This window comes from Papio anubis, chromosome 2, assembly GCF_008728515.1.
Source record: "Papio anubis isolate 15944 chromosome 2, Panubis1.0, whole genome shotgun sequence".
In the NCBI taxonomy this organism is placed as follows: domain Eukaryota; kingdom Metazoa; phylum Chordata; class Mammalia; order Primates; family Cercopithecidae; genus Papio; species Papio anubis.
The window spans coordinates 91232730-91350110 of record NC_044977.1 but is presented as its reverse complement, the minus strand read 5'-3'; the positions used below and the strand labels follow the sequence as shown (position 1 = coordinate 91350110).

At 47.6% G+C, this 117381-nt stretch overlaps 4 protein-coding genes across 10 annotated transcripts; all 4 read right to left on the bottom strand.

The window, feature by feature from the left end:
* Positions 1-1455: 1455 nt before the first annotated feature.
* C2H3orf62 (chromosome 2 C3orf62 homolog) lies at positions 1456-8656 on the bottom strand. The gene is made up of 3 exons (XM_009200776.3): positions 7161-8656; positions 5372-5463; positions 1456-2547 (listed from the first exon to the last, which is right to left on the bottom strand). Exons 1-3 carry the CDS (start codon positions 7955-7957, stop codon positions 2282-2284), a joined length of 1155 nt encoding a protein of 384 aa, XP_009199040.1. The 5' UTR covers positions 7958-8656; the 3' UTR covers positions 1456-2281.
* On the bottom strand, positions 8282-74838 carry USP4 (ubiquitin specific peptidase 4). 6 transcript variants are annotated; one of them, XM_031663336.1, is made up of 22 exons: positions 74664-74838; positions 70587-70714; positions 59393-59523; positions 57439-57565; positions 55983-56128; positions 55791-55852; positions 44432-44572; positions 43532-43649; positions 38932-39105; positions 35239-35397; positions 33341-33565; positions 31436-31519; positions 30749-30843; positions 26965-27156; positions 24699-24787; positions 17943-18170; positions 16699-16769; positions 16316-16434; positions 15837-15986; positions 12538-12641; positions 9540-9628; positions 8282-9191 (listed from the first exon to the last, which is right to left on the bottom strand). In XM_031663336.1, exons 1-22 carry the CDS (start codon positions 74762-74764, stop codon positions 9033-9035), a joined length of 2892 nt encoding a protein of 963 aa, XP_031519196.1. In that variant the 5' UTR covers positions 74765-74838; the 3' UTR covers positions 8282-9032. The 6 variants fall into 6 exon arrangements, with proteins under 6 accessions (XP_031519196.1, XP_031519197.1, XP_031519199.1 ...); XM_031663337.1 differs by lacking the exon at positions 44432-44572; XM_031663338.1 differs by lacking the exon at positions 12538-12641 and having other exon boundaries at positions 8868-9191.
* Positions 74839-90950: 16112 nt separating this feature from the next.
* On the bottom strand, positions 90951-92451 carry GPX1 (glutathione peroxidase 1). The gene is made up of 2 exons (XM_003894429.4): positions 91770-92451; positions 90951-91519 (listed from the first exon to the last, which is right to left on the bottom strand). Exons 1-2 carry the CDS (start codon positions 92007-92009, stop codon positions 91160-91162), a joined length of 600 nt encoding a protein of 199 aa, XP_003894478.4. The 5' UTR covers positions 92010-92451; the 3' UTR covers positions 90951-91159.
* Positions 92452-92874: 423 nt separating this feature from the next.
* On the bottom strand, positions 92875-108075 carry RHOA (ras homolog family member A). 2 transcript variants are annotated; one of them, XM_031662822.1, is made up of 4 exons: positions 107887-108069; positions 100522-100642; positions 97488-97618; positions 92875-94111 (listed from the first exon to the last, which is right to left on the bottom strand). In XM_031662822.1, the coding sequence occupies exons 1-4, from the start codon at positions 108040-108042 to the stop codon at positions 93938-93940; spliced, it is 582 nt and encodes a 193-aa protein (XP_031518682.1). In that variant the 5' UTR covers positions 108043-108069; the 3' UTR covers positions 92875-93937. The 2 variants fall into 2 exon arrangements, with proteins under 2 accessions (XP_031518682.1, XP_031518683.1); XM_031662823.1 differs by lacking the exons at positions 97488-97618; positions 100522-100642 and having other exon boundaries at positions 107887-108075.
* Positions 108076-117381: the final 9306 nt, after the last annotated feature.

The following is a 117381-nucleotide window of genomic DNA, read 5'->3' as shown; positions in this document are numbered from 1 at the left end:
TTGCCCAGGCTGGAGTGCAGTGATGCGATCTTGGCTCACTGCAACCTCCCCCTCCTGGGTTCAAGCAATTCTCCTGCCTCAGCCTCCTGTGTAGCTAGGACTAAAGGCACATGCCATGACGCCTGGCTAATTTTTGTACTTTTAGCAGAGATGGGGTTTCGCCATGTTGGCCAGGCCGATCTCGAACTCGTGACCTCAAGTGATCTGCCCACCTCAACCTCCCAAAGTGTTGGGGATTATAGGCATGAGCCACTGCACCCAGCCATCTCGACAGTCTTGAGTTCTGGCCAGGTATCCTGTAGAATGTCCCCCACATCTGGATTTGTCTAATATTTGTCTCATGATCATATACTGGGAATTTTGGTTTTTGGTAGGAATACCAGGGAAGTGATGTACCCCTCTCATGACATATATATGACATCACTTGGTTAGGTGTCTGCCAGGCTTTCCCACTATAAATTTGTGACTTTTCCCTTTTCCCACTTTAATCGTGGGAAGAATCATTAAGTCTAGTTCACCTTCAAAGGGTGGTAATGAGGTGGGAATATGGGGGTAAGGACAGGAATTAAGCTCCACCTCATCTATAGAAGAGTGTCCACAACCACATGTATTATTTGGAAGGCACTGTTTTGAGACCTGTTTTTCTGAGTATCAAGTAACCTGACATCTCTCCATCCAGACAGGCTATTCTTCACCTGAGCAGGGGCAGTCGAGCATGCTGTGAGCACTTCTCATTTGCTTCCATTCTTCTTGCTCAGGGAGAAGAAATTGGCCTCTGACTCCACAGGCTGTGAATGCTTATCGAGTGTTGTTACCTCCTGCAAGGACTGAGTGGTAGGCGGCCTGGAAGGAGCCTCTAGTTAGTCTTAACCTCTACTCCTGCCCCAGGCAGGGCAGTGACAGTGACCACAACTGGTTGGGAACCAGGGCATGCCCACTGGGGAGGCACATGCAATCAAGTGGCCAGGGTCTAACCATACTATAGTTCTTGGGGCGCCAGCAGGTGCCAGGCCAACCTCTGCTAATGAGTGGGTGTGTAGCCTCCACCTTCGAGCCCAGAGGAATCACTAGACCTGTGGTAAGGGGTGTTGCTTGCTATGCAGCCGGCCCTATGCCAGAGTCACTGGCCTGAAGGACAGTCTGTTCAGCAATCACTCAGCTATTAGGCCTTTCTCCCCAACTCTTTGGTTTGTTCAGGCTTTAGCACTTATAAACAGCCCTGGCTGGTCCAAAGGTAGTGAGTTATCTCAATTGACTACTGACAGTTACGGATCTAACTCCTTGTTCCATTCTTTCTCCCCTTTTTATACTATACTTCACTTGGTCTTTAAAAACAATCAAAGCAAAAAACAGCCTTTCGTCAGGTCTGCCTCACCCCCATATTCCTTCCTTCTTATTAGCTCAGGAGGTGGGCACTTCCCTGAGATTCAGTTTCCTTTCTTCCCCGTTTTTTTCTTTTGAGAGAGGGTCTCACTCTGTCACCTATGCTGGAGTGCAGTGGCGTGATCTCAGCTCACTGCAACCTCCGCCTCTTGGCCTCAAGTGATCCTTTCACCTCAGCCTCCACCCAAGTAGATGGAAATACAGGCATGAACCACCACGCCCAGCTAAATTATTATTTTTTTTTGAGACGGAGTCTTGCTCTGTCACCCAGGATGGAGTGCAGCGTTGCCATCTAGGCTTATTGCAACCTCTGCCTCTGGGTTCAAGCAGTTCTCCTGCCTCAGCCTCCCAAGTAGCTGGGACTACAGGTGCACACCACCACTCCTGGCTTATTTTTGTATTTTTAGTGGAGATGGGGTGTCCCCATGTTGGCCAGGCTGGTCTCAAAACTCCTGACCTCAAGTGATCCACTCGCCTTGGCCTCCCCAAGTGCTGGGATTACAGGTGTGAGCCACTGTGCCTGGCCACTCCTGCACTTTTTTAGGGGTCCATGGAAAAGAACACCAAGAGACACAGCAGAGGCCCACAACCCACACCTACCATGGGTACTGGGTATATTGAACATTGATCAAAAAAACACATTCGAGATGTCAAGGAAAGTAAAAAAAAAAAAAAAAAAAAAAAAATCAGTAATAGGAAACATTTCAAAGCAATGGAATTCAAGAAAACTGGTCTCACAGCTTAAAAAGGGAGATAACTGGGATTTTAAAAGGGTCTGGTAATTCAGGTTCTGCCAATCTTTTGAGAAATGTGGCCCCTGACGGCCACTGTGGCTGCTTCTGCTCAGGCTGAAGGGCAGCCTCCTGCTGTAAGGAATCAAAGCTTAGATCAACTGTCCTTACTCAATTTGGTATTTCAAAGAGGTCATCACATTGTAGTCCTCTTCCAAGTCCAGAACAGTCTCAATGATATTATGATCATCAAAAGCCCGTTTGAGGCTGCCAGGGTCAGCATCTGAGGCCTTCTGAGGGCTCTTGTCCATGAGCAGGGCCCAGGCTTCCTCTTTGAAGGGTGAATCTTGGCAATGACCACACACGTGGTTCAACTCGTTTTCAAATTCTATTTTTCCAGCCAATTCTTCAATAGTTCGGATGCTTGTATGGTCTTAAAAATAAGAACATTCAGCTTTACAATTCCAGTGGAAGGTTTCTGAAGACATTTCAGGTGCAAGTTAAAAACCATGAATGGGTTGTCATTCGTCAGGGATTATGCAAAAGCAGGCATTCCTGCCCCAGGACAGGCAGGCTGCCAGACTGCCAAATTAAGGTGGGTTTGGTACCTTCCTTTCAGGCCCAAGCTTTTACTCCAACTACATGCCAGTCCCCCAGAAAGGTGTAAGTGTGAGGATATAGAAATGTACATGGTTGTCTGTCCTGGCTCTCAGGGATGACAAGACATAATGTGAAAAAAAAAAACAAGGGCTTTAGGGTAATCAAAATGCTGCCCAGCCAGGAGCAGTGGTGTGTACCTGCAATCCCAGCAACTTGAGAGGCTGAGGTAGAAGAATCACTTGTGCCCAGGAGTTTGAGACCAGCCTGGGCAACAGAGTGAGACCCTGTCTCAAAAAAAGGCTCCCTGATGTTGGTGAAGGCCAAGGGAGATGGTGGGTAGAGGCAGTAATGACTTCAGTTTACCTCCTGGAGCTACTGGAGGAGACTCACAGGCTGACAGGGGTTTTACTTTGTGGCCCAGGGTGAGTACCTACCCTCACCAGGCCTCCCTTTCCTCCCTCATAACCTGGAGACCCTTCAGAAACAACAGCTTCAGGTAGCACCCAAGGTTATACATCCCTTTACTAGGAGCTGTAGTATGAGTTTTTTAAAAACAGGGCACATTGGCATGGTGTGCCTGTAAACTCAGCACTTTGGGAGGCTGAGTCAGGAGTATCACTTGAGACCAGGAGTTCAAGACCGGCCTGGGTAACAAAGCAAGACCTCGTCTCTATAAAAAATACTACTACTACTACTAATAATAAAAAGACAAGACAAAAAATAGAGCACATGTAGTTCACATACAAGACACAGAGATTTGTATGTAGAAAAAAAGTCTGACAGGATGCATGCTATACTGTATTAACAGTGGTTATCTCTGGGTGGTAGAATTATAGGAAAGCTTTTGACTTCTAATTGTTCTCCTAATCTTCTTTTTTCTTTTTTTTTGAGACAGAGTCTCGTTCTGTCACCCAGGCTGGAGGGCAGTGGTGTGATCTCGGCTCACTGCAACCTCTGCCCTCTGTCTCCTAGGTTGAAACAATTCTCATGCCTCAGCCATCCAAGTGGCTGGGATTACAGGCGTGCATCACCACACCTGGCTAATTTTTTGTGTTTTTAGTAGAGAAGGGGTTTCACCATGTTGCCCAGGCTGGTCTCGAACTCCTGACTTCAAGTGATCTGCCCGCCTCTGCCTCCCAAAGTGCTAGGATTAAAGGTGTGAGCCACTGTGCCCAGCCCTTCTCCTAACCTTTAATTACCGACCCCAGCTAAACTATTCTCTCCTTTTTGCCTATGTCCTGTTTCCTAAAAATCTAAGCTCAATCACCATGTCCTAGTGGCCACCATCCCTTGCCTTCAGGGACTCAATGTATCTAGACATTTATGACATGACCTGATTGATGTATCACCTCACAAGATAATCAATTGTATGAGGGAAGGAACAGGGTTTGTTAACATTCAGTTCTGTACTCAATGCAGAGTCTGAGCAAAACAAATCTACCAAATAAAAAGGTAAGAGTGTTTTGGCCAGGCGTTATGGCTCTTGCCTATAATCCCAGCACTGGGAGGCTACAGTAAATGGATCACCTGAGCCTAGGAGTTCGAGACCAGCCTGGACAACATAGCAAAACTCTAATACAAAAATTAGCCAATCATGGTGGCGTGCACCTGTAGTACTACTATAGTACTACGGCTACTTGGGAGGCTGAGCTGGGAAGATCACCTGAGCCCAGGGAGGTTGAGGCTGCAGTGAACTGTGATTGTACCACGCACTCCAGCTTGAGTAATATAATGAGACTCTGTCTCGCCCTGCAAAAAGTGGTGGTGGTGTTTTTTTTTGAGATGGGATCTCATACAGTTGCCCAGGCTGTAGTACAGTAGCTTGAACTCCTGGGCTCAAGTGATCCTTCCACCTCAGCCTCCCTAGTAGCTGGGATTACAGGCACACACCACTGTGACCAGCTAATTAAAAAAAATTTTAAGAGACAGATCTTGGTATGGTACTCAAACTAGAAGAGAGTGTTTCTTTTTTTTTTCTTTTTGAGACAGAGTCTCACTCTGTCCCCCAGGTTGGAGTGCAGTGGTGCGATCTCGGTTCACTGCAACCTCTGCCTCCCAGGTTCAAGCAATTCTCCTGCCTCGGCCTCCCGAGTAGCTGGGATTACAAGTGTGCACCACCACGCCCAGCTAATTTTTTTTTTTTTTTTGAGACTGAGTCTCACTCTGTTGCCCAGGATGGAGTGCAGTGGCACGATCTCGACTCACTGCAAGCTCCTCCTCCTGGTTTCACGCCATTCTCCTGCCTCAGCCTCCCAAGTAGCTGGGACTACAGGAGCCCGCCACCATGCCCGGCTAATATTTTATATTTTTTAGTAGAGATGGGGTTTCACCATGTTAGCCAGGATGGTCTCAATCTCCTGACCTCGTGATCCGCCTGCCTCGGCCTCCCAAAATGCTGGGGTTACAGGTGTGAGCCATCGGGCCCAGCCAATTTTTGTATTTTTAATAGAGACGGGGTTTCATCATATTGGTCAGGCTGGTCTTGAACTCCTGACCTCGTGATTTGCCCGCCTCGGCCTCCCAAAGTGCTGGGATTACAGGCGTGAGCCACTGTGCCCGGCCGAGAGTGTTTCTTAAATCTGAGATACTTGCTGACTCACACCCATGTGAAGGACCTATCTTCCCAAGGACAGGATGGACTGGCCCACTGTACTCACCGATCATTTCAAGCAGATCCTTTGTGACCTCTTGGCTAGAATTGTTGAGTGCCATGTTTGAGTCAGCCTTCAAATCTCTCTCCATATCTTTCCTGCAGCCCCCAGGTTGGGGGGAAGAAAAGGTGGGGAATTAGATTCTCTTTCAAGAAAATATTGAAGGGAAACTCAGTTTTAGATAATCTCAAAGACAAAAACTTACTGGTGATCTTGTCATTTATGCTTTGATTAGAGGACAATTGGAAACTGCTACGTCAGTGGAGAAACTAACAGCTTTACCATAATAACTCACATGACTGTATTACAGACTCACATGACTGTATCAGACTATTAATTTTTTTTCTTTAAATTTTAGAGACAGGGTTTAGCCATGTTGCCCAGGCTGGTCTCGAACTCCTGGGCACAGATGATCCACTCACCTCGGTCTCCCAAAGTGCTGGGAATACAGGCACGAGCCACCTCACCCAGCCTGCATTTGTTTGTTTCATTTATTTATTTATTTTTATTATTTTATTTTTTTGAGACGAAGTCTCACTCTTGTCCCCCAAGCTGGAGTGCAATGGCGCAATCACAGCTCACTGCAACCTCTGCCTCCCGGGTTCAAGCGATTCTTCTGCCTCAGTCTCTGGAGTAGCTGGGATTACAGGCGGCCACCACCATGCCCAGCTAATTTTTCTATTTTTAGTAGAAACGGGTTTCACCATGTTGGCCAGGCTGGTCTCAAACTCCTGACCTCAGGTGAGCCATCCGCCTCAGCCTCCCAAAGTGCTGGGATTCAGGCGTGAGCCACTATGCCCAGCTTTTTTTTTTTTTTTTTTTTTTTAGATGGAGTCTTGCTGTTACCCAGGCTGGGGTGCCGTGGCAAGATCTCAGCTCACTGCAATCTCTGCCTCCTGGGTTCAAGCAATTCTCCTGCCCCGGCCTCCCGAGTAGCTGGGATTATGGATGCGTGCCACCACGTTCGGCTACTGTTTGTGTTTTTAGTAGAGACAGGGTTTCACCAGACCTCAAGTGAGCCACCCACCTCAGCCTCCCAGTGCTGAGATTACAGGCGTGCCACCACACCCAATAAGGCCTGCACTGCTTATGAGTACCAATTTATTTGTGGAGTTGAAAGGAAAAAATTTTTTTGTGGAGCTGAATGAATTAAATGGCCTCTTTATTCCCTTCCTATGAAGCAGCCAAGATGGCAGAACTTTGAAGCTTCATCTCTTATGTTCATCCCTTCTCCAAGTCAAGCTGTCTGGGACCAGGCAATTTCAAGTTACTTGGGAGAAGAAAAAGTCTAGAGGAGACCTGGTGATGGTCCAAAAAACTCTGGGGTAAGAGTGGGGAGCAGAGGCAAAGATAAGCCAGGAAGTAGGGCCCAGACTTCAATTCAGCCTCTCCCTAATGTGGGCAAAGGAGGGTATCAAAGGCCCCAGTGTCCAGATTCAAACACAGAAGTTAAGATGGAATTAAGACTTTTGTTTCTGCAACTTAAAAAATAAGGTTATTTTAAACACCAGGTTATTTTACATCCACTACCCCTTTGGGTACTGCAAAGTGGTTTCCATGACTGGTTTGACATCAACGATTGACAACTAGCCCCTCAACTGGAACACATACACAAAATATAACTGTTTCCTAGGCCAGATTCTGAAGAATGTCTATGAACTCCCCAAATGCAGTCACAGAGTTGCCAAGAGGAGGTAAGAGCACTGTCATAAACTAAATCTAGGATCTTCAACAATTTTTTCAAAAACAAGAATCCCCTTAATTGTAGCTGTTAAGCTATCAAAATCAGAATCACCTTAAATTTTCTTTTCTCCAGTTTTCCCCCTCTCCTGCAGTTCTCCAAGACTCTCTTTCAGATGCCAAAATGGAGGAATGCATCACTACATTTTCCTTGCTGGTCAGAGGTTTTCTCTCGGGGCACAGAGCATGTGGTTTTGCATTTACCGGGGCATGGTTTGTTGCAAAGGCAGGGTTCTCATTCTCAGGAGCACATGGGACAGCAGCAAAAGGAACAGCAGAGGAGCAGGCTGCCAGAGGATGTCTTCTGCAGAGGAGTCTGTGCACGGGCAGCGAGGAGGAGAGCGGCGCAGCGCTCAGTTCCAGCCTCCGCTGGCCTGTGCACTCCTGGGAATAACTAACTCCTTCAAAGGCCCGGTCAATGGCTGCAGTCAGTTCCTTTCTGCATCTTCTTAGTTTTTCAGACATTTCTCCTAAAAGCGACCACGTCTTTATGTAATGCATTGGAAATGCACAGGGCAACACAATAATGTTACAAATAAGGCTGCAAACTACCCCTGAACGGCCACGATTTCCCGGAGCTTGGCCCTGGCTACAGCAGGACCAACAACCCTCGGGCTTTCCTCCTGGAGTAGGCGGTTCTCGGCTATCGCGGAGGAACCCGCGATCTGCCAGAAGCCCCAAGGACGCCCCGCCCCACTTCCCACAGCTTCCTGGCCCGCCCCGGTACTGCCTCTCGCCCCACCGCGGCTCCCAGGCCGCCCGGCCGTACCCCGCACCCCGCCCTCCGACAGGTCGCAGCCACGTCCTTGTCTTCACCCGCAGCGCAGTGACGCCTACCCAGCCAACGGTCATCGCATGCGCGCGCCCCGCGCAGGCCCCAGACCCCCACGGATTAGGTTAAAGGTCAAACAAAAAAGCCCAGACCCGTACGTCCGGTTCCTTAAGGCCTTGTGGCCCCACACGCAGCAGCTGGCCCCTCGGTGGGAGTGGGGACGGGTCTTTCGACCGGGGTCCCGGTAAGAGTCTTGGCAGGGATGAGGAAAGAACCTGTTCTAGAAAGCATCTGGGTAACACCAAAATGTATTACTACCCTAAATCGTCATGAACTGGAGCCCTTTCCAGGCTGACAACTCCCACAAAGATTTCTGTTCTCAAGCCAACATGGAAACAACTGGATGGGACACAGCACCAGGCAGTTTTATGTACTGACTTCCTTTAAGTGTTACCTAATAAAAAGTGTGTTATCTAATAAAAGTTCCACGCAGCATTTGACCGTCTTAATTCATCTAGGGTAGCAGGGGATGTAACATAACTGCTGGGTTCCACAGGAGGTTGAGAGGCCAGGATCCCCAACACTAAATATCTTCATTTCCTTAGCGGGGAGAAAGCTGGAAATTACAAGATGACTCAACGGAGAAATGGGCTTCAGTGGGTAACTTTCAAAAAATTATAAACCCGTATCAGTGCACATAGCGAGGGAAAGGGGAGTTTACTTGAGGCTTGGGTTACTGTGAGCAGACTACTTGGGGTGACTAGTATCAGCATCAGAACCAGAAATCCAGGCGCTCAGGGCAGCCCTGCAGGTGGGGTGGGTCTCCAGGCTGCTCCATACTCAGCGCCTGTGTTTCTCTCCATTCTTTGGGATCCATCAGACATACTCCATTGTGTACCCCCATCCCACCCCCTTTTCAGCTTCACAGGTTTCACAGAAATTTCTCACCACCTGTTTAAAAATAAAAATAATTCAGCCTCTTGACATAGCTTCTTCTAGGTAAACGGTCTTTTTTTTTTCCCCCTTCTGCTCATAAAAGAAGGGTATTTCCTTGTCTGGTTTTTGGACAGAACACTAGCAGTCTGCAGAGTGTCAAAGATGTTCTCCTGGGGGATTACGCTGGTGCTGCAGGGTGGCAGGATCGTGGAGTCAGCATCAGTTGGTGTCCATGCTGCAAGCCTCATCATCCCCCAAGCCCTGCTTACAGCTGCTTGGTCGTGTCCCTCCATCAGAGGAACCAGAACTGCTGAGTGAAGGCGTCTTATAAAATTCATCATCTCGACGCTGGTAAAATAGCACATAAGCTGCTTTAGTCTAAAATACAAGAGGGGGAAAGGCCATTCAGTGGTTGGAAAAAGCACCCATTTTCCCCAGCTTTTCTCTAGTTGTCCAAAACTCTCAAAGATCTGCCATATCCACACAGAGGAGACCCTTCCAGCTCTGCCAGGGAGCAGGGAATGGAAGGAGCCCTGTGCAGAGAACTCTGAAGTGAGCTGAGCATCTCATTTATGAAGGTCCCTGAAGGAATGCCAGCCAGCTCTGTCACACCTAGCTCCCACTGTCACATCAGGATGATGAAATAACCAACTAGCCTGACAGAGGCTCTTCCCAGCTTTAATCCATAAAGACATGAGGAAGAACCACATATCATGGCCTACTCACCACTATCTGATCCTCAGAGGCCAGGGACACGTTGCTATCATCAAAGTAATACCATTTCCCATTCAGTTTGTTCTTCGCATATGCGGTGTCTGCCAAGTTAACAAAGAAAATACTCTAGCGGTCTCCAGAGAATTAATCTGGCTAGCTTATTAGGCATGCACTAAATAAACACAAAAATCCTCAAAACAAAACCCCTGAAATTAAAAATAGTTTACAGTGTGTGTCTTAACAACCAAAAAACAACTCACCTTCTTTTCTAATCTGTTCCTTCTCAAAAAGGATGAAAAGGCTAAAAATGGAGCTGTCAGGGACCAAGGTTTTAAACTATAATTTTGGGAAACTAATCCAAAAAATAGAGCTATTCAGTGCCAATCTTCAGGATGGCTATGTGCAATAATCTAAAACCAGGGAACCCGTAAAAGGAGCTGAAACTTCGAAGATTTAAGCAAAACAATAGCTCTCACAAGGACATGTCAAGTCAATCTCCCCCACTGCGTCTAGGCAGGTGGCTACTAACATCAACAGAATGCTTAGTGCCTCTGGAGCCTGCAGAATAATCCCAGTTAGGGGAACATTGAGTGTTTGGGTTTGCAGAGCTGGGATGTGAACAATATACCTTAGTCTCTTGTCTCAAAAAAAAAAAAAAAAAAGAAAAAAGAAAAATTTATCTTTCAAACTAGGAGTCCAGAGTCTGTGGTTGGGTAACAGTTTCCCACAATGATTTAAGCATTTCTCACAGACAATGCTCCCTGTCTCGATTTTAGACTATTCCCAAGCAGGATGTGTTTATTACAGCAATCCCAGCCCAGTTCCTGCTCCACCCAGACTCTCAGAAACCTCAGAATCCAATGGAGATCTGATTTCCAGTGTCATCTTACTGTGTGGCTTTAGGTGAGGGGTTCAACACTGCAGCCTCAGTTCCTCACTATAGCATTGACTGCACAAAGTGGTGGTGAGGATCATGGGAAAAAGCAACAGAGAAGGTGTTCACGGCCAGTTCACACAGTCTGTGCTTGACACAATAGCAGCAATGGTGGCTTTCAATCTTGAAGTTCCAACTGTAGGCCCAATGTGTACCCTCACACAACCAGCCTAACCTCATGGATGAGAAAACTGAGGATGAGAAACTTGCCCAAATGGTATGTTTGTGTGCAAAAATTAGCAAATAAAAATGAACACAGGCTGGTCACGGTGACTCACACCTGTAATCCCAACACTTTGGGAGGCCAAGGCAGGGTGGATCACTTGAGCCCAGGAGTTCAAGACCAGCCTGGGCAACATGGCAAAACCCCATCTCTACTAAAAATGCAAAAAATTAGCCAGGCATGGTGGCGGGCACCTGTAGTCCCAGCGACCTGGGAGGCTGAGGCAGGAGAATGGTATGAACCCAGAAGGAGGAGCCTGCAGTGAGCCAAGATCGTGCCACTGCATTCCAGCCTGGGCAACAGAGCGAGACTCAGTCTCAAAAAAAAAAAAAAAAAAAAGCAAACCTTACAGAAATTTTGCAAAAAAGTAAAGCGAAGAGGAAAAAAGTAAAATTAACATTTTGGTGTCAATCCTTCAAGGCTCACACTCCTCGGCCCATCAGTTTCTTTGCTTGTTCGTTACCACAGTTGTGATAATACCTTTGGTAAGGATATAATGTTGTGTAGTTGTTTTCATTTAACATACCATCAGCATTTCCCCAGGTTAGTATTAATTTAATTTTTATTTTTTTTTTATCTTTTTTTTTTTTTTTGAGATGGAGTTTTTCTTGTTGCCCAGGCTGGAGTGCAATGGCATGATCTCGGCTCACCACAACCTCCGCCTCCTGGGTTCAAGTGATTCTCCTGCCTCAGCCTCCCGAGTAGCTGGGATTACAGGCATGCACCACCACGCCCAGCTAATTTTGTATTTTTAGTAGAGACCAGGTTTCTCCATGTTGGTCAGGTTGGTCTTGAACTCCTGACCTCAGGTGATCCACCTGCCTGACCTCCCAAAGTGCTGGGATTACAGGCGTTGAGCCACCGCGCCCGGCCTACTTCTTATCTTTTTAAGATAGGTCTTGCTCTGTTGCTCAGACTGGAGTGCAGTGGCACAATCACGGCTCACTGCAGCCTCAACCTTCCAGGTTCAATGGATCCACCAGCCTCAGTCTCCCAAGTAGATGGCACTACAGGGGTGCCATCACATCTAACTAATTTTTTTTGTTGTTTTTTAGAGAGAGGATCTTGCATTGTTGGCCAGGCTGGTCTTGAACTCTTGGTCCCAAGTGATTCTCCCGCCTTGGCCTCCCAAAGTGTTGGGATTATAGGCATGAGCCACCATGCCTGGCCTAATTTTATTTTTAATGTTTATGTATTCTTCCATCAAGTAGATAGACAGTAATGCCAGTTGGTCACCGATGCTCTAACTTTTCACTGTTTTAAACAGGTGAGTTATCTGTGTGTATAAAGCTTCTCCCCAGTGTCAAGTTATTTTCTTAGGATAGATTCCTAGAGGTGGGGGTACTGAATTAAAGAATATGAAAATGGAAAAAAGAACTTTAAAAAAAGAATTAAGAAGCCGGGCACAGTGGCTCACGCCTGTAATCCCAGCACTTTGGGAGGCCAAGGAGGGTGGATCACGAGGTCAGGAGATCAAGACCATCCTGGCTAACACGATGAAACCCCGTCTCTACTGAAAATACAAAAAAATTAGCCGGGCGTGGTGGCAGGTGCCTGTACTCCCAGCTACTCGGGAGGCTGAGGCAGAAGAATGGTGTGAACCTGGGAGGCGGAGCTTGCAGTGAGCAGAAATCGTGCCACTGTGCCTGGGCGACAGAGCGAGACTCCATCTCAAAAAAAAAAAAAAGAATTAAAAAAAGAACAGAGAGGGGAATCACTATGAAGAAAGACTGCAGCATGAAGCCTGTGAAACTGCATAAGCAAAGCATTTAGGGCAATGCCTGGTCCACTGGTGAGAGATGATGGCCAAGCGCATTTCAGCATCTCAGAAGGAAGCAGATGTCAATACTTACAGTGGCCAACCCCCATGGCTCCATAATGATTGGACACGGCAATGAGGTCGTACACATAAGGCCTTGCTGACGGGTTACAGACAAACTCAGACATGTTCAGCCCTCTGAGCACAAAACACAAAAATAGTTCTTGAATATGTTAAACCCAGACAAAGTAGTTAGAGTAACCCAGCAACCTCTGTTATGCAACAGAGCAGAACACAGGGAGGCACTCAAACTATTTGAGAAAGACCAAGATGTAAGGGGCCCTAGGGTCCATGTGCTGACCACTGACATATTCAGGGTAGAAAATGGGGCCGGGTGTGGTGGCTCCTGCCTGTAATCCCAGCACTTTGGGGGGCCAAGGCAGGTGGATCACCTGAGGTCAGGAATTTGAGACGAGCCTGACCAACATGCTAAAACCCTGTCTCTACTAAAAACACAAAAATTAGGCCGGGCACTGTGGCTCACGCCTGTAATCTCAGCACTTTGGGAGGCCAAGGCGGGCAGATCACAAGGTCAGCAGATTGAGGCAATCCTGCCTAACATGGTGAAACCCCATCTCTACTAAAAAATACAAAAATTAGTTGGGCATGGTGGCACATGCCTGTAATCCTAGCTACTTGGGAGGCTGAGGTAGGAGAATCGATTGATCTCGGGAGGTGCAGGTTGCAGTGAGTAGAGATAGTGCCATTGCACTCCAGCCTGGGTGACAAGAGCGAAACTCCGTCTAAAAAACAACAACAACAAAAAAAAAAAAACGCCAGGCGCAGTGGCTCACGCCTGTAATCCCAGCACTTTGGGAGGCAGAGGTGGGCGGATCATGAGGTCAGGAGATCGAGATCATCATCCTGGCCAACTTGGTGAAATCCCATCTCTACTAAAAATAAAAAAATTAGCTGGGCTAGTGGCACGCACCTGTAGTCCCAGCTACTCAGGAGGCTGAGGTAGGAGAATCGCTTGAACCCAGGAGGCAGAGGTTGTAGTGAGCCGAGATCGCGCCACTGCACTCTGGCCTGGCGACAGAGCGAGACACCATCTCAAAAAAAAAAAAAGAAAAAAAAGAACAACAACAAAAGAAAATGGGAGAAACTTTCTGGGTAACTCCAGCACCAGACAAAATGGTGATGAGAGGCTCTAGAGATACACACAGAGGGCTTCAGCAACTATGCAGAAATGGCTGTTCTTAACAGAATTACAATTGGTGCCATAATAATTTAAACTCAGCCAAAACAGGCCCCAGAAAGCTTTCTTCCTCCAATTCTTTATTTACAATTTCTCAAACACACAGAAAAGATAAATAATTTTTTTTTTTTTGAGAAGAAGTCTCACTGTGTCACCCGGGCTGGAGTGCAGTGGCATGATCTTGACTCACTGCAACCTCCGCCTCTTGGGTTCAAGTGATTCTCCTGTCTCAGCCTCCCGAGTAGCAGGGATTACAGGCGTGCGCCATCATGCCTGGCTAATTTTTTTTTTTTTGTGCTTTTAGTAGAGATGGGGTTTCACCATGTTAGTCAGGCTGGTCTCAAACTCCTGACCTCATGATCTGCCCGCCTCAGCCTCCCAAAGTGCTGGGATTACAGGCGTGAGCCACTGAGCCCAGCCAAGATAAAGAATTTTTACAACAAATACTTATTAGCCATTACCTGGAGTCTCCTGCTGACATGCTATACTTCATGTATCTATTCTTTCCCCAAGAAAGCATTTTAAAATGTACATTTTGTGGGCAACTCCCTTTTTTTTCTTTCTTTTTTTTTTTTTGAGATGGAGTCTCGCTCTGTCGCTCAGGCTGGAGTGCAGTGGCACGATCTCGGCTCACTGCAAGCCCCACCTCCCAGGTTCATGCCATTCTCCCGCCTCAGCCTCCCGAGTAGCTGGCACTATAGGTGTCCGCCACCACACCCAGCTAATTTTTGTATTTTTAGTAGAGACGGGGTTTCACCGTGTTAACCAGAATGGTCTTGATCTCCTCACCTAGTGATCAGCCTGCCTCGGCCTCCCAAAGTGCTGAGATTACAGGTGTGAGCCACCACGCCTGGCCTACTTTTTTTTTTTTTTTTTTTGAGAGAGGGGCTTGCTCTGTCACTCAGGCTGGAGTGCAGTGGCACAATCTTGGCTCACTGTAACCTCCACCTACTGTGTTCAAGAGATTTTCCTGCCTCAGCCTCCCAAGTAGCTGGGATTATAGGCATGCACCACCACACCCACCTAATTTTTGTAGTTTTACTGGAGACAGGATTTCACCATGTTGGCCAGGGTAGTCTCCAGCTCCTGATCTCAAGTGATCCACCTGCCTTGGCCTCCCACAGTGCTGGGATTACAGGTGTGAGTCACTGTGCCGGCCTCTTTTTTATTTTTATTTTTGAGATGGAGTCTCGCTCTGTCACCAGGCTGGAGTGCAGTGGCACGATCTTGGCTCACTGCAACCTTTGCCTCCCAGGTTCAGGCGATTCTCCTGCCTCAGCGTCCTGAGTAGCTGGGACTACAGGTGCGTGCCACCACATCCAGCTAACTTTTGTATTTTTAGTAGAGATGGGGTTTCACCATGTTGGCCAGGATGGTCTCGATCTCCAGACCTTGTGATCCGCCCACCTTGGCCTCCCAAAGTGCTGGGATTACAGGCGTGAGCCATCATGCCCAGCCTATTTTTTTTAAATATATTTTTTATTTTTTGTAGAGAGGAAGTCTGTTTCCCAGGCTGTTTTTGAACTCCTAGGCTCAAGTGATCCTCCCACCTTGGCCTCCCAAATTGATGATATTACAGGCGTGAGCCACTGTGCCCAGCCAGGGAACATCTATCTGTTGACTTACTTTCCTGTTCTTAGTTACGGTCTGTACCGTGGGGCTTGAGAGGATATGAGTAGACAGCCAGTCCCATTCCCTACCCCAGGGACAGGACCATGGCAGGTCTGCAGCCCAACTGCATCCCCCAATAATAACCCAGCTCTCCCTGGCAGGCTATTCTTGGTTGCCTTGTCCCCTATTGGACTGCCTCTGCTAAGGTGAGGCTACCTGTGACAGATGATGGACAGGAAAAACAGGATAGTTAGGTAGCCTAAGTGACCTGAGAGGGAAATTAGCAGTGGCAGGGATGACTGTGAACAGCCTGTGTCGGGCAAATGTTCCACTGAAGAGTCTCTTCCCCGAAGATGCAGGATAGGGACAGGAGGGGTAACTACAGCTAAACTCTGACCTCCTAGAGCCCAGCAACACACATCCTTACTCAGAAAAGTTTTTGGTGGCAAACCACTCAGCCAATCAGTGCCAAGATTTTCTGCCTGTTTTTAAATGTTCCTAACACCGTAGTCACCATGACCCACCTGATTGGGAATTCTACAACTGTGTCAAGCTTATCCCTCCAGTATCTGTTGTAGGAGAAACGTTTGAGGTGGACCACCAGGATCTTGGGCAAGGACCATAGGTCAAACTTTTTTGTTGCCTGTTGATGCTTCTTACAGTTGGGACAGTACCTGAAAAGAAAAACCTCTACTTAGTAGGGCAGGCAGGCAGCTGGTACCACCTGGGCACTCATGCATGGAGGCACAGCTGCAGTCCCCTGACAGCTGCCATCCTTTAGGTCAGCACTCAACACTACTGCTTCTGGCCAGGGACCTGTCTTCCAAAATGGGGTGATGGCTTTCCTAGGAAACCTCAACTCACAGAGGACTATGTTGTAGGGTTGGCTATATAAAGAAGTGACACATCCAAACACAAAGGGGTTTATGTGCACAGATGACCCTGGCAGATCTGAGTCCTGGGGTGCATGGGGCCTCTGCTCAGAAAGTGAGGAGCTGCATACCAGGGGTCATGCTCCCCAAGGGTCTCCATGGTGGTGAAGAGCTCTATGCAGTCTCTCAGGGCCACTGTGGTCTTCTTCTTCTTCTGAGGCTGCAACATGCTCACATGCTTCTCGTAGGCCTATGGGAAACAAAGCACTCAGTTCTGCTGGAGAAAGAGATCTTACTGCATTAAGACACGAAGGCCTTCAGAGGCTCTCCCACCTGGAATGTAGTAACCTTTCTAGAGACTCTGAACATAAAATGACAAACTCTTGAAGTGCTTTTCCTTCTCAGTCTTAAATATGACTTGCTAAATTGCTGTGCAACTGGTGAAAGTGATCGCAGTCCACATCCAGAGCAGAAATCAGCAGACACCACCGACCACAAACCCCAAGGGACCTACCTCAGATTCTTGCTCATCATAGTAAAGGCTCCGAGTTTCACTGTCCCAATCGATGGCCAGTGTAGATCGAGCTGAGGAGGACCAAAATGTCACTTGTTATGGAATGGCAAGCAACAGGAGAGGCTCTCCAAGTGACAGGAGTGAGAAGGATCACACTCAGGCCACACCATCAACACCTTCTCCCCCATCAGCAGCCACTGCCAAGAGCAATGCTCTGCAATGGGCCAGCCCTTCTGACCCCCAGACCCAAAAAGCCTTTGGCAAAGACTTCCTTAGTGATACAGATAAGCTACAAAGGAACTAACTATGGAGAATTCTGAAAGGGCACAGGTCAAGATGGAGTAATAGGGCCCAGATTTATCATCCTGCCACAAACCAAAAAAAACCTGAAAATGGATGAAACAATTGTTTTCAGACATTGGATACAGCAGGAAGGAGATCCCTGAGAGAAGGGGAAAAAAAGAGACCCCTACATCGTCCTAACTTATTGCCTGCAGGCAGTTGCCAGGACTTAGCATAGGGAAGAGAGGGAAAGATTAAGCTGAAGAGTCAAAGACTGGAGTTTGAGAAGATGGCTAGAATTTGCAAGGCATTCCAGCCTGGGCAACATAGTGAGACCCTGTCTCTACAAAAACTATAAATATTAGCTGGGTATGGTGGTGCGCACCTGTAGTCTCAGCTACTCAGGAGGGTGAGGTGGGAAGGGAGCTGAAAGACAGAGATGCTTCCCCTCCCCCAGCTGGCACGTGTCCTCACTGGCCAATTGTGCTTTTCACACAACCCCTCAGAATGCCTCTTCCTGTCTGTACACCAGTCTCCATTACAACCTCCATGTGACGGTGAGGCTACAAAATCCATGACCATCCTCTGAATGGATCACATTTCTTGAGCATTAATGAACAAAATAAATATGCGTTTATTCTTATAAGTGAACAAGTATGGGGAAATGTTACTGCCAAGAGTGGCCATGGGAAAGGTTATTGACCCACAGCAAACCCCCACAGAGGGAGTGGAGAGAGACCTACTTTCCTCCGAGGTCATCGAGGACCGAGGAGAAAAGCCTGAAAGGTAGGGAGACCTTTGAAACAGTCCTTAGGGGGCTTCAAGCCAAGGATCATACGAGTGTCTGCTCCTGGAGGCACAGAGACTGTGAAAGCCCAATGCGGTAAGTATCGAGTGCAAGGATTTTCGAACAGATCCTAAGTCCCTAAAGCCCAGCTTGAAAGGTCAGAAAAAGTGCTTACAGTTGAGTTTAAGTAGTTTTCCATCAGTTGCAAGTGAATTTATGTCAGCTGTTCCATAGGAGTTCACAAGACTGAAGGTAAAAAGCCTTTTTGGGCAGGGCTGGCCTTTGATCTTCTTTTGCGTGGTCTTAGTGGGGTCATTTCCCAGCTCATCTTCCCCACTGCCTTCTGTTTCTGAAAGCTGCTCTTTGCCTTCTTCCTGATGCTCCATTTCTTCCTCATCTTCTCCTGGCACATAAATGGAAAACAATATGTATATAATTTCCCACCATTTCAATGTTAAAAATTTTATTTAATACATAACTATGGTGTTTCCTTCCAGATTTTGTTCTGTGTATATGAAATTAAATCTATTCCTTTGCATTTAACTTGAAGTCACATGTGACCCTCACCATACCCTTGCAAGACAGGCAGACTGGGCACTGCTATTCCACGATGAGGAAGTACAGGCTCAGAGAGCTTAAATGAGCCACCTGCAGGCACAATGAGATTCAGCAGCCCTGCTATCCTGTCTAGTGGCCATCACAGCACATGGTCTCTCACTCTTGCAACTTCATCATTAGGCCCACAGAAAGAAAAGGGCGTAAATGAAACACATATTCAACACTGAAGAAGACAGCTTGGTGAGAAACACTATCATCCATCCACCCACCCACCCATCCATCCACCCACCCACTCACCCACCCATCCATCCATCCACCCATCCATCCATCCATCTATCCGAGACAGTCTCACTCTAGCCATTCTATCTATCTATCTGTCTGTCTGTCTATCTATCTATCTATCTATCTATCTATCTATCTATCTATCATCTATCTATCTATCTGCCTACCTACCTATCTATCTATCTGAGATGGAGTCTCACTCTGTCACCCAGGCTACAGTATAATGGCACGATCTCGGCTCGCTGCAACCTTCACCTCCCGGGTTCAAGCGATTCTCCTACCTCAGCCTCCTGAGCAGCTGGGATTACAGGCATGTGCCCATGCCCAGCTAATTTTTATATATTTTTTAGGAGAGACGGGGTTGCACCATGTTGGTCAGGCTGGTCTTGAACTCCTGACCTCAGATGATCCACCGGCCTTGGCCTCCCAAAGTGCTGGGATTACAGACGTGAGCCACCACGCCTGGCCCTATTTATTTATTTTTTGAGATGGAGTCTCACTCTCGTCCAGGCTAGAACACAATGGCGTGATCTCAGCTCACTGCAACCTCCGCCTCCCGGGTTCAAACGATTCTCCTGCCTCAGCCTCCTGGGTAGCTGGGACTACATGTGCGTGCTACCACATCCGGCTACCTTTTTCTATTTTTAATAGAGACAAGGGTTCACCATGTTCACCAGGATGGTCTCTATCTCCTGACCTCGTGATCTGCCCGCCTCGGCCTCCCAAAGTGCTGGGATTACAGGCGTGAGCCACCGCACCTGGCCGAGAAACACAGCTTAAAGGTCAATTGTCTTTTTTTTTTTTTTTGAAGCGGAGTCTCACTCTGTTGCCCAGGCTAGAGTACAGTGGTACAATCTTGGCTCACTGCCACCTCTGCCTCCCAGGTTCAAGCAATTCTGCTGCCTCAGCCTCCTGAGTAGCTGCAATTACAGGCACGCACCACCACGCTCAGCTAATTTTTGTATTTTTTAGTAGAGACAGGGTTTCTCCATGTTGGCCAAGCAGGTCTCCAACTCCAGCCCTAAAGTGATCTGCCCTCTCAGTCTCCCAAAATGATGGGATTACAGGCGTCAGCCACCATGCCCAGCTATTTTCAAATATTATAATAAACACAAATATTAAGTATTCAGTTCCTCCAGAAAAAAACCTATCCTGAATTTTCCTTTAACTAGTATTTACTAAAGGTCTCTTAGGTGCAGGTTTACCATGCTAGGTCCCAGGACTCCATAAGGGGAGCACACAGTCTAAGGGGAAAGTTAAAATATCAAATAAGTAACTTTAGCAAAGATGGGGACCACTCCAAAAGGTGGTGTAAAAGTAACAGAGAAGAGCAGATTTAAAACAAAGAGTCTACATACTTGATCAGTAAAAATGGAAATTCTGAAAAAAGGAGAATGTGCTATTTAAAAGCCCACAACCCCTGGCTCTCATGGAGGTTCCTTTCCAAACTTGCTTAACTCCTGAGACATGACACTGTCCCTTTACACACAATAAGCCTGTCCCCCTCCTACACTGGCAAGGAAAAACCTGCCCTGCCTGATGCCTGTCAGAGAAGGGCAGAACCCAAAACTGCCTCAGTCCCACTCAGGAAATGAGCAGTGCCCTCATACTCATAAGAACTCTGTCCTGGCTCATGCCACCAGCTGCCAGTTACGTGGACAATGCCAGGAGCCTTGGGCCAATGCAGTCAGAATTAAATGCCATGGACTGTATTTCACAGGATGAGAAAAAAAGCAGCCTATGATCCCAGCACCTTGGGAGGCTGAGGCGGGTGGATCACCTGAGGTCAGGAGTTTAAGACCAGCCTGAGCAACATGGTGAAAATCCATCTCTACTAAAAATACAAAAATTGGCCAGGCACGGTGGCTCATGCCTGTAATCCCAGCACTTTGGGAGGCCGAGGTGGGTGGATCATGAGGTTAGGAGATCGAGACCATCCTGTGAATGGTGAAACCCCATCTCTACTAAAAATACAAAAAATTAGCTGGGCGTGGCGGTGTGCGCCTATAGTCCCAGCTACTCAGGAGGCTGAGGTGGGAGAATGGCGTGAACCCAGGAGGCGGAGCTTGCAGTGAGCCAAGAGCGCGCCACTGCACTCCAGCCTGGGCGATGGAGCAAGAGCCTACCTCAAAAGAAAACAAAAAACAAAAAAAAAACCTTTGTGCTTAAACAAGGTCTGAAGTCTACACACCAAGATTCACCTGTAGGATTCAAAAGGTGACACTCATTGTCCCAGACATGCCTAAGAAGCAGGGTTAGCAATAAAAATAGCAAACACACTCACAAGATGTTGTTACTGATTGAGTGCCTTTCATGTGCCCTGTCCTTTAAGCATATGACCTCAAATTGTAATCGCAGATCTGTGAAGCAGATATCTTTTTGCAGATAGGTAAACCAAAGTTCAGAGGGATGAAGTGACTTGTTCAAGTCCACCCCACACCTTGAGCTGGGGATCAGAGTGCCTTAGCTTCCAGAGTGCCACAGATCACCCAGGGTCTGTTCAGAGACTACCATTACCATTCCAACACCTGCTGGTAGACCTATACACGAAATATATTCCTATTTTATCCCTAGTGGGAAATGAACATAACATTTCACGCAAGAACAAGAAGCCAAATATTGGGGCTGGGTGCAGTGGCTCACGCCTGTAATCCCAGCACTTTGGGAGGCCGAGGTGTGTGGATCACCTGAGGTCAGGAATTTGAGACCAGTCTGGCCAATATGGTGAAACCCCATCTCTACTAAAAATACAAAAATTAGCTGGGCATGGTGGTGGGCACCTATAATCCCACCATTGCACTCCAGCCTTGGTGACAGAGCGAGACTCAATCTCAAAAAAAAAAGAGAATCCAAATATTGGCCGTATGTGGTGGCTCACGCCTATCATCCCAGCACTCTGAGAGGCCAAGGTGGGTGGATTGCTTGAACTCAAGAGTTCAAGACCAGCCTGGGGAACACGGGAAGACCTTGTCTCTACAAAAAAATAAAAATAAAAGAAAAAGAAATTAGTTGGATATGGTGACACATTCCTGCAGTCCTGGCTACTCAGAAGGATGAGGTGGGAGGATCACTTGAGCCCAGGAAGTCAAGGCTGCAGTGAGCCATGACTGCGCCACTGTATTCCAGCCTGGGCAACAAGAGCAAAACTCCGTCTCAAAAAAAAGGAAAGAAAGAAAAGAAAAAGAAAAAGCAGAAAAGCAGGATCCACTGAAAGCAGCTACACAAGATCACTCAGAGAATCAGCAGGGGACCTAAAGGAGTGTGTGGATCACCTGAGTGAGAACCTGTCTCAAAAAAAAAAAAAAAATAATAATAATAATAATAATAAAACTTACTCAACCCTAAAATGCCAAAAATCTCTTGAAGACAGAGCCTTGTGGTCATTATTTTTAAAGTAAATTCTCGGCTGGGCACAATGCCTCAGGCCTGTAAGCCCAGCACTTTGGAAGGCGGAGGTGAGCAGATCACTTGAGGCCAGGAGTTCGAGACCAGACTGGCCATGATGGAGACACCCTGTCTCTACTAAAAATAAAAAACTAGCCAAGTATGGGTGGTGCACACCTATAGTATCAACTACTCGGGAGGCTGAGGTGGGAGAATCCCTTAAACCCAAGAGATTAAAGCTGCAGTAAGCCAAGATTGCACCACTGCACTCCAGCCTGGCCAACAGAGTGAAACTCCATATAGAAATTAATTAATTAATTAAAGTTAATTCTCACTTCCTAGGACACCATGTCTTGGAGGAATCTGGACATTTGGTTTTGCAACTGATAATTTTTTGTTGTCGTTGTTTTGTTTTTGTTTTTGTTTGAGGAATCTTGCCGTGTCATCCAGGCTGGAGTGCAGTGATGCGGTCTCAGCTCACTGCAACCTCCGTCTCCTTGGTTCAAGCAATTCTTTTTTTTTTTTTTTTTTTTTTTGAGACGGAGTCCGGCTCTGTCGCCAGGCTGGAGTGCAGTGGCCGGATCTCAGCTCACTGCAAGCTCCGCCTCCCGGATTCACGCCATTCTCCTGCCTCAGCCTCCCGAGCAGCTGGGACTACAGGCGCCCGCCACCTCGCCCGGCTAGTTTTTTGTATTTTTTTTTTAGTAGAGACGGGGTTTCACCGTGTTAGCCAGGGTGGTCTCGATCTCTTGACCACGTGATCCGCCCGTCTCGGCCTCCCAAAGTGCTGGGATTACAGGCTTGAGCCACCGCGCCCGGCCTGTTCAAACAATTCTTGTGCTTCAGCCTCCCAAGTAGCTGGGATTACAGGCACGCGCTGCCATGCCTGGCTAATTTTGTATTTTTTAGTAGAGACAGGGTTTCACCATGTTGACCAGGCTGGTCTCGAACTCCTGATCATTCAGATGATTTCCATGTAGCCTCCCAGATGCTGGGATTACAGGCATGACATCCGCCCATCTACAGCTGAGAATTTATGTGTGCTACAGGCGCGGTGGCTCCACGCACCATGTCCCAGCATTCAGGGAGGCAAGGTGGAAACGTCTGAGCCTGGCAGGTTGAGGCTGCAGTAAACCATGATTGCACCACTACACTCCAGACTGGGTGATAATCAAGCCCCTACTCCTCTTTTTTTTTTTTTTTTTTTTGAGACAGATTCTCCTCTGTTGCCCAGGCGGGAGTATAGTGGCACGATCATCCAGCTCGCAAGCTCCGCCTCGGTTCCGCCATTCTCCTGCCTCAGCCTCCCGGTAGCTGGGACTACGAGTAGCCACCATGCCCATCTAATGTTTTGTATTTTTAGCAGAGGCAGTTTCACCATGTTAGCCAGGATGGTCTCGATCTCTGACCTGCGTGATCCGCCCTCAGCCTCCCAAAGATGCTGGGATTACAGGCATGAGCCACTTGGTCTTAGGAGACACTTACTCTCTCAAAAAAAAAAAAAAGAAAAGAAAAAAACCAGGCATGGTGGCTCGCCTGTAATCCCAGCACTTTGGGAGGCTGAGGAGGATCCCGCGAGGAGTCAGGAGTTCAAGACCAGCCTGGCCAAGATGGTGAAACCCATCTCTACTAAAATATATGAAACTCAATAGGCATTGGCCTGTGCCTGTAATCCAATTACTGAGAGCTGAGTTAACATTAACTGAACCCTGGAAGGCAAGGAATTTGAAATGAGCTGAGATCGCCACTGCACTCCTGAGTGAGCATGAGAGCAAGATTCTGTCTCAAAAAAAAAAAAAAAGGCCGGGCAGTGCGGCTCAAACCTAAATCTGGGAGGCCAAGATGGGGCCCGGATGCTTGAGGAGTCAGGAGGTGTGAGACCATCCTGGTCAACATGGTGAAACCCGTCTCTACTAAAAATACAAAAAACTAGCGGGCAAGGTGGTGGGTGCCTGTAGTCCCAGCTACTAGGGAGGCTGAGGCAGGAGAATGAAATGAAGCCTGGAGGCAGAACTTGCAGTGGTGAGGCGAGATCCGACCCGCACTGCACTTCCAGCCTACCAGGCGACAGAGCGAAACTCCATCTCAAAAAAAAAAAAGAAAAAGAAAAAGAAAAAATTTACAGCACTAACTTGAAAGACATATATGGTTTTACAGAAATAAAGCCACTGAGTCACCTAAGTCCCAAAAAGAAAAGTGACATGTCAGGCGCGGTGGCTCACGCTTGTAATCCTAGCCCTTTGGGAGGTTAAGGCAGGAGTATAGCTTCAGGCCAAGAGTTCAAGACCAGTCTGAGCAATATGGCAAGACCCCTGGTCTTTACAAAAAAATTTAAAAATAAGCTGGGCATCGTGGTATGCACCTGTAGTTCCAGCTACTCTGGAGGCTGAGGTGGGACAATCACTTAAGCCCAAGAGTCTGAAGTAACAGTGAGCCATGATTGCACCACTACATTCCAGCCTGGGTGACAGGAGTGAGACCCCTATCTGGGAAAAAAAAAAAAAGGAAGATTCCACAAGGTAGCAAAGTTGGACAACAGGGACTGGCAGAGTGGAATGTTGTAGACCTAGCTCCTAAGTCTGCTGCTGTAGGCAGAGCCCCAACCCAGTCCCAACCCCCTTCTCCCATGTGTATAACACTTTTAGAAGAAGAGGGAAATCAGGGGGTATTTGGTCAGTCACAGCCACACAGCATGGTGCATGCTTACCTTCACAGCTGTTCCTGGAGCCATTGCAGGTCCCTGGCTCCAAGGGTGAGCTGCCAAAATCATCAGGTAAAGGCTGTTTCACATAGCGGCTTCAAAAAGAGAAAAAGAGAAGGAAGAAAAAAAGATTGTTAGTTGTAACATTTACCTATTTTTTCCACCATGTGGCTAAGAAGTAGTTCATAATTTATATGGATGACAGCTACTCACAAAGCAATTTATGTAAATAAAAGTGCTTTAGAATTATCCACTGGGCCGAGTGTGGTGGCTAATCCCAGCACTTTGGGAGGCCGAGGCAGGTGGATCACCTGAGGTCAGGAGTTCGAGACCAGCCTGGCCATCATGGTGAAACCCCATCTCTAGTAATACAAAAATTAGCTGGGCGTGGTGGCACATGCCTGTAATCCCAGCTTTACTCAGGAGGCTGAGGCAGGAGAATTACTTGAATGTAGGAGGCAGAGGTTGCAGTGAGCCGAGATTGTGCCACTGCACTCCAGCCTGGGCACAGAGCAACTCTGTCTCAAAAAATAAATAAAATAAAATAAAATAAAATAAAATAAATAAAATAAAATAAAATAAAATAATAACATAAAATAAAATAACGTGGTGGCTCAGTATTTTAAGAAATTAAAAACACAAATGGCCAGGCATGGTGGCTCACACCTGTAATCCCGGCACTTTGGGAGGTAAAGGTGGGCAATCACCTGACGTCAGGATTTCCAGACCAGCCTGGCCAACGTGGTGACACCCCATCTCTACTAAAAATACAAAAATTAGGCCAGGCATGGTGGCTCATGCCTGTAATCCTAGCACTCTGGGAGGCTGAGGCAGGAGGATCACTTGAGGTCAGGAGTTTGAGACCAGCCTGGCCAACACAATGAAACCCCCTCTCTACTAAAAATACAAAAATTAGCCAGAAATCACTTGAATCTGGGAGGTGGGGGTTGCAGTGAGCCGAGATTGTGCCACTGCACTCCAGCCTGGGCAACAGAGCGAAACTCCATCTCAAAAAAAAAAAAAAAAAAAAAACCACACACACACACACAAAATTAGCCAGGCTTGGTGGTGCATGCCTGTAATCCCAGCTACTTGGGAGGCTGAGGCAGCAGAATCACTTTAACCCAGGAGGTAGAGGTTGCAGTGAGTCAATGTTGTGCCACTGCACTCCAACCTGGGCAACAGAGCAAGATTCCATCTCAGAAGGGGGAAAAAAAAAAAAACAAACCCACAAGAAATTAGGTGTCTAATTAAGCCAATGAAGACTCTAAGAAAGTTTGTCTCGAGTCTGATGTGAAAGTCATGTGGCACCATAATTTTTTTTTTTTTTTTGAGACGGAGTCTCGCTCTGTCGCCCAGGCTGGAGTGCAGTGGCCGGATCTCAGCTCACTGCAAGCTCCGCCTCCCGGGTTTATGCCATTCTCCTGCCTCAGCCTCCCGGGTAGCTGGGACTACAGGCGCCCGCCACCTCACCCGGCTAGTTTTTTGTATTTTTTTAGTAGAGACGGGGTTTCACTGTGTTAGCCAGGATGGTCTCGATCTCCTGACCTCGTGATCCGCCCATCTCGGCCTCCCAAAGTGCTGGGATTACAGGCTTGAGCCACCGCGCCCGGCCAGCACCATCATTTTTTAAGGTATTTCCCAATAATCCTAATTTCTGGCTTCAGAATGATAGTGGAACACTTCAGAAATAAAATACAAATGCCATCAAAGCACTAGCCTCCCTAACATGATTCTAAGAGGACTGGACTCCTAGGATCATGGTGCCTAAGATGTGCCAGGTGGCTCATCCCAACAGCACCTGCCCTGGCCCATCCAGGGGCTGGCACAAGTGCATTTTTTTTTTTTTTTTGGAAATTGAATCTCGCTCTGTCACCCAGGCTGGAGTGCAGTGGCGCGATCTCGGGTCACTGCAGCCTCCAGCTCCCGGGAGAATCAAGGATTAAGCAATTCTCCTGCCTCAGCATCTCAAGCAGCTGGGATTACAAGCACCCACCAGCATGCCTGGCTAATTTTGTATTTTTAGTAGAGACAGGATTTCACCATCTTAGCCAGGCTGGTCTCGAACTCCTGACCTCAGGTGATCTGCCCGCCTTGGCCTCCCGAAGTGCTGGGAGTACAGGCATAAGCCACCACGCCTGGCCTACAAATGCATTTCTTACAGAGGTGAGCATGTAGGATCAACACAGCCACTTGGTAGCAGCTGCCACTCTACTATTACTGGGTATATCTTGATCTCAGATAACAACCAAATCACATTCCTGCCACCAACCTGATACGATCACAAACAGCCTGGTACAAAGACTCAAGGGTTAACTTGTGCTTGGGGACAGAAAGCAGCAGTGGCTGCCCATATAGCGCTGACCCAGAAGAAGTACTTGATGGCCTGGACTTCCTCTCCCTGAAGTAGACTGGAAGCGTGACACATTCTGAGCCGTCCATGGAAGTGCTGCAGACCTGGTACCTGTGTTAATCACACAAGAGGGCACCTTTAGCAGTAGGTCCTTGTGAACAACAGAGATCTCAGCTGAAGCTATGTGGTGGCCAGGGCTACCATTACTGGGACAGAGAATATTTGAGTAGAAAAGGTGGCTATAACTATTGCCAAGATGTTTCTAGAGGTTGAGTCAGGAATCCAAAGAAGGACCATTGTCAGCACAATGTGAACCTATACAACCTGGGGCTGAGGGCTAACCGTGATACTCCTTCTTCCAACCACAGCCTCAAACTCTGTGGTCCTTCAACTGGGACCCAACACAGATAACAGCCATCATTCAGATCATCACTCTGAACACAAAGGCACACAGCTGGGTCCAGCCACCAAGTTCATCTTTTGTGATCAAAGAGCTCAACTTTAAAAAATGCATTGAGTTGGCCGGGCATGGTGGCTCATGCCTGTAATCCCAGCACTCTGGGAGGCTGAGGCGGGCAGATCATAAGGTCAGGAGATTCAGACCATCCTGGCCAACACGATGAAACCCCATCTCTACTAAAAATACAAAAAATTAGCCAGGCATGGTGGCAGGCATCTGTAGTCCCAGGTACTCGGGAGGCTGAGGCAGGAGAATGGCATGAACCCGGGAGGTGGAGCTTGCAGTGAGTCGAGATCTCTTCACTGCACTCCAGACTGGGCACAAGAGTGAGACTCCATCTCAAAAAAAAAAAAAAAAAAATGCATTGAGTGCCCTGCCCTTTAATAAGACAAATATTGTACAAAGATGTACACCTAGGATATTAGCCAAAGGCTCTTTTTTTGCAAATGAGCAAGCAAATTTATAAAACTAATTGTCATCTTTGTTCAAAAACACTGAAGTAAAAGAATCATATCTAATTCTGAAAAATATCAGAGATAATCAAATAAACTTCTAGATACAAATCAATGATTTTGAAAAATGTGTCTTACTTAGTGAATACATGAAATTGAGGAGATTTATAGATGTTTTATCCTGGAACAGATGTTACCAAAATTGCTGGCAACTGACTGTAGTCTTTCCCTCTTCCTATAGGGGGAGACACAAACTTACTGATTCAAATTTTGAAACATGCATGTATGTGCACGCACGTGCGCGCGCACACACACACACAGACACGCACCCCTCTGCAAATGCCAAATGCCTAATGCCTAGCTTTGTCCTGAATGAAGTTTATGCAGGAGGAATTTCTAAGAATACACAAAAATGTCCAAGGTGTGCTCTCGAGTAAATATTGTGGTCCAGCATAGTGGTAAAGAACTAGGCCTTGGAGTGCAGCCGCCCCAGGTTCCAGGTCCACATTGCCATTTTCTGCCTGCTATGACCCAGTAATAAGCATCTAACTTCTTAGTCTATTTATTCGGTGGACAATGGGATTACCCACTTTAAAGGGTGTGGTAAGAATTAAATAATTTAGTAGCACAGTGTACAAAACATTAAAAAATAGCAGATGCAGGCTGGGTGCGGTGGCACACGCCTGTAATCCCAGCACTTTGGGAGGCCGAGGCGGGCGGATTACGAGGTCAGGAGATCAAGACCATACTAACTAACACAGTGAAATATTAAAAATACAAAAAATTGGCTGGGCGTGGTGGCACGTGCCTATAGTTTCAGTTACTCAGGAGGCTGAGGCAGGAGAATGGCATGAACCCAGGAGACAGAGCTTGCAGTGAGCCACAATCACGCCATTGCACTCCAGCCTGGGCGACAGAGCGAGACTCTGTCTCAAAAAAATAAATAAATAAATAATAAAAAATACCAGATGCTGGCCAGGCGTGGTGGCTCATGCCTGTAATCCCAGCATTTTGGGAGACCGAGGGGGGAGGATCACGAGGTCAGGAGATTGAGACCATCCTGGCTAACACAGTGAAACCCTGGCTCTACTAAAAATACCAAAAATTAGCCAGGTGCGGTGGTGGGCGCCTGTAGTCCCAGCTACTCAGGAGGCCGAGGCAGGAGAATGGTGTGAACCCGGGAGGCGGACTTGCAGTGAGCCGAGATCGCACCACTGCACTCCTCCTGCCTGGGCGACAGAGCAAGACTCCATCTATTAAAAAAAAAAAAAAAAAAAAAACCCAGATGCTACTATTGCTTTCATAAAACAATTGTCAATTCATCTATAAAAGATATAAAAGAATTTGTTTTTCCAATGGTTGGCCCTTAGGCCCTCTGAAAATTCCTTTATTGGTGGTCTGCTAAGCTCCCCACAGGGTAATCCTCCAGTTCCTTTCAGCTCAGGTGTGTGAAAACACTAGTTTCTGGAATTTACGGAGACCATGTTAAGGGCTTGGGGTTATAAATGTCTGTGAAAGCAGACTTTCCCATGTTCTAGCCCTTGGCACAGTGTGAGCTCTTGGCTGTGTCTGTGCAAGTGAGAACAGAAATAGATCTTTGGTGCGGCTAGGAATTATTCCTTTTAGAGTGATCTAGAAGTCATAGGCCCAAAAATGTAAAGGGAAGGAACTATCTCCTTTGCATACTGAATTCTTCAGCCAAAAACAAAAACCAAAACAAAATCCTAAAACCCTTTCTCAGCAGAGGCAAGTTCCTGAGTGTGAGGTAAAGCGGGAGGGACAGTACAGCTGTGCTCCATACTTCCTGGGCAAGTGGCTGCCTAGGAGCATCAGGCAAGTTCATGTATGGGAGCAGCAGGCAAGTTATTACCCCACTGTGCCTGGAAGAGGGACACACACACAATTACACAGAGCAGCCATGAAGCAGCACATGGGAAGGCCGAGGAGACCTCTGTATTGTCCTCACAGAGATGAAAACACTCAGTCTCAGAGCTTACAGAATGAGCTGAAAACAGCGTTGTTTTTTTTTTTTTTCTGAGACGGAGTCTCGCTCTGTTGCCCAGGCTGGAGTGCAGTGGCACGATCTCCGCTCACTGCAAGTTCTGCCTCCTGGTTTCATGTCATTCTCCTGCCTCAGCCTCCCGAGTAGCTGGGACTACAGGCACCCGCCACCACGCCCAGCTAATTTTTGTATTTTTAGTAGAGACGGGGTTTCACCATGTTAGCCAGGATGGTCTCAATCTCCTGACCTCATGATCTGCCTGCCATGGCCTCCCAAAGTGCTGGGATTACAGGCGTGAACCCCGCGCCCGGCCAAAAACAGCTGTTTAAATCAACCCTCTCTGTCATTTCTGCATTGGGGATGGTAGTATCATGGTACTCGCTGAGAAGCCACAGCCTGTGGCAGAGAAAGGACAAGATCCTTCCGTACCACACCCCTACTACCATCTTCCCATCACGCAGCTGTGATTCCTCTTAAAGAAAGGAATCTCTGATGGTAGGACCATCTGTAGGAGCGGTGATTTGGTCTTCTTCACAGGCAAAACTGTTGAAAAAAGGCTGTGGCTGTGCTGAGGAGAGTTATCAGAATGTCTAGCTCTGCAGAGCATGAGGGGTTGAGCACTGAGGGCTGCCCACGATGCCCTCAACACCCATCTCTTGCACCTAGGGGTCAGGGCCAATCCACATGAGCAAAGACTGCCCACATTTTTGTTCTGGAGATATGAATGCAGCAAAGTCTCCAGAACTGGTCCTCTGACCTGACCTGCAACAGAAACTGCTGAGTACTCACACGAAAATGTCATCTCGAGGCATGATGTGGTTTAAACCTTCATCCATTTGGAAAATTTTGTGGAATCGGTGATTATATACATCTGCGACCACCATCTAAGAATGAACAGTAATAGAAAGACCACAGAATGGCTAAGAGTGCCCCTACTAACTGCTTAAAACCCAGAAACAAATGAAAAAAAAAAAAAATACCCATACCCAAGTGTTGTCTCTAGAGAAACCACTACACAAACAGCCCCAGAGAGCTCAGGCCCAATGCTTGAGGAGGAGCAGCATGGCTGCCATCAGAATTGAACATGCTGGTAGCATCTGCCCTCGAGCGGCAGGAAGGGTGAGGAGTGTGGTGCTAACTAGAAACCAGCAGTTGTCCAGAGTCTCTGGAGTATTCCGTAATATGCAGTCTCTATGCCACTCTCAGTGCACAGAACTGACAGCAGAGTCCTACTCCTGGTCCTTTGACCATAGCTAGTGTGAACCCAATGAAGGAAAGACGGTGTTTCCTGGAGCTGGAAGGGACAGTCTCAGCCACAGTGTGCATAGTGAGTGAGGCATCCAGACATACACAAATAATTACATTTGTGCTGGCAATAACAGCAACCCCGAAAAAGTGGCTTCAAGGATGAAAGTAAACTCCAAATGCTATGAAGTATCCCAAATAGACCGAGTGCCACTGATCACCCCGCCTTACATTTTCTGCAGCAATGCCACACAGCCTGGAGAGAGCCTCGCACAGGTCGGACACAGCCCCCATCAGCGGCACAGTCACACGGTACTGCAAGAGAGAAATGGTCAAGGTCACAAGGGTGCCCCACAAAAGGTGGGAAATGAATTAGGAGAAGCAGGCATTACCAGGAGCAGAGGAGCCCTTCCAGAAACAGTGTAGGGTGAAGTCAGGGTATAGATGAGTCAGCAGTAGAGCAAACAAGCAAGACCTCTACGTCAGCATTCTCCTCAATACACAGCATGGGGGCTGGGCCATCTCTTTCTCTTCCAAACATTGCTTCATTTTATTCTTAATTATTTAGAGTACTTTCTAAAGAACTGCTAAAATTATACAAATTCAAATTGCCATCTGGTCCTACCTTTTTTTTTTTAATTTAATTTTTATTTTTTGTAGAGACAGGGTCTCAAACTCCTGGCCTCAAGCAATCCTCCCACCTCAGCATCCCAAAGTGCTGGGATTATACATGTTGGCCACCAAGCCCGGCCTTAACTTTTTTTTTTTTTTTGAGACAGTCTCACTCTGTCGCCCAGGCTGGAGTGCCGTGGTGTGATCTTGGCTCACTGCAACCTCCACCTCCCAGGTTGAAGTGATTCTCCTGCCTCAGCCTCCTGAGTAGCTGGGATAACAGGTGCGCACCACCACACTTGGCTAATTTTTGTATTTTTAGTAGAGACAGGGTTTCACCATGTTGGTCAGAGTGGTCTCGAACTCCTGACCTCGTGATCCGCCCACCCTGGCCTCCTGAAGTATTGGAATTACAGGCATGAGCCACCACGCCCAGCCTGCCTCAACTTTCTTTTTTTTTTTTTCTTTTTGAGACAGAGTCTAGCTCTGTCGCCCAGGCTGGAGTGCAGTGGCGCAATCTCAGCTCACTGCAAGCTCCGCCTCCCAGGTTCACACCATTTTCCTGTCTCAGCCTCCCGAGCAGCTGGGACTACAGGCGCCCACCACCATGCTCAGCTAATTTTTTGTATTTTTAGTAGAGATGGGGTTTCACCATGTTAGCCAGGATGGTCTCGATCTCCTGACCTTGTGATCCGCCTGCCTTGGCCTCCCAAAGTGCTGGGATTACAGGCGTGAGCCACCGCGCCTGGCCCTCAACTTTCTTTAGAGATAAAGAAACCAAAGACAGAAGCTACTAAGCAATACAATTACTCAGTGAGCCATCAGCGGGGTTAGACACTAAGACCTGCTGCTCACACCTCTCATCTGGTCTAATCTTCTGTACAGGCTGTCCTAGATGATTTGAGGGTATATCTGAGTACAAAAAGCACCCTGCTTCTGGTTCTCCAACATTCAGATTCAAGAACCACTTAGTAGATCAGGTTACTTTAGTCGCGTGAATGAAGTGGCCAAAAAAGTGACAGAGGCCAGGTGCGATGGCTCACACCTGTAATCCCAACACTTTGGGAGGCCAAGATGGGCGGATTACTTGAGGTCAGGAGTTCTGGCCAACATGGTAACATCCTGTCTCTACTATGTCTCTACTAAAAATACAAAAATTAGCTGAGCATACAGGTACACGCCTGTAATCCCGGCTACTGAGTGGCTGAGGTAGGAGAATCGCTTGAACCTGGGAGGAAGAGGTTACAGTGAGCTGAAATCGTGCCACTACACTCTAAAATGGGCAACAGAGCAACTCTGTCTCAAAAAAAAAAAGTGACAGAGAAGCAAAGAAGCCCCAAAGACCTTCACAATAGGCCTTAAATGATATGGGATTACATGAAGGTCTCATGGAGGCCAAGGGCCCATACCCAGGCAAGTACCAAGGGGACTCAGAGGCATCCAATGCAGCAGATAGGAGCAGTCCCACTGGGATCTGGAGACCACTTGCAGTGAGGGGTGGCATGAGGGTGTGGATTCTGTTACCTGGGTAGGTCTGCAGTGAGGGTCAGCAGGAACCAGGAAAACCTCCATAACTCGATCTTTTTTCAAGGGCAGTGGGAGCGTTAGATAGCAAAATGGGTCAAAGGTCACCGAAACCTTAGCACATTCTGGACAAACCAAAGTAGATTTGAAGAGGCCATGGAAAGTATCCACAATCACAGAATCATTCCTCAACCTGTGATTCTCCCAGGCTTCCTTTGCCACCACCTGCATGAAGGGATAAATAGGACATTCTCAACACCACTCAGTCCCTTGCCCCTGCATCCAGAATGACTCACAGCAAACCTGGAGATGAATCAGGCGGCAATCTGTACAGCCAAGAGCTTGATCCAGGACAAGCAAGGCCAGGACTACTCTTAGTGTATCATACTCATACCACATGCCAGCTCTACACCCAATCCCCACCCCAACACACATATATATATTTCATATATATGTTTATATATATATTTCAAATATATATTATATTGATTGATTGAGACATGGTCTTGCTCTGTCGCTCAGGCTGGCACGATCATGGTTCACTACAGCCTCGAACTCCTGGACTCAAAGCGATCTTCCTGCCTCAGACTCCCAAGTAGCTAGGACTATAGGCACGCCCCACCATGCCTGGCTAATGTTTTTTTAGTTTTGGTAGGGATGGGGGTTTTACTATGCTGACCAGATGGTTCTAGAGCTCCTGGCCTCAAGTGATGCTCCCACCTCAGCCTCCAAAGTGCTGGAACCTCAGGGGTAAGCCACTGTGCCTCGTTGTAATCCCCACACTTAATAAGGTTGGCACCATAGGACCTATTGGAAACTAGGGGTTTGTGTGTCCTGATAGGAAACAGAAGCCCGGAGGACACTATGGGTACAGATACATGGCCAGGACAAGGAAAGTCCCCCTATATGTTTCCAGTGATCTAAAGTAGTTTTTGGCCGGGCACAGTGGCTCATGCCTGAAATCCCAGCACTTTGGGAGGCCGAGGCAGATGGATCACCTTAGGTCAGGAGTTCAAGATCAGCCTGGCCAACATGGTGAAATCCCCTCTTTACTAAAAATACAAAAATTTGCCAGGTGTGGTGGTACATGGCTGTAGTCCCAGCTACTCAAGAGGCTGAGACAGGAGAATCGCTTGAACCCGGGAGGTGGAGGATGCAGTGAGCGAGATCGCATCATTGCACTCCAGCCTGGGTGACAGAGTGAGACTCCATCTCAAAAAAATAAACAAATAAATTTTAATAATTTTATCTATACTACAGTTCAGCTAACATAGTTTTTCTAAGAAGATCTAAATTTTACTTTAAAGCATTCATACTGATTATCCCAATGTGATAGGGCAGCTGAAATACTAAAATCCTCTTGCACTGATCAGAAAATCAAGGTAAAAAGTATAAATGTCCTAATGATATTAATAACAAATTAAGTAATCATGGATAGCTTTTATTGTGAGCGGTAACAATCTTAGGGGTCCTCACTATAGGCACTTTACAGTTTTCAGAGTGTTCTTAGTCCCTAGTTCACCAGTGAAATATCAAACAAGCTCACTCGAATTTGAAAAAGCCCAAGAGGAAGCATTAGGAGTAACTAGGGGACAGTGGCTCACGCCTGTTGTAATCCCAGCACTTTGGGAGGCTAAGGTAAGAGGACTGCTTAAGCTCAGGAGCTGGAGACCAGCCTAGACAACATAGCAAGATTTTGTCTCTATTACAAAAAAAAAAAAAAAAAAAAAATAGCAGTAACTACAGTTAGCCCTTTTCTGACCAGAGACCATATACCTATAACTAGCTACAGTGAGAAGCAACCAGGGCCCTGGCAGCAACACTCAAAAGACCAGAAGAATATCCCTGCACTCTCAATATGAGGCAGCTTCTTCGTTCAGACATCATTAATGGCATACCGCGTCTGGCCGCCCATTGGCATCCTTCAGCTCCAAGTAGGGCTTCTTCTTTACTCGGTTCAGATCTTCATGCAATCCATCTAGAAGAAAGGCTAACAGCTCCTGAGAATCTTGTTGCTGGTAGCCAGAAAATTGAGGAGCAAAACGTCCCACTTGAGTCTACAACAAAAGCAACTGCATCAGAAGGCATAATATGTAAAGAACTAGTTAAATCAAATGAGAACTATCATCAAAAATAGCTTTGAGGAGTTAGCTGGGTAGTGAGAGAGAACACTTGGTTGAGTAGTCCAATTAACTCCTGAAGAGCCTACAGGAGGCCAGTGGTTCCCACCAGAGAGAAGGCCTAGATCAGAGAGCCAGGAGGATTAATCTGGAACCTGGGCCACTACCTTAAGTCCTAGGGAGGAAGGGTGGGGTATCCTGAGTAACCACACCCAAGTACTGACATGAATCCCTCTCCAACATGTCCTTCTTTGGTTCAGAGTCTTAAACTCCATAAGGACATTACAAATGATACTTTCATCAGCTGGAGGAATCCTCCTGTACATAACAGCCCTCAGGTCCCTAAATACTGTCTGTCCAGTATTATTCTCCACCAGTTATTCTGAGAGTATGGTCCCTAGCCAGCAGCATTAGTATCACCTGGGAGCTTAGTAGAAATGCACATTCTCAGGCCCCCACAGCAAACCTATTCAATCAGAAACTCTGTGGATGGGTCTAGCAGTCTATGTTATATTAAGCACTCCCAGAGACTGTGATGCAGCCTATGGAGAACCAGCCAGGCACGGTGGCTCACGCCTGTAATCCCAGAATTTTGGGAGGCTGAGGCAGGCAGATCACCTGAGGTTGGGAGTTCAAGACCAGCCTGGCTAACATGGTGAAACCTGGTCTCTACTAAAAATACAAAAATTAGCTGGGCATGGTGGTGCACACCTGTAATCCCAGCTACGCGGGAGGCTGAGGCAGGAGAATTGCTTGAACCCAGGAGGCGGAGGCTGCAGTGAGCCAAAATCGTGTCAGTGCACTCCAGCCTGTGCGACAGAGCAAGACTCTGTCTCCAAAAAAAAAAAAAAAAAAAGGAGCACCACTGTTCTACACCTGTTCTCTAATACCATAGCCACTAGCCACATATGGCAACCTAAATTTACATTAATTACAATTAAAAACCATTAAAAATTCAGTTCCTTGGTCAAATGAACCACATCTCAAGTGCTCAGAGGTGCTTGAGCTGGTGGCTGCCATAACACAGTACAAATATATAACACATCCATCACTGAGGAAGCTCCACACTTCCCTAATATCCCTAAACACTACCTTCCAGTTGTTTATTTACATTAGCTTCAGCACAGTGTGTTGCCACCCAATTCTTTTTTATTTTTTTATTCTGGGACAGGGTCTGTGTCGCCAAGGCTGGAGTACAGTGGCACAATCACAGCTCACTGCAGCCTTGACCTGTCAGGCTTAAGTAATTCCTCCCACCTCAGCCTCCCTGGTAGCTGGGACTATAGGTACATCACCATGTCCAGCTAATTTTGTTGTTGTTTTAGAGACAGAGTCTCGCTCTGTTGCTCAGGCTGGAGTGCAGTGGTGCGATCTCAGCTCACTGCAACCTCCACCTCCCAGGTTCAAGCAATTCTCCTGCCTCAGCCTCCTGAGTAGCTGGAATTACAGGTGGGCACCATCATACCTGGCTAATTTTTGTATTTTCAGTAGAGACGACGTTTCATTATGTTGGTCAGGCTGATCTCAAACTCCTCACCTCGTGATCTGCCCGCCTCAGCCTCCCAAAGTGCTGGATTACAAGAATGAGCCACCATGCCCGGACTTTTTTTGTTGTTGTTGTTTTTTCTTTGAGACAGAGTCTCGTTCTGTCACCTAGGCTGGAGTGCAGAGGCGCGATCTCGGCTCACTGCAAGCTCTGCCTCCCGGGTTCATGCTATTCTCCTGCCCCAGCCTCCCGAGCAGCTGGGACTACAGGCGCCTGCCATCACACCTGGCTAATTTTTTTTTTTTTTTTTTTGTATTTTTAGCAGAGACAGGGTTTCACCATATTAGTCAGGATGGTCTCGATCTCCTGACCTCGTGATCTGCCCGCCTCGGCCTCCCAAAGTGCTGGGATTACAGGCGTGAGCCACTGCGCCTGGCCAACTTTTTTGTTGTTTTTAAAGAAACAGAGACTTGATCAGGCGCAGTGGCTCATGCCTATAATCCCAGCACTTTGAGAGGCTGAGGCAGGCAGACCCCTGAGATCAGGAGTTTGAGACCAGCCTGGTCAACATGGCGAAACCCCATCTCTACTAAAAATACTAAAATTAGCCAGGCATGGTGGTGCATACCTGTAGTCTCAGCTACTCAGGAGGCTGAGGCATGAGAATCTCTTGAACCCGGGAGGTGTAGGCTGCAGTGAGCCAAGATCGTGCCACTGCACTCCAACCTGGGCAAGAAGAGAGTCAGACTCTGTCTCAAACAAAACAAAACAAAAACGGAGTCTCACTATGTTGCCCAGCCGGGTCTCAAACTCTTGGGCTCCAGGGATCCTCCCACCTCAGCCTTCCAAGAAACTGAATTTTTATAGTCTGGCTTAGGAAACTGACCATTTAAATACTGCCATCACAGAATACAGCATTCTGAGGAATGAGCTTACAAATAACTTCTGAGACATCCCCAACCCAGAGGTAGGCAGTGAAGACACTTAGGGGTGTGCTAAATGACTGAATGACAGAAAAAAAAGGGTTTGACAGTGTGGTACTTTTAGTCTCAGATTCCATCTTTTTTTTTTTTTTGAGATGGAGTCTTGCTCTGTTGCCTAGGCTGGAGTGCAGTGGTGTGATCTTGGCTCACTGCAATCTGCATCTCCCAGGTTCAAGCAATTCTCCTGCCTCAGCCTCCCACGTAGCTGGGATTACAGGTGTGCACCACCATGCCCAGCTAATTTTTGTATTTTTAGTAGAGAAGGAGTTTCACTTAGCCAGGCTGGTCTTGAACTCCTGACCTCAGGTGATCCACCCACCTTGGCCCCCCAAAGTGCTGAGATTACAGGCGTGAGCCATCGTGACTGGTCATCAGATCCCATCTGAGTCTTATTCTGCCACCAGGTTGGACTGCAGTGGCGCAGTCTCAGCTCACTGCAACCTCCACCTCCCAGGTTCAAGTGATTCTCCTGCCTCAGTCTCCCAAGTAGCTGGGACTACAGGCATGCACCACCATGCCCAGCTACTTTTTGTATTTTTAGTAGAGACGGGGCTTCACCATGTTGGCCAGGATGGTCTCAATCTCTTGACCTAGTGATCCACCTGCCTCGGCCTCCCAAAGTGCTGGGATTATAGGCGTGAGCCACAGCGCCTGGCCCAGGTCCCATCTTAATCCCAAAATGCAACAAAAGGAATGCCTCATAACAACACTAAACCACTCTCCCCAAAGTGGGAAAAAGGAAGTACAGGAGTGTATCCTTTACCCGAAAATCTGAAATCCAAATGCTCAAAGATCCATAACCTTTCTAACACTGACACGATATTCAAAGGAAATGCTCATTGAAACATTTTAGATTTTGGAATGGGGATGCTGAACTAGTAAGCGTAATGTAAATACTGTAAAAAAAAAAACCCTAAAAAACCTGAAGTCCCAAAACATTTCTGGTCCCAAGCATCTATATACAGAGATACTCAACCTGTGTATATATATATGTCTACCTACTTTGAACATGCGAGGTGCCACATGGGCGTCCCTTCCAGACCACATCTGCTTAATGAGCTCTGCATAGGCTTCTGCAATTTCCCCTTTCATCCCCAGAGGGTTGTCTCTGTTGATTTCGGCTTCATACTTATCTTTGAGAAAGTAGTCAGTCAGTGGTGCAGTGTTGCTCAAGCACTGAAACAGAACATGATGAGGGCTTTACACACCTTCTAGACAGTACCAGAGATACAAGATAAATCAAGTTCTAAAGGGTCACTGAGGGACAACCCCAACAAAATGAGGCACTCAGGAGATTCTCTGAAGGCTCATGACGGATGGTAAAGCACAGCCTCAAGGAGGTCAAGCTGGTGGACCCCTCGCAGCTAATCTCTGAGGGACGTGGTCTTAGAGGATTGCAGATGCATTGGCTAAGATTTTGTCTCTGAAAAAAACTACCTTAGGAAAAAAGCTGAATAAACAAATAATTCTTGTTTAATTAAAAAGGTTTTTTTTTTTTTTGGCTTTTTTTTTTGAGACAGAGTTTCGCTCTTGACGTCCGGGCTGGAGTGCAATGGTGTGATCTTGGCTTACTGCATCCTCCACCTCCTGAGTTCAAGTGATTCTCCTGCCTCAGCCTCCTGAGTAGCTGGTATCACAGGCGCTGGCCACCACACCCAGCTAATTTTTGTATTTTCAGTAGAGATGGGGTTTCACCATGTTGGTCAGACTGGTCTCAAACTCCTGACCTTAGGTGATCCGCTCGCCTCAGCCTCCCAAAGTGCTGGGGTTACAGGCGTGAGCCACTGCGCCCAGCCTTTTTCATTAGTTTCTGTTCTTACTGCTATTAATTCTCTCCTTCTACTTCCTTTGGGTTCTTTCCCCTAGCATCATGAGATGGAAGCTTAAATCGTGAAATTTTAACCCTTTTTGCCCTAATATTTACATTTAGAACTTTAAAACTCCTCATCATTATCCTCACTCAATAGCTAAGGAAAACTGAGGGTACAAAGACTTGGAAAAACTTGTCCATGAAAAGCCAAATCACACCTCTTCTTTAGTGCTAGGCTATTTCCACGTCACCACAAGAGGAAAATAACTTTTTGTTTGTTTGTTTGAGACAGAGTTTCGCTCTTGTTGCCCAGGCCGGAGTGCAGTGGCACGATCTCGGCTCACCGCAACCTCCACCTCCCGGGTTCAATCGATTTTCCTGCCTCGGCTTCCTGAGTAGCTGGGATTACAGGCATGAGTCACCACGCCCAGCTAATTTTGTATTTTTAGTAGAGACGGGGTTTATCCATGTTGGTCAGGTTGGTCTGGAACTCCCGACCTCAGGTGATCTACCTGCCTCGGCCTCCCAAAGTGCTGGGAGCCACCGTGCCCAGCCAGAAAATAATTTCAAAACCCAAGGGTTATCTAATCTTTTAACAAATGTTTTATGTTTTTACTTACACTACAAAAAACTTCAAAGTTAGACTGTAAGTCAGGTGTGGTAGTTCATGCCTGTAATCCCAGCACTCTGCGAGGCTAAGGAGGGTGGATCACTTGAGGCCAGGAGTTCCAGACCTTCCTGGTCAACATGGTGAAACCCCATTCTACTGAAAATACAAAAAATTAGCTGGGCATAGTGGCACATGCTTGTAATCCCAGCTACCCGGGAGGCGGAGGTTGCTACAAGCCAAGACTGCATCACTGCACTCCAGCCTGGGCAAGACAGCAAGACTATGTCTCAAAAAAAAAAAAAAAAAAAGTGAGAATGTAAGTCTTTAATTTTTTTATTTTTTTTAATTTTTAGAGATAGGGTCTTGCTCATGTTAGCTAGGCTTGGTCTTAAACTCCTGGGCTCAAGTGATCCTCCCATTTGGACCTCCCAAATCACTGGGATTACAGGTGTGAGCCACTGTACCCCGCCAGATTATCAATTTTATGGGGACAAAAACCATTGCTGGTTTGCTTACCACTGAGTCCCTATGTAAAGAATATCAGGCCAAGTGCAGTGGCTCAGACCTGTAATCCCAGCACTTTGGGAGGTCAAGGTAGGAAGACTGCTTAAGGCCAGGAGTTTGAGACCAGCCTGGGCATCGTAAGTGAGACCCCATTTCCACCAAAAAAAAAAAAAAACACATACAAAACAAAACGAAAAAACAATTAGCAAGGCCTGGTGGTACACACTTGTAGTCTCAGCTATCTGGGAGGCTGAGGTAGGAGGATCACTTGAGCCCAGGAGTTCAAGGTTACAGTGAGTTATGATCATGCCACTGCACTCTAGCCTGGCAACAGAGAGATCCCGCCTCTAAGAAAAAAAAAAAAAAAAAAGAATTTTGCTTTGCTCAAACAGAAGGTCTAGCTTTGCCCCTGGCTTCTGGGAGGTAATCTATTTGCCCCTGGAATGTTATGCCTGATAGGACTGTCTGTCTGCCTGGTGGGCCTTGGGTCATACTGGATAATCTAATAATACAATTTTGGAGGTGGAGAGGAGGCTGACGAGAAGGGCACAGTCTAGTCTTAGGGTGAGAAGGGCTAGCCACTCCAGAAAAACCAACTACGTGACTTAGGGTGGGAGCTTTGGGTCATACGGTACCAGTTCACCTAGGTAATCAGTCAATCATATTTATACTTTATTATTTTATTTTTTTTGAGACACAGTCTCTCACTGTCACCCAGGCTGGAGTGTAGTGGCACGATCTCAGCTCACTGCAACCTCCACCTCCCGGGTTCAAGCGATTCTCCAGCCTCAGCCTCCCAAGTAGCTGGGATTACAATTGCCCGCCACCATGCCCAGCTAATTTTTTGTATTTTTAGTAGAGACAGGGTTTCACTATGTTGGCCAAGCTGTTCTCAAACTCTTGACCTCATGATCTGCCCACCTCGGTCTTCCAAAGTGCTGGGATTACAGGCATGAGCCACCACGTCCTGCCAGTCAATCATACTTATAAAATAAAGCCCCAATAAAAATTCTGGACACTGAAGCTCAGGTGAGTTTCCATAGTTTGCAGCACTCCATACGCATCATTACACATCAATGCCAGGAAAGTACCATGTTCTGGCCAGGCACTGTGGCTCACGCCTGTAATCCCAGCACTTTGGGAGGCTGAGGTGGGTGGATCACCTGAGGTTGGGAATTTGAGACCAGCCTGGTTAGCCAACATGGTGAAACCCTGTCTCTACTAAAAATACAAAAATTAGCCAGGCATGGTGGCATGTGCCTGTAATCCCAGCTACTTGGGAGGCTGAGGCACGAGAATTGCTTATACCCGAGAGGCGGAGGTTGCAGTGAGTCAAGATTGCGCCACTGCACTCCAGCCTGGGCAACATAGAGAGGAGAGAGATGCTGTCACAAAAAAAAAAAAAAGGAAAGTACCATGTACTGACTCCATAGGTAGAAAACAACAGAAGCTCTACATTTTGACCCCCCTGACCTCTGCCCTATATGCCTCTCCCCTTGGCTGATTTTAGTCTACACCCTCTCACTACAATAAACCATTATCATGAGTATAATAACTAAGTAAATTCCGTGACTCCTTCTAAACAAATTATCAAAACTAAGGCTGGTCTTGGAAACCTGCAAACTTGCAGTTGGTTTTGGAAATGAGGGCAGTCTTGGGGACTGTGCCCTCCTAACTTTGAAGCTGGACTTTAACTCCTTGCAGTCCATGACTATTACAGTGCTGTCACATAATATATGCCCAATAAATATTTGATGAATTAATAAACAAGGTTTATTTTCTTTTCCATTTTGAGACAGGGTCTCGCCATGATGCTCAGGCTGGCCTCAAACTCCTGGCCTCAAGCAATACTACCCCCTCAGCCTCCCAAAGGGTTGTGATTACAGGTGTGAGCCACTGTGCCTGGCCAATAAACAAGTTTCAAATAGGGGATTTTGGAGTTTCTCTAGTAAGGAGCATGGGGCGGGACAGCTATCTTTTTTTTTTTTTTTTTTTAATTGGAAACGGAGTTTCACTCTTGTTGCCCAGGCTGGAGTGCAATGGTCCAATCTCGGCTCACTACAACCTCTGCCTCCCGGGTTCAAGCGATTCTCCTGCCTCAGCCTCCCGAGAAGCTGGGATTACAGGCATGTGCCACCACACCCGGCTAATTTTTGTATTTTTAGTAGAGATGGGGTTTTGCCATGTTGGCTAGGCTGGTCTCGAACTCCTGACCTCAGGTGATCCACCCACCTTGGCTTCCCAAAGTGCTGGGATTACAGGCGTGAGCCACTGCGCCTGGCTGGGACAGCTATTTTTAGTGAAAAGGTAGTCAGCCTTCAGCAAGGCATAATTGAGCTTGGCATCACCTGCTATAAGTTCTCCTCATCCCATCAGAGACCAATCAGGGATGCACTCCAATATTTTCTAGAGAGATCATACCTAAACAGTCGATAAAACTCAAAATAATCTTACTATAAAACCAAACACAGAACTGACTACAAAGACATCTGGGGTCCACAAACACTGATGAAGCCATTCTGTACCACCTAGTGGGAGATGCCCTGGCAGAGACTACTGAAGCACTAACAAGGGGTAGGCAGGGACTCCTGGGACAGGATCCACCCAGTATCTTTGCAGGCCACTTCCATCCAAACCTCAAGATGCTGTGTTATTTGAATGGAAGTTCTTTCCTCTACCTGCAAAGCGGAGTTCATGAAGCAGGTGTTTCCCAGGTTTCCAAGTCCACAGAGCCCAGGTTGTATATGAGAGGATGGTGGCTCCTGACAATTATACGAAGCAGAAAAGCCAGATCCACTGGAAAACACAACACACATCAGCAATAAAAGCAAGTGTATAACACATGCCCTCAAGATGTTTTTTGAGGCTCCTATGGGGGCCTCTAGAACTTGTGTGTGGTAGTAAGCCCATGATGCAAATTCCCTCTACCCCCTCCCCTGCCCTCCAGACCTGCCCCACCCTTTACCTGACACACTAGCAGCTGGTAAGCACATCCTTAAGGAAAGAAACACTATTTGAATTTTCCTGTTAGGCTTTGGCAAATGCTAATTTTGCCAGGTGACTTAAGGGAAGACCATTTTAGTTATCAAGAGCTTGCATCTGCTACCACCCACCAGGCCACACCCAGGCTTGACTGGCCCTGAAAGTTCATGCACACTTCCTCACCTCATTCGCCCTCTTCCCCCAATCTATGCCATGTGGCATGTGTGTCTGAAATGCTTGGAGAAAGGATCACGGCCATCCACAGCTGAGCACTGTCCCTTCACAACTACTCTGCCATATGTGCCAGCCCATCCCTTCATAAATAAATGCAGAGACCCCCACCCCGTCCCACACTAAGACTACCTGTGATGTAGGCTGTGGGGAAAACACCAGCTCACAGGAGGACAAGCAACACAGATCAGAACTTGGAAGCACACTTTACTACAGGTATGAAATGGAGTGAGAAACTACATGCAGCACGTTCCCATGAGGAACTCTAACCCCACCATGCTTAGTGTAGCGGCAGATGAGCTCTCAAGATACAGCCTGGGAAAGGACAGAGGGAAAGGAAGCAGAGTGAAAGGACCTGCTCTTACCCCCTGCTGACACCGGAACTGTGCATCCCACAGGTGCTAGTGCTATCACCATTTGCAATGGGAGAGGCAGACACTGAGGAATAGGGACTTGCTGATGATTTTGGAGAGGTAGTAAAATTTCTGCTAGGCGCAGTGCTTGATCTGGGAGAGAGAAGCAGAAACAATGCTACTGACTTTTTGCAAAGAGCAAGCCCTATTTAATGCCTTAGGTAGCTTCTCAAGAAATAAATGTTCTTCATATTCAGTAAGTTAAAATAAATTACAAAAAGCCTGTATTCATACTACTTCAAGGTAAACTTAACTTCCTGTCACATCAGTCCACAGCATCATATACCCTTTCAGTGTGAAAAACCACAAGGCTGGCCAGGCGCAGTGGCTCAAGCCTGTAATTAAATAGCTGGGTATAAGGACATGAGAAGAGAAAAATGCCAATTTGGTTTCACTATGCTTTCTTTTTTTTTTTTTTTTTTTTGGAGACGGAGTCTCGCTCTGTCACCCAGGCTGGAGTGCAGTGGCCGGATCTCAGCTCACTGCAAGCTCCGCCTCCCGGGTTTACGCCATTCTCCTGCCTCAGCCTCCTGAGTAGCTGGGACTACAGGTGCCCGCCACCTCGCCCAGCTAGTTTTTTTTGTATTTTTTAGTAGAGACGGGGTTTCACCGTGTTAGCCAGGATGGTCTCGATCTCCTGACCTCGTGATCCACCCGTCTCGGCCTCCCAAAGTGCTGGGATTACAGGCTTGAGCCACTGCGCCCGGCCTGGTTTCACTATGCTTTCTATGGAGAATTTTGTTTCTTCAAATTTGCCACTGTAACCTGTTTCAAACTCATGTTTTAATATTTTTCAGGCTCTTACTTTAGATTTCTACTTTCAAATTAATTCAAGGGCTCATTGCCCAAATTTTAAATTGCTATCAATTTCATCAATCTGCTAGAATCTATATAAGGACATAAGGAAGAAAGTAAATCTTATTTTAAAAATTTTAATTTTTACCTTTTTTTTTTGTACTCCATAGCACTTTGGGAGGCCGAGACAGGCAGATTGCCTGAGCTCAGGAGTTCGAGACCAGCCTGGGCAACACAGTGAAAACTGTCTCTACTAAAATGTAAAGGAAATTAGCCAGGCCGGGCGCAGTGGCTCACACCCGTAATCTCAGCACTTTGGCAGGCCGAGGCAGATGGATCACCTGAGGTCCGGAGTTTGAAACCAGCCTGACCAACATGGAGAAACCCTGTCACTACTACAAATACAAAATTAGGCCAGGTGAGGTGGCTCACCCTTGTAATCCCAGCACTTTGGGAGGCCAAGGCAGGCGGATCACGAGGTCAAAAATTCAAGACCAGTATGGCCATGAGGTCAGGAGTTCAAGACACAGTGAAACCCCATCTCTACTAAAAATACAAAAATTATCTGGACGGTGGTGGGCACCTGTAATCCCAGCCACCAGGAGGCTGGGGCAGGAGAATCACTTGAACCTGAGAGGGAGCCAAGATTGCACCACTGCACTCCAGCCTGGTGTGACAGAGTGATACTCTTTTTGAGACAGAGCTTCGCTTCTGTCAGCCCCAGGCTGGAGCTGCAAGACTAAGGCTGACCTTGGCTCACTGCAAGCTCCGGCCTCGGTTCATGCCATTCTCCCACCAGCCTCCCCGAAAGTAGCTGGGACTACAGGCGCTCCGCCATCACACCCAGCTAATTTTTTGTATTTTAGTAAAGATCGGGATTTCACCGAAGTTAGCCAGGATGGTCTCGACCTCCTGATCTCAAGTGGGATCCACCCACCCCGCCTCCCAAAGTGCTGGGATTACAGGAGGGAGCTCACCGCGCCTCGGGCTGGATACTCTGTCTCCTTAAAAAATAAATGTCAAACAAAACCCCTAAATAGGTTCATCTTTCTCAAGCATCCTGGTTTGATTTCTTACAAATCATAAACTTTCTGAATTTTTTTTTTTTTTTTGAGACGAGTCTCATTTCTGTCACTCAGGCTGAGTGTGCACATTAATCTTGGCTCACTGCAACCTCCATCTCCCGAATTCAAACAATTCTCCTGCCTCAGCCTCCCGAGTAGCAAGCACTACACGCACATGCCACCACACCCAGCTAATTTTTTTGTATTTTTAGTAGAGACAGGGTTTCACCATGTTGGCCAGGATGGTCTCGATCTCTTGACTTGTGATCTGCCTGCCCTGTCCTCCCAAAGTGCTGGGATTATAGGCATGAACCACCGCATCTGGCCTGCTTCCCTGAATTTTAAGAATTATCAGTGAAAGGCAAAGAGAAATGGCAATAAGGCCAGCTGAGGTAGCTCACACCTGTAATCTCACCACTTTGGGAGGCTGAGGTGGGTGGATGGATCACTTGAGATCAGGAGTTCGAGTCTAGCCTTACCAACATGGTGGAACCCCGTCTCTACTAAAAATACAGCCAGGACTAGTGGCGCATGCCTGTAATCCCAGTTACTTGGGAGGTGAGGCAGGAGAACTGCTTGAACCCAGGAGGCAGAGGCTGTAGTGAGCCGAGATCGTGCCATTGCACTCCAGCCTGGGCAACAAGAGCAAAACCCCATCTCAAAAAAAAAAAAGAAAAAGAAAAACGGCAATAAGGGATGACTTTCCCCAAAAAGGCTGGATGCAAATTAAATAGCTGGGTATAAGGACATGAGAAGAGAAAAATGCCAATTTGGTTTCACTATGCCTTCTATGGAGAATTTTGTTTCTCCAAATTTGCCACTGTAACCTCTCTGTTTCAAACTCATGTTTTAATATTTTTCAGGCTCTTACTTTAGATTTCTACTTTCAAATTAATTCAAGGGCTCATTGCCCAAATTTTAAATTGCTATCAATTTCATCAATCTGCTAGAATCTATATAAGGACATAAGGAAGAAAGTAAATCTTATTTTAAAATTTTTGATTTTTACCTTTTTTTTTTGTACTCCATAGCAATAGTCTCCTTATGTTGCCCAGGCTGGTCTCAAACTCCTGGACTCAAGCAATCCTCCTGCCTCAGCCTCCCAAAGGGCTAGGATTACATACATGAGCCACTGCACTCAGTCAAATAAGAAAGTGAATCCTCTTCCATTGTTTCAAATATAAAACTGGGATTTCCCTTCTAGAATACTGGGTTATTTTTAGAATACAGAAAATGAATAAGAAGATGTGCTGTCCCCACACAGTGCTCACCCTCATGGGATCTGATCTCAACTTGGCTTCCCTATGAGAAGAAAAACGTGGCAGCAAAAACAAGTATGATCTTGTATACCAGCAGTGGGCACGTCAGGAAATTATATAGGGCCTAAGCGGGTACCTGAACCGAGGTTTGCTCCACAGTGCGGTCACAGCAAGGGAGAATGAGGGCTCCTCAGTCTCTCACCTTCCCATAAGGAAATGTACCCTTCTCTAATCCTAAAGAGGATTTGGTTCACACAGCTTCATCCTCATGCTGCAAAGGAGTCCAAGAACTCAAGCAGCTGCATTAAGCGAGATTCACCATAGTCAAGGGTACTCTCATTCACCACACGGGAGACTTAAGCATGCATGCATTCAATCCTGTCCAGTGAGACATCCAACGTGATATCCTAGCCTCTTATGCATAAAGAAAGTCTGCTGCCCAAGGCTGGTCTGATAGGCAATAGCAGACTCAGTCATCTCAGCACTGAGAGCAGGTAAGACAGAATAGTGATATTCGAATGCTGATGCACAGAACCTCAAGTTGTATGGTATGGCACTCCTCTTTTCAGTAACTATTCATTGGTAACTTATCTATTTTCTTGAGCTTAAAAGGGCAAAAATCAGCTGGGCCTGGTGGCTCATGCCTGTAATCCTAGCATTTTGGAAGGCCAGGGTGGGAAGACTGCTTGAGGACAAGAGTTCAAGATCAACCTGGTCAACATAGCGAGACCCTGTCTCTATTTATTTTATTTATTTTAAAAAAGGGCAAAAATCCATACAAATCATTTGAGATATCCAAGACCTGTCGATTTCTTAAAGAGACAACATTTCCGGATGACAGAAATTAAAGAAAAATTTTATTTGACGTTTAAAATGTTCTAGAAAATACTGCCAGTAGTTTTCATAGTAAATTCAATCAAAAAGAAACCAAATTAAGGGCATAAAAGGATACTTTTTATGTGCTTGAAAATTTACACAGTAAGATTAAAAAAAAGAAAAAAAAAAACCTCTATCCTTAGGCTGGGTGCAGTGGCTCATGCTTATAATCCCAGCACTTTGGGAGGCTGACCTTGTCTCTACAAAACAGAAAAAGTCAGGCATAGTGGCTCATGCCTGCAGTCCCAGCTACTCAGGAGACTAAGCCGAGAGGATCCCTTGATCCCAGGAGCTAGAGGTTGTAGTAAACTATAATCATGCCATTGCATTCCCGTCTGGGCAACAAAGCAAGACCCCATCTATTAAAAAATACTCTATCTTTGACAGACAAGTCAAAAGCAAAACTTCTCTTCAGAAAATTTACTACAACCTGGGAAATGCTGAGCACTAGGGCAGGGACTAGTCTCGAGACCTTCAGGCATCTGTGGAACACATCCTGGGCATTACAGGCTGGAAAATAGGCAGCCAGGGAAAATGTCTGAATCTCAGGCATATATATTAGGTAGGCAGTATCTCACTGATTTGTGACTGGGTCTCATGCCACACTCTGAAAACAGACACCACGCCTCCAAACAAGGATACCTCTGCTCCTAAGAGACACTGTAGGCAAGCCTCAGGACTCCCAGGCACCTTTCTACTGTTAAGTCCTGCTCCCAAGGCATGTCAGGTGATTATCAATTACAACTCAAATGTGTGCCTGAAACCATGGTGGAGACCTGTAAAACATCCCTGTGCCCAGGCCCAAAGTGAGGCTCTGGGCAAACTAGGCAGAGCCCATGCCTACCCTCCTTAATCTACTGCACTCCACTTGCTTCTCAGACGTTCTCCAGACTGAATGCTGCTCTGAGAATAAGTCCATCCTTTAAGACTAGGCCAGGCACGGTGGCTCACGTCTGTAGTTCCAGCACTTTGGGAGGCTGAGGTGGGCGGATCACCTGAGGTTGGGAGTCAGAGACCAGTCTGACCAACACAGAGGAACCCTATCTCTACTAAAAACACAAAATTAGCCGGGCATGGTGGCACATGCCTGTAATCCCACCTACTCAGAGGCTGAGGCAGGAGAATCACTTGAACCCAGGAGGTGGAGGTTGTGGTGAGCTGAGATGGCGCCATTGCACTCCAGCCTGGGCAATAAGAGCGAGACTCCAGCTCAAAAAAAAAAAAAAAAAGACTGACCTCAAGTATCTGGAGTCTGGTACCTGGAACTATAATTAAGATAACAATAAACTCTTTTAATTTATCTATTTATTTATTTATTTATTTTGAGAGTGTCTCATTCTGTCGCCCAGGCTGGAGTGCAGGGGGCCAATCTCAGCTCACTGCAGCCTTTGCCTCCCCAGTTCAAGCAATTCTCATGCCTCAGCTTCCCGAGTAGCTGGGATTACAGGTGCACACCACCATGTCTGCTAGTTTTTTTATTTTTAGTAGAAATGGGGTTTTATCATGTTGGCCAGGCTAATCTCGAACTCCTGGCCTCAAGTGATCTGCCCGCTTCAGCCTCCCAAAGTGCTAGGATCATAGGTGTGAGCCACCAAGCCCGGCTAATTTATTTTTCATTCATTCATTCATTCATTCAGTCATTTATTTATTTTTACAAAGATGTTTATTGACAGTCACAGGCCACAGGGGCAAGCCTGTAGCTTCTGGGATTGGGTTCTGGGATGAAGGAGAACCCATGCCCCCTGCCCTGGGCCTCTGCTGGCTGAGGAGGCATAAGGTGAGAAGACGCCCAGGGTGCTCAGACTAACCAGGGCCTCCCTGGCAGCCCAGGAGTGTGGGTGCCGCAGAGACAGGCCCCTTGCAGAGCTAACCTAGAGCCCACCATCCCCACAGCCTGTGTGAGCAGAAGCCAGGACCCACAGGCTGTGCCCCAGGCTTGTCACTGTTGCCAGTGGAGGTGGGCAGCTGCCCCTCTTGGCACCTAAGACAGTGAAAGAAGAGGGCTGCTGCCATGAAGAAGACACTCCGTGGACAGACTTGCTGGGGCTGAGTTGAGGGGCACATGGAGGCAGGTCAGCTGGTCTGGTCAGCTGTCCTTGTCACCGCTACTTTTGTGGTCTGAGGCTGTAGCCTTGGTCAGGTTCCCAGCTTCCCTCTTCAGGACACTGAGCAAAGTCTGGGAGCTCTCCAGCATCTTGAGGTAGATGGCCTCCGTCTCCGCGATGGTCTGGTAGAACTTACTGAGAAAGGCAGTCTTGCATGTCAGGTTCTCACTGATGTAGGCCAGCTTTTCTGTCAGCTGCCTCACCTCATTCTGCAGCCGCTGCTACTCATCCTCCTCCTGCTGGATCTGCCGGCACAGTTCCTCCTGCTTCTAGCATAGCTCCTCTACGAATTTGACCAGCATGTTGTTGTACTTCTGCAGCGCCACACCCTGCTGGGTCAACATCTCCCGGGGCCTCCTATTTTTTTTTTTTTTTGAGATGGAGTTTCACTCTTGTTGCCCAGGCTGGAGTGCAATGGTGAAGTCTCAGTTCACTGCAACCTCTGCCTCCTGGGTTTAAGCAAGACTCTGTCTCAAAAAAAAAAGAAAAAGAAAAAGAAAAAAAACGGCCGGGCGTGGTGGCTCACGCCTGTAATCCCAGCACTTTGGGAGGCTAAGGCGGGCGGATCACGAGGTCAGGAGATCAAGACCATCCTGGCTAACACGGTGAAACCCCGTCTCTACTAAAAATACAAAAAATTAGCCAGGCGTGACGGCGGGCGCCTGTAGTCCCAGCTACTCGGGAGGCTGAGGCAGGAGAATGGTGTAAACCTGGGAGGCAGAGCTTGCAGTGAGCTGAGATTGTGCCACTGCACTCCAGCCTGGGCAACAGAGCGAGACTCCATCTCAAAAAAAAAAGAAAAAAGAAAACAACAACAAAAAAAAAAACAAAGAAAAAAGAACAACAACCAAGGAATCCATCCATTGAAACATTTACTATCCTCTGCCAAGAAATATATTAAATTGGAGGGAGGACTCTTGAGGGATAAATAAATAAACAGAAATATATAGGCCGGGCACAGTGGCTCACACCTGTAATTCCAGCACCTTGGGAGGGGATCACGCCACTGCATTCCAGCTTGGATGACAGAGAAAGACTTTGTCTCAAAAAAACAAAAAAGATAAATATATAAAACTGACCCTGTTGGTAGGTTTTTAAAAAGTTTCTAAGCCAACTAGTGACCTTCCTTCGATAACATATTCCCTTGATGTATGTTTCTTTTTAATTTTTGAGACGGAGTCTTGCTCTGTCACCCGAGCTGGAGTGCAGCGGTGTGATCTCAGTTGACCGCAACCTCCACCACCCAGGTTCAAGAGATTCTCCTGCCTCAGCCTCCTGAGTAGCTGGGACTACAGGAGCACACCACCACACCCATTTTTTTGTATTTTTAGTAGAGACGGGGTTTCACCATGTTGGCCCAGGATGGTCTTGATCTCTTGACCTCGTGATCTGCCTGCCTCGGCCTCCCAAAGTGCTGGGATTACAGGCATCAGCCACTATTTCCATTCCCTTGATTTCAACTTCTCTTTGTCTTTGACACACAATGTATTACTAAACATGTTTGGTCTCTTTTTTTTTTTTGAAATGGAGTCTTGCTCTCTCACACACACTGGAGTGCAATGGTGCCATCTCGGCTCACTACAACCTCTGCCTCCTGAGTTCAAGTGATTCTCCTGCCTCAGCCTCCCAAGTAGCTGGGATTACAGGTGTACGCCACCACTCCTGGCTAATATTTTGTATTTTTAGTAGAGACAGGGTCTCGCTATATTCACCAGGCTGGTCTTGAACTCCTGAACTCAAGTGATCCACCCACCTCGGCCTCCCAAAGTGGGATTACAGGCCAGGAGCCACTGTGCCCAGCCTTGTTTTATTTTCTTGTGTGTTTTGAGACAAGCTCTTGCTGTGTCACCCAGGCTGCAGTGCAGTACACAATTATAGCTCACTGCAGACTCAAACTCCTGTGCTCAAGGGATCCTCCCACCTCAGCCTCCCAAGTAGCTGGAACTGCAGGCACAAGCTACCATGCCCAGCTAATTTAAAAAGAAAAATTTGTAGAGACAGGAGTCTTGCTATGTTGACCAGGCTGGTCTTAAATTCCTATCCTCAAGCAATCCTCCCACCTCAGCTTTCCAAAATGCTGGGATTACAGGTATAAGTCACCATGCCTGACTCTTTTCTTTCCAAGAGACAGGGTCTCCAGCCTGACCAACATGGAGAAACCCTGTCTCTACTAAAAATACAAAATTAGCCGGGCGTGGTGGCACATGTCTGTAATCCCAGCTACTCGGGAGGCTGAGGCAGGAGAACTGCCTGAACCCGGGAGGCAGAGGTTGTGGTGAGCCGAGATTGTGCCATTGCACTCCAGCCTGGGCAACAAGAGTGAAACTCTGTCTCAAAAAAAAAAAAAAGAGACAGGGTCTCACTCTGTTGCCCAGGCTGGAGAGAAATGATGCAATCATGGCTCACAGTAACTTTGAACTCCTGGGCTCAAGCAAGCTTCCTCCCTCAGCCTTCTGAAGTAGCTAGGACTATAGGCACACACCACTGTATATCCCTGGTGTGATTTGTCTTTTAAAGTCTGATCTGAGAATTTGTCTTTAGGTTGGTAAATTTAACTCACCTACAGTGATTCTAATGCTGTTATTAGACTTAAACGAATTTAATTCAGCCTCCTTATTTCAGGTTTTCTTTTTTTTTTCCCCCTTTTTCCACATGTTCTAACACATTTTCTAATTACCATACTACTTAGTTTTTTTTCCCCCTTCATTCTTGTCTTCCATTAAGTTTCCTTTTGCAGGTGTGGCAGTTTGCTAGTCACCTCCTGATAGCTATTTTCCCCTCCTTCCTTAGTTTGAGAACCCCAATTTTTAGTTGGACATGATGCAGTCCTGCTATATAGTACATCTCAGCCTTCCTGAAAGCCGGATATTGTCATATGATTAGCCAATGAGATGTAAAAGAAGGTTTGATGTATGATATCTGAGAAATGTCCTAAAAAGGAAGCGGTAGATCCTCCTTCCCTTTTCCCTCTCCCAGCTACTGGAATGCAGGTCTAATTACTGCAGTTCTAGCAATCACCTCGGACCAGAAGTGGCCATCTTTGAAGTAGAAGCACACACCGTAAAGCAAAATTGTCAGACAAAACAGCTGGGTTTAACATTGCCATGGAGCTGCTACATCAGCAATGGACTGACTGCCTACGTCAAAAATTCTTTTCAGAAAGATGTAAGCCTCCATCTTGCTTAATACGCTAATTTGCAGATTTTTCTTACCTGCCAGCAAGCCTTTCCTAACTGACATAGCATGTTTCAAAGTTATACATTCAATTTTCCATTTCTATTAGTTGTTCCATTAACTTATTAGGATCTCTATTTTTATTTTTCCCCATAAATTACATGAACTTACAATTGTTCACCTTTCTCATCCCCAAGAATAGTAGTTCTGGACATTCTCATCTCTCTCTGCTCTATACTAATTCCTACCCCCTCACCTATGTTGGCATTACCCAGAATTTATCTCTGGAATATTGCAGATATTAGATGCTTTCTTAAACCTTGCTTATTATTATTGTACCTTTATTTTTTTTTCCTGAGACAGAGTCTCACTCTATTGCCCAAGTTGGAGTGCAGTGGCATGATCCAGGCTCACTGCAAACACCATTCTCATGCCTCAGCCTCCCAAGTAGCTGAAATTACAGACATGCACCACCACACCTGGCTAATTTTGTATTTTTAGTAGAGACGGGGTTTCTCCATGTTGGTCAGGCTGGTCTCGAACTACCAACCTCAGGTGCTCAGTCCACCTCAGCCTCCCAAAGTGCTGGGATTACAGGCATGAGCCACCGCACGGGCCTTTTTTAAAAAAAAAGAGAGATGGGGTCTTGCTGTCACCCAGGCAGGAGTGCGAGTGCAATGGCGGAATCATAGCTCACTGCAGCCTCAAACTCCTGGACTCAAGCAATGCTCCCATCTGAGCCTGTCAGGTAGCTGGGACTACAGGCACTCACCATCATGCTTAATCCCATCTGCAAAGTCCCTTTTGCCATGTCACCTGACATAGTGAGAGATTCTGAAACTGACTCTAGGAATTAGGATATGGATATCTCAGGGTGAAGATGAGCACAGCTATGCCTACCACAGCGATTTTATTCATCTTGTCAACAACTGGCACCCAGGGTTTCTTAAACTGGAGTCCATGATTGAACTCCAGGGGTCTAACATTTCTTCTCTTAAGAACTCAGTTTTCATGGTTCTCAAATGAGCTAGGAGCTCCACTACTATGTAATGGTCACAGTCCAAGGCCTGACAGAAGGAAAAGGACAGAGCGCAACATTGTTCCCATAACTACTGGAACACAGATATAATTTCCAAAACTTATACCATAAGGAAAATTCATCACTTCTTTATCTCCCTTTCTAGGAACATGCACAGTTCCACATACCACATGAACATCTCCTGAGACAGATGTGTCTTTAGTCCAAGTTTTGTAGCTGAACAATTCACCCAGCAAGCTCCCAGGGCAACAAAGAGTAACAGGCCACTGGGCAGAAACAGGTGGAATCAAGCTATCACCTTTTGTTGTTTTTTTGGGGTCAGAGTCTTGCACTGTCACCCAGGTTGGAGTGAAATGTGCGATCTCAGCTTACTGCAACTTTCACCTCCTGGATTCAAGTGACTTTCGAGCCTCAGCATCTGGAGTAGCTGGGATTACAGGCGCCTGCCACCACGCCTGGCTAATTTTTGTATTTTTAGTAGAGACAGGGTTTTACCATGTTGGCCAGGCTGGTCTCAAACTCCTGGCCTCAGGTGATCCACTTGCCTCAGCCTCTCAAAGTGCTGAGATTACAGGCATGAGCCACCATGTTCAGGCCTCAACTATCACTTTTAAGTCATATAAAACCCCATGACTTAGCCCTCCTCTTATCCATCAAGGCCTCTAACTACAGGTGAAGAAAATAAAAGCATGACAAAAACAAAGCAACCTCTTGGTAGAGCAGCAACCTTAGACTTGATCCCTCAGATCCCTTCCTCCTTTTCTCATTCTCCACGAGGAAAAGCTCGCCACCTTGCTGAGATATCCTGACAGGTTTCCCTTAGATGCCGCCCTACTACCAAAAGCCAGGGTCTTCATCCAGAAGCAGGAACTCTGGATATATAAAATAGGCGTTTTTCATCTAAATCAGAACAGTTTTTCTTAGTACAAGTACTGCCTTAGGAAAGACTGTCTCTTTTGCACGTGTGAGCCTATGACAAGGGAGAAAAAATTCACTTACTTTGACTGCAAGGTCTGCCTGGGCCATGTGCCATCTTCATTTTGAGGCTCAATTACTAGCACCTGAGTAAAAGGGGAAACCAAATGAGGAGAGTTCAAACCACTGCATTTCCAACATGCTGAGAAGCAGAAAGAATCTGGCCACACACCCTGGGCAGAGCTACCTGCTGGGGAATGGTGTGGGCCCTCCTACCTGACCCTGGTATAGCCCAGCATCCTGGACAGTGTTGTCTAGCTTGCTCAACTGCTCGTAGGTGTTGCTCATGTATTTGTTCCAGAGCCGTGTTTCACGCTCCGCAGGGATGTTGAACAGCTTCCGCATCTCTTTCTCAATGGTTGCTAGGAACAGGCAGAAATATCACTTGGGGCTTTGTCCACATGCAAGGCTAAAGACAGCCATGGCAAACTAATGCTCATCTTCCTTCCTTTTTTTTTTTTTTTTTTTAGAGACAGAGTCTCGCTCTGTCGCCCAGGCTGGAGTGCAGTGGCCAGATCTCAGCTCACTGCAAGCTCCGCCTCCCGGGTTTACGCCATTCTCCTGCCTCAGCCTCCCGGGTAGCTGGGACTACAGGCGCCCGCCACCTCGCCCGGCTAGTTTTTTGTATTTTTTTAGTAGAGACGGGGTTTCACCGTGTTAGCCAGGATGGTCTCAATCTCCTGACCTCGTGATCCGCCCGTCTCGGCCTCCCAAAGTGCTGGGATTACAGGCTTGAGCCACCGCGCCCAGCCCTCATCTTCCTTCTTTTCAGATGCTCACAGGTGCTCTGGATCAACCCCAATAACTCTTAAAATCAATCATCTCCCATGGGTGGCCTCTTGCACTCATACGCCTGGAAAGTCTCCCTGTGCTTCTTCTCTAACATTTGTCTCTCATTTACAGCGCAAAAACAACAGAAAGTGAAAAAGCTTATCTTTGGAGTTAACTCAGATATGGCTTCAAAAGCTAGCTCTGCCATTTCCTGGCTGCGATTTGTTTTTTTTTTTTTTTTAGAGACAGGATCTTGCTCTGATGCCCAGGCTGCAGTGCAGTGGTGGGATTCTAGCTCACTGTAAACCTTTCCTGAGATTTTTTTTTTTCTTTTTTATTTGAGACGGAGTCTGGCTCTGTCGCCCAGGCTGGAGTGCAGTGGCTGGATCTCAGCTCACTGCAAGCTCCGCCTCCCAGGTTCATGCCATTCTCCTGCCTCAGCCTCCCGAGTAGCTGGGACTACAGGCGCCCGCCACCTCGCCCAGCTAGTTTTTTGTATTTTTTTTTTAGTAGAGACGGGGTTTCACTGTGTTAGCCAGGATGGTCTCGATCTCCTGACCTCGTGATCCACCCGTCTTGGCCTCCCAAAGTGCTGAGATTACAGGCTTGAGCCACCGCGCCCGGCCTGAGATTTTTAAATAAGTTATGTTTAAACTTCTCTGGATCTACATTTCCTTATCTTCATTATCATAGACAAATGGGCAAGCAGCAGGCCCAGAGTTCTCTCCATAAGAATTCCCTGGGGGAACAGGCTCCCAGGTCAGGACTGGCAGCCACAGCTCAAGATGATTTGGGAACAAATCTAAAGAGGGCATATAAAATAATGCCCTCTTCCCTCCCATCAGCCACAGTGTTCTACACTCTCTCACCACATACCAGGAACCCCAGCCCAGCCTCTCACCAATGGTGTCTGCCTTGCTGAAATGGCAACTCAGCACATTGGTGGGGTCACTGTTCTCACAGAGCTTCAGTTCCAGCAAATACACCTCGACTTTGCAGTGCTTGACAAACAGGCCATGCTCCACGACCTATGAACAAGAGGCAGGGGTGAAGGTATAGCGGTTTTGCAGCTGGGCAGTCTTGAAGCACATCTTATCAGAAGCAAAAACCAGAAAACTCATGATAATCAGTTTCCTTTACTGATCAAGGGATCAAAAGAACAGATTTTTAAAGCCACCAGTGCTGGACCAGGAGTTTAAAAATCTTTTTTCTGGCCGGGTGTGGTAGCTCACGCCTGTATTCCCAACACTCTGGGAAGCCGAGGTGGGTGGATCATTTGAGGCCAGGAATTCGAGACCAGCTTGACCAACATGGTTAAACCCCATTTCTACTAAAAATACAAAAATTAGTCAGGCATGGTGGCATGTGCCTGTAATCCCAACTACTCAGGAAGCTAAGACAGGGGAATCGCTTGAACCTGGGAGGCAGAAGTTGCAGTGAGCCAAGATCACTCCACCGCACTCCAATGTGGGGGACACAGCGAGACTCTGTCCCCCGCAAAAAAAATATATATATATATTTTCTACCCACTAAGACCAAGAGTATCTTGATGAAATCAGAGAGAAGCCTATTCTTCACTGTTTTTTGTTTTTGAGACGGAGTCTTACTCTGTCGCCAGCCTGGAATGCAGTGGCGGGATCTCGGCTCACTACAACCTGCATCTCCTAGGTTCAAGAGATTCTCCTGCCTCAGCCTCCCGAGTAGCTGGAACTACAGGGGCCCACCACCATGCCCAGCTAATTTTTGTATTTTTAGTAGAGACGGGGTTTCACCATATTAGCCAGGATGGTCTCAATCTCCTGACCTTGTGATCCGCCCGCCTCGGCCTCCCAAAGTGCTGGGATTACAGATGTAAGCCACCGCGCCTGGCCAAGACTCTTTTTTTTTTTTTTGAGACAGAGTCTCGCTCTGTTGCCAGGCTGGAGTACAGTGGCGCCATCTTGGCTGACTGCAACCTCCGCCTCCTGGGTTCAAGCAATTCTCTTGCCTCAGCCTCCTGAGTAGCTGGGACTACAGGCATGTGCCACCACGCACAGTTAATTTTTGTATTTTTAGTAGAGATGAGGTTTCACCATGTTGGCCAGGATGGTCTTGATCTCCTGACCTCGTGATCTGCCTGCCTCAGTCTCCCAAAGTGCTGAGATTACAGGTGTGAGCCACTGCACCTGGCTCAAAGACTCTTAAGCACAGAGGGAAAAGCAGTATCATAAAGGTTTTCTAAGATAAACAAGATGCAGGACATTAATTATGTCCATATGCCCCCAGTGAACTTTCTCTCATAGAATTTTCCAGAAAGTGCTCTCACAGCACTGCTGGGCACATTCCAAGCCACTGGGCAGCTCTGATGTTCAGAGGCTACTCATAACATCCTGAATGAGCAACTTTGCTCACAACCACAATTTCCTAAAGAGAATCAGAAACAGGCCAGGCGTGGTGGCTCATACCTGTAATCCCAGCACTTTGGGAGGCCGAGTCAGGCGGATCACAAGGTCACGAGTTTGAGACCAGACTGGCCAACATGGCGAAACCCTGTCTCTACTAAAAATACAAAAATTGGCCGGGCATAGTGGCAGGCGCCTGTAATCCCAGCTACTCTGGAGGCTGAGGCAGGAGAATCACTTGAACCCAGGCAGCAAGGCTGCAGTGAGCCAAGATCGTGCTGTTGCACTCCAGCCTTGGCAACAAGAGACTCCATTTCAAAAAAAAAAAAAAAAAAAAGAGATCCAGAAACAAGGCCTCAAGCATCACTATTCAACCACTGAGGTATGTTCATTTTCCTAGCAAATACTAGTCAGTGTCCAACAGAAAGCACCTGCAGACAGTGACGAGCAGGTGGGACGATTCACATAACTCACTTTTCTGACGATGGGTTGCTGCCCTTCTACACAGCCGTACCAGTTTAGTAATTTATTCCAGGCCTCGGTGGGGACCAATACATAGTCCAATTCATCAATTAAGTGTTCTTTCAAGGTCTGACTCTCAGGATCTAAAAAAGGAAAAGAGCACGTAAGTCACTGCTCTTCACCCCAGAAATGATGGTTTTACATATTTCCATGTACTTTTCAGAAATAAAAAAATTATTATTTTTTTTTTTTGAGACGGAGTCTCGCGCTGTGTCACCCAGGCTGGAGTGCAGTGGCGCGATCTCGGCTCACTGTAAGCTCCGCCTCCCAGGTTCAGGCCATTCTCCTGCCTCAGCCTCCGAGTAGCTGGGACTACAGGCGCCCGCCACCACGCCCGGCTAGTTTTTTGTATTTTTAGTAGAGACGGGGTTTCACCATGTTAGCCAGGATGGTCTCGATCTCCTGACCTCGTGATCCGCCCGCCTCAGCCTCCCAAAGTGCTGGGATTACAGGCTTGAGCCACCGCGCCCGGCCAAAAAAAAAAAAAAAAATTTATTTACAGAAAGAAACAGGTATGACATTCCAAAATTCTGTCACTGGTCATTATACAGAGCAGACTTTTGTCTTTATCCATGTTTTGTCTTTATCCATGAACATTTTATGAGGAATTTGTATTTCTTCTATAATTAGAGGGAGAGAAGAGGATAAAAATGAAAAACTCAGTCGGGCGCGGTGGCTCACGCCTGTAATCCCAGCACCTTCTGAGTCCGAGGCAGGCAGATCACGAGGTCAGGAAATCGAGACCATCCTGGCTAACATGGTGAAACCCCGTCTCTACTAAAAATACAAAAAAATAGCTGGGCATGGTGGCGAGCACCTGTAGTCGCAGTTACTTGGGAGACTGAGGCAGGAGAACGGTGTGAACCCAGGAGGCAGAGCTCGCAGTGAGCTGAGATTGTGCCACTGCACTCCAGCCTGGATGACAGAGCTAGCCTCCGTCTCAAAAAAACAAAGAAAAAGAAAAGAAAAACTCCAGGCCGGGTAAGGTGCCCACGCCTGCAATCCCAGCACTTTGGGAGGCTGAGGTGGGTGGATCACAAGGTCAGGAGTTTGAGACCAGCCTGGCCAACATGGTGAAACTCCATCTCCACTAAAAATACAAAAATTAGCTGGGTGTGGTGGCGTGTGCCTGTAATCCCAGCTACTCAGGAGGCTGAGGCTTCTAGAAGAATCGCTTGAACCTGGGAGAGGGGAGGTTGCGGTGAGCTGAGATCATGCCACTGCACTCCGACCTGTGTGACAGAGCGAAATTCCGTCTCAAAAAAAAAAACCTTCAATTTACATTTACAAAGGGCTTCCATATTCCACAATAAAAATTGTTCATTATGACTATTTATCTATCTATCTATCTATCTATCTATCTATATATATATATATATATTTTTTTTTTTTTTTGAGGTGGAGTCTTGCTCTGTTGCCCATGCTGGAGTGCAGTGGCATAATCTCGGCTCACTGCAACCTCCGCCTCCCAGGTTCAAACCATTCTCCCGAGTAGCTGGGACTAAAGGCGCCCGCCACCATGCCTGCCTAATTTTTCTTTTTTCTTTGTTTTGAGACAGAGTCTTGTTCTGTCACCCAGGTTGGGGTGCAGTGGCATGATCTCAGCTCACTGTAACCTCTGCCTCCTGGGTTCAAGCAATTCTCCTGCCTGAGCCTCAAGAGTAGCTGGGACTACAGGCACATGCCACCATGCCCGGCTGATTTTTCATATTTTTAGTAGAGACAGGGTTTCACCGTGTTAGCCAGGATGGTCTCAATCTCCTGCCCTCGTGATCCACCCATCTTGGCCTCCCAAAGTGCTGGGATGACAGGCATAAGCCACTGCGCCTGGCCTAATTTTTGTATTTTTAATAGACATGGGGTTTCACCAGGTTGGCCAGGCTGGTCTCAAACTCCCAACCTCAGGTGATCCACCCACCTCAGCCTCCCAAAGTGCTGGGATTACAGGAGTGAGCCACCACACCCGGATGTCAAAATATTCTTTTTTTTTTTTTTTTTTGAGATGGAGTCTTGCTCTGTTGCCCAGGCTAGAGTGCAGCGATGTTGGCTCACTGAAACCTCCACCTCCCAAGTTCAAGCAATTCTCCTGCCTCAGCCTCCCAAGTAACTGGGATTACAGGTGCCTGCCACTGGGCCTGGCTAATTTTTGTATTTTTAGTAGAGAAGGGTTTCACCATCTTGGCCAGGCTGATCTCAAACTCCTGACCTCATGATCCACCCACCTTGGCCTCCCAAAGTATTGGGAAACAGGTGTGAGCAACTGCACCCAGCCAAAATATTCTTAATGATAACACATTAAAATCAGAAATTGTCTTCCTCTGAAAGATTTCTTAAGAAACTAAATAAATGGCCGGGCGCGGTGGCTCAAGCCTGTAATCCCAGCACTTTGGGAGGCCGAGACGGGCGGATCACGAGGTCAGGAGATCGAGACCATCCTGGCTAACACGGTGAAACCCCGTCTCTACTAAGAAATACAAAAAACTAGCCGGGCGAGGTGGCGGGCGCCTGTAGTCCCAGCTACTCGGGAGGCTGAGGCCGGAGAATGGCGTGAACCCGGGAGGCGGAGCTTGCAGTGAGCTGAGATCCGGCCACTGCACTCCAGCCTGGGCGACAGAGCGAGACTCCGTCTCAAAAAAAAAAAAAAAAAAGAAACTAAATAAACAAGGCACTGAAGTTAAATTCATTTAACCAACAGTCAATTAGCATTTTTAGCTTTAAACACTCTAAATCAAAGCCTAGCTGCATAATCCCCTGTGGAGTGGAGAGAGAACATACGCAACATGCTAAACATTCATCTTACACCCACCAGACAGGCAATAGTACTCAGAGTCAGAACTGAACACCCATGGTCTGAAACACACTTGCTCAAAGAAAGGGAAGACTGATCACCTGCCAAGTGTGATGGGAGTTTCCCTGCCAAGTCTATGCCCATCAACACCCACTCAGAGAACAGTGGAAGCCACTGTTCTCCCGATGACCAGTGAGGCCATGAAACTGTAAAAGTAAAATATACCCGCTATGGTGCAACTTATCTGTAACTCAAGGCAAAACAATGTTAAAAAAAAAAAAATTGGCTGGGCACAGTGACTCACGCCTGTAATCCCAGTACTTTGGGAGGCTGAGGCGGGTGGATCATGAGGTTAAGGGATCGAGACCATCCTGGCCAACATGGTGAAACTCCGTCTCTACTAAAAATACACAAACTAGCTGGGCGTGGTAGCACGCACCTATAGTCCCAGCTACTTGGGAGGCTGAGACAGGAGAATTGCTTGAACCTGGGAGGCAGAGGTTGCAGTGAGCCAAGATTGCACTACTGCACTCCAGCCTGGTGACAGAGTGAGACTCCATCTCAAAAATAAATAAATAAATCATACATGAGGTGGTTAGGGTTTCCCACCATCCCTCTGACTAGTTTACAAGCCTTTTTCAGGGCAGGGTTCCTTTGTTGTCATTTCAACAATGCTCATAACATCTTCACCAGATGCAGATTCCATCTCAAGAAACCATTTTCTTTGCTCACCCACAAGAATCAACTCCTCATCCATTCAAGTTTTATCATAAGATTAAAGCAATTCAGGCCAGGCAAGTTGGCTCATGCCTATAATTCCAGCACTTTGGGAGGCCAAAGCAGGCGGATCACTTGAGGTCAGGAATTCAAGATCAGCCTGGCCAACATGGTGAAACCCTGTTTCTAGTAAAAATACAAAAATTAGCTGGCCGTGGTGACGTGTGCCTGCAGTCCCAGCTACTCAGGAGGCTGAGGCATGAGAATTGCTTGAACCCAGGAGGTGGAGACTGCAGGGAGCTGAGATTACCCCACTGTACTCAAGCCTGGGTGACAGAGCAAGACTCTGTCTCAAAAGAAATAAAAATAAGTTAAAATTAAAATTAAAAAGAGGCCAGGCACAGTGGCTCACGCCTGTAATCCCAGCACTTTCAGAGGCCAAGGTGGGCAGATCATGAGGTCAGGAGTTTGAGACCAGTCTGGCCAGCATGGTGAAACCCCATCTCTACTACAAATACAAAAATCAGCTGGGTGTGGTGGTGCACACCTGTAGTCCCAGCTACTCGGGAGGCTGAGGCAAGAGAATTGCTTAAACCCAGGAGGCAGAGGTTGCAGTGAGCCAAGATTGCCCTTCTGCACTCCAGCCTGGGCGACAGAGTGAGACTCCATCTCAAAAAAATAAAAATAAAAATAAAAATAAAAAATAAAGCAATTCAGTCACATCTTCAGGCTTCACTTCTAATTCTAGTTCTCTTGCTATTTCCACTTTTGCAGTTACTTCCCCGACTGATGTCTTGAACCCCTTGAAGTCATCTGTAAGTGTTGGAATGAACTTCTTCCAAACTCTTACTAATGTTGATTTCAACCTCCTCCCATAATCATGAATGTTTTTGTGCATGTGTGTGGGCAGGTGGGAGTGGCAGGCCTTACTCTATAACCCAGGCTGGAGTGCAATGGCATGATCACAGCTCACTGCAGCTTCGACCTCCCAGACTCAAGCAATCCTCCTGCCTTAGTCTCCCAAGTAGCTAGAACTACAGGTGCATGCCACCACACCTAGCTAGTTTTTGTAAATTTTTATAGGGATGGGGTTTTGCCAAGTTGCCCACCCTAGTCTCCAACTCCTGGGTTCAAAGGATCCACTCACTTCAGCCTACCAAAGTGCTGGGATTACAGGTGTAAGCCACTGCACCAGGTGGAATCATGAATATTTTTAATGGCATCTAGAATGGCAAATCCTTTCCAAAAGGTTTTTAATTTAATTTGCTCAGATCCTTCAGGAGAATCACTATCTATGGCAGATAAAGTCTTATAAAATGTGTTTCTTAAATAATAAGACTTGAAAGTTGAAATCAAATCAGGCACGATGGCTCACACCTGTAATCCCAGCACTTTGGCAGGCTGAGGCGGGAGGATCACTTGAGGTCAGGAGTTCGAGACCAGCCTGGCCAACATGGTGAAACCCAGTCTCTACTAAAAATACAAAAATTAGCCGGGCAGAGGGAATGGGCGCCTGTAATCCCAGCTACTCGGGAGGCTGAGGCAGGAGAATCACTTGAACCTGGGAGGAGGAGGCAGGAGAATCGCTTCAACCTGGGAGGGAGAGGCTGCAGGGAGCCGAGATTGAGCCACTGCACTCCAGCCCGGACAACAGAGTGAGACTCTGTCTCAAAAAAAAGAGAAAGGTGAAATTACTTCTTGACTCACAGGCTGCAGAATGGATGTTTTTAGTAGGCATGAAACAACATTAATCTCCTCATGCATCTCCATCAGAGCTCTTGGGTAACTAGGTACACTGCAGTGAAGCAGTAACTTTTTTTTTTTTTTTTGAGATGGAGTCTCGCACGTTCCCCAGGCTGGAGTGCAGTGGCACGATCTCAGCTCACTGTAAGCTCCACCTCTCAGATTCATGCTATTCTCCCACCTCAGCCTCCTGAGTAGCTGGGACTACAGGCGCCCACCACCACACCCTGCTAATTTTGTTTTTGTATTTTTAATAGAGACAGGGTTTCACCATGTTAGCCAGGATGGTCTCAATCTCCTGATCTCGTGATCTGCCCGCCTTCGCCTCCCAAAGTGCTGGGATTACAGGCGTGAGCTACCACGCCCAGCAGCAGTAACATTTTGATAAGACTAGCTCAGTGCTTTTTCTGAGCAGTAGGTCTCAACACTGAGCTAAAAATATTGGGAGGCTGGAGGCCAGGCGCAGTGGCTCACGCCTGTAATCCCAGCACTTTGGGAAGCCAAGATGGGCAGATCACAAGGTCAGGAGATCGAGACCATCCTGGCTAACACAGTGAAACCCTGTCTCTACTAAAAATACAAAAAAATTAGCCAGGCGTGGTGGCAGGCGCCTATGGTCCCAGCTACTCGGGAGGCTGAGGCAGGAGAATCACATGAACCCAGGAGATGGAGCTTGCAGTGAGCCGAGATCATACCACTGCACTCCAGCCTGGGTGACAGAGCGAGACTAGGTCTCAAAAAAAAAAAAATATTGGGAGGCCGGGTGCAGTGGTTCATGCCTGTAATCCCAGCACTTGGGGAGGCGCAGAGGTGGGCAGATGACCTGAGGTCGAGAGTTCGAGACCAGCCTGACCAACATGGATAAACCCCATCTCTACTACAAATACAAAATTAGCTGGGCATGGTGGCGCATGCCTGTAATCCCAGCTACTCAGGGGCTGAGGCAGGAGAATTGCTTGAACCCGGGAGGCAGAGGTTGTGGTGAGCCAAGATCACACCATTGCACTCTAGCCTGGGCAAAAGAGCGAAACTCTGACTCAGAAAAAAAAAAACAAAACAAAAATCGGTAAACTTGTTGTGGTGGCTCATGCCTGTAGTCCCAGCACTTTGGGAGGTTGATGCGGGTGGATCGCTTGAGGCCAGGAATTTGAGAACAGCCTGGCCAACACGGTGAAACCCCATCTCTACTAAAAATACAAAAATTAGCCAGACCTGGTGGTGCACGTCTGTAATCTCAGCTACTTGGGAGGCTGAGCCATGAGAATAACTTGAATCCGGGAAGCAGAGGTTGCAGTGAACCGAGAGTGCGCCACTGCATTCCAGCCTGGGTGATGCAGTGAGACTCTGTCCCAGAAAAATAAAATAAAAACAAAAATATTCATTATACCATGCTGTAAATAAATATGCTATCATGCAGGCTTTGTTGTTGCATGTGTAGGGCACACGCAGAGCAGATTTAGCCTAATTCTTTTTTTCTTTCTTTTTTTTTTTTTTTTTTGAGACGGAGTCTCGCTCTGTCGCCCAGGCTGGAGTGCAGTGGCCGGATCTCAGCTCACTGCAAACTCCGCCTCCCGGGTCTACGCCATTCTCCTGCCTCAGCCTCCCGAGTAGCTGGGACTACAGGCACCCGCCACCTCACCCGGCTAGTTTTTTGTATTTTTTAGTAGAGACGGGGTTTCACTGTATTAGCCAGGCTGGTCTCGATCTCCTGACCTTGTGATCCGCCCGTCTCGGCCTCCCAAAGTGCTGGGATTACAGGCTTGAGCCACCGCGCCCGGCCGATTTAGCCTAATTCTTAAGGGCCTTGGGATTTTTGGAATGATAAATGAGCGTTAGCTTCAACCTAAAGTTATCATCTGCAGTATCCCTTAACAGGAGAGTCAGCCTGTCCTTCAAGGCTCTGAATCTGGCTGGATGGAGTGGCTCATGCCTATAATCCCAGCACTTTGAGAAGTCAAGGCAGACAGATCACTCGAGCCCAGGAGTTGGGAGACCAGCCTGGGCAACATGGCAAAATCCCATCTCTACAAAAAAAAAAAAAAAAAAAAAACAAAGCTGGGTGTGGTGGCTCACGCCTATAATTCCAGCACTTTGGGAGGCCAAGGTGGATGGATCACCTGAGGTCAGGAATTTAAGACCAGACTGGCCAACATGCTGAAACCCCATCTTTATTAAAAATACAAAAAAAAAAAAAAATTAGCTGGGCGTGGTGGTGGGTGCCTGTAATCCCAGCCACTTGGGAGGCTGAGGCAGAAGAATAGCTTGAATCCAGGAGGTGGAGGTTGCAGTAAGCCAAGATCATGCCATTGCACTCCAGCCTGGACAGAGCGACACTCTGTCTTACAAAAAAAAAATATATATATATATATATATATATATATATAAATAAATCAGCCAGGCATGGTGGCAAGCACCTGTAGTCCTAGCTACCCAGGAGGCTGAGGTGGGAGGATCACTTGAGCCCAGGAGGTTAAGGCTGCGGTGAGCTGTGATCACACACTACAGCCTGGGTGACAGGGCAAGACCCTGTCTCAAAAAAAAACCAAAAGAAAGGTGGGGGGGCTCTGAACCCAGGCACTGACTTTTCCCCTCTAGCTAGCAAAGAGGTAGATGGATGGCGTCTTCCCAATAGAAGGGTGTCTTGTCTACATTTAAAATCTGTGGTTTAGGCCAGGCACAGTGGCTCATGCCTATAATCCCAGCACTTTGAGAGGCCGAGGCAGGCAGATCACTTGAGGTCAGGAGTGTGAGACGAGACTGGCCAACATGGTGAAAACCCATGGTGAGGCTCTGTCTCCAAAAAATAATAATAAATAAAAATAAAAGAAAACAAAATCTGTTGTTTAGGCCAGGCACAGTGACACACCCGTGATCCCAGCACTCTGGGACGTCAAGGTGGGAGGATCACTTGAGCCCAGGAATTCAAGACCAGCCTAAGCAACGTGACAAAACCTACAAAAAATCTCCGCAAAAAATACAATAATTAGTCGGGTGTGGTGGTGGCACCTGTAGTTCCAGTTACTTGGGAGGCTAAGGTGGGAGGATCACCTGAGCCTGGGAAGGTCAAGGTTGTAGTGAGCCATGATTGTGCTACTGCATGAGGTAGCAGTAGCTACCTTTTTTTTCTTGAGACAAGGTGGCACCTTGTCTCAAAAAAAAAATAAATGAATAAACAACTTTCTCCATATCAGCAATAAGGCTGTTTCAGGTGTCACCACGAAGGTGGACTCTTATCATTCATGTGTTCACTAGAGTAGCACTTTCTATTTTTTTGAGATGCAGTCTCACTTCTGTCACCCAAGCTGGAGTGCAGTGGCGCAATCTCAGCTCACTGAAACCACCATTTCCTGGGTTCCTCCATCTCCCAGGCAACATGAAAAAAACCCATCTCTACAAAAAAAAAAAAAACACATACAAAAATATACAAAAATGAGCCACACATGCTGGCAAGCACCTGTAATCCTAGCTACTCAGGAGGCTGAGGTGGGCGGATCACTTAAGTCCAGGAGGTTCACATTTACATTCACAACTTGGCTAGCTATATGGCACAAGAGGCCTAGCTTACAACCTATTTCGGCTTCCTTTGCCAAACTCAAACATTTCCAGCTTTGATTTGAAGTGAGAGAGATGCAATTCTCCTTTTCACTTTAACATTTAGAAGGTGTTGTTAGGGTTACTAAGCTGCCTAATTTCAATATCATTGTGTCTCAGGCAATAGCAAAGCCTGAGGAGAGAGAGAGATGGAATGGCTGGTTGGTGAAGCAGTGACAATACACACAATAAGTTCGCTGTCTTACATGGGCTCCCTTCATGATGCCCCAAAACAATTACAATAGCAACATGAAAGACCCCTGTTGGTTGGGCGCGGTGTCTCACACCTGTAATCCCAGCACTTTGGGAGGCTGAGGTGGGCAGATCACCTGAGGTCGGGAGTTCAAGACCAGCTTGACCAACTCTACTAAAAATACAAAATTGGTGGCACATGCCTGTAGTCCCAGCTACTCGGGAGGCTGAGGCAGGAGAATTGCTTGAACCCAAGAGGCGGAGGTTGCCAACAGCCAAGATTGTGCCACTGCACTCCTGCCTAGGCAACAAGAGCAAAACTCCATCTCAAAAAAAAAAAAAAAAAAAGAGAAAAAAAGAAAGCTCCCTGATCACTGATCACCATAACAAATAATAATGAAAAACTCTGAAGTATTTTGAGAATTACCAAAATGTGATAACAGAGACATGAAGTGAGCACATGCTGTTGTAAAAATGGCACTGACAGATTTTCAAGGCAGGGCTGCCAAATACCTAGATAATTTGCTAAAAATGCACTACCTGCAACATATAATAAAGCAAAGCACAATAAGCCAAAGTATAACTGAATTTAAAACCTTAAGAATTCTCCATTTCATAAAAATGAGAAACAGAACAAAATGTGAACATAATGAAATGATTCCTTAGGGCAACTTCGTGGCATAGTGCCACCATCTGACCTATTTCAGGAAACAAAGTAAATGATATTGTTTATATCATGACCTCTCCTAAAACAAGGTCTGAGCTGAAGCATTGCTCATTTTTAAAAATATCCAAGTTAGGCCAGGCACGGTGGCTCACACCAACACTCTGGGAAGCCAAGGTGGCAGGATGGCTTGAGGCCAGGAGTTCAACCAGCCTGGGCAACATAGCAAGACCCCGTCTCTACCAAAAAACTTAAAAAACAGCTGAGAGTGATAGAACACTATAGTCTCAGCGACTAAGGAGGCTGAGGCAGGAAGATAGCTTGAGCCCAGGAGCTCAAGGCCAGCCTAGGCAACATGGTAGAGATGGGGTTTCACCATGTTGGCCAGGCTGGTCTTGAACTCCTGACCTCAGGTGATCCACCTGCCTCGGCCTCCCAAAGTGCTGAGATTACAGGCAGAGACATCAGGCCTGGCACTGCCCTGATTTTTGACACCCATGATAGATCACCTCTATCATGACTATAAAGAGGTCAGAAGTCAGGCAGAAGAAAGCCTGGGAAAAGCTGACTCTGTCATCTCAGTGCATGTACAAGTGCAAGCAAAGCTCTAGTGTGTTACATGTCAGTTTTCCCACAGTTCTCACTGGGAGCTGACTACAGTCTACTCTGTCTACTGACCTTCAACCTCGCCTCACACTAGTTATATGATAAAAAAAACTATCACAGGAATTCCTGTTGAAAGTTCACAGGTTGGCCGGGCGCGGTGGCTCAAGCCTGTAATCCCAGCACTTTGGGAGGCCGAGGCGGGTGGATCACGAGGTCAGGAGATCGAGACCATCCGGACTAACATGGTGAAACCCCGTCTCTACTAAAAATACAAAAAACTAGCCGGGCGTGGTGGCGGGCGCCTGTAGTCCCAGCTACTCGGAGGCTGAGGCAGGAGAATGGCGTGAACCTGGGAGGCGGAGCTTGCAGTGAGCCGAGATCGCGCCACTGCACTCCAGCCTGGGTGACACAGCGCGAGACTCCGTCTCAAAAAAAAAAAAAAAAAAAAAAAAAAGAAAGTTCACAGGTTTACAATTTGTTCCACTGCAAAGGTAACAAAAAATTCTGGTTCTTAAATTTTAGATATAATTTCAAAATGACATCCTATTTCTTTCAATTCCATATACTAACTTAAAATGTCAAATAGCTAGCAGAACTAATTTGCAAAGAGAGATAGTTAAGATGTTAGAAGCATGCTCTTATGAGACGCAGTTAATTTAAGGGAATAAAAGTAGCTTAACTTCTCATTAAGGGTTTGCAAAGACTTCTGCTATAGATGCAAATTGAGGGTACTTGTTTCTATCTCCTCACACTAGGAAAGTTCACAATGTCCATGTTATAGATGCACATAGTATCAGGCCACTGCCCAGGTGAATGTTTAGCTGGAAAAGCAACATTTACTATACCTGAAAATAGCCCAGAGTTGTCTATTGGACCAGGAAATAGGTTATGTTCGCCCACATTGTACATGTCCCAGCTGTCAAAGCCCACATACTTCTTCCACTGCTTGAACCACCGGCTGTCAATAAGATACCTAGAGAGAGAGACAAAAATTTACTGTAGCAGAAAAGCTGAAATTATAAATGTCTGCAGCTGCTTCCTTAATCTTTTTTATGGTCCTTCTACTTGAGGCATATGCAATCCCCACTAAAAAACACTGTCACAAGAGCAGGAGCAGGGCCTAGGCCCCACATGGCACAGAGAGTCTGGCCCCAGGGTATGCATCCATTAAGTGAAATGATTGTTCAAAGAGTGAATAAAAGAAAGAAAACAAGTGGCTTCAAAATGCTTATTTAAATGGAGTCTTTCTTTTTTTTTTTTTTTGGGACCGATACTTTCTTTTTTTTTTTGAGACCGAGTCTTGTTCTGTCGCCCAGGCTGGAGTGCAGTGGCATGATCTTGGCTCACTGCAACCTCTGCCTCCTGGGTTCCAATGATTCTCCTGCCTCAGCCTCCCAACTAACTGGGATTACAGGCGCCCACCACCACGCCCAGCTAATTTTTGTATTTTTAGTAAAGATGGGGTTTCACCATATTGGGCAGGCTGGTCTCGAACTCCTGACCTCAGGTGATCCACCCACTTTGGCCTCCCAAAGTGCTGGGATTACAGTGCCTGGCCTTTTTTTTTGAGACAGAGTTTCTCTCTTGTCACCCACGCTGGAGTGCAACAGTGTGATCTCGGCTCTCCGCAACCTCCACTTCCCGGGTCCAAGCGATTCTCCTGCCTCAGCCTCCCGTAGCTGGGATTACAGGTGTGTGCCACCACGCCCGGCTAATTTTGTATTTTTAGTAGAGACAGGGTTTCTCCGTGTTGGTCAGGATGGTCTCAAACTCCTGACCTCAGGTAATCTGCCCACCTCAGCCTCCCAAATTGCTGGGATTACAGGCGTGAGCCACCGCACCCTACCACAAGTCATTAATTTCATAATGATCTTTATAGAGGTCCCAGTCCAGGCAGACAGTTTGGTTACACTGTTTTACTTGACATGAACAGCACTAAACTAATGCTCTTTCTGAAAACGGGTTAGAAACACCATCCACTTCAGTTTTCTTTTAAGGACCAAATGAGTTCCAAAAATGTACACACAAGGCCAGGCACAGTGGCTCACACCTATAATCCCAACACTTTGGGAGGCTGAGGCGGATGGTCACTTGAGCTCAGGAGTTCAAGACCAGCCTGGGCAACAAACCCCATCTACTAAAAATACAAAAATTAGCTGAGTGTGGTGGCACATGCCTATAGTCCCAGCTGCTCGGGAGGCTGAGGCACAAGAATCACTTGAACCCGGGAGACAGAAGTTGCAATGAGCTGAGATCACGCCATTGCATTCTAGCCTGGGTGACAGGAATAAAAACCTGTCTCAAAAAAAAAAGTATATAACATGCCTGTACATATATAAATATACACATACACATGTACATATAATAGCACTTAGGTATGTTCATCTTGTCAAAAAGCATTAAGTTGTGCTTCATATTCAACTTACCATTTTTTTACTTAAATGTAAGCAAATGTGGTATTTTATTTATCTATTTATTTCCTTAGAGAGAGGGTCACCCAGGCTAGAGTGCAGTGGCACAATCATAGCTCTCTGTGGCCTCAAACTCCTGGGCTCAAGTGATCCTCCTGCCTCAGCCTCTGAGTAGCTATGACTATAGGTACATACCACCATGTCTGGCTAATTTATTTTTTTATTTTTATTTTGTAGAGGCTAGGTCTTGCTATGTTGCCCAGGCTGATCTTGAACTCCTGGCCTCAAGTGATCTTCCTGCTTCAGCCTCCCAAAGTGCTGGGATTACAGACATGAGACATTGTGCCAGACCTATTTATATTTTTAAAGTATCACTATGCTGGCTGGGAGAGGTGGCTCATGTCTGTAATCCCAACACTTTGGGAGGCTGAGGCAGGTGGATCACGAGGTCAGGAGATCAAGACCATCCTGGCCAACATGGTGAAACCCCGTCTCTACTAAAAACACAAAAATTAGCTGGGCATGGTGGTGCGTGCCTATAATCTCAGTTACTAGGGAGGCTGAAGCAGGAGAATCGCTTGAACCCGGAAGGCAGAGATCGCAGTGAGCTGAGATCATGCCACTGCACTCCTCTAGCCTGGCAACACAGCGAGACTCCGTCTCAAAAAAAAAAAAAAAGTATCACTATGCTGTTTTACAATTAAAACAGAATCTCTGTGGAGCAACAAAGCATCAACAATTATATTGGTGCATCCTTAAAATTGTATAACCAACAAACGTGAGAGGAGTTCAGGCAACTTCCCAGAGGTCACAAGGATCCATAAACACATCCGTCTCGAAAATGCTATTTTTCTTCCAAATCCCTTGAGCAATACCTTCCATACAATTTTACTGTATGATTTTAGTCTTAAACTTCCTCTGCTTCTGCTGAGTATTCTTTATGAGCCCTATACAGGTTAACTTGAGAAGTACCTCTGCTAGGCCAGGCGTGGTAGCTCTCGCCTATAATCCCAGCACTTTGGGAGGCCAAGGTGGGTGAATCACTTGAGGTCGGGAGTTTGAGACAAGCCTGACCAAAACGGAGAAACCCTGTCTCTACTAAAAATACAAAAAAAAATTAGCCAGGCATAGTGGCGCATGCCTGTAATCCTAGCTACTGGGGAGGCTGAGGCAGGAGAATCACTTGAACCCTGGAGGCACAGGTTGCCGTGAGCCGAGATCACGCCATTGCACGCCAGCCTGGGCAACAAGAGCGAAATTCCTCAAAAAAAAAAAAAAAAAACCCACAAAAAAAGTACCTGTTTACTCTGACTTTCACAAACTGGCTAGCTCAAGGTGAATACATAAGCTGTTATCTGTACTCCTCATAACCCCAATTTTTCTATCCTCCCGCTCAATTCCTCTGTAGGTCATCACCACAATGGTTTCTTAAAGATGGGTAACACTTGGGCCGGGCACGGTGGCTCCCACCTGTAATGGGAGGCAGAGGCGGCTGGATCACAAGGTCAGGAGTTCGAGACCAGCCTGCCCAGCATGGTGAAACCCGGTCTGTACTAAAAATACAAAAAATTAGCTGGGCATGGTGGTGTGAGCCTGTAATCCCAGCTACTCGGGAGGCTGAGGCAGGAGAATCGCTTGAACCCGGGAGGCGGAAGTTGCAAACTTCCGTGAGCCGAGATGGCGCCACTGCACTCCAGCCTGGGCAATAACAGTGAAACTCTGTCTCAAAAAAACAAACAAACAAAAAAACAAGATGGGTAACACTCAATCATACTAAATGCAAAGTCTAGCCTTAGTTTTTGTACTACACAATAATACCACCCAGGAATCTCTCCAGTAGTACAAAGTATTGTCCCCTCCACCAAACAATCTGTTAAGATGCCCAATAACTCAGCCTGGGTCTTCTAAATTCTGGACTCTTCATCTTCTATCTACCTCCAGGACCTAGGCTATCCCCCTGTCCCACTCCGAGATACTGCTGCCACAAATATTTTTGACACTTGCTACCAAAATAATCTGGGGCTCTCAGACATTTGTTCAGCTTCTGACCTTCACATCTGTTGGCAGTTTACAAGTTACAAAGTACTTCTGATTTTCGCCTCAACCCACTGAGGGCGAGAGCCAAATATTGCTATCCTGGTTTTAACAGTGAGGAATCCAGGTCTGTAACACCTTCGCCCAAGGTCACACGGCGAGTCCTCATGGTAAAGGGCTCTCCCCACCCTCAGGGTCCCCGCCAACATTCCCCTTCTCCACATCCATCCCCCTGGCCCCCGCCGGGCCCACCCACTGGGGCTCCAAATGAGCCGAGGCGACCCTCAGGCCCCGCCTGCGCTTTCCCAGAGCTGATCCTGGAGTTCTCCCAAGGGGCAGGTGTCAGGCTACTCTTCCAGGGTCACTACATACCATCCCCGCCCAGCCCCTACTGTAGCCGAGAAAAAGGGGGCTGGCCTAAGGGCCAGATACTCGGCCCCTGGTTCTGTACAGAGGAAGAGCGAGCCGGATGCTCACCACTGCGCGCCGCGTTGGAGTGTGGTCCTCATTAAGGCTCCAAGCTCCGACTTCTGAGTCTCCGCATCCGGTCGCTCACGGCAGCCTCCACCTTCCGCCATCTCGTCCGCGGCCCCGGCCCAGCCGGCCCGGACATCCGCCCTGCGCGCGGCGTGCTATAGACCGCGCCCACGCACGCACGCACGCTCGCGTGCCCGCCCCTGCCCCACCTCGTGCCGCGGCCTTCCGCTTCTGCAGCCGCTTTTATCCTCTCCAGTCTCGCGCCGCTTCGCTCACCGGCAAACAGTGGAGCGAAAAGGCAGATGCGAGAGGGGTGGGTGGGGAGCAGCAGCTGCTACTTCCTCCCGCCCTGCCGCCTGCTACGCGGTCGTCGGGCGCCCCTTCCTCTGCTCAGGATGGCGCTACAGGATGAAGCTCTGTTCAGCCCGCGGATCTCAGGGAGTCAGACAGCAAGCCCACGACCCATCGGGCACCCTAGCCCGGCCTTCGAGGTTATCCTGGTCCTAAATAAATGCAGGCCAGGTGCGAGAAGCCCCGTAGTTAGGTCTGTTCATTCTCACCCCTGCCATTCCGCTTTCAGCTGCCCAAACGTGGGATCCAGGCTCCTGCTCCAGCGGCCCTACAGGGATTTCGGGAAGTACCACGTGCATCAGCGCCTTGGGACCAAGACTGAACGGTGTGCTGTAGTTATTAACAGTCGCCTTAAACAATCTGGACGCCAGAGCCACCTGGCCCACCAGAGAATTCCGTCAGCTCTTCATACTGAGCTACTTGCCAAGCAGCCACAGAGGGGCGATAGCAACAGGGGAAGGAGAGGTATTCCACATTAGTTACCCAGGCATGTACTTAGTTCCTGGAACAAGATACAACGTCCTGAACACTGTGTTTTCCAGTCGCTCCGCTCACACAAACACACAACCCTCTTCCTGGAGGGAGAAATAAACCCAGAGGAAAGAGGAAGTCAGGCCTAGATGAGTCTCCATACACTTGTCTAACAGTTCTTGTCCTCAGAGAAAAATAAGACCTAGTTCCTGCCCTCATAGAATCTAGTGGAAGAGTAGAGATGTTTCAGAAATAACCTCAATGCCTAGCAGTATGTAGTAAGTGCAGTTAAAGGGTGTGAACCAGGCCAGGTGCGGTGGTTCAAGCCTGTCGTCCCAGCACTTTGGAAGGCTGAGGCGGGAGGATAGCTTTAGCCCAGGAGTTAGAGACCAGCCTCGGCAACATGGCGAAATCCTGTCTCTACAAAAATTAGCTGGGAGGTGGCGCGCATCTGTGGTCCCAGGTACTCGGGAGGCTGAGGTAGGAGGATCCCTTGAGCCCAGGAGGTCGAAGTTGCAGTGAGTCGAGATGGTGCCACTTCTCTCGAGACTGGACGGCAAAGTGAGACCCTGTCTCAAAAAAACAGTAAATACAAATAAGGGGTGTGAACCGGCCAGGCGCGGTGGCTCACGCCTGTAATCCTAGCACTTTGAGAGGCCGAGGCAGGCAGATCACCTGAGGTCGGAGTTCGAGACCAGCCTGACCAACGTGGAGACGGAAATGTCCTCTCAAAAAAAAAAAAAAGTGCTGGGCGCCCGGCACGGCAGTTCATGCTTGTAATCCCAGGACTTTGGGAGGCCAAGGCGGGCAGATCACGAGGTTAGGAGTTCGAGACCAGCATGGCTAATATGGTGAAACCCCATCTCTACCAAAAATACAAAAAAAAGTTAGCCAGGCGTGGTGGCGCATGTCTATAGTCTGAGCTACTCGGGAGGCACAGGCAGAAGAATTGCTTGAACCCAGGAGGCGGAGGTTGCAGTGAGCCAAGATTGGACCACTGTACTCCAGCCTGGGCGACAGAGCGAGACCACCTCTAAAAAAAAAAAAAAAAAAGGGTGTGAACCAAAGGCTGTAGAACACCAGGCACAACCCCTGCTCTCATAGGAAACCTTTGACTTGAGTAACATTTGAGTGTGGTATTGAAAAAAAATGCTGGCAGAATAAAGATGAGGATGCATGTAACAGGAGGGGAGACTCAAGGGACCAGAAGAGAATTTCTGGAACAGGCAGGACAGTATCAGAGAGTGGGGATTAGGCCAGTTGAGCCGGGCACTACAACACTACTACAACCTAAGGGGATCTAAAGCTGGAAAGGAGGCCAGACAGACCATATATCCTGCCTTAAAAGGCAGGCAGGCATTGTAGGAAGTTTTAGAGCAGAGACAAAATGACTGAGGGTGCTTCACGCCCATGATGGTGTAACTCAGACACAGAACCATTAGGACCCTCTCACTATGGAGGTGGCTGTGAGGGAGAAGAGGAGAAACAGATGAGCCATGTCTATTTTATTTTTTTATTCTTATTTTTCTACCCTATTCCTGTTGAAAAGATGAGCTATGTTTTGTGTCGGGGTGAAGGAAGGGGAACTGGCCCAGTGAAAATATGGTAGGTCATTTGAACAGATTTACTATTTTTATGTTGTGTTTGGCCAACTGAAATTAATTTGCACTCCCTGGGACATCCATCACACACCATCTGATAAGAAAGGCCTCTTGGCGGTTGGGTAGATTAGTAGGGGAAAGTAAATGTGGAATTAAAACTGCCTCAAATAACCACATAGCAATTAATCCCCTGTAGATAAGAGTTACCACCACATGATGATTCTACATCTGCAGAGCCAACCCTAACAAGTCCCCTTCTATGAAAGTTCTTTGAAACTCTTCTGTTTTGTTTTGTTTCGTTTTGTTGTTTTTTCTGAGACAGAGTCTCGCTCAGTCCCCCGGGCTGGAATGCAGTGGCGCAATCCGAGCTCACTGCAACCTCTGCCTCCCTGAATCAAGCGATTCTCCTGCCTCAGCCTCCTGAGTAGTTAGAATTACAGGCGTGCACCACTACGCCTGGCTAATTTTTGTATTTTTAGTAGAGATAGGTTTCACCATCTTGGGCAGGCTGGTCTCAAACTCCTGACCTCGTGATCCACCAGCCTCAGCCTCCCAAAGTGTTGGGATTAAAGGTGTGCGCCACCGTGCCCAGCTGAAACTCTTACAAATGTTATCAAAAAAGAAACACTACCTTTAGTCCTGTTATTTATGGAAAAAGAAAGTTGGGGCCGGGCACGGTGGCTCAGGCCTGTAATCCCAGCACTTTGGCTTTGGAAGGCCGAGGCAGGCGGATCACCTGAAGTCAGGAGTTCGAGACCAGCCTGGCTGATGTGGTGAAACCCTGTCGTTACTAAAAATGCAAAAATTAGCTGGGCATGGTGGCGGGCACCTGTAATCCCAGCTACTCAGGAGGCTGAGGTAGGAGAATCACTTGAACCCAGGAGATGGAGGTACCAGTGAGTCAAGATTGCACTACCGCACTCCAGGCTGGGTGACAGAGTGAGACTCTGTGTCAAAAAAAAAAAAAAGTTGGTTACTGACATCGGTTCAGAATCTACATTTCAGGGTGTCTGCTTCCCTCTTCTTTTTTTAGCAGTTTCTCCTACACCATTTATGGCAGTCTTAAGGAGGACAAGTAGGACAAGTCCTCAGCACCACTAGAAAAGGGGACAAAACCTGGCCGGGTGCGGTGGCTCAAGCCTGTAATCCCACCACTTTGGGAGGCCGAGACGGGCGGATCACGAGGTCAGGAGATCGAAACCATCCTGGTTAACATGGTGAAACCCCGTCTCTACCAAAAAATACAAGAAAACTAGCCGGGAGAGGTGGCGGGCGCCTGTAGTCCCAGCTACTCAGGAGGCTGAGGCAGGAGAATGGCGTAAACCCAGGAGGCGGAGCTTGCAGTGAGCTGAGATCCGGCCACTGCACTCCAGCCTGGGCGACAGAGCGAGACTCCCTCTCAAAAAAAAAAGAAAAGAAAAGGGGACAAAACCTAATTATAAAAATGAAAAATTTGGAAAATGTTTTTAAGTCAGGAATTTAGTGCTTTTAACAGCTATAAAAATAGCACATTAATTATTGGTAGTTCCTTAAAAATTAATATTAGGATTGCAAAATATTCTTCTTGATATCTGGGTATTTGCATGGAAAAATAAATAAATAAATAAAAGATTACAAAGTGCTGGTAGTTGAAATGTGAAGAATAAAGTGAAAGCCATAGTTAGGGCCGGGCGCAGTGGCTCACGCCTGTAATCCCAGCACTTTGGGAGGCCGAGGTGGGCGGATCAAGAGGTCAGGAGATAGAGACCATCCTGGCTAACACAGGTGAAACCCCGTCTCTACTAAAAATACAAAAAAAAATTAGTCGGGCGTGGTGGCGGGCGCCTGTAGTCCCAGCTACTCAGGGAGGCTGAGGCAGGAGAAGGGCGTGAACCCCGGAGGTGGAGCTTGCAGTGAGCAGACATTGCGCCATTTCACTCCAGCCTGGGCAACAGAGCGAGACTGTGTCTAAAAAAAAAAAAAAAAAAAAAAGCCATAGTTAGAAGGTCACCTTTTTTTTTTTTTTTTTGTGGTGTAATCATAGCTCACTTGCAGCCTCGACCTATTGGGCTCAAGTGATCCTCCTACCTCAACCTCCCAAATAGCTGAGACTACTGGTCTGCATCACCATGCCTAGCTAATTTTTTGTATTTTTAGTATAGATAGGGTTTCACCATGCTGCTCAGGCTGGTCTTGAACTCCTGGCCTCAAGTGATCCTCCCTCCTTGGCCTCCCAAGTGCTAGGATTCCAGTCAGGGGCCACCGTGCCCGGACTGCAAGGTCACCATTATTTACAAAGTCTTTAAACTTTGTTAGCTTGTAAACATTTTATTTAAATGGTGGGGGTGGCCAGGCACGGTGGCTCATGCCTGTAATCCCAGCACTTTAAGAGGCCAAGGCAGGTGGATCACGAGGTCAGGAGATTGAGACCAGCCTGACCAACATGGTGAAACCCCATCTCTACTAAAAATACAAAAATTAGCTAGGTGTGGTGGCATGTGCCTGTAATCCCAGCTACTCAGAAGGCTGAGGCAGGAGAATCGCTGGAACATGGGAGGCAAAGGTTGCGATGAGCCAGAGGTTGCAGTGAGCCAGGATAATGCCATTGCATGCCAGCCTGGGCAACAAGAGCAAAACTCTGTCTCAATAAATAAATAAATAAATGGTGGGTTTTTTTGTTTTTATTTTTCTTTGAGACGGAGTCTCGCTGTGTCCCCCAGGCTGGAGTGCAGTGGCCGGATCTCAGCTCACTGCAAGCTCCGCCTCCCGGGTTTACACCATTCTCCTGCCTCAGCCTCCCGAGTAGCTGGAACTACAGGCACCCGCCACCTCGCCCGGCTAGTTTTTTGTATGTTTTAGTAGAAACGGGTTTTCACCGTGTTAACCAGGATGGTCTCGATCTCCTGACCTCATGATCCGCCCATCTTGGCCTCCCAAAGTGCTGGGATTACAGGCTTGAGCCACTGCGCCCGGCCTGTTTGTTTTTGAGACAGGGTCTCATTCTGTCACCCCCGCTGGAGTGCAGTGGCACAATCTTGGCTCACTGCAACTTCTGCCCTGCCCCCCAGGGCTCAAGCACTCTGTCCACCTCTTCCTCCCAAAGTGTTGAGATTACACATGTGAGCTACTGCGCTGAGCCGCTTTTGTTTTGTTTTGTTTTGTTTTTTGAGACAGAATCTCACTCTGTAGTCTCACCTACTTGGGAGGCAAAAAAAACGGGGCCAGGCATAGTGGCTCACGCCTGCAGTCCCAGCACTTTGGTAGGCTGAGGTGGGTGGGTCACTTGAGGTCAGGAATTTGAGACCAGCCTGGCCAACCTAGTGAAACCCAGTCTCTACTAAAAACACAGAAATTAGCTGGGCATGGTGGTGCTCACCTGTAATCCCAGCTACTTGGGAGACTGAGGCAGGAGAATCACTTGAACCCAGGAGGTGGAGGTTGCAGTGAGCCAAGATCATGCCACAGCCCCCTAGCCTGGGCAACAAGAGCAAAACCTCATCTCAAAGCAAGGAAAAAAAAAATTAAAAATTTTAAAATTAAAATAAAATAATTAGCCTGGCATGGTGACGTGCACCTGTAATCCTAGCTATTAAGTAGGCCAAGGCGGGAGGACCTTTTTAGCCCAGGAGTTTGAAGTTGCAGAGAGCTGTGATCCTATGATCGTGCCACTGCACTCCAGCCTGGGTGACAGAGCAAGATCCTGTCTCAAAAATAAAAAAGAGAACTGGAACAATGAACATCTGCCTCCGTGTTCCTGTTGTGGTAGTGACCTAGGGACCCGGGAGGAGATGACAAGAGTGACTGATTCAGCTCAGGAGATACCTTGGCCCCAGGGCTGTGTTCTATGTTGAGCCACTTTATCCTAGAGAGACCCCGTAGGCCCGGTAGGACACCAAGATCCCAGAAGTGGACAATCCATCCATTACCAGAGGACCTTGGGCGACAAGAACAGAAGAAAAATCAGGAAGGGAACTAGAGGAAAACCTGGCTTATTGGTCACATACTGGTTGATCTTGGACTGTGATGTCTAATTAAAGATTCATAATGTTGGGCCACGCACAGTGGCTCACGCATGTAATCCCAGCACTTTGGGAGGCCAAGGCAGGTGGTTCACCTGAGGTCAGGGGTTTGAGACCAGCCTGACCAACATGGTGAAACCCAGTCTCTATTGAAAATACAAAATTAACTGGGCATGGTGGTGCATTCCTATAGTCCCACCTACTTGGGAGGCTGAGGCAGGAGAATTGCTTGAACCCAGGAGGTGGAAGTTGCGGTGAGCCAAGATCATGCCACTGCACTTCAGCCTGGGCAACAAGAGCAAAACTCTGTCTCAAAAAAAAAAAAAGATGAATAATGTCTGGGTGTGTGAACTTTAAGCTTTTTTTTTTTTTTTTGAGACAAGATCTTACTCTGTCGCCCAGCCTGGAATGCAGTGGTATCATCTCGGCTCACTGCCACCTCTACCTCCCGGGTTCAAGGGATTCTCCTGCCTCAGCCTCCCTAGTAGCTGGTATTACAGGCACCCGCTACTGCGCCTGGCTGATTTTTGTATTTTTAGTGGAAACGGGGTTTCACCATGTTGGCCAGGCTGTTCCTGAACTCCTGACGTCAGGTGATCCACCCGCCTCGGCCTCCCAAAGTGCTGGGATTACAGGCTGAATCACCGCACCTGGCCTTTAAGCTTTATTTGATTCCGAATCATAAAGTTTTTGTCTTAGCTGCTACCACAGTTTTCTCTACACATGACAGGACTTGGCTCTCCCAAGTTATTCTTGGTCCACACTTGACCAGCACTAACAGAGCACACATGGCAGTATTCACAAATATTAGACATACTTTCATTGGAGGTGGCAGCAGGGGAGAAATATTTTTGGTTCCTTCTCACCTGTGCCTCCTTAACCTGCCCAGGGGACTGTGAAAAGAAAAAGACTCTAGAAGTATGCTTTAGAAGAATTAAATGTCTTCTCAGTGATTTCTAACCTCTGTTATGTAAGGATTAGGTTATTGCGGAACAAGTCTCACAGAGAGGAAGTGGGATCACTTTTTTTATACGGGGGAGTTGTGCCAATGGACAGATTCCATTCTGGTTATGCCACTTGTGTTGATGGCCAGCCCTCTTTGGGCAGAGGGTGTGGCAGCCTGGGCCCAGGTGCCGCCAGTGTCTTGTCTTCTTCCTGTAATTCTATTACCATCACTGTCTTAACCACGAACCAGTATTTAATGTTAACTTGCGTGTATCCTTTGCCTTTTCTACAGTGCAAATTCTCAGTAGGCATTTCTTGCATAAATGAAAGAAAGAATTATCCAGCTATTAGTCATTTCTTCACTGGACTAATAGTACTTGAGTATTATGTGCTCATGGTCCCTACCCTCCAGGGGTTCACAGTGTGGTTAGGGATGGAGGATGGTTACATATGTAATACAGTGTTGTATGCTGTGTGACAAAAGTGTCACAAGGGCCGGGTGCTGTAGCTAACGCCTGGAATCCCAGACTTTGGGAGGCGGAGGTGGACAGATCATGAGGTCAGAAGATCGAGACCATCCTGGCTAACATGGTGAAACCCTGTCTCTACTAAAAATACAAAAAGATTAGCCAGGCGTGGTAGCAGGCGCCTGTAGTCCCAGCTACTTGGGAAGCTGAGGCAGGAGAATGGTGTGAACTCGGGAGGCGGAGCTTGCAGTGAGCCGAGATCGCGCCACTGCACTTCAGCCTGGGCGACAGAGTGAAACTCTGTCTCAAAAAAAAAAAAAAAATGTCACAGGAACATGAAGGGTCATGCTTGCAGATACTTCTCTGGGAAGAAAACTTAAGCAACTAGTGTAGAAAGCAAAGGCATACTTAATATTCCCTTTGGCCTTTGGGGCTCTGTGATGACATCCACAAAGGATGCTCAGGAGACCAGGACTTTATTTCTTATTTTTATTTATTTATTTATTTTTGAGACAGTCTTGCTCTGTCGCCCAGGCTGGAGTGCAGTGGCGTGATCTTGGCTCACTGCAAGCTCTGCCTCCTGAGTTCACACCATTCTCCTGCCTGCCTCAGTCTCCTGAGTAGCTGGGACTACAGGTGCCCGCCACCACGCCTGGCTAATTTTTTTTATTTTTATTTTTAGTAGAGATAGGGTTTCACTGTGTTAGCCAAGATGGTCTCGATCTCCTGACCTCATGATCTGCCTGCCTTGGCCTCCCAAAGTGCTGGGATTACAGGTGTGAGCCACCCCACGCAGCCAACTTTTTTTTATTACTATTTTATGTGTGTGTGTGACAGAGTCTCACTTTGTCTCCCAAGTTGGAGTGCGGTGGCGTGATCTTGGCTCACTGCAACCTCCACTTCCTGGGTTCAAGCAGTTCTCAAGCCTCGGCCTCCCCAGTAGTTGGGACTACAGGCACGTGCCACCACACACAGCTAATTTTTTTTTTGTATTTTTTGTAGAGATGTGGTTTCACCGGGCCAGGCGTGGTGGCTCACACCTGTAACCCTATGAACTTTGGGAGGCCGAGGTGGTTGGATCACCTGAGGTCAGGAGTTTAAGACCAGCCTGGCCAACATGGTGAAATTCCATCTCTACTAAAAATACAAAAAATTAGCCAGGCATGGTGGCAGATGCCTGTAATCCCAGCCACTCGGGAGCCTGAGGCAGGAGAATCACTTGAACCCAGGAGGCGGAGGTTGCAGTGAGCTGAGATCACACCAGTGCACTCCAGCCTGGGTAACAAGAGCAAAACTCCAAAAAAAAAGAAAAAGAAAAAGATAAGTGTTTTTTTTTTTTTTTTTTTGAGGCCCAGTCTCGCTCTGGCCGCCCAGGCTGGAGTGCAGTGGCCCGGGATCTCAGCTCACTGCAAGCTCCGCCTCCCGGGTTCACGCCATTCTCCTGCCTCAGCCTCCCGAGTAGCTGGACTGGTGACCACAGCCCGGCTAGTTTGTATTTTTTTAGTAGAGGCGGGGTTTCACGTGTTAGCCAGGATAGTCTCCCGGTCTCTGACCTCGTGATCCACCCGTCGGCCTCCCAAAGTGCTGGGATTACAGGCTTGAGCCACGGCGCCCGGCCTTTGTTTTTGTTTTTGTTTTGAGGCCGGAGCCTGGCTCTGTCCCCAGGCTGGAGTGCAGTGGCAGGATCTCCAGCTCACTGCAAGCTCCACCTTCTGGAGTTCACGCCATTCTCACACTCAGCCTCCCGAGTAGCTGGGACTACAGGTGCCCGCCACCTTGCCTGGCTAGTTTTTTGTATTTTTTAGTAGAGATGGGGTTTCACTGTGTTAGCCAGGATGGTCTTGATCTCCTGATCTCGTGATCCGCCCGTCTCAGCCTCCCAAAGTGCTGGGATTACAGGCTTGAGCCGCCGCGCCTGGCCTTATTTTTGTTTTTGAGATAGAGTCTCACTCTGTTGCCTAGGCTGGAGTGCAGTGGCACAATCTTGGCTTCTGTAACCTCCATCTCCCAGGTTCAAGCAATTCTCCTACCTCAGCCTCCCAAGTAGCTGGGATTACAGGAGCACACCATCATGCCCACCTAATTTTTGTATTCTTAGTAGAGATGGGGTTTGACCATGTTGGCCAGGCTGGTCTCAAACTCCTGACCTCAAATGATCCGCGTGCCTCACACTCGGCTAATTTTTGTATTTTTTCATAGAGACAAGGTTTCACCTTGTTGGCCAGGTTGGTTTTTTTGGGGGGTTGTTTGTTTGTTTGTTTGTTTTGAGACAGCCCAGGCTGGAGTCATACAGACTGGTGTGAAGTGGCACAATCTCAGTTTACTGCAGCCTTGACCCTCTGGGCTCAAGTGATTCCCCCACCTCAACCTCCTGAGTAGATGGAACCACAGGTGCATGCAACCATGCCTAGCCCCTTGGGAAAATCTTTAACCAGTGCTTTTTACTCTATCTTACCCAAAAGTTAAAATGTAAGAGATTTATTAGACTTATCAGGCCAGGAATGCTTTTCTGAAAATAAACTTATTTAATTTATTTTGAGACAGGGTCTCACTCTGTCTCCCTGGCTGGAGTACAGTGGCGCAATCATGGCTGACTGCGGCCTCGACCTCCTGGGCTTAAGCAATCCTCTGACCTCAGCTGCCCAAGTAACTAGGACCACAGTCATGTGCCACCAACCTTGGCTCTTTTTTTTTTTTTTTTTTTTTTTGAGACAGAGTCTTGCTCTATCACCCAGGCTGGAGTGTAGTGGCGCAATCTCAGCTCACTGCAACCTCCACCTCTCGGGTTCAAGCGATTCTCCTGCCTCAGCCTTCAGAGCAGCTGGGACTATAGGCATGCGCCACCACGCCCAGCTAATTTTTGTATTTTTAGTAGAGACGGGGTTTCACCATATTGGCTGGACTCCTGACCTCGTGATCCACCCGCCTTTGCCTCCCAAAGTGCTGGGATTACAAGCATGAGCCACCGCGACTGGCCAGTATTTTTTTTGTAGAAACAGTGTTTCGCCATGTTGCCCAAGCTGTTCTCAAACTCCTGAGCTCAAACAATCTGCCCACTTTAGCTTCCCAAAGTGCTTGGATTATAGGTGTGAGCCACTGCACTGGGCCTGAAAATAAACTTGTTTTAAATGTTGTTTATAGGACTACATTGAGTCAGAATAAAGAAGTCATTTGATCAACTGCTAATTGTGCAAGAAATGCCTGACCTAATTTTATCAGATTTAATGTTTGAAAAAAAAACCCAAAAGCAGCCATTCTGCAAGAACTGCTGAAATGGAAGTTTCTGAACCTAGGTCAGTGGCCTAAATGCTGTATGTGTTTTCTGTGCAAACAATGCTCTGCAACCATTTCTGCTTTTAAAGCCAGGACTTCACAGGCTGAATGTGATTTCTGGTCTTTTACTTGTTCATTTGAGCTGCTGATTCACAATGGGGTGGGGTGGGTACCCGTCAGAGTAGTAGCAGTTGCATGGTTGAATGAAAAGAATGTGTATGTGTGAGAGTGTGTCTGTGTGTGTTGGGGGAATATAGTGAAGTCCTAACTGGCTTTACTCTGAAACTTCCTGGAGAAGAGAGAGTTAGAAAGGACTGGCCAGGGACGGTTGCTCACGCCTGTAATCCCAGCACTTTTGGAGGCCCAGGTGGGTGGATCATTTGAAATCAGGAGTTCAAGACCAGCCTGGCCAACATGGTAAAACCCTGCCTCTACTAAAAATACAAAAAAAATTAGCTGGGTGTTGTGGCGGGCGCCTGTAGTCCCAGGTACTCAGGAGGCTGAGGCAGGAGAATCTCTTGAACCTGGGAGACAGAGGTTGGAGTGAGCTGAGATTGCGCCACCGTATTCCAACCTGGGCAACAGAGCGAGACTCCCTCTCAAAAAAAAAAAAAAAGAAACGACTTCTAGTTGAGAGAGGAGGCATACAGCTTAAAGTCTGAGGAAGAATGTTCCCCAGCCAGGATCAGGCATACTGGGAGTTCAGAAGTTCCCTTTATTTAAGCTGAGTAATTTCAGGGGAAACCAAAAAAGTTCCCTTCACTGGTAGCCCAAGGCATAAACTGAGGGGGTCGGGGTAGCACGGGGCAAGGAGGGGTGAATCACCAAGCATCCTGGAGAGAAGAAGTTAGAGGCTGTTGGAAAGTTCTGAGTGCCCATCCTGTAGCCTAACCTGAGAGTGTGGCATAGGCCACACTGACCCTGTATGGGAAAGGGGAGAGTTGAAGTGGGATGTCTCTTCTCACAGGTCCAGCTGGTAGAACACTGAGTAGGACCTTAGGTCCCTAGACTTTCCACTTCAGCATCTCTGGAGGTGGGCCGTGGAACATATATTTTCACAAGTACCTGGGTGACTCCTGGGCACTGTATATTCATCTCCTAGAATAGGACCTGGTACCTCCTAGACACATGGCTTTCTAGCTTTGGTTCCAGCTGCCCCCTGAGACTGCAGGCGGTCCAGAAGCATGGGTTCCAACTATTTTTTTTTTGAGACGGAGCCTCGCTCTGTCCCCCAGGCTGGACTGCAGTGGCCGGATCTCAGCTCACTGCAAGCTCCGCCTTCTGGGTTCACGCCATTCTCCTGCCTCAGCCTCCCGAGTAGCTGGGACTACAGGAGCCTGCGACCTCGCCCGGCTAGTTTTTTGTATTTTTTAGTAGAGACGGGGTTTCACCGTGTTAGCCAGGATGGTCTTGATCTCCTGATCTCGTGATCCACCCGTCTCGGCCTCCCAAAGTGCTGGGATTACAGTCTTGAGCCACCGTGCCCAGCCTTAACTATTCTTTAGGAACTGTCCCTTCCCTTGGCTCCTTGCTCCAACCTTGTTCCTCCCCAGCTATTTCTCTCTGCCATCTAATCTGGAAGGATTGTGCATCTATACACCTCAGGCCCAGGTCCCCTAATCTTTTTCATGACACTTACCCCAAGTGACCTCATCCTCTCCAGTGGCTACTGCTCCCGTGGCTAGACCATTGCCTTTAAACATTCTCTTCTTCTGTGCCTCATGTAACTGCCTGCTCCAGATACCTCTGTCTGGATGTCTAATGCAATACATCTGAATCTGAAAACATCCACCTACCCCCAAAACCTGTTCCTCCTGTTGCCAACTCAGTCAATAATGCCACCTTCCCATCTCAGGACCTCACACACTATACTCCCTGCCTGCCCACCCGCTATCAGCTTATTCGGTAACCAACTGCCTTTTTTTTTTTTTTTTTTGAGATGGAGTCTCGCTCTGTTGCCCAGGCTGGAGTGCAGTGGCCGAATCTCAGCTCACTGCAAGCTCCGCCTCCCCGGTTCACGCCATTCTCCTGCCTCAGCCTCCTGAGTAGCTGGGACTACAGGCGCCCGCCACCTCGCCTGGCTAATTTTTTTTGTATTTTTAGTAGAGATGGGGTTTCACCGTGTTAGCCAGCATGGTCTCGATCTCCTGACCTCGTGATCCACCCGTCTCGGCCTCCCAAAGTGCTGGGATTGGGCTTGAGCCACCCGGCGCCCGGCCTTTTTTTTTTTTTTTTTTTCTGAGAGGGAGTCTCGCTCTGTTGCCCAGGCTGGAGTGCAGTGGCACAATCTTGGCTCACTACAAGCTCCAGCTCACTGCAATCTGCACCTCCCAGGTTCACACCATTCTCCTGCCTCAGCCTCCTGAGTAGCTGGGACTACAGGCACCCGCCACCACTCCCAGCTAATTTTTTGTATTTTTAGTGGAGATGGGGTTTCACTGTGTTAGCCACGATGCTCTCGATCTCCTGACTTTGTGATCTGCCCACCTAGGCCTCCCAAAGTGCTGGAATTACAGGCGTGAGCTACCATGCCCAGCCACTTTTTTTTTTTTTTTTTTGAGAGGGAGTCTTGCTTTGTTGCCCAGGCTGGAGTACAGTGGCACAATCTCGGCTCACTGCAAGCTCTGCCTCCCGGTTTCACACCATTCTCCTGACTCAGCCTCTCGAGTAGCTGGAACTACAGGTGTCTGCCACCACGCCCAGCTAATTTTTTGTATTTTTAGTAGAGACGGGGTTTCACCGTGTTAGCCAGGATGGTCTCGATCTCCTGACCTCGTGATCTGCCTGCCTCGACCTCCCAAAGTGCTGGGATTACAGGAGTGAGCCACCGCACCCAGCCTAATTTTCATATTTTTAATAGAGACGTGGTTTCACCATGTTGGCCAGGCTCGACTTGAACTCCTGACCTCAAGCCATCAAACCGTCCACCCACCTCGACCTCCCAAAGTGCTGTGATCACAGGTGTGAGCCACTGCACGTGGCCTCACTGTCACTTTTTCCAGGAGGTGTGCATGATCCTCCCTACTGGGCCTGGTCCTCTTATTCTTTTTTTTTTTTTTTAAACCAGTGTAAGGTACACAATTTTTTTGTCTTTTTTTCCTATTCTCAAAGCACAAAACATGCTTTTTTGATAATTATATACTGTCCTTCTGACTTCTTCAGGCACTTGGCAGAGCACATGGCACAGGACTGGATTATGAAAGAATAAGGGAGCAAAGTGCTTTTGGGGAAGAGACATGTAGGACATTAGGGGTCACAGGTAATCTGGTTCTACCCAGATTTACAGGTTGCTACTCTCCATTCCAGGAGTCAGATTTGAAGTCTACAAATGTCAAAAAGCCTTGGTTCCATTTGAGTGGAGTTTTGTTTTGTTTTTGAAAAAGAGTCTCGCTCTGTTGCCCAGGCTGAAGTGCAATGGTGTGATCTCGGCTCACTGCAACCTCTGCCTCCAAGGTTCAGGCAATTCTCCCTGCCTCAGCCACCCAAGTAGCTGGGATTACAGGCGCCCGACACCACACCTGGCTAATTTTTGTATTTTTAGTAGAGACGGGAGTTTCACCATATTTTGGTCAGGCTGGTCTCCAACTCCTAGCCTCAAGTGATTTGCCCACCTCGGATTACTTGGGATTATAAAGTGCTGGGATCATAGGCATGAGCCACCGTGACTGGCCACTCAGGAGTCTTGATTGCATTTGTGAATGACTAATCTTCTTCCTCAGAGGTTAACAGTCTAAGAGGAGTACTGGGGCTGGCCATCTCAGGTCCCCGAGGGCCCGGCATATGATATTCATCACAAATATTGGTCTACTAATATAAAAACATTCCACTCTGGCAGGGCTCAGTGGCTCACGCCTGTAATCCCAGCACTTTGGGAGGCCTAGGCGGGCAGATCACCTGAGGTCAGGAGTTCGAGACCAGCCTGGTCAACATGGCGAAACTCTGTCTCTTCTAAAAATATAAAAAGTAGCTAGGCATGGTGGCAGGCACCTGTAATCCCAGCCACTGGGGTGGCTGAGGCAGAATTGCTTGAACTTGGGAGGTGGAGGCTGCAGTAAGCTGAGATCATGCCACTGCACCCCAGCCTGGGCAACAGAGCATGAGACTCCTGAGAGTTCCAAGGAACAACACAGGTAGAGTGAGGTCCAAAGGGGAAGCTGATAGTTCTGCCTGGGTCACCTCAAGGGGGACTCAAAGGCTGGGGTGGAGAGAAGCAGAGGGAGGTGGGCCTGTTTAGTTCTGAGGATGGAGCCAGAGCAGGTCCAGAAGGCCCTACAATCCTTAGTGACCTAAGGGCAGACAAAGGGGGAGAGCAGCAGCAAAGATCACTGCTTAGAGCAAGAGGAAAAGGCCTTGAGTCACCAATTTGAACACAAATGCTGGGACTTCAGAGCAGCACTGCCATGTCTCTGGGCACCTGTTTGCACAAGCAGAAGCTACACCCAGGCCCTGCAGTCCCCCGCACTGCGTTAGGAAATGGCTTCAAATCCGTCTTGAAAGATTGGCAGCAGGGTCAACAGATGGAGAAGCTGGACCTGAGTGGTGCCTGAAAAGCAGCAGCTGGCTTCAAAGACAAGCCCTTATCCTGGGCCTGAATGTGAGATTGCATGTAAGTGTTGGGCAGGGCATAGTCAGAAGGGCCAGTTAAATTGTAGTTTTCTCACTCTTAAATACATGAGGCAGAAACTTGTAAGATCAGCATCACAGCAGATACAAGCACTTGGTAGCAACATGGAAAAATCTAGCCAAGTAACAGAATTTATAACATTGCATGAGCTTCCAACTGTGTAAAATGCGCTTCTGTGAGCCTAACAATTGGAGAGGCCATAGACTCCAAATGTGAGTGGGGGCTCATGTTATTTCGTGACAGTCATTTCAGTGGGCAGCAAGTAGTCGTAAGTCTGTTAGAGTTAGGCAGTCAACCCTTGCCTTGTGTCTTCTTTTTTAAGTATGGACTTTGTTTTAACTGGGTCTTGGGATGGCCCTTTGCATGTTCTGGTGAAGGCAGAAATTCAGGCCAAGAGCCAGACTTCCCACAAAAGAAATAGTGGACCCTACACACTGCAGACAAAAGGACAGAAAGTTCAGACTTGGCTAGGATAAGGGCAGGAGGGTTAAGTTCCCACCACTATGACAATGAGATTAGAAAAAGTATCCCCCAAATGACACAGGACATACACACAGTTCTGCTGACAACTGGCACTTTATTAGTGGGGAAACTCGCCTTGGTCTGGCAGAGACCGGGATGGACAGGACGAGCGCCCATCTCGAGGGGGTATTTTCTGTATTATCAGGTGTTCCTCCTTGTAGGTTTAGAGGAAACACCCTCATAGATGAAAACCCCCCAGAGAGCAGCGCTGCAACTGCCAAGCAGCTGGGGTAGGAAAGGGGCCCTAGGCACTGCTGGGACCTTGAGACAGGAGGGCTTCGATGTCAGGCTCGATGTCAATGGTCTGGAAGCGGCGGCTGTACCTGCGTACGGGCACACCGTCAGGGCCCACCAGGAACTTCTCGAAGTTCCAGGCAACATCGTTGCGGCACACCGGAGACCAGGTGATGAGCTTGGGATCGGTCATGAGCGCAGTGGCATCGTCGCTGGGGGCTGGCAGGGCCTCCCGCAGGAAGGCGAAGAGAGGGTGCGCCCCTGCACCGTTCACCTCGCACTTCTCGAAGAGCATGAAGTTGGGCTCGAACCCACCACCAGGTCGGACGTACTTGAGAGAATTCAGAATCTCTTCGTTCTTGGCGTTCTCCTACGGGAGAGAAGGGCAGCTGGGACCCGGGGTCAAGAGGGGGAGGGAAATGTTCTAACCACTAACAAGGGAGTTTTTCTATGAGTCACCGGGATTTTGCCCTCCATGCGCAATCCCAGGGCGGACAAGAATTCCAGCAGCTACGAGCACACGGGAAGCGAGAGGGTAGCCAGACTCTCTGCGCATAGAGCCTATGGCACCCCCCAGCACCCCGCCGGCACCCCCAGCCACCACGCCCCGCCCGGCGCACCTGATGCCCAAACTGGTTGCACGGGAAGCCGAGCACCACCAGGCCCCGGGGCCCAAGGCGCCGCTGCAGCTCGTTCATCTGGGTGTAGTCCCGGACCGTGGTGCCTCAGAGGGACGCCACATTCTCGATAAGTAGCACCTTGCCCCTTAGGGAGCCCAGGCTCACAGGCTCCCCGCCGGCCAGCGGGCGCGCCGAGAAGGCGTACACCGCCGCCGCCGCCGCTAGCCGAGCAGCACACATGGCGCAACTGTCCGAGCAGGTACGAGAGCGTCCCGAACAAGCACGGTGAGAAGAGGCCAGGAGGCGCCTCCTTTTAACTGGTCGGCGGCAGCTCACGTGGCGCAGGCAGTTTTTTGGACCCGAGGGTCCCGCCTCATCCGGCCCCCGCCCTATCCGGAGGGCTCGGCCCCTCCTTCAGTCGGGAAAAGGCTGAAGGGTGCGCCCGAGCCGGACGTGGGCTCCGCCCAGGCCGGGAGGAGCCGCGGGCATGTGTTGTCTGGCCCACGCAACCAGGCGGCAGCGGTCCAGGTTACCCTTCCGAGGGCTGGGGCCCTCGAGGGCTCCGTTTTCTTTCTCAAAGGCTCCTCAATTAGGATGTGGGGTTCGGCATAGAAGGCTGGTGGGCGGCGGCAGCAGCTGCCGGTGCGCAAACAACCCTCCTCTCCTGTGCCATGTTACCGGCAGTGCAGGGGACAGCCAGAGGGATATGGGCTTCCGGTCTCCCTCCTCCCTGTCTCCAAAGCGGCACCGCCCTTGTGCGGGCCTTCTAACAGGGCAGAGTCCTGGAAGCTCTGCCCCAGCTTCCTGAAGTGGAGCCCAAGAGCTCGTCAGGGCCAAGGAAACGCGGCCTGAGTCCTCCCTCTCTGGCCTCCTCAGTAGGCTGCATTCACCCTCCCCCCAAATCTGAACTAGAATGCGGTACAGGGTAATCATTTCCATGTTATTGGGAGGGACCAGATTAGCTGCTGGGTGGGTGGGAGGTGGGGCACAACCTCGTCTTTTGCACCCTGAACAAACCTCTCCAGGGTGAGCTAGGCCAGGAAGTCCTTGCATCCTCCTGCCCCCAGCCCTGGAGAGAGCAACACAAACAACAGGATACAGGAAGTTTAGAAAACTGCCTTTATTCTATTAGTAGTTGGAAAAATTAACTGGTACAGAAAAAAAGTTTAGTCAGCTGGAGAGAAGAGAGACTGAGTGCCACAATGAGAACTGGTGGCTCCTTTGGGAGGGAACCTGGATACAGTGAGAAGAGCACTGTGAATTAGAGCCAGATGCTGAAGTCCAGGTGAGACAGGTTATGCCACCTTCCAAAGTGTCTAATTGCCTCAGGCGTGAAACCAATTCCTACTTAGCCCAGCTCCAGATAGGGGTACTGAGATACATGGGGCCGAAAAGGGGTAATATGGCCATCTTTTATCAGAAAAAGTGACAAAACGGGAATTTAAAAATGAATTTTCCATCTGACTTTATTTCCAAATACACTTTCTTTTTTAAAAAACCAATACACTTTCTTTGGGGATGACAAATATCAGTATTAGGAAATCCAATTATACAAAAAATACTACATCTAGTCTGGGGTAGATATATTTATTTTTGGTAACATACATTAAGTGGCACTAATTACACAGTAACTATAAGGTAACTAACATGAAACCACAGAACTGTAACTCTGCCACAGCTGCATGAACTTGGGCTTTTCTGGTTGAGCCCATTTTCAAAAAACTGCCCACCCCAGAGCTATGCCAACAAAATCTGTTAATGCGTAAAGCCCTGAAGTGGTGACTCACCAGAGTACCTTGCAGCTGACAGATAATAGGCAGGACATGTTAGTTATAAAGTAGTTACAGCCTAATTCACAAAAGTTACCAACTGTTTCTCTTTCTAGAAAGAAGCAAGAAGTTAAGAAATTCCTTGAATTAGCGCCTGGTGTGTCAGGTGGGAGTGCAGAGGAGGGCTGTTAGAGCAGTGTCAAAAGGACCCTGGTGGGCCAGACGGGTTGGACATCATTAATAATCATAGTTGGCTTCTAAATACTGGTAGCAAGATGACTTCTGATTTGTAATCTTAGGTAAATTATAGATAAATGAAAAAGGCCAGTAATCATACACTAAGATTAATAAACAGCACTTCAAAATTAACCGCATAAGGGCTGTGCTTGCAGCAAGGTTTCACAAGACAAGGCACCCAGATTTTTTCTTCCCACGTCTAGCTTGCAGAGCAGCTCTCGTAGCCATTTCAAAAACCTCTCTCACTCCATCTTTGGTCTTTGCTGAACACTCCATGTACCCAAAAGCACCAATCCTGTTTGCCATATCTCTGCCTTCTTCAGGTTTCACCGGCTCCTAGCAAAAAGAAAAAACAGTCCTTTTAGCTAACAGTGTGGCATACACATAGTAAGTAAAGAGTATTCAAATTCAGCTTAAAGACTTTTTTTTTCTTGTTTTGCAACAGTTTTACTCTTTTTTTTTTTTGAGACGGAGTCTTGGTGTGTTACCCAGGCTGGAGTGCAGTGGCCAGATCTCGGCTCACTGCAAGCTCCGCCTCCCGGGTTTATGCCATTCTCCTGCCTCAGCCTCCTGAGTAGCTGGGACTACAGGCGCCCGCCGCCTCGCCCGGCTAGTTGTTTGTATTTTTTAGTAGAGACAGGGTTTCACCGTGTTAGCCAAGATGGTCTTGATCTCCTGACCTCGTGATCCGCCCATCTCGGCCTCCCAAAGTGCTGGGATTACAGGCTTGAGCCACCGCGCCCGGCCCAGTTTTACTCTTGTCAGTCGCCCAGGCTGGACTGCAATGGTATGATCTCAGCTCACTGCAACCTCCATCTCCTGGGTTCAAGCGATTCTCCTGCCTCAGCCTCCTGAGTGGCTGGGACTACAGGTGCCCACCACCACGCCCAGCTAATTTTTTAGTAGAGATGGGGTTTCACCAGTTTGGCCAGGCTGGTCTCGAACTCCTGACCACGTGATCTGCCCACCCCGGCCTCCCAAACAGCTGGGATTACAGGCATGAGCCACTGTGCCCAGTCTTAAAAAAAGACTTTTTTTTTTTTTTGAGACAAAGTCTGGCTCTGTCGCCCAGGCTGGAGTACAGTGGTGCAATCTCGGCTCACTGCAACCTCTGCCTCCCGGGTTCACGCCATTCTCCTGCCTCAGCCTCCTGAGTAGCTGGGACTACAGGCGCCCGCCACCACACCCAGCTAATTTTTTGTATTTTTAGTAGAAACAGGGTTTCACCGTGTTCGCCAGGATGGTCTGGACCTCCTGACCTTGTGATCCGCCCGCCTCAGCCTCCCAAAGTGCTGGGAATACAGGCATGAGCCACCGCACCCGACCAAAAAAAAGACTTTTTTTTTCTTTTTTTTTTGAGATGAAGTCTCACTCTTGCCCCCAGGCTGGAGTGCAAGGGTACGATCTCAGCTCACTGCAATTTCTGCCTCCTGGGTTCAAGCAATTCTCCTGCCTCAGCCTCCCGAGTAGCTGGGATTACAGGCACCTGCCACCACACCCGGCTAATTTTTGTATTTTTAGTAGAGAAGGGGTTTCACCATGTTGACCAGGTTGGTCTCAAACTCCCGACCTCAGGTGATCCACCCGGCTTGACCTCCCAAAGTGCTGGGATTACAGGCGTGAGCCACTGCGCCCGGCCAAAAAAAAAAAGACTTTTAAAAGCTGTTAAACTTGGCTATGTGCGGTGGCTCACGCCTGTAATCCCAGCACTTTGGGAGGCTGAGCTGGGCAGATCACGAGGTCAGGAGATCAAGACCATCCTGGCCAACATGGTGAAACACCTCTTTACTAAAATGTAAAAAATTAGCCAGGCATGGTGGCGGGCACCTGTAATCCCAGCTACTCAGGAGGCTGAGGCAAGGGAATTGCTTGAACCTGGGAGGCGGAGGTTGTGGTGAGCCAAGATCGTGCCACAGCACTCTAGCCTGGCAACAGACTGAGACTCCTCAAAAAAAAAAAAAAAAAAAGAAAAGAAAAAAAGCTAAATTTATGAAATTTTAAAACTGACATATGGTAACTACCCCCTACCAAACATAAAATCTCTAATAAACATGGTATAGGCCGGGCGCGGTGGCTCAAGCCTGTAATCCCAGCACTTTGGGAGGCCGAGAGGGGCGGATCACGAGGTCAGGAGATCGAGACCATCCTGGCTAACACGGTGAAACCCCGTCTCTACTAAAAAATACAAAAATCTAGCCGGGCGAGGTGGTGGGCGCCTGTAGTCCCAGCTACTCGGGAGGCTGAGGCAGGAGAATGGCGTAAACCCGGGAGGCAGAGCTTGCAGTGAGCTGAGATCCGGCCACTGCAGTCCAGCCTGGGCGACAGAGCGAGACTCCGTCTTAAAAAAAACAAAACAAAACAAAACATGGTATACACTGGGAAGTAGAAAGAGGGAAGAGGTCAGAGGAGGCCTGGAAGGTTAAGGAGTCAATCAAGGGCAAAATTACTTAAGCTACCAATCCAGGACTAAATGCTCTGAAGGAAATACAGCCTACCCTTGACATTCAGACAAAGAAACCTGAGTAAGAGAACTTAGGTTGAAGATCTCAGTGCCTCTCCAGTGAGGAAGCCCTGCCATTACGTCAGCTGGTTTCTGAGAGGCCAAGATGCCATATCCATCATCACTTTAAAAAAGGCATTGGGAGTGGTAGAGCGGGAAGGCATTAGGGCTTTCTATCTGGACTCCCAGCCTTCATGATTTCCTTATCTTTCAGTTGCCACTAATTTATCTTTGGCCTCACATGTACCAAAGTAATAGCTGGGGAAGGCAATCAAGAGTCTAACAGGGCCAGGCGTGGTGGCTCACGCCTGTAATCCCAGTACTTTGGGAGGTCAAGGCGGGTGGATCACCTGAGGTTGGGAGTTTGAGACCAGCCTGACCAACATGGAGAAAACTCATCTCTACTAAAAATACAAAAATTAGCCAGGTATGGTGGCACATGCCTATAATCCCAGCTTTTCGGGAGGCTGAGGCAGAAGAATTGCTTAAACCTGGGAGGCAGAGGTTGCAATGAGCCGAGATAGCACCACCGCACTCCAGCCTGGGCAACAAAAGCAAAACTGTGTCTCAAAGAATAAAAATTAAGGGTCTAACAGACGCCAGGCACAGTGGCTCACACATGTAATCCCTGCACTTTGGAAGGCAAAAACAGGCAGATCACTTGAAGTCAGGAGTTCAAGACCAGCCTGGCCAACATGGTGAAACCCCATCTCTACTTAAAACAAACAAACAAACAAACAAACAAACAAAAAAACTAGCCAGGCATGGTGGAGGGCGCCTGTAAGTCCCAGCTACTCGGGAGTCTGAGGCAGAAGAATCGCTTGAACCCCAGAGGCGGAGGTTGCAGTGAGCTGAGATTGCATCAGTGCACTCCAGCCTGGGTGACAGAATGAGACTCCATATCAAAAAAAAGAAAGTTCCTACATCTAAAGCCACTGACTACTTGCTACTGATGAAATGGTTCATTCTCAGGCCAGGAGTCCTTATGGGCATAGCACTACTTCATAAAAAACATTCCATCTCACAGAACTAGTGAACTATTTTAGGGATCTTCTGTGAAGATTCCAATCAATGAGGGTCAGAGGGCCAGAGAGGGACTTCTGAGCCTCTAAAACAACCTGGCCTGTGAAGGTTTCTGCTGGGCTCCCCAAACCTCCAACCTTGGGGCCACAGTTCAAGAATACTACAAGACAGTCCTGCCCCAGATCATGCCTGCTTCATCTTGGCTAGCTCCCGCCTTGTGTGCTCATCATTCCGAAGATCCTTCTTATTCCCAACCAAGATGATGGGCACGTTGGGACAGAAATGCTTGACTTCCGGGGTCCACTTTTCTGGGATGTTTTCTGAAAAAAAAAATGTAGAGAATTTGGGGATACATACAATTCTATCTTGAAGACTTTCCAAGAACCTCAGTGAAATTCAGAGACACTTTCTTTGTGGCTTCAGAAGAATGCTAGACATTTAATGAAACCCACTAGTTTCAAAACCATAAAAAAGGGCACATATAATCCCTTTCCTTTAAACAGAGAACCACCAGCTTTTTCTCAGTATAGCCAAGAATGGTGCTGAGCATCTCCTGTAGGTGGGGCCCAAGGAAGGGCTCTGGAGGAGCAAAAGATCCACAACACAAGGTAGCTTCACGGGGGTACTTCCTGCCCCACAAAGGCAGGCACTTTACAGGACATCCGTTACTGCTGGTAGATGATTCTGACATAGCTTACAGAAGGGGTGCCCATTCTAGGGCGGCAGCTGACCCAGGGTCTATATGCTCCTTTTCTAACTTGTTCATGGACTCTCAGCATTAACTTCTACCCTATGGGTTTACTGGTATTTCAAATGGCTCAAGAGTGACTTTTGGCCAGGCGCAGTGGCTCACACCTGCAATCCCAGCACTTTGGGACGCCGAGGCAGGCAGATCACGAGGTCAGGAGATCAAGACCATCCTGGCTAACACGGTGAAACCCCATGTCTACTAAAAATACAAAAAATTAGCTGGGCGTGGTGGTGGGTGCCTGTAGTCCCCACCTGCTGAGGCAGGAGAATGCCGTGAACCCGGGAGGCAGAGTTTGCAGTGAGCCGAGATCGCGCCACTGCACTACTGGGTGGCAGAGCAAGACTCCATCTCAAAAAAAAAAAGAATGACTTTTGAAAATAACCAAACGAGGCTGGGTGTGGTGACTCGCACTTGTAATCCCAGCACTTTTGAGAGGCTAAGGCAAGTAGACAGCTTGGGCCTAGGAGCTCAAGAACAGCCTGTGCAACATGGCTAAACCCCATCTCCGGCCGGCACAGTGGCTCACGTCTGTAAGCCCAGCACTTTGGGAGGCTGAGGTGGGTGGATCACCAGAGGTCAGGAGTTCGAGATCAGCCTGGCCAACATGGCGAAACCTCATCTCTACTAAAACTACAAAAATTAGCCAGGCGCGGTGGCACGCACCTGTAGTCTCAGTTACTCGGGAGGCTGAGGCAGGAGAATCATTTGAACCCAGGAGGTGGAGGTTGTGGTGAGTCAAGATCTTGCCACTATACTCACTACAGCCTGGGCAACAGAGTGAGACTCTGTCTCAAAAAAATCAAGAACCCCATCTCCACAAAAACATACAAATACTGAGTTTACTCTCAGGCGGGCAGATTGCCTGAGGTCAGGAGTTCGAGACCAGTCTGGCCAACATGGTGAAACCCCATCTCTATTAAAAATACAAAAAAATTGCTGGGTGTGGTGCCTCACGCCTGTAATCCCAGCACTTTGGGAGGCCAGGGCAGGCGGACCACTTGAGGTCAGGAGTTGGAGACCAGCATGACCAACATGGAGAAACCCCATCTCTTCTAAAAATACAGAATTAACCGGACTTGGTGTCTTGCATGCCTACAATCCCAGCTACTCAGGAGGCTGAGGCTGGAGAATCGCTTGAACCTGGGAGGCAGAGGTTGTGGTGAGCCGAGATCGTGCCATTGCACTCCAGCCTGAGCAACAAGAGCGAAACTCCGTCTCAAACAAAACAAAACAAAACAAAAAAACTAACCGCGCATGGTGGTGCGTTCCTGTAATCCCAGCTACTGGGAGGCTGAGGCAGGGGAATTCCTTGAACCAGGGAGGTGGACGTTGCAGTGAGCCAAGATCGTGCCACTGCCCTCCAGCCTGGGCGACAAAGCGAGACTCCCTCTCAAAAAAAAAAAGAAAAAAAAAAAAGAATACTGACTTCTGAATTATGTGGCTGTGTTTAGGCTAATGAAATGATCACATTCAAGCTTCTATCAGTTAGTTAAGACACTCCAGAAAAAGGCTAAGCCAGGGCAACCAAAAAAAAGAAAAAAAGTCTTTCCCCAAAAGAGATGGCTTTACATTTGGAACTCATCTGGTATACTTTTTTTTTTTTTTTTTTTTTTTTGGGAGATAGTCTGGAGTGCGGTGGCCCGATCTTAGCTCACTGCACTTCCGCTTCCCAGGCTCAAGTGATTCTCCTGCCTCAGCCCCTGGAGCAGCTGGGATTACAGGCGCACACCACCACACCCAGCTAGTTTTTGTATTTTAGTAGAGACAGGGGTTTACCATGTTGCCTAGGCTGGTCTAGAACTCCTGACCTCAAGTGATCTGCCAGCCTCAGCCTCCCAAAGTGCTAGGATTATAGGCATCAGCCATCGCGCCCGGCCTTAGTTTATTCATCTTTGTATTTGGAATTCATCTAGTTTACTCATCTAGTTTACAAGGCGGTTACATTTTTAAATAACATTTAATATTATTTAGTAATAATAATATTATTTTTGAGATGGAGTCTTGCTCTGTTGCTTAGTCTGGAATGCAGTGCCATAATCTCGGTTCACTGCAATCTCCACCTACAAGGTTCAAACCATTCTCCTGCCTCAGCCTCCAAGCACCTGGGACTATAGGTGTGTGCCACCATGCCTGGCTAATTTTTTTTAACTTTTAGTAAAGACAGGGTTTTGCCATGTTGGCCAGGCTGTTCTCGAACTCCTGACCCTCAGGTGATCTACCCGTCTGGGCCTCCCAAAGTGCAGGGATTATAGGTGTGAGCCACCGTGCCCTGCCTAGGTGGATACATTTTAAATAAAGTAGCCATGGGAAACCTAGCCTGAAAGGGACCCAAGGCCCACACTCTACAGTCCTAAACTCCAGGACTCTGGCCACTGATGATTGCTTCTCTGAAGTTCATGTCTGCTTTTCAGCCACTTGATGCCCAGAAACCAGATGCCAACCAGTTACATAGGCAAATGCAGGGCCACTCACCTAAACTATCAGGGCTGTCGATGGAAAAACACATCAGTATAACATCGGTATCTGGGTAGGAGAGGGGCCTCAGGCGATCATAATCTTCCTGCCCAGCTGTGTCCCACAAAGCCAACTCTACCTGTAATGGGAAAAACAACCACAAAAATGCAAGGTTAATCCCCCTACCCACTTTTAGAAAAAGTGACACTTACCATAGTACACTGAAATGGCAGACGGTCTAAAACAGTAAAACACAGGAGTATTTACATTTTTTCTTTTTTTTCTGAGACGGAGTCTCGCTCTGTTGCCCAGGCTGGAGTGCAGTGGCACGATCTTGGCTCAAGCAAGCTTCGCCCCCGGGTTCACACCATTCTCCTACCTCAGCCTCTTAAGTAGCTGGGACTACAGGCACCCGCCACCACGCCCGGCTAATTTTTTGTATTTTTAGTAGAGACAGGGTTTCACCGTGTTAGCCAGGATGGTCTCGTTCTCCTGACCTCGTGATCTGCCCGCCTTGGCCTCCCAAACTGCTGGGATTACAGGCGTGAGCCACTGTGCCCAGCTGAGTATTTACTTTTATGAGCATCAAGCTCAAATGAGAGTATATTTAAATTATTTTACGCTGAAATTTCTCAAAATTGAAAATCTGAGAGCCTATCTCTACAAAAAAACCTTAAAAATTAGCTGAGTGTGGCCACGCGCAGTAGCTCACGCCTGTAATCCCAGCACTTTGGGAGGCCGAGGCAGGCTGATTGCCTGAGCTCAGGAGTTTGAGACCAGCCTGGGCAACACGGTGAAACCCCGTCCCTACTAAAATACAAAAGAAATTAGCCGGGCATGGCAGCGTGCGCCTGTAGTCCCAGCTACTCAGGAGGCTGAGGCAGGAGAACTGCTTGAACTCGAGAGGCGGAGGTTGCAGTGAGCTGAGATCGCGCCACTGCACTCCAGCACTCTAGCCTGGACGACAGAGCGAGCCTCTGTCTCTAGAAAAAAATAAATATAAAATAAATAAAAATTAGCTGAGTGTGGGCCAGGCACGGTAGCTCACACCTGTAATCCCAGCACTTTGGGAGGCCAAGGTAGGCAGATCACCTGAGGTCGGAAGTTTGAGACCAGCCTGACCAACATGGAGAACCTCCATCTCTACTAAAAATACAAAATTACCCGGGCATGGTGAAGCATGCCTGTAATCCCAGCTACTCAGGAGGCTGAGGCAGGAGAATCGCTTGAACCCGGGAGGCGGAGGTTGCAATGAGCCGAGATTGCGCCGTTGCACTCTAGCCTGGCCAACAGGAGCGAAAGTCCGTCTCAAAAAAAAAAAAAAAAATTAGCTGACTGTGGTGGTGCATGCCTGTAGTCCCAGCTACTTGGGAGACTGAGGTGGGAGGACTGCTTGAGCCCGGGGGGCCGAGGTTGTAGTAAGCAGAGATTGTGCACTCCATCCTAGGCAGGGAGACCTTGTCTCAATTAGGAAAAAAACAAAACAGATACTAGAACTGAACCAAGTGGCATAATTCAAAATGTCAAATCAAAAATAACTTTGTAACTTATAAAAGTGTTTAATTATAAGTAACATTGTACTATGATAGAAAGCAGACAGAAGGGAAGAAGTCAAATTTTAAATAACATTCCACCAGGCATACAGGCAAGAGAGGAAGATACAAGACTAAGTAAATTTTCTGCTATAATGTGGAAACCATGGAGACAAATCTGTATTTTGAGTTGGTAGGCAGGAAAAGACACCATGCTGGGTGTTAGGCAAGGCCTGAGATGACAGCAAAGTCCTTTTGGCTATGCCTTTACTACTCAAGAAATGGCTGAAATAATGCATCACATAAGGTGAGAGAGTACTCCTTTCACATCCGGGTACATCCTCACCCTTCTGTGGTAGAAGGGTAACCTAATGCCTGGGCTCTGAACACAAGTCCCATTCAACACTGTCCAGCACTGCAGGCAGCTCTGCTACCCCTTCTTATCACCAAACTCCATGTTAAACTTTGTTAAACATCCTCTGTACAGAGGCCCTTTGAGGCCCAAGAGGTTTCCCTCCAATACTTGGAACACATCTTTCTTCTCTTAGCGCCTCCACAGCCCAAATTTCAGTTTCTAAATGATTTCTTCCCTAAAACTGACAGTTCTTCTACCCCCCAACTTTTGCCCCAGGATGCATCATCACAAAGAACCGCCACAAGGCCCACTGTACTTCTGTCATGCACACCATCATGTGTAACAAAGATATACTGATGCCCAATTATCACAATCTGTCTGTCCTCACAATAATGGAACTCATTTACTCCCTGGCAAATCCCACTCTCCCAGCCCCCTCCACCCCACAGTGTTCAGTCATATATTCAGCCTCTATTGGCGCCTGATAGAATGCTTCCAAGGTGTTGAGCCTGTCTCATATCAAAAGGAGCCTTTTCATTGTGAGCAGGCCTACTCTTGGTACCATGATCACCTACAATCTTGTATGGTTCCCTAGGCTGTCCTACTGCATACTGTTTTTTTGTGTTTTTTTTCCTGTTTGTTTTGCTTTTGGTTTTTTTTTTTTTTAAACAGAGTTTTGCTCTTGTCGCCCAGGCTGGAGTGCAGTGGCGCAGTCTCAGCTCACTGCAACCTCTGCCTCCCAGGTTCAAGTGAATCTCCTGCCTCAGCCTAAGGCACACCCAGCTAATTTTTTGTATTTTTAGTAGAGATGGGGTTTTGCCATGTTGGGCAGGCTGGTCTCAAACTCCTGACCTCTGGTGATCCTCCCGACCTCTGGTGATCCTCCCACATCAGCCTCCCAAGGTGCTGGGATTACAGGTGTGAGCTACGGTGTCCAGCCTTGTACTATTACATACTGTTAAATGAATATTCCTACACAGTACCCTCTCCCATCTTGGGGACTCTTGAGTCGCTCTGAGGCAGGCAGGTAGCCTGTGATATGCTCTTTAATCAAACACTTTTATTCCGGGGGACTCTCCTCAATTGAGGACCTCCCCCTATCTTGCGAGGGTCAGTGATGTCCAACGTTTGCAGCACAAGATACTCACAGACCATGCCTCAAGGTTTTAAGTCAAGATCTCTAAATTTCTTATGGGCAAGATTCTGGTTGTTCCAAGATGCCCAGGCAGAGATGATGTTTCCAAGAGAACCTAAGAGCTGCTTCCAAAACATACATACTGCCACAGGTGGAAAAGACTCTTCCAGTTCATGCTCACAGACATGCAGCAACTAACGGCCACTCTCTGGAGAAAATGTTAGGATACAACCAGTAATACACATTCACTAGGCTTTTGAGAAATGAGCTATGAAAATGCCAACCTACCATTGCTTCCCCAAGCCAATGGATCTTTCTATGTATGGTGTATCAATCTAAGATAAGAGGGCTATTACTTGACACCAATCCTGAAGATGTCATCACATTTCTACCTAGTTTGTCACAACTGGTCCCTGTGTCCACATAAAACCAGTATTCCTATCAGGACCACAAAAACACCTATGTCCAAGCATACATGAAGAAGACTGAGGCTGAACTAACACTTTGTATTGGTTTGCCATCTGCAGGGTACATCCCAAAATTCTGTTAGGATAGTATTTGTTGTATTTTTTCCAACTATACTTGGGCCAAAAAGTATCTTAGAGGTCCTATTAGCATAAGAGCAATCATTGTGGCTCACTTTGTATTTGAATAAAAAAGACTACAAAATATAGGCCGAGCACGGTGGCTCACATCTGTAATCCCAGCACTTTGGGAGGCCAAGGTGGGCAGATCACAAGGTCTGGAGATCAAGACCATCCTGGCTAACACGATGAAACCCCATCTCTACTAAAAAAATACAAAAACTTAGCCGAGTGTGGTGGCGGGCGCCTGTAGTCCCAGCTACTCGGGAGGCTGAAGAAGGAGAATGGTGGGAGGCAGAGCTTGCAGTGAGCAGAGATCACACCACTGTACTCCAGCCTGGGCAACAGAGAGAGACTCCGTCTCAATAAATAAATAAATAAATAAATAAATAAATAAATAAATAAATAAGACTACAAACTATAAAAGAGGTTTTTGAGCATGGAAGTACTCATCTCTTAGAAAACGCTTTGGTGCTTCCAAACATTTTCCATTACTTCACAGAATTTGATGTCACCTATAAAAACCGTTTTACAAAGAAGGAAGGCTCAAAGGTCAGGCAGCTTATTGATGGTCAAACAACTATCAGGAAGCCCTACAATGAGGGACCCTGGAGTTCTGAGCAGCTGGTCTAACCCACATTCCTCCCACAGTGCCACAAAAGGAGGCTAGGTAACCCTGGGACAGAAAGAAATAAGTAATGTAGCCAAGTGAGAAGTGGCCAGGCGCAGTGGCTCATGTGTGTAATGCCAGCACTTTGGGAGGCCACGGCGGGTGGATCACCTGAGGTCAAAAGTTCGAGACCAGCCTGGCCAACATGGCGAAACCTCGTCTCTACTAAAAATACAAAAATTAGCCGGGCTTGGTGGCGGGCACCTGTAACCCCAGTTCCTCGGGAGGCTTGATAGGAGAATAGCTTGAACCTGGGAGGCAGAGGTTGTTGTAAACCAAGATCGTGCCACTGCACTCAGCCTGGGCGACGGAGTAAGACTCTGTCTCCAAACAAACAAAAACAAAGTAAGAAAGGAGAAAGGGGATGAATTAATGGAAGGTAAAATATCAAGTGTTAGCAGCATATAAGACATATAACTGAATGCCCAATAAAAATGAGGATGTTGGAGAAGAGCACCTCATTCTAGTTTCAGGGATTTTTTTTCTTTCAGCTGACCCACTTCAAAAGATGTACAGGAGAGCTGGGTACACTGGCTTACACCTCTAAGTCCAGCCACTTGGGGCCTGAGGTGGGAAAACTTGAGCCCAGTTGTTTGAAACCAGCTGGATCAACACATGAAGACCTCATCTCTAAAAGCATAAATTACCTAGATATGGTGGCACATACCTACAGTGCCAGCTATTTGGGAGGCTGAGGTGGAAGGATCACTTCAGCCCAGGAGTTCAAGGCTGCGGTGAACTATGATCATATCACTGTACTCCAGGCCTGGGAGACAAAGTAAAATCCCTGTCTATTTAAAAACAAAAACAAACAAACAAAAAAAGAACAAAAAAAAGTATGGGAGGCCAAGTAAGGCATTACTTAGACAACAAAAGGAAGATGATTAAAAAAAAATAAAATTAAAACCAAAAAAAACCCCTCCAATTCCCTAAGAGTTTTCTTCCAGTCTTGCCAGAGGGCTTTTAGGACAGAAATGGGGAAGCACTCTTCTCACCATCAATGACAATAAAATAAAACAATTGTGGCAGGCTGTTTTACATTAAAGAAAAAAAAATCTTTTAAAATTAAAAGGTAAGTGGCCGGGCACAGTGGCTCATGCCTGTAATCCCAGCACTTTTGGACGCTGAGGCAGGTGGATCACCTGAGGTCGGAAGTAGACCAGCCTGACCAACATGGAGAAACCCCTTCTCTACTAAAAACACAAAATTACCCAGGCATGGTGGCATATGCCTGTAATCCCAGCTACTCGGGAGGCTGGGGCAGGAGATTCGCTTGAACCCGGGAGGCAAAGGTTGCAGTGAGCTGAGATGGTGTCACTGTACACTCCAGCCTGGGCAACAAGAGTGAAATTCCGTCTCAAAAAAAAAAAATCAGCTGACTGTAGTGGTGCATGCCTATAGTCCCAGCTACTTGAGAGACACTGAGGTGGGAGGACTGCTTGAGCCCGGGAGGCAGAGGTTGTGGTAAGCCGAGATTGCACCACTGCACTCCACCCTGGGCGACAGAGCAAGACTCCGTCTCAAAAAAAAAAAAAAAAAAAATTAAACATAAGCAACAATGTTGTTTAAATGTCACATTGGTGGTGGTGTCATATCAGTACAATCCTTTGAGAGCACAAACAATAAGAACCTCTTGAACTAGTAATCTAACACTTGGACATTTGATTAAATACTTTGACAGATTGTTTTAAAAGTCCAACCATAGGCCGGGCACGGTGGCTCAAGCCTGTAATCCCAGCACTTTGGGAGGCCGAGATGGGCGGATCACGAGGTCAGGAGATCGAGATCATCCTGGCTAACACGGTGAAACCCCGTCTATTCTAAAAAAAATACAAAAAACTAGCCGGGCGAGATGGCGGGCGACTGTAGTCCCAGCTACTCGGGAGGCTGAGGCAGGAGAATGGCGTAAACCCGGGAGGCGGAGCTTGCAGTGAGCTGAGATCCAGCCACTGCACTCCAGTCTGGGCGACAGAGCGAGACTCCGTCTCAAAAAAAAAAAAAAAAGTCCAACCATACAAAGAGGTTCATCTGAGCACTATCTATATGGCAATGAACTGAACTTCAAATATATGTAAACTTGAAAACAGCACATATGGCTGGGCAAGGTGGCTCATGCCTGTAATCCCAGCACTTTGGGAGGCTGAGGCGTGTGGATCACCTGAGGTCAGGAGTTTGAGACCAGCCTGGCCAACATGGAGAAATTGCATCTTTACAAAATACAAATATCAGCCAGGCATGGTGGCGTGCGCCTGTAATCCCAGCTACTCTACTCTGGAGCCTGAGGCAAAAGAAATTGCTTGAACCCGGGAGGTTGCAGCGAGCCGAGACTGCACCACTGCACTCCAGCCTGGGCAACAGAGCAAGACTCTGTCTCAAAAAACAAAACAACAAAACAAACAAAAAACCAACAACACATAAGCTAAGGATGCCATGTGAAATACATATGAATGTAAACAAAGTCTGCATGAGTAGCAGTTAAAAATGAAAAAACGGCCAGATCACCTGAGGTCAGGAGTTCATGACCAGCCTGGCCAATGTAGTGAAACCCCATTTCTACTAAAAATACAAAAATCAGCCAGGCGTGGTGGCGCATTCCCATAATCCCAGCTATTGGGGAGGCTGAGGCAGGAGAATCCTTTAAACCTGGAGGAAGGCTGAGCACACTGGCTCACTCCTATAATCCCAGCACTTTGGGAGGCTGAGGCGGGTGGATCACCTGAGGTCAGGAGTTTGAGACCAGCCTGGTGAAACCCATCTCTACCAAATACAAAAAATTAGCTGAGCATGGTGGCACATGCCTGTAATCCCTGCTACTTGGGAGGCTGAGGTAGGAGAATCACTTGAACTTGGGAGGCAGAGGTTGCAGTGAGCCAAGATCGAGCCACTGCACTCTAGCCTGGGCGACAGAATAAGACTCCATCTAAAAAAAAAAAAAAAAGGAAAAAAAGAACAAATTTGGACTAAGATGGCAGGATGAGAATGGATTATTCTTTTCAACATTTTTGTTATATAGTATACTGAAGAGGCAAAAAGCTCTAATTCTCTACATGCTTCATAAATATTCTAACGTGGAAAATGGCATCAGTTGTTATGAAAAGTATACTCACCTGTTTTCCATCCACCTCGATATCTGCCACATAGTTCTCAAACACTGTGGGCACATACACCTCTGGGAACTGGTCCTTGCTGAAGACTATGAGCAAGCATGTCTTTCCACAGGCTCCATCACCAACAATCACTAGTTTCTTCCGGATGGCAGCCATTGCTGAAACACAAAACACAGATGTTACCTGCAATGCACAAGAAGCCATAGGTAGCTTACAGGCTATGACACATGCTTTGGTAACCACAGGGCATAAGCCTGTATTAGCATACTCAAATTCAAACTTCTAGTACACTGACTCCACCTGGCACCAAAAGGTTATACATCAAAAACTCATAACTAACTTTATACTTAATGGTAAAACACTGAAAAAAAGTCTGCCTCTAAGATCGAAACAAAATAATCTTGTGTTCTTGCTACTTCTTTGGTACAATCTCACTCAAGCCAACCTGGAGTGCACTGGCCCAATCTTGTCTCACTGTAACTCCAGCTCCGGGTTCAAGTGATTCTCCTGCCTCAGCCTCCCAAGTAGCTGGGATTATAGGCATGCACCACCACATGCAGCTAATTTTGAATTTTTGGTAGAGGCGGGGTTTCACCTTGTTGGCCAGGCTAGTCCTGATCTCCAGGCGATCCACCTGCCTCAGCCTCCCAAAGTGCTGGGATTACAGGCATGAGCCACCCCGCCTGCTTGTTTTTTTTTTTTTTTTTTTGAGCCGGAGTCTGCGGCTCTGTAGCCAGGCTGGAGTGCAGTGGCTTGATCTGGAGAGCTCACTGCAAGCTCCGCCTCCCGGGCTTCAGCCATTCTCCTGCCTCAGCCTCCCGGAAATTAGCTGGGACCTGGCTCACCTGCAGCGGCTAGTTTTTGTATTTTTAGTAGAGGCGAGGGTTTCACCGTGTTAGCCAGGATGGTCTCGATCTCCTGACCACCAGTGATCCAGCCGTCTCGGCCTCCCAGTGCTGGGATTACAGAGCGAGCCACCCTTGACCCTTAACCTGCCTTGTTTTGCCACTTCTATCCAGCCGCGATATTGGAGGTCCTAGCCAGGGCAATAAGATAAAAATGAAATAAAAAGACATCCAAATTGGAAAGGAAGAAGTAAAAACTATCTCAATTCATACATGAGATGATTTTTGCAATGTGAAATCCTAAAGAAACTTTTAGAATAAACAAGTTCGAGTAAGGTTGGGATACAATATTAACACTGAAAAAATCAGGTGGGCCAGGCACAGTGGCTCACGCCTGTAATCCCAGCACTTTGGGAGGCTGAGGTGGAGCAGATCACCTGAGGTGGGAGTTTGGAGACCAGCATGACCAACATGGAGAAACCCTGTCTCAACTAAAAATACAAGCAGCGGTGGTGAAGCATGCCTGTAATGCCAGCTACTTTGGGAGCACAAAGGCAGGAGAATAAACTTGAACCTGGTAAGAAGTAGGAGGGTGTAGTGAGCGAGATCGCGCCATTGCACTCCAGCCTGGACAACAAAGTGAAACTCCATCTCAAAAAAAAAAAAAAAAAAAAATGACGGGCGTGGCTCAAGCCTGTAATCCCAGCACTTTGGGAGGCCGAGATGGGGCGGATCCGCGAGGTCAGGAGATGAGACCATCCCTGGCTGACCACAGTGAAACCCGTCTCTACTAAAATACAAAAAACTAGCGAGGCCGAGTGTGGCGCCTGTAGTCCCAGCTACTTTCGGGAGGCTGAGGCAGGAGAATGGCATGAACCTGGGGCCGGAGCTTGCAGTGAGCTGAGATCCGGCACTGCACGCCTCCAGCCACCGGGCGGCAGAGCTGAACTCCGTCTCATCGATGCGGGCACCCACAGTGGTTCATCTGTAATCCCTGGCAATGTAGTGAAGAGATACTGAGAAAGGAAGGACAGAAGCATGAGGAGGGGAGAAAGAAAAGAAACAAAAGGGCCGGGCGCAGTGGCTCACACCTGTAATCCCAGCACTCTGGGAGGCTGGGATTACAGGTAGAGTGCTTGAGAATCCAGGAGTTCAAGACCAGTCTGAGAAACATAGTGAAACCCTGTCTCTACCAAAAATACAAAAAGATTAGCCAGGAGCGGTGGTGCACGCTAATCACAGCTACTTGGGAGGCTCAGGTGGGATAATCGCCTGAGTCCAGGAGATGGAGGCTGCAGTGAGCTGAGATTGCATCACTACATTCCAGCCTGGGGAACCACAGTTGAGACACGGTCTCTAAAAAAAGAAAGAAAAGAAAAAAAAATCAGCCAGGTATGGTAGCATGCACCTCTGGTCCCAGCTACCAAAGAGGCTGAGGTGGGAGGACTGCTTGAGCCCAGGAGGTGGAAGATGCTGTGAGCTACGATTGCACCACTGCACTCCAGCCTGGAGTGACAGAGTAAACCTTGTATCTCAAACTCTTATGACTCAACTACAAAAAAGTAGCTTAGGCTGGTGGTCTGGCTCAGGATCTCTTGCAAGGTCGAAGTCATAAAGAATTCTTTTTGGGCCGGGCACGGTAGCTTATGCCTGTAATCCCAGTACTTTGGGAGGCTGAGGTGAGCAGAACACTTGAAGTCAGGAGTTTGAGACCAGCCTGACCAACCCAGCAAAACCCTATTTCTACAAAAAATGCAAAACTTAGCAGGGTCTGGTGGCGGACACTTGTAATCCCAGTTACTTGAGAGACTGAGGCAGAAGAATTGCTTGAACCTGGGAGGCAGAGATTGCAGTGAGCCCAGATTGCACCACTGTACTCCAGTCTGTGCAACAGAGTGAAACTGTGTCTAAAAAACAAACAAACAAACAACAAAAAAAACCAAACTCTTTCCAGCATGAAGTACAGAATGCTATTTATCTATCCATCTTTTTTTTTTTTTTTTTTTTTTCCCCTGAGATGAGGTCTCACTCTGTCACCCAGGCTGGAATGCAGTGGTGTGATCTCAGCTCAATGCAACCTCTGCCTCAGAGGCTCAAGTGATCCTCCCACCTCAGATTCCCCAGGACCAGGACCACAGGCATGCGCCACCATGCTCAGCTAATTTTGTATTTTTGGCAGAGACGGGATTTCGCCATGTTGACCAGGCTGGTCTCCAGCTCCTGAGCTCAAGTGATCTACTCGCCTCGGCCTCTCACAGTGCTGAGGGATTGTAGGCATGAGCCACTGCCCATCTATCTATGCATCTATCCAATCTACGTATATATCTAACCTATCTGTGTATTTATCTATTACGTAGTTATTTTGAGAAAGGGTTTCATTTTGTCACCAAGGCTGGAAAGCAGTGGTGCAATATTGGCTCACTGCAGCCTCTGCCTCTCAGGCTCAACTCAAGTGATCCTCCCACCTCAACCTCCCAAGCAGTAGGGACTACCAGGCTCCTGCCACCACGGGTGACTGATTTTTATACCGATGGGGTTTCACTATATTACCCAGGCTGGTCTCAAACTCCTGGGCTCATGCAGTCCTCCCGATTCAGCCTCCCAAAGTGCTGGGATTACGAGCATAAGCCACTTCACCAGGCCTAAATACAGTATATAGAAAAAATTTAAAAATAAAGAACTTTTACAATTCAATAATAAAAAGACAATCTAATCCAATTCAAAGGATGTGAGTAGGTATGACCCTGCAATTCTATTCCTAGGTATATATCTAAGAGAAACAAAAACATATGTCCACATAACAACTTGTACTTCTACATGAATATTCATAGCAGGATTATTCATAACAGTCAAAAAATGTAAAGAACCCAAATATCCAACAACTGATGTATCAATACAATGGAATGGAACACTGTTCAGCGATAAAGGATAAAGTACTGACATATGCTATAATATGGATGAATCTTGAAAATGTTATATAAGTAGAAGAACCCAGTCATAAAAACCAACATGCATGATTCCATTTACATAAAATTGTCCAGAATAAACACATCCAGAAACAGAAAATAGACTGGTAGTTGCCTAGGGCAGGGACTTGGGGGTAGAGAGAAATGGAAAATGACTAATGGAATAGTGGAGTTTCTCAGGTAACGAGATTTTTCCAAAATTATTGTGGTGATGGCTGCACAACTCTATGAATATACTATAAACTACTTATTATAGTATACATAATTCACACATTTTATTTGAGACAGGGTCTCACTCTGTTGCCCAGGCTGGAGTGTAGTGGTGCGATCTCTGCTCACTGCAACCTTAGCCTCCCCAGGCTCAAGTGATCCTCCTATCTCAGTCTTCCTAGTAGTTGGGACTACAAGTGCATGCCGACACACCTGGCTAATTTTTTGTATTTTTAGTAGTGACCGGGTTTCACCACGTTGCCCCAGCCGCTCTCAAACTCTTGAGGTCAAGCGATCCTCCCGCCTCTGCCTCTCCCCCAGTGTGCTGGGATTACAGGCGTGAGCTACCGCACCCAGCCCACAGTATATATAATTCACACTTTAAATAGGTGAATTGTAAGGTATGTAGATTATATTTCAATAAAGCTGTTACCACCACTCTCGCCCCCAGTGGGGGGAAAAAAAAAGAAATCTACAGATTCCTTCCATCTGGCAGACAGTGATAGTCAACCACCCCAATTCCCACCCTTCCCTCTTAGACCATACTTCAATTTTTAGCTATGTACTTTGTTGTAGACTACACTTCCTAACTTCCCTTGGAGACATGGCCATGTACCATGAGATGTGAATCAGCAGTATGTTGTGGGACTTCCAGAAAGTCTTTCTTAGAAAAAGTGAAGTCACATGCTCTTCTTCATTCTCTTTCTCCTTGCCTACTGCTTACATCTGAAGTAAGGGCTGATTTCTAAGTAGCCATCCTGTTATGTGAGAATGAATGCCATACCACGGGGCTGGAGGAACCAAAAGGTAAAAAGGAGCCTGGATTTCAGGTGATCTTGGGAGCCATCATCTCAGCCCCAAGACAGCCTACCTTCCATGTTGCTTCCGTATGAATGAGAAATAACTGACTCTCTTGTTTAAGATGGTATTTTTCAAGTCTCTGTTACCTGTAGTCAAACTAATCCTAAATAATATATACTTGGCTGGGCATGGTGGTTCACGCCTGAAATCCCAGCACTCTGGGAGGCCGAGGTGAGCAGATCACAAGGTCAGGAGTTTGAGACCAGCCTGGCCAACATAATGAAACCCCATCACTACTAAAAATATAAAAATTAGCTGGGTGTGGTACACGTGCCTGTAGTCCCAGCTACTCAGGAGGGTGAGGCAGGAGAATCGCTTGAACCCTGGAGGTGGAGGCTGCAGTAAGCTGAGATCACCCCACTGCATTCCATCCTGGATGAGAGACTGTCTCAAAAAAAAAAACAAACAAACAGGCCGGGCGTGGTGGCTCACGCCTGTAATCCTGGCACTTCGAGAGGCTGAGGCAGGCGGATCACGAGGTCAGGAGATCAAGACCATCCTGGTTAACACAATGAAACCCCGTCTCCACTAAAGAATACAAAAAATTAGCCAGGTGTGGTGGTGAGCGCCTGTAGTCTCAGCTACTCGGGAGGCTAAGGCAGGAGAATGGCGTGAACCCAGGAGGTGGAGGTTGCAGTGAGCCGAGATCGCGCCACTGCACTCCAGCCTGGGCAACACAGTGAGACTCTGTCTCAAAAAAAAAAAAAAAAAGGCTGAGCGCAGTGGCTCACGCCTGTAATCCCAGCACTTTGGGAGGTTGAGAGTGAGGCCTGTGGATCACGATGTCAGGAGTTCGAGACCAGCCTGATCAACATGGTGAAACCCCATCTCTACTAAAAATACAAAAATTAGCTGGGCATGGTCGCACGCGCCTGTAATCTCAGCTACTCAGGAGGTTGAGGCAGAAGAATCACTTGAATCTGGGAGATGGAGGTTGCAGTGAGCTGAGATCGTGCCATTGCCCTCCAGCCTGGGCAATAAGAGTGAAAATCCGCCTCAAAAAAAAAAAAAAGAGAGAGAGAGAGAAAGTGAAGTTCCCCAGTTAAAGTCAAGTGTGGCAACTCATACCTGTAATCCCATCTACTCAGGAGGCTGAGGTGGAAAGACAGCTAGAGTCCAGAGTTTGAGACCAGCTTGGGCAACATAGCAAGACCCTATCTCATAAAAATAAAAAAACATTGGCCAGGCATGGTGACTCACGCCTGTAATCCCAGCACTTTGGGAGGCTGAAATGGGTGGATCATGAGGTCAGGAGATCAAGACTATCATGGCTAACACAGTGAAACCCCATCTCTATTAAAATACAAAAAATTAGCCAGGCATGGTGGCAGGTGCCTGTGGTCCCAGCTACTCGGGAAGCTGAGGCAGGAGAATGGCGTGAACCCGGGAGGCGGAGCTTGCAGTGAGCTGAGATCGCGCCACTGCACTCCAGCCTGGGTGACAGAGCAAGACTCCATTTGAAAAAAAGTAAATAAATAAAATAAAAATTAAAAAAATAGAGGCTGGGCACAGTGGCTCACACCTGTAATCCCAACACTTTGGGAGGCCGAGGTGGGCAAATCTCTTGAGCCTAGGAGTTGAAGACCATCCTACACACAGTGAAACCCCATCTCTATGCAAAATACAAAAAATTAGCTGGGTGTGGTGGTGCCCATCTGTGGTCACAGCTACTCAGGAGGCTAAGATGGGAGGATCACTTGAGTACAGGAGGCAGAGGTTGCAGTGAGCTGAGATCACACCACTACACTCCAGCCTGAGTGACACAGTAAGACCCTGTCTCACAAAATAAAAAAAATTTAATAAACTTTACATCTCTCATAAGGCCTAATCTGTATGGGTTTTTGCCCAAAGTCAAACCACCTGGACCCTATGGGATGCAAAGAAACGTCAACAGGAATTCCCCAGTTCAAGAAAAGGCTGCCTTGGCCAGGTGTGGTGGTTCATGCCTGCAATCCCAGCACTTTGAGAGGCCGAGGCAGGTGGATCACCTGAGGTCAGGAGTTTGAGACAAGCATGACCAACATGGTGTAACCCAGTCTCTACTAAAAATACAAAACTTAGGTGGGCGTGGTGGTAGGCACCTGTAATCCCAATTACTCGAGATGCTGAGGCAGGAGAATAGCTTGAACACAGGAGGTAAAGGTTGCAGTGAGGCCAGGCGCGGTGGCTCAAGCCTGTAATCCCAGCACTTTGGGAGGCTGAGACAGGCGGATCACGAGGTCAGGATATCGAGACCATCCTGGTGAACACGGTGAAACCCCGTCTCTACTAAAAAGTACAAAAAAACTAGCCAGGCGAGGTGGCGGGCGCCTGTAGTCCCAGCTACTCGGGAGGCTGAGGCAGGAGAATGGCGTGAACCCGGGAGGCGGAGCTTGCGGTGAGCCGAGATCGCGCCACTGCCCTCCAGCCTGGGCGACACAGTGAGACTCTGTCTCAAAAAAAAAAACAAAACAAAAAAACAAGCTATCATTGCTTTGTTTATAGTTCAACATGCCCACAAGATTTGTTCTAGTATTGACTTAAATCTTCTGTTATGGTTTGAAAAGTTTCCTTGGATAGATAGGGAATCACTGCCTGTCCTTGGGCCTTCTCCAGTCCCACCTTCCTCTCTGCACTTTCAGCCTGCACTCCATTCCTTCTGGGTGCTTTGGTGTTTCTGAGATTACCGCTCATGTCTTCTATTCTGTTTGTGCCTTCCCTTCCTAGAATGTCCAGACTCTGTCTCCACCTTTGCTTATAGGGAGGGAATTCACCTTTAAAGACCCCAGTCCGGCCAGGCACAGTGGCTCACGTCCATAATCCCAGCACTTTTGGAGGCCAAGGCGGGCGGATCACTTGAGGTCAGGAGTTCAAGACCAGCCTGGCAAACATGGCGAAACCCCGTCTCTACTGAAAATATAAAAATTAGCTGGGCATGGTGGCATGTGCCTGTAATCCCATTGACATGAGAATCACTTGAACCTGGGAGGCGGAGGTTGCAGTGAGCTGAGATCGCACCACTGCATTACAGCCTGGGCGGCAGAGTGAGACTGTGTCTCAGAAAAAAGAAAGAAAAGAAAAAGAAAAATATTTGATGAAGAACATTTGGCCCAGAAAAAGTATAAAATCATTTAGCCACGAATGGTGACAAAGACAAAAATTACAAGGGATTATCGGATAAAATGAAAGCCTAGGTGATTTCTGGGATGCTGGGAGTGCAGCAATACAAACACAGATGTTGAGAAGGAAAAAGTACAAGCACAGAAAATCAAACTTGCTGTTTTTTCCTTGAAAAATGAAGGAGAAACTTTGCAAAATTATCTTTCCTTTCCACTTTGCTATAATCCAGCGTCTTTACAGGTACATGGTTTGTCAGCTTAAGAAAGGAAATGACGCTTAGCTCTCCCAGATGTGTCACTTTCCAGGCTAGGTTTAGTCTCAGAAATAACTTATAGGAGTTTGGAGTAGAGGTTTATTTATCCAAAAGTCAGTTATATCTAATTAAGTCACCAGTAACAATATAGAAATAACAGTATTTCTTTTACAATTTTTAATTTTTTTGGAGACAGGGTCTCACTGTCACCCCGGCTGCTGGAGTGCGATGGTGTTATCACGGCTTTACCACAAACCCGACCTCCCAGGCTCAGGTAATCCTCCCACTTCAGTCTCCCAAGTAGCTGGGAGTACAGGCACACACACCACGCCCAGCTAATTTTTGTGGGTTTGTAAAGACAGGGTTTCACCATGTTGCCCAGGCTGGTCTTAAACTCCTGGGCTCAAGTGATGCCCCCACTTTCTAAAAATTTAATTATCTTGGCCGGGCGCAGTGGCTCACGCCTATAGTCCTAGTACTTTGGGAGGCTCAGATGGGCGGATCGCTTGAGGTCAGAAGTTCAAAACCAGCCTGGCCAACACGGTGAAACCATTCTCTACTAAGAATACAAAAATTAGCCTAGCATGGTGGCAGGCACCTGTAATCTCAGTTACTTGGGAGGCTGAGGCAGAAGAATTGTTTGAACCTGGGAGGAGGAGGTTGCAGTGAGCCAAGATCGTGCCACTGCACTCCAGTCTGGGTGACAGCAAGACTCTTGTCTCCGGGAAAAAAAAGTTTAATTATCTTTTATGCAGAGAGATGGTCTTGCTATATTGCCCTGGCTGGTCTCAAACTCCTAGCCTCAAGTGATTTTCCTGTGTTGGCTCCCTAAGTATTGGGACTACAGGCATGAGCCACTATGCCTGGCCCATTGCCTTTTTTTTTTTTTTTTTTTTAATTTAAGACAGAGTCTTACTCTGTCACCCAGGCTAGAGTGCAGCGGTGCAATCTTGACTCACTGCAATCTCCGCCTCCCAGGTTCAAGCAATTCTCCTGCCTCAGCCTCCCAAGTAGCAGGGATTACACGCGTTTGCCACCATGCCTGGCTAATTTTTGTATTTTTAGTAGAGATGGGGTTTTACCATGTTGACCAGGCTGGTCTCGAACTCCTGACCTCAGGTGATCCACTTGCCTTGGCCTCCCAAAATGCTAGAATTACAGGAGTGAGCCACCGCGCCCAGACCCCACTGCCTTTTTTTTATTTTTATTTTTTGAGATGGAGTCTTGCTCTGTCGCCCAGGCTGGAGTGCAGTGGCCGGAT

What these genes read in the sequence shown, in the direction of transcription:
- RHOA (XM_031662822.1), bottom strand. Translation starts at nt 108,042, where the DNA reads ATGGCTGCCATCCGGAAGAAACTAGTGATTGTTGGTGATGGAGCCTGT. An exon ending in TCGAGGTGGATGGAAAACAG is followed by an intron (nt 100,643 to 107,886) that starts GTGAGTATACTT and finishes TTCCCATTACAG; the next exon opens with GTAGAGTTGGCTTTGTGGGA. An exon ending in CGACAGCCCTGATAGTTTAG is followed by an intron (nt 97,619 to 100,521) that starts GTGAGTGGCCCT and finishes TTTTTTTTTCAG; the next exon opens with AAAACATCCCAGAAAAGTGG.
- USP4 (XM_031663336.1), bottom strand. Translation starts at nt 74,764, where the DNA reads ATGGCGGAAGGTGGAGGCTGCCGTGAGCGACCGGATGCGGAGACTCAG. An exon ending in CAACTCTGGGCTATTTTCAG is followed by an intron (nt 59,524 to 70,586) that starts GTATAGTAAATG and finishes TTCCTTTTTTAG; the next exon opens with ATCCTGAGAGTCAGACCTTG. An exon ending in CTCCAGGAACAGCTGTGAAG is followed by an intron (nt 18,171 to 24,698) that starts GTAAGCATGCAC and finishes TTTATGTGCCAG; the next exon opens with GAGAAGATGAGGAAGAAATG.
- C2H3orf62 (XM_009200776.3), bottom strand. Translation starts at nt 7,957, where the DNA reads ATGACCGTTGGCTGGGTAGGCGTCACTGCGCTGCGGGTGAAGACAAGG. An exon ending in TGGAGAAAAGAAAATTTAAG is followed by an intron (nt 5,464 to 7,160) that starts GTGATTCTGATT and finishes TGGGGGCTGCAG; the next exon opens with GAAAGATATGGAGAGAGATT. An exon ending in GGATCTGCTTGAAATGATCG is followed by an intron (nt 2,548 to 5,371) that starts GTGAGTACAGTG and finishes CTTATTTTTAAG; the next exon opens with ACCATACAAGCATCCGAACT.